Source organism: Phocoena sinus, chromosome 10 (genome assembly GCF_008692025.1).
Source record: "Phocoena sinus isolate mPhoSin1 chromosome 10, mPhoSin1.pri, whole genome shotgun sequence".
Classification (NCBI taxonomy): domain Eukaryota; kingdom Metazoa; phylum Chordata; class Mammalia; order Artiodactyla; family Phocoenidae; genus Phocoena; species Phocoena sinus.
The window spans coordinates 62,823,744-62,928,195 of record NC_045772.1 but is presented as its reverse complement, the minus strand read 5'-3'; the positions used below and the strand labels follow the sequence as shown (position 1 = coordinate 62,928,195).

The 104,452-nt window shown below is 41.4% G+C and overlaps 4 protein-coding genes and 1 non-coding gene across 8 annotated transcripts; 4 read left to right on the top strand and 1 right to left on the bottom strand.

Annotated features, from left to right (window-relative positions):
• Window positions 1-13,750: 13,750 nt before the first annotated feature.
• On the top strand, window positions 13,751-40,874 carry METTL7A (methyltransferase like 7A). 3 transcript variants are annotated; one of them, XM_032645597.1, is made up of 3 exons: window positions 13,751-14,617; window positions 27,320-27,478; window positions 40,732-40,874. In XM_032645597.1, exons 1-3 carry the CDS (start codon window positions 14,120-14,122, stop codon window positions 40,840-40,842), a joined length of 768 nt encoding a protein of 255 aa, XP_032501488.1. In that variant the 5' UTR covers window positions 13,751-14,119; the 3' UTR covers window positions 40,843-40,874. The 3 variants fall into 3 exon arrangements, with proteins under 3 accessions (XP_032501488.1, XP_032501491.1, XP_032501490.1); XM_032645600.1 differs by lacking the exon at window positions 40,732-40,874 and adding an exon at window positions 30,847-34,709 and having other exon boundaries at window positions 13,752-14,617; XM_032645599.1 differs by lacking the exon at window positions 40,732-40,874 and having other exon boundaries at window positions 13,754-14,617; window positions 27,320-27,739.
• LOC116760577 (ubiquitin-like) lies at window positions 18,575-20,094 on the top strand. Its single transcript, XM_032645601.1, has 2 exons — window positions 18,575-18,862; window positions 19,012-20,094. Exons 1-2 carry the CDS (start codon window positions 18,575-18,577, stop codon window positions 19,156-19,158), a joined length of 435 nt encoding a protein of 144 aa, XP_032501492.1. The 3' UTR covers window positions 19,159-20,094.
• Window positions 18,872-18,944, top strand: TRNAE-CUC. Its single transcript has one exon. It is a non-coding gene; the product is annotated as a tRNA-Glu (tRNA).
• A 3,581-nt stretch (window positions 40,875-44,455) lies between the features above and the next one.
• On the top strand, window positions 44,456-64,348 carry HIGD1C (HIG1 hypoxia inducible domain family member 1C). Its single transcript, XM_032645602.1, has 3 exons — window positions 44,456-47,314; window positions 52,822-52,956; window positions 63,050-64,348. The coding sequence occupies exons 1-3, from the start codon at window positions 47,221-47,223 to the stop codon at window positions 63,112-63,114; spliced, it is 294 nt and encodes a 97-aa protein (XP_032501493.1). The 5' UTR covers window positions 44,456-47,220; the 3' UTR covers window positions 63,115-64,348.
• A 1,806-nt stretch (window positions 64,349-66,154) lies between these two features.
• SLC11A2 (solute carrier family 11 member 2) lies at window positions 66,155-103,057 on the bottom strand. 2 transcript variants are annotated; one of them, XM_032646212.1, is made up of 18 exons: window positions 102,962-103,047; window positions 90,932-91,003; window positions 89,308-89,459; window positions 88,625-88,750; window positions 88,071-88,190; window positions 86,477-86,583; window positions 86,316-86,384; window positions 85,881-85,951; window positions 85,706-85,773; window positions 84,167-84,322; window positions 83,140-83,298; window positions 82,240-82,326; window positions 81,232-81,351; window positions 80,928-81,077; window positions 80,287-80,360; window positions 79,285-79,438; window positions 74,497-74,550; window positions 67,722-68,398 (listed from the first exon to the last, which is right to left on the bottom strand). In XM_032646212.1, the coding sequence occupies exons 2-18, from the start codon at window positions 90,963-90,965 to the stop codon at window positions 68,318-68,320; spliced, it is 1,782 nt and encodes a 593-aa protein (XP_032502103.1). In that variant the 5' UTR covers window positions 90,966-91,003; window positions 102,962-103,047; the 3' UTR covers window positions 67,722-68,317. The 2 variants fall into 2 exon arrangements, with proteins under 2 accessions (XP_032502104.1, XP_032502103.1); XM_032646213.1 differs by lacking the exon at window positions 86,316-86,384 and having other exon boundaries at window positions 66,155-68,398; window positions 102,962-103,057.
• Window positions 103,058-104,452: the final 1,395 nt, after the last annotated feature.

Here is a 104,452-nt window from a genome sequence, read left to right as displayed (position 1 = left end):
AACAAAAGAAAAAATTGACTGGTTTAGTATCTACTATTAATCAACTCACATCTCCTTTAAACTTTGGAGAACCCATGCAGTAAGGGAGAAATAATTATTTTCTCATCCTTTTTTACATTCAACCAGCTAAAATCATGTATTTTTGTTGTTGTTTTGTTTTGTTTTGCTTGGCTTTAACCTAATTTCAGGATTTAACTGAAAGCATGAGTTTTCCATCAATTAATTCCCTTGGGGATCATTACTGGTTTAACATTCAAGGGGTAGAAAACTGATTTTTTTTTTTTTTTGGCGGTACGCGGGCCTTTCACTGCTGTGGCCTCTCCCGTTGCGGAGCACAGGTTCCGGACGCGCAGGCTCAGCGGCCATGGCTCACGGGCCCAGCCGCTCCGCGGCATGTGGGATCTTCTCGGACGGGGCACGAACCCGTGTCCCCTGCATCGGCAGGCAGACTCTCAACCACTGAGCCACCAGGGAAGCCCTAGAAAACTGATTTTTATAGACTTATGAGCAACACTGAGGGGATACTGACTGTTCTTTCTTGAAGGAGACCCTAGTTTATCCACCAACAAGGTCTTATAAGGAATTAGTTGGTGATGCTTTCATAGCAATCAGTATAATACATTAGTCATTTCCTGTTTATTCTACCTGACTATCATTCAGATTCACTTGATAAGTCCTGGATATTAGTTGATATTAAGAAACTCTTCTAAAAAAAAAAGAAACTCTTCTAAAATGTATCGACAGCACTGGAGGAAAAACCCTTGCTTTTCATTTCAAAGGTATGTCCGTCCTACTTACTGCTTGGGTCTGCCTTTGTAATCAGGCAGGAGCTACTGTCTGTAACCTCTTACCTTTTCCCCCAGCTTAGTTCACTTATTTCAGCCAACCAGAATTCAGTTATGTAACATTTCTCTCCACCACAAGAGATAAGACTTTGGAATCTAAGGTAGACTTTGTTTCAAATTTCTTTCTGTTAACTTGGTCACTGTAAGAGTTTGGACAATTATTAATACCTCCTTGGCACCACTGTTGTGAATGATTCATTAAGTTGATTATATGAAATTCTTGATATATTGAAGGTGTTCAATAACTGGTTACTGTTTTTACTGTTATTATTATCCCATCCATGATTCATACGACCCTTTTCATTATATAGATCATTATGTATTAGATAAATACCCTATTTCTTTCATCTGAAAAACTTACTAGAACAAAGGACTCATTCTACTTATAAACTCAAATTTTAAATTATATTATTTTTTAACATAAAAGAAGCAGAGTCACAGAGAGAACTTAGTGGTTACCGGTTGGTGGGGGTGGGGGGTGGAATATAGAGGTGGGCAGTGGGAGATACAAACTACTGGGTGTAAGATAGGTTCAAGGATATATTGTACAACACAGGGATATAGCCAATATTTCATAATAACTGTAAATGGAAAGTTACCTTTAAAAATTGTATAAAAATAGGGGAATTCCCTGGCAATCCAGTGGTTAGGACTTGGTGCTGTCACTGCCATAGCCTGGGTTCAATCCCTGGTGGAGGAACTAAGATCCCACAAGCCATGCAGAGTGGATGAAATGAAATGAAATGAAATGAAATGTCTAAAAATTTTTTTTTAATTTAAGTATATTATTTTAAATGTTAATTTATTTTATATTTCTAATTCTCCAAATAGTACATCCGCATATTAAACTTTTGAAGTACAGAAAATAAGCAGAAAGAAAATCATCCATAGCCCTACTATAGCTACCATAGCTACCATAAGTCCTGCCTATTTCACTTAGTATAATGAGGATTTTTACAAACTCTTCTTAAGCATTATTTTATCCCAGCTATTTTTAAATTTTTCAATCCTACAGAAAAGGTGAAAGATGAGTACTATGATTGCCCACTTTTATTCCCCAAATATTAACATCTTGCCCTGTTTGCACATTTTCTCTCTTTCTCTCCACACATACATTTTTTTTTTTTTTGGTTTAACAATCTGAAAGTAAATTGCTAACATCATGTTACTTTATCCCTAATACTGCAACATGTATCTCCTAAGAACAAGAATCACAATACCATTATCACACCAATGAATTTTAACAATGATTTAATAATACCATCTAATATAGGGTCTCTATTCCAATTTGCCTGTCTCAAAAATGTTTTCATAGTCCCTCCCCTACTCCAGGATATAATCCAAATTCCACACCTTGCATTGTTTTTCACGTCTCTACAATGTCCTTTAATCTAAAATAGTCTCCTCTGTCCTTATTTTTTTTCTTTTTTGTCTTTCCAAACAGTGATAGAGAGTCCAAGTCAACTGTCTTATAGAATCTGCTGCATTCTGAATTTATCAGAACTCCTCATGATAAGAGTCAGATTAAAGGTTTTTCACAAGGATACTACATAGGTAACATGTTTCCTACTGTATTCCATCAAAATGCACAATGTCAGTTTGTCCCATTATAGGTGATACTCTGTTTGATCATCTGTCACTTTTATCTTGAACAAAGTGATATTCACCATATTTTTCTATTGTAAAGATACTCTTTCCCCTTCATAATAAGTAACCTTTGAGAGGATACTTGGAACCCATACAAATATCCTGTTCCTCAACAAATTTATACCCAATGGTTTTAAAAATCCATTGATGATCCTTGCTCAAGTCAACTATTTCACTGAGGGTTTCAAAATGCTGATCTGATTTTTCATTCTTTTTACATTTATTACCTAGCATTTTTCTGCAAAAAAGAGCTTTCTTCCTCTCTCTTCTCCTTTTTTCAACATCACAATGGATATGATATATAGCTTATATGTATGACTTGTGCTTTTTATGTCCTAAAAATTTTTGCCTAAAAGAACGTCATACGGATTTTCTATTTTTTTTTAGAAGTTTTAAGTTTTTGCTTTTACGTTTAGGTCTGTGATCAATTCTGAGTTAACTTTTGTATAAACGAGGTAAAGGTTGCAGTTTATTTTTCTATGTAAGGATATTCAGTTGTTTCCGTCATTGTTTCAAAGTCCACCATTTTCTTCATCAAATTACCTTGGCAGTTTTGTTAAAAATCAATTGACCAAATATGGTGGGTGTATTTCTGGACTCTATTCTATTTCCCTGATTGATATATTTATCTTTACACAAAAAACACACTGTCTTCATAACTGTAACATTTTAATAACATAGTTTAAGTCCTCTGGCTTTATTTTTCTTTTTCAAAATTGTTTTTGGCTACTCTAGATCCTTCGTATTTTAATAGAAATTTTAGAAACAGCTTTTAATTTTTACATAAAGCCTACTGGGATTTTTATTAGAATTGAATTAAATTTAGAGATTGATTTGGGAAGAACTGACATCTTAATCATATTGAACCTTCTGATTCATGAACATGGTGTATCACTCCATTTATAAAGTCTTTAATTTCCCTCAGAAATCTTTTGTAGTTTTTATTGTATACACATTTTTATTAAATTTATCTCCAAATATTTAATGGTTTTAGTGCTATTTAAATGACGTTTATTTAAATTTCAATTTCCAATTGTTCCAATCAACACCATTAGTCATATGTCTACCTTGTATCCCATGACCTTGCTAATAAACTCACTAAATAATTTTAGTGGCTTTTCTGTAAATTCCTTAGGATTTTCCACATATATAATCGTGTCTGTGAATAAGAATTGCTTTATTTTTTCCTTCTACATGACTTTTATTTCTTTTTCTTGCTTTTTGTACTGTCTAGGACTTCCAGTACAATGTTGACTAGAAGTTGTAAGAGTGGAGAGCTTTGCCTTATCCCAATCTTAGTAGGAAATACAACTATTTAAAAAAAAAGAGCAGGTGTTTATTATGAATGTGGAGAACCACTGTGTACTGTTAGTAAAAATGTAAAATGGTGCAACTGCTATGGAAAACCGTAGGTTGAAAAATTAAAAACGAATTACCATATGATTCAGCAATTCTAATTCTAGGTATACAACTGAAAGAACTGGAAGCAGGCTCTTGAAGAGATATTTGCACAGTCATGCTCATGGCAGCATTACTCACAATAGCCAAAATGCAAAAGCAACCCAAGTGTCCATCAATAGATGAATGGATAAACAAAATGTGGTATACACATACAATGGAACATTTTTCAGCCTTAAAAAGGAAAGATATCGTGTCACATGATTCAACATGGATGAACCTTGAGGACATTATGTAAAGAGAAATAAGCCAGTCACAAAAGGACAAATATTGTATGATTCCAATTCTCTGAGGTATCTAGAGTGGTTAAATTCATAGAGACAAAAAGAATGGTAGTTGTCAGGTGCTGGGGAAAGGGGGAGAAATGGAGAATTACTGTTTAACTGGTACAGAGTTTTCCAGGAGTAAAAGAGTCTGTGGATGGATGGTGGTGATGGTAGCACAACAGTGTGCACGTACTTAATGTCACTGAACTGCATACTGAAAAATGGTTGACTGTGAATTTCATTTTTTGTATATTTTACCACAATTTAACATATTAAAAATATTGGGGGGCTGTGATTATCAGACTAGGTAAAAAGCAAGAACCAACTGAAGTTGTCTACAAGATGCATTTAAAATATAAAGATACAAATAGGTTAAAATTTAAAGTTGGAAAGAGGAAAGATTGAAGCGGGGGCAGAGTCAAGATGGCGGAGTAGGAGGACATGGAGTTCGCATCTCCTCACAACTAGGGCAACTACCAGACGATGGTGGGTGACCTCGACACCCAGGGGGACAGAAGGAACCCCCGAGAGACCGGGTAGGACATGGAGGGGAGCAAGGGGGGAGGAGAAATGGAGGCGGGACGGGACCCATGTCCCTGAGGGGAAGCTGGGGAAGGGGAGGGATTCCCATGCCTGGAGAGGCCCATTCACCGTGAGGGGATCAACAGGGAGAGACCCTCGGGAGTTCTGAGGATTGGAGGGGAACATGGCTAGCGTTTTCACCGCCCACTTGGATGCCTGGGAGCCTGCTGAGGTCCCAGGCCTGATCCTTCACACTCTGAGGCTGGAGGCACTCTGGGGCCCCATTTGGCCACACTAAGCCTAAGCCCTGCCCCCACCACCCAGGGCCTTTTCCGGCTGCATGGGTCCTGAACATAGGCCCCATCCCCCGCCTAAACCCTACCCCCCAGAGCCAAGGCTTTTTCTGGCCTTTCTTTTTTGTTATTGCGGTCCTGTTTTACCTTCCAGTTGTTGTTTCATTTATATTTTTATGTTTTCTAATATATCTGTTAGTTTTCTAATTTTTTCTAAATTATTTATTTATTTATTTGGCTGTGCCACGTCTTAGTTGCAACATGTGGGATCTTCATTGTGGCGCACAGGATTCTCTCTAGTTGTAGAGCATGGGCTCCAGAGTGCGTGGGCTTAGTAGTTTTGGTGCGAGGGCTCCGGATCGCATGGGTTCAGTAGTTGCAGCATGCGGGCTCTCATGTTGTGGTACACGGGCTCTACATCACGTGGGCTTAGTTGCCCCAAGGTGTGTAGGATCTTAGTTCCCAGACCAGGAATTGAACCTGCATCCCCTGCATTGGAAGGCAGATTCCTAACCACTGGACCACCAGGGAAGTCCCTATTTTATTTTTTATTCTTTGCTACTCTTCTGCTCCTTTTTTTCTTTTTTTTTTTTTTTGCCATGCTGTGCAGCTTGCAGGATCTTGGTTCACGGGCCAGGGGTTGGGCCTGAGCTCCTGTGGTGGGAGCACCAAGTCTGAACCACTGGACTAACAGAGAACCTCAGACCCCAGGGAATATTAATCGGAGTGAGGTCTCCCAGAGGTCCTCATCTCGGCACCAAGACCTGGCTCTACCCAACTGCCTGCAAACTCCAGTGCTGGAAGCCTCAGGCCAAACAACCAGTATGATAGGAACACAGTCCCACCCATCAAAAAAAATAAGATGACAGAAAAATATGTTACAGATGAAGAAGCAAGGTAAAAACCTACAAGACCAAATAAATGAAGAGGAAATAGGCAACCTACCTGAAAAAGAATTCAGAGTAATGAGAGTAAAGATGATCCAAAATTTCTAGAAACAGAATGGAGGCATGGATCGAGAAAATACAAGAAATGTTTAACAAAGACCTAGAAGAACTAAAGAACAAACAAACAGAGATGAAAGACATAATAACTGAAATGAAAAATACACTAGAAGGAAGCAATAGCAGAATAATTGAGGCAGAAGAACGAATAAGTGAGCTGGAAGATAGAATGGTGGAAAAAACTGCCGAGAAGTAGAATAAAGAATGAAAACAATTGAGGACAGTCTCAGAGACCTCTGGGACAACACTAAACACACCAACATTCAAATTATAGGGGTCCCAGAGGAAGAAGAGAAAAAGAAAGGGTCTGAGAAAATATTTGAAGAGATTATAGTCAAAAACTTCCCTACCATAGGAAAGGAAATAGCCACCCAAGTCCAGAAAGTGCAGAGTCCTATAGAGGATAAACCCTAGGAGAAACACACCACGACACATATTAATCAAACTAACAAAAATTAAATTCAAAGAAAAAATATTAGAAGCAGCATGGAAAAAGCAAAAAAAAATAATATACAAGGGAATCCCCATAAGGTTATAAGCTGATTTTTCAGCAGAAACTCTGCAGGCCAGAAGGGAGTGGCAGGATATATTTAAAGTGATGAAAGGGAAAACCTACAACCAAGATTACTCTACCCAGCAGGGATCTCATTCAGATTTGACAGAGAAATCAAAAGCTTTACAGACAAGCAAAAGCTAAGAGAATTCAGCACCACAAAATCTGCTTTACAACAAATGCTAAAGGAGCATCTCTAGGTGGGAAACACAAGAGAAGAAAAAGACCCACAAAAACAAACCCTAAACAATTAAGAAAATGGTAATAGGAACATACATATCGATAATTACCTTAAATGTGAATGGATTAAATGCTCCAACCAAAAGACACAGGCTTGCTGAAGGGATACATAAACAAGACCCATATATATGCTGTCTACAAGAGACCCACTTCAGGACACATACAGACTGAAAGTGAGGGGATGGAAAAATATATTCCATGTAAAAGGAAATCAAAAGAAAGCTGGAGTAGCAATACTCATATCAGATAAAATAGACTTTAAGATAAAGACTGTTACAAGCGATAAGGAAGGACACTAAATAATGATCAAGGGATCAATCCAAGAAGAAGATATAACAATTTTAAACAGTTACGCACCCAACACAGGAGCATCTCAATACATAAGGGAAATCAATGGTAACAATAATAGTGGGGGACTTTAACGCCCCACTTACACCAATGGACAGATCATCCATACAGAATAAGGAAACACAGCTTTAAATGATACAATAGACCAGATAGACTTAATTGATATTTACAGGACATTCCACCCGAAAGCAGCAGAATACACTTTCGTCTCAAGTGCACATGGAACATTTTCCAGGAAAGATCACATCTTGGGTCACAAATCAAGCCTCAGAAAATTTAAGAAAATTGATCATATCAAGCATCTTTTGTGACCACAACACTATGAGATTGGAAATCAATTACAGGAAAAGAACTGTAAAAAACACAAACAGGGGCTTCCCTGGTGGCGCAGTGCTTGAGAGTCTGCCTGCCAATGCAGGGGACGAGGGTTCGTGCCCCGGTCTGGGAGGATCCCACATACCGCAGAGCAGCTGGGCCCGTGAGCCATGGCTGCTGAGCCTGCGTGTCCGGAACCTGTGCTCCGCAATGGGAGAGGCCGCAACAGTGAGAGGCCCGCATAACACAAGAAAAAAAAAAAAAACACAAACGCATGGAGGCTAAACAGTGTGCTGCTAAATAACCAAGAGATCACTGAAGAAATCAAAGAGGAAATCAAAAAATACAAAGAAAGAAATGACAATGAAAACATGATGACCCAAAACCTATGGGATGCAGCAAAAGCAGTTCTAAGAGGGAAGTTTATAGCAATTCAATCCTACCTCAAGAAACAAGAAAAATCTCAAATAAACAATCTAACCTTACACCTAAAGGAACTAGAGAAAGAAAAACAAACAAAACCCAAAGATAGCAGAAGGAAAGAAACCATAAATATCCGAGCAGAAATAAATGGAACAGAAACAAAGAAAACAATAGCAAAGATCAGTAAAACTAAAAGTTGATTCTTTGAGAAGATGAACGAAATTGATAAAACTTTAGCTGGACTCATCAAGAAAAAAAAGGGAGAGGATGCAAATCAACAAAATTAGAAATGAAACAGGAGAAATTACCACTAACACCACAGAAATACAAAGGAACACAGGAGAATACTACAAGCAACTACATGCCAATAAACTGGACAACCTGGAAGAAGTGGACAAATTCTTGGAAAGGTACAATTTTCCAAGACTTAACCAGGAAGAATTAGAAAATATAAACAGACCAATCACAAGTAATGAAATTGAAACTGTAATGTAAAATCTTCCAACAAACAGAAGTCCAGGACCAGATGGCTTCACAGGCAAATTCTATCAAACATTTAGAGGAGAGCTAACACCTATCCTTCCCAAACTCTTCCCAAAAACTGCAGAGGGAGGAACCCTCCCAAATTCATTCTACAAGGCCACCATCACCCTGATACCAAAAACCAGACAAAGATACTACAAAAAAAGTAAATTACAGACCAATATCACTGATGAACATAGATGCAAAAATCCTCAACAAAATACTAGCAAATAGAATCAACAACACACTAAAAGGATCATACGCCCTGATCAAGTGGGATTTACCCCAGGAATGCAAGGATTCTTCAATATATGCAAATCAATGTGATACACGATTTTACCAAATTAAAGAATAAAAACCATATGTTCATCTCAATAGGTGCAGAAAAAGCTTTTGACAAAATTCAACACCCATTTATGATAAAAACTCTCCAGAAAATGGGCATAGAGGGAACCTACCTCAACATAATAGAGGCCATAGATGACAAGCCTACAGCAAAAATCATTCTCAATGGTGAAAAACTAAAAGCATTTCCACAAAGACCAGGAACAAAACAAGGATGTCCACTCTCGCCTCAATTATTCAACACAGTTTTGGAAGTCCTAGCCACAGCAATCAGAGAAGAAAAAGGAATCCAAATTGGAAAAGAAGTAAAACTGTCACTGTCTGCAGACGACATGATGCTATACACAGAAAATCCTAAAAATGCCACCAGAAAACTACTAGATCTAATCAATGAATTTGGTAAAGTTTCAGATACAAAATTAATGCACAGAAATCTCTTGCATTCCTATAACAATGAAAGATCAGAAAGGGAAATTAAGGAAAAAGTCTCATTTACTATTGCAACAAAAAGAATAAAATACATAGGAATAAACCTACCTAAGGAGGCAAAGGACCTGTACTCAGAAAACTATAAAACACTAATGAAAGAAATCAAAGATGACATAAACAGATGGAGAAATAGACCATATTCTTGGATTGGAAGAATTGACATTGTGAAAATGACTAAACTACCCAAAGCAATCTACAGATTCAATGCAATCCCTATCAAATTACCACTGACATTCTTCACAGAATCAGAAGAAAAAATTTTACAATTTGTATGGAAACACAAAAGACCCCGAATAGCCAAAGCAATCTTGAGAAAGAAAAATGAAGCTGGAGGAATGAGGCTCCACAACTTCAAACTATACTACAAAGCTACAGTAATCAAGACAATATGGTACTGGCACAAAAACAGAAATATAGATCAATGGTACAGGATAGAAAGCCCTGAGATAAACCCACACACCTATGGTCACCTAATCTATGACAAAGGAGGCAAGAATATACAATGGAGAAAGGACAGCCTCTTCAATATATGGTGCTGGGAAAACTGGACGGCTACATGTAAAAGAATTAAATTAGAACACTCCCTAACACCATACACAAAAATAAACTCAAAATATATTAAAGAACTAAATGTAAGACCAGACAGTATAAAACTCTTAGATGAAAACATAGGAAAAACACGCTGTGACATAAACCACAGCAAGATCTTTTCTGACCCATCTCCTAGAGTAATGAAAATAAAAACAAAAATAAACAAATGGGACCTAATTAAACTTAAGCTTTTGCACAGCAAAGGAAACTATAAACAAGACAAAAAGACAACTCTCAGAATGGGAGAAAATATTTGCAAACAAATCAATGGACAAAGGATTAATCTCCAAAATATACAAGCAGCTCAATATCAAAAAAACAAACAACCCAATCAAAAAATGGATGGAAGACCTAAATAGACATCTCTCCAAAGAAAACAGACAGGTGGCCAAGAGGCACATGTAAAGATGCTCAACGTCACTAATTATTAGAGAGATGCAAAACAAAACTACAGTGAGGTAATACCTCACACCAATCAGAATGGCCGTAATCAATCTACAAACAATAAATGCTGGAGAGGGCGTGGAAAAAAAGGGAACCCTCTTGCACTGTTGGTGGGAATGTAAATTGATAAAGCCACTATGGAGAACAGTATGGAGGTTCCTCAAAATACTAAAATAGAACTACCATATGACCCAGCAAGCCCACTACTGGGCATATACCCTGAGAAAACCATAATTCAAAAGGACACATGTACCCCAATGTTCATTGCAGCTCTATTTACAATAGCCAGCACATGGAAACAACCTAAGTGTCCATCAACAGATGAATGGATAAAGAAGCTGTGGTATATATATACAATGGAATATTACTCAGCCATAAAAAGGAACAAAATTGGGTCATTTGTAGAGATGTGGATGGACCCAGAGACTGTCATACAGAGTGAAGTAAGTCAGAAAGAGAAAAACAAATATCGTATACTAACGCATATGTGTGGAATCTAGAAAAATGGTACAGATGAACCTATTTCCAGGGCAGGAATAGAGACACAGACGTAGAGAACAGACATGTGGATACAGTGGGGGAAGGGGAGGGTGGGACGAACTGGGAGATTAAGATTGATACATATACACTACCATGTGTAAAATAGATAGCTAGTGGGAACCTGCTATAGAGTACAGGAAGCTCAGCTCGGTGCTCTGTGATGACCTAGATGGGTGGGAGGGAGGTCCAAGAAGGAAGGGGACATATGTATACATATAGCTGATTCACTTCATTGTACAGCAGAAACCAACACAACATTGTAAAGTAATTATACTCCAATAAAAAATAAAGTTGGAAAGAGGAAACATTAGAAAGCATACGGAGTGGCTAAATATATACCAGACAAAATAGACTTCAGGACAAAAATAAACACTAAAAACAAAGAAGGACACTTCATAATGATGAAAAGGAAATATATCAGGCAGCTACAACTATTATAAATGTATTTGTGCCTAATAATGGAGTCTCAAAATACATGAAGCAAAAACTGAAATAACTAAAGGGAAAAACAAATCATAATCATATCAAAATCAAATCACAATCATAACTGTAGATGTAAGACATCTCTCACTATAATTGACAGAGCAACTAAATAATAAGAATACAGAAGATCTGAATGACACTTTCAGCTACCTTAACTTAATTGACATTTATAGAACATTACACCTGACAACTTCAGAATACACATTCTTTTCAATGAACAGGGACCATTTTCTGAGAAAAAATATATTCTCGGCCATAAAACAAATTTAAATAGACTTCAAAAGATTGAAGCCCACATAGTATGTTCTGTGACAATAAAATTAAATTAGAAATCAATATACGTAGATACCTATGAAAGTCCCAAATATTTAAACAACTTCTAAATAATCCATGGGGTCAAAGAAAAAAATCACAAGGAAAATTAGAAAACATTTTAAATTGAATGAAAATGAAAACACAGTACATCAGACTTTGTGTATCCACCTAAAACAGTGCTATAAGAAAAACTTAATAGCTTCAAATACTTACATTAGAAGAGGCAAGGGGGCTTATATCAATTATTAAGGCTTTCAACTTCAGAAGTGAAAGATGATCAAATTAAATTCAATGTAAGTAGAAAAAAACATAATAAAGTCCAGAAATAATGAAATAGAAAACAAACACTAGAGAAAAATTAACAAAACTTAAAAGCTAGTTTTATGAAAAGATCAATACAAGTGAAAAACCTCTAGATAAACTGACTAAAAAAAGGACACAAACTGGACTTCCCTGGCTGTCCAGTGGTTAAGACTCCCTGCTTCCACTGCGGGGGGCAGGGGGTGGGGGTGGCCAAGTTCGATCCCTGGTGGGGGAACTATTATCCTGCATGCCCCGGGGTGTGGTCAAAAAAAAAAGGACACAAAGTATATTGGAGGAGGTCATCAAGAGGACGTGATCAGTGATTGACTGATGGGCTGGACTCAGGTAATCAGAGGTTCCTCATTCCCTCAACTGCCCTTGAAATGTCCATTCTTACCACTGTTCCCACAATGGGAGCTGTTCCAAGGACACAGCTTTGAGAGAGTAAGGTGTTGAGACCATTGGACTGAGGAGGTGACAGATCCCAGTTAAGGCCTCTATCTAAACTTTTATGATTCTGGTGGTGGGCGTGGAGATCTACTTATCTCGTGGCCATCTAAGGCAAGCCTCATAAGTAAGCCCCCTTCTTATTAAACCTGCCAGCTACCAATCTGGAGTTGTCTGCTTCTTTCTTCAGTCTCTCCTTGCTCTCCTGGCTCAGCAGCCAGGTTGTGAACTAACAACTGATAAGGTAGCCAGGAGACTGAAGAAACAAGCCCCGGGCAAGAGGCATTTGAGGATAATATCCTGAGTTAGACATCAACCTCTATGTCAGGAGGGGTGGCCTGTATGTTAGATGCTTGTGGACCAATGTGTGAGTACAGGGGCACCCTGAAAAAGCCGGGTGTGTTGATGCATTTGTTTGAGGAACTGAGCAGAGCACATTGTGGCAAAGAAGGAAAACAAATGGCTGCTGCGGTGGGCTGTCCTCTACTGTGGGCAGTTCTGTGGCCACTGATGCCCAAATAGAGGCTGAAGCTTGAGTTAGACAGTTGGAAGAAGAGCTGAAGTTAGAGAAGAACATGCAGTTGTCCACTACTCTGCTAGCTCCGGGGCTGGCAGACAAGGTACAAGAGCAGAATAATAAGTTGGAGACCTTCATGTGCCATCTTGCAAAGCTAGGAGGGCACAAGCTACTGCAGATTAAGGTCCAAGTACTTGTGAGAAAGCCTGACTAGGATGCTAAGAGGGAGAATCCCTGGGAAAGTGAGGAGAGCAAAGGGGAGGATGTTGTGGTGATTGAAACAGAGTGCCTCATGTTGCCCAACCCCTAATACAAAGAAAAAATTTAAATAGTAGTCACCCTAGACTTCTGATAATAGAGAAATACACCCCAAAACTCCTAGGAGAAAAACTTCATTCTTTCTCTGTCCCTGAAGTTGTGAATGCCTTTGAAATGTAAACACCCCAGGAGAAAACGAAAATACTGCCTACAGAGACTGAAGAAAAAAAGGGGGTGAGGGAAATGCTTTTCAAAATATAGGCTGCTATAACAACTACTGAGCCCGTGTGCCACAACTGCTGAAGCCCACGCGCCTAGAGCCTGTGCCCTGCAACAAGAGAAGCCACTGGAATGAGAAACCCACATGCTGCAACAAAGACCCAATGCAGCCGAAAAAAAAAAGAAAAAGGCATCCACAAGAGACAAAAAATAAATAAAATCTCAGAAAAAAAAATTTGTTTAAAAAAACATGAGGGCGGAATGGAAGGGAAGTAGGAGGGGTCACGTAATAAATGGGCTTTGGCAGTGGCTTTCTGGTGTGGTTTAACCAGGCTCCACCCACGGATTCTGTTTTCTTAGCAGAGGTCACTGGAGAACCAGACAGGCTGTAAGTATGCTGTGCATTTAAAACTTCAGCAGGAAACATGCAGTAGTCTCCAACAGGAATAGATTTGTAATAATGGGTTGTAATCAGCCTTCCTTCTAAGGAAAAGCTGAGAACCTTCTCATTTTACTTCATGAAAAGTAAGCTATGAGACAACTTTTGGCAAACATCTATTAACTGGGTGAAATGGGCCTCTTGCCCGAGATTTTACTTCAGCTGCGTCTTTCCAGCACAACAAGCTCTTTCCTCTGCAGCTGATTGGCTCTGGAATGTGGCCAGAAACCTACTTCCTGCAACTAAAGGAGTCAGGCCTCTAACTGCTGATCTGTTTTCTTCTCTTCTGAGTGATGGCGCTGACCATTTTTATCCTCCGGCTGGCCGTCTGCATCCTGGCATTTCCCATGTACCTGCTGGACTTCCTGGGCCTGTGGAACTGGATATGCAAAAAATCGCTCCCCTACTTCTTGGCAAGGTTTACTGTGACGTACAACAAACAGATGGCAAGCAAGAAGCAGGAGCTCTTCAGCAATCTACAGGAGTTCGCAGGCCCCTCCGGGAAGCTCTCCCTGCTGGAGCTGGGCTGTGGCACAGGGCCCAACTTCAAGTTCTACCCTCCTGGATGCCGGGTGACCTGTATTGATCCCAACCCCAACTTTGAGAAGTTCTTGATCAAGAGCATTGCTGAGAACCGACACCTGCAGTTTGAGCACTTCCTGGTGGCTGCCGGGGAGGACCTGCACCAGGTGGCCAACGACTCCATGGATGTGGTGGTCTGCACACTGGTCCTGTGCTCCGTGAAGAACCAGGAGCGGATCCTCCAGGAAGTGTGCAGAGTGCTGAGGCCGGTGAGTACAGGGTGTGAGGGCTGGTTAGTAGTAACCACTATCACCAAGGGCAGCCCTATCAATTTCAGGTAGATCAAACACCCTAACATAAAAAGTACAACTACTAGAGAAGACACTGCTGAATTTTTAAAAAAATCTTAGAGTGGAAAAGAAGCTATATAGGAAAAGATTGATCATACATGAATATGTAAAATTTTAGAACTCCTGCAGAGAAAAAAAAGGAGTATAAAAAAACTTAAAGTACAAAAAAGTTTGTAAAAAATATTTGCCAAGGATGATAGATAATGCGTTAACTTCATATTAAAAGACATTACAGGACTTCCCTGGTGGTCCAGTGGTTAAGAATCTGCCTGCCAAAGCAGGACACGGGTTCGATCCCTGGTCCAGGAAGATCCCACATGCCACAGAGCAACTAAGCCCGTGTGCCACAACTACTGAGCCTGCGCTCTAGAGCCCGCAAGCTGCAACTATTGAGCCCACATGCCACAACTACGGAAGCCCGTGCACCTAGAGCCCATGCTCTGCAACAAGAGAAGCCACTGCAATGAGAATCCCTTGCACTGCAACGAAGCGTAGCCCCCACTCGCAGCAACTAGAGAAAGCCTGCGTGCAGCTACAAAGACCCAGGGCAGCCAAGACTGAATAAATAAATTAATTTAAAAAAATTTTTTAATAAAAAAAATAAAAGACATTACATATCAAGATCAATAGAATTCTTAAATCAGTTTTTTAAAAAAGAGAAAAGTAAGCAAAGCACAGGAACAGAAATATAAATAAAAATAGCCAATATATGATATAAATGTTGTCTTGCAATAAAAGAACAAATTAAAGCAAGATATCACTTATACGTGGAATCTGAAAAATATAACAAACGAATGTATATAACAAACAGAAACAGACTCACAGATATAGAGAACTAGTGGTTACCAGAGGGGAGAGGGAAGTGGGGAGGGGCAAGGTAGTGGTGTGGGATTAAGAGATACAAACTACTATGTATAAAATAAATAAGCAACAAGGATATATTCTACAGCACAGGGAAATATAGCCATTATTTTGTAATAACTTTAAATGAAGTATAATCTATAAAAATTCTGAATCACTATGTTATACACCTGAAACTAATATAATATTATAAATCAACTATACTTCAATTAAGAAGAAATTAAAGCAAGATACTATTTTCACCTACTACACTGTCAGAGATTTTTAAGTTCAATATGGTGTTGGGGTGAGTTTGGGGGACTGGATTACCCCAATTGGAGGAAGTGCCCTCTTTGGAGGGCAATTTGATAATATCAAATTTTCAAGGACACTTCCTCCTTCATCCAACAGGAATTTATCCTATAGCTATACTGCACAAATGTGCAAAAACTCATTCATATGCAAAAATATTCATTACAGTATTTGTAATACCACAAATTGGAAATAACCTAAACATCCAGCAATAGGAGGTAGGAGGCTGTTAAGTAAATTGTCGCATCGTATAAAGGATTTCTGTGCAGCTGTTAAAAGAACAAGGAAGAGTTACCTATGTTGATATGAAAAAACTATCTCCTCAAGAGACAGTGTTAAATTAAAAAGCAATGAAAGCATAGAATATTATATACAGTATAAGTCCATTTGTGTGGGGGGGGGAGAATATACCTATATAAGTATTTATGTTAATGGGAATGATACACAAGAAACTATTAACAGTGGTTACCTCTTGGGAAGGGAATTGGATGAGGGGAAGGAATTACTTTTCATATTATACCTCTCTGTATAGTTTGAAATTCTTTATACCTATATGTAATTTTCACATATTACCTTTATTGTTTGTTTAAAAACTAGTTTAAAATAGTTTTATTCTAAACATAGGTGAACATAAAGTATGGATATCTTTTTTAATTTATTTATTTATTATTAATTTTTGGCTGCGTTGGGTCTTTGTTGCTGTGCACAGGCTTTCTCTAGTTGCAGCATGAAGGCTTCTCATTGGGGTGGCTCCTCTTGTTGCGGAGCACAGACTCTAGGCGCGTGGGCTTTGGTAGTTGTGGCATGCGGGCTCAGCAGTTGTGGCTCACAGGCTCTAGAGCACAGGCTCAGTAGTTGTGGCACTCGGGCTTAGTTGCTCCGCGGCATGTGGGATCTTCCCAGACCAGAACTCGAACCCATGTCCCCTGCATTGTCAGGCGGATTCTTAACCTCTGTGCCACCAGGGGAGTCTCAAGTATGGGTATCTTAACATTTGAATTTACTATACTAGAGGAAATGGATGTTCTGTAATCCCCAGTTTTATTTTCTAACAGAGGAAGTTCCTCAGGAAGAAAAGGACTTGAAGATAGTGTTTAGAGGCAATTAACATACAGTCGTCCCTCAATTTCCTCAGGGTCCCTCCCTGTCCCCTCCACAGATACCAAAATCTACAGAAGCTTAAGTCCCTTATATAAAATGGTGCAGTACCTGCATATAACTTATGCACATCCTCCCATATACCTTAAATCATCTCTAGATTACTTATAATACCTAATACAATGTAAATGCTATGTAAACAGGTGCCAGCATGTGGCAAATTCAAGTTTTGCTTTTTTGGAACTTTCTGGATTTTTTCCAAACATTTTTGATCTGCATTTGGTTGAATCCAAGGATGCAGAACTTGTGGATACTGAGGGCCAACTGTAATTCTGTCTTTGGCTCAAGGATAGGCCAACGTCAAAGTAGTAACTGAAAAAAGTCTGATTCTGATACTCAAATCCTGGGTTCTTGTGTCCTAAGACTGGGCACAGTTAGAGGTTTTGCTTACAGTGTTACTAATCTCACAACACCTCTGCAAAGCAAATAATGGTCATCTCTGGTTTAAGCCCTGAGAGTGCCCTTAGGGGATCATATTCTTGGTAGTCTTCCTTAGCTCCTCCGAAGCACCCATTCTCTGCTGAACAGAACCAAGAGCTTTCCTACATTCTCATGTAGGAAACAGTCCTTTAAAGTAGGTATTGCCTTCATGTTGGATTGGGGAAACAGACCCAGAGGAGTTAAGAAACTTGCCTCAAGTTACACAGCCACTATGTCAGACTTTAATGCAAATATTCTTATAACTGTACCACAGTGCTTGTCACTGCGGCTTTTTATCTGACTTCAACATTTCTACCACTTTTGCTGGCTTTTCTTCCTCTGCCCATCCCCTAAACGCTGGAGTTTCTTTTTTAGCTCTCATTTCACTTATATACACCCCCTGTGCAATCTCATGTACCCCCAATGTTTTCAATTACCGTGCATACACAAATGGCTTCCAAATCTAAGTATCAAGCTCAGATCTCTCTTCTAACCCCAGATCTTCATACCCAGCTGTCTACTCGACAGTCACCTGAATGGGTAACAGGCATCTCTAGCTTAACCTGTGTAACCCAGAGGGCATCAGCAACCTCCCCAGGCCTGGATCACCTCTTCTCTCCTGTCCTCTTCTATGGAAAAAAAATATTTCAATCAGGAAATTTCAAGTTTTCCATTCCTGAACACAGGTCTTACACTTACCCATAGATTTGGAGGAACTCCATCTCTAAATTCTGCCTGGGATAGCCAACACTAGGGAGGCTAGAAGAGCCTAAGGAGTGGGACAGTCACCCTGGGTCTGGGAGGTAATCATTGGTCCGTTTCCCCCTTCACCCCAAAGGTAGATAAGTAGAAAACTTCTGAAGACTCCTTAATAATGTGTAGCCTCTACTGTGTCCAGACTTGACCTATATGTATAGGACCGTCCTAGATGAAAGCAGCAGTTACTAACTCCTATATGACAGTAATTTACACACAGCATCCACTGACCAAATAAAATACCTAATGACAAAATATAACCATGAATTTAGTAACACTTTTAGATGATTCAGTATTTTAATAAAATAAATCCTATTGTTTACATCCTGGTACAAAAGTATAAGACATAGGCTTTTTGGATCCACCATCTGTGGTGGTGCCGCCACCAGGATGCAGATTTTTGTGAAGATCCGGACAGGGAAGACCATCACACCCGAGGTCGAACCCTCGGATACAATAGAAAATGTAAAGGCCAAGATCCAAGATAAGGAAGTCATTCCTTCTGACCAGCGAAGACTGACCTTTGCTGGCAAGCAACTGGAAGATGGACGTACTTTGTCTGACTACAACATTCAAAAGGAGTCTACTCTTCATCTTCTGTTGAGACTTCGTGCTGGTACTAAGAAAAGGAAGAAGTCTTACACCACTCCCAAGAAGAACAAGCATAAGAGAAAGAGGGTTGGGAATTCCCTGGTGGTCCAGTGGTTAGGACTCTGCACTCTCACTGCGAAGGGCCCAGGTTCGATCCCTGGTTGGGAAACTAAGATCCCACAAGCCACACGGCCAAAAGAAAAAAAAGAGAGAGAGAGAGAGAGAGAGACGGAAAGGTTAAGCTGGCTGTCCTGAAATACTGTAAGGCGGATCAGAATGGCAAAAGCAGTCACCTTCATCGGGAGTGCCCTTCAGATAAATGTGGTGTGGAGTTTTTATGGCCAGCCACTTGGACAAACACTATTGTGACAAATGTTGTCTGACCTATTGTTTCAACAAACCAGAAGACAGGTTATTGTATACTGGTTAATAAAAGACATGAACTAATGAACTAAAAAAAAAAAAAGTATAAGACATGGTTATTTAGTCCCAGGCAGTACTAGGTATGGATTCAGACACCCACAGGTTTGCAAAGCAGAGCCTAGGAACAATACTCAGATGAATTTAAAGATTTTTTTTTTTAAATAAAAGAAGGGGAAATTTTAAAAACTGTAATTAAAAGGCAAACAACAAACAAGGGAAAACATCTGTAGTATATGTAGTCTAATTATACTAAAAGCCCTTACTAATCAGTAAGAAAAAAACCAATGGCCTATTAGAAAACCGATAGTGGAGACTTGCCCTGTGGCACAGTGGTTAAGACTCGCAACGCAGGGGGCACAGGTTCGATCCCTGGTCAGGGAACTAGATCCCACATGCATGCCGCAACTAAGAGTGAGCATGTCACAGTTAAGGAGCCAGCGAGCCACAACTAAGGAGCCCACCTGCCACAACTAAGACCCAGCACAACCAAATAAATAAATAAAAGAAAAAAGAAGAAAACTGATAATGGATATTAATGGACAAATCAAGAAATCCAAATAATCAATAAGGTTTAGTAAAAGATGTTACGATTACGAATATTAAAGCTATGCATGTTATCAAAACTACCATATTACACATCAAATTGACAAAGATATAGGAGAAAAAAGTACTGATGAGAGTTTATTGGAAATGGGCATTCACATCTATTGCTAGTATGAATGCAAACTGCTACAACTTTTCCAAAGGGCAATTTGACAACCTGTACCAAAAGCTTTAAAAAGGCACAGACTTTTGATTCAGCAATTCCACTTTTTAGCAAGTTATTTATTTGGAAATAATTATAGATGGTCACAAAGATTTATGGATAAGGATGTTCACTGTAACAGTATTTATAGCAAGGTAAAATTGGAAATAGCCTAAATGAGAATGATTAAATAAGAGATGGTAACTTCAGTGGTGTGAAATATTGCATAAAGGTTTTTTTAAACCATCTTTTAGAATAATACTCAAATACATAAATAAAATAAAACAGATTATAAAACAGAATGTATATTCCAATCCTAGTTTTAGAAAAAAATATTCATATAAACGTATACACAAAATTTTATTTTGTTTATTTTGTTTTTTTGATTTTTTTTTTTACACAGCAGGTTCTTATTAGTTATCTATTGTATACATACTAGTGTATATATGTCAATCCCAATCTCCCAGTTCATCCTACCACCCCCACTCCCACTTTCCCCCCTTGATGTCCATATGTTTGTTCTCTACATCTGTGTCTCTATTTCTGCCTTGCAAACCGATTCATCTGTATCACTTTTCTAGATTCCACATATATGCGTTAATATACAATATTTGTTTTTCTCTTTCTGACTTATTTCACTCTGTATGACAGTCTCTAGCTCCATCCACGTCTCCACAAATGACCCAATTTCATTCCTTTCTATGGCTGGGTAATATTCCATTGTATATATGAACCACATCTTCTTTATCCATTCATCTGTCGATGGGCATTTAGGTTGCTTCCATGACCTGGCTATTGTAAACAGTACTGCAATGAACATTGGGGTGCATGTGTCTTTTTGAATTATGGTTTTCTCTGGGTATATGCCCAGTAGTGGAACTGCTGGGTCATATGGTAATTCTATTTTTAGCTTTTTAAGGACCCTCCATACTGTTCTCCATAGTGGCTGTATCAATTTACATTCCCGCCAACAGTGCAAGAGGGTTCCCTTTTCTCCACACCCTCTCCAGCATTTTTTGTTTGTAGATTTTCTGATGATGCCCATTCTAACCAGCATGAGATGATACCTCATTGTAGTTTTGATTTGCATTTCTCTAATAATTAGTGATGTTGAGCAGCTTTTCATGTGCTTCTTGCCCATCTGTATGTCATCTTTGGAGAAATGTCTATTTAGGTCTTCTGCCCATTTTTGGATTGGGTTATTTGTTTTTTTAATATTGAGCTGCATGTGCTGTTTATATATTTTGGAGATTAATCCTTTGTCTGTTGATTCATTTGCAAATATTTTCTCCCATTCTGAGGGTTGTCTTTTTGTCTTGTTTATAGTTTCCTCTGCTGTGCAAAAGCTTTTAAGTTTCATTAGGTCCCATTTGTTTATTTTTGTTTTTATTTCCATTACTCTAGGAGGTGGGTCAAAAAAGATCTTGCTGTGATTTATGTCAAAGAGTGTTCTTCCTACGTTTTCCTCTAAGAGTTTTATAGTGTCCGGTCTTACATTTAGGGCTTTAATCCATTTTGAGTTTATTTTTGTGTATGGTGTTAGGGAGTGTTCTAATTTAATTATTTTACATGTGGCTGCCCAGTCTTCCAAGCACCACTTACTGAAGAGACTGTTTTTTCTCCATTGTATATTCTTGCCTCCTTTGTCATAGATTAGTTGACCATAGGTGCATGGGTTTCTCTCTGAGCTTTCTATCCTGTCCATTGATCTATGTTTCTGTTTTTGTGCCAGTACCATATTGTCTCGATTACTGCAGCTTTGTAGTATAGTCTGAAGTCAGGGAGTCTGATTCCTCCAGCTCCGTTTTTTTCCCTCAAGATTGCTTTGGCTATTCAAGGTCTTTTGTGTCTCCATACAAATTTTAAGATTTTTTGTTCTAGCTCTGTAAAGTGCCATTGGTAATTTGATAGGCATTGCATTGAATCTGTATATTGCTTTGGGTAGTATAGTCATTTTCAAAATATTGATTCTTCCAAGCCAAGAACATGGTATATCTCTCCATCTGTTTGTGTCATCTTTCATTTCTTTCATCAGTGTCTTACAGTCTTCTGAGTGCAGGTTTTTTACCTCCTTAGGTAGGTTTATTCCTATGTATTTTATTCTTTTTGTTGCAATGGTAAATGGGATTGTTTCCTTAATCTTTCTGATTTTTTTGTTGTTAGTGTATAGGAATTCAAGAGATTTCTGTGCATTAATTTTGTATCCTGCAACATTTCCAAATGCATTGATTTGCTCTAGTAGTTTTCTGGTGGCATCTTTAGGATTCTCTATGAATAGCATCATGTCATCTGCAAACAGTGACAGTTTTACTTCTTTTCAAATTTGTATTTTTTTCTTCTCTGATTGCCATGGCTAGGAGTTCCTTGCCACTATGTTGAATAACAGTGGCAAGAGTGGACATGCTTGTCTTGTTCCTGATCTTAGAGGAAATGCTTGCAGTTTTTCACCATTGAGAATGATGTTTGCTGTGGGTATATGACCTCTATTATGTTGAGGTAGGTTCCCTCTATGCCCACTTTCTGGAGAGTTTCTATCATAAATCGGTGTTGAATTTTGTCAAAAGCTTTTTCTGCATCTATTTACATGATCATATGGTTTTTATTCTTCAATTTGTTAATGTGGTGTGTCACATTTATTGATTTGCATATATTGAAGAATCCTTGCATCCCTGGGATAAATCCCACTTGATCATGGTGTATGATCCTTTTAATGTGTTGTTGGATTCTCTTTGCTAGTATTTTGTTGAGGATTTTTGCATCTATATTCATCAGTGATACTGGTCTGTAATTTTCTCTTTTTGTAGTATCTTTGTCTGGTTTTGGTATCAGGGTGATGGTGGGCTCGTAGAATGAGTCTGGGAGTGTTCCTCTACAACTTTTTGGAAGAGTTTGAGAAGGATGGGTGTTAGCTCTTCTCTAAATATTTGATAGAATTCACCTGTGAAGCCATCTAGTCCTGGACTTTTGTTTGCTGGAAGATTTTTAATCACAGTTTCAATTTCATTACTTGTGATTGGTCTGTTCGTACATTCTATTTCTTCCTGGTTCATTCTTGGAGGGTTATACCTTTGTAAGAATTTGTCCATTTCTTCCAGGTTGTCCATTTTATTGGCATAGAGTTGCTTGTGGTATTCTCTTAGGATGCTTTGTATTTCTGCAGTGTCCATTGTAACTTCTCCTTTTTCATTTCTAATTTTATTGATTTGAGTCCTCTCCCTCTTTTTCTTGATGAGTCTGGCTAAAGGTTTATCAATTTTGTTTATCTTCTCAAAGAACAAGCTTTTAGTTGTATTGGTCTTTGCTATTGTTTTCTTTGTTTCTATTTCCTTTATTTCTTCTCTGATCTTTATGATTTGTTTCCTTCTACTAACTTTGGGTTTTGTTTGTTCTTCTTTTTTTTTTTTTTTTTTTGCGGTATGTGGGCCTCTCCCGTTACGGAGCACAGGCTGCGGACACGCAGGCTCAGCAGCCATGGCTCATGGGCCCAGCTGCTCCGCGGCATGTGGGATCCTCCCGGACCGGGACACAAACCCGTGTCCCCTGCATCAGCAGGCAGACTCTCAACCACTGCGCCACCAGGGAAGCCCTGTTTGTTCTTCTTTCTCTAGTTCCTTTAGGTGTAAAGTTAGACTATTTGAGATTTTTCTTGTTTCTTGAGGTAGGATTGTATTGCCATAAACTTCCCTCTTAGAACTGCTTTTGCTGCATCCCATAGGTTTGGGATCATTGTGTTTTCGTTGTCATTTTTCTCTAGGTATTTTTTGGTTTCCTCTTTGATTTCTTCAGTGATCTCTTGGTTATTTAGTAATGTACTGTTTAGTCTCCATGTGTTTGTGTTTTTTACATTTTTTCCCTGTAATTTATTTCTAATCTCATAGTGTTGTGGTTGGAAAAGACGCTTGATATGATTTCAGTTTTCTTTAATTTACCAAGGCTTGATTTGTGACCCAAGATGTGATCTATCCTGGAGAATGTTCCGTGTGCACTTGAGAAGAAAGTGTAATCTGCTGTTTTTGGATGGAATGTCCTATAAATATCAATTAGATCTATCTGGCCTATTGTCAATTAAAGCTTGTGCTTCCTTGCTAATTTTCTGTCTGGATGATCTGTCCATTGGTGTAAATGAGGTGTTAAAGGCCCCCACTATTATTGTGTTTCCCTGTTGATTTCTTCTTTTATAGCTGTTAGCATTTGCCTTATGTATTGAGGTGCTCTTATGTTGGGTGCATATATATTTATAATTGTTGTATCTTCTTCTTGGATTCATCCCTTGATCATTATGTAGTGTCCTTCCTTATCTCTTGTAACAGTCTTTATCTTAAAGTCTATTTTATCTGATACGAGTATTGCTACTCCAGCTTTCTTTTGATTTCCTTTTACATGGAATATATTTTTCCATCCCCTCACTTTCAGTCTGTATGTGTCCTGAAGTGGGTCTCTTGTAGACAGCATATATATGGGTCTTGTTTTTGTATCCATTCAGCAAGCCTGTGTCTTTTGGTTGGAGCATTTAATCCATTCACATTTAAGGTAATTATTGATATGTATGTTCCTATTACGATTTTCTTAATTATTTTGGGTTTGTTTTTGCAGGTCCTTTTCTTCTCTTGTGTTTCCCATGTAGAAAAGTTCCCATGTAGAAAAGTTCCTCTAGCATTTGTTGTAGAGCTGGTTTGGTGGTGCTGAACTCTCTTAGCTTTTGCTTGTCTGTAAAGCTTTTGATTTCTCCGTTGAATCTGAATGAGATCCTTGCTGGGTGGAGTAATCTTGGTTGTAGGTTCTTCCCTTTCTTCACTTTAAGTATATCATGCCACTCCCTTCTGGCTTGTAGAGTTTTTGAGAAATCAGCCATTAACCTTACGGCAGTTCCATTGTATGTTATTTGTTGTTTTTCCCTTGTTGCTTTTAATAATTTTTCTTTGTCCTTAATTCTTGTCAATTTGATTACTATGTGTCTTGGCGTGTTTCCCTTGGGTTTATCCTGCCTGGGACTCTCTGCACTTCCTGGACTTGGGTTGCTATTTCTTTTCCCATGTTAGGGAAGTTTTCGACTATAATCTCTTCAAATATTTTCTTGGGTCCTTTCTCTCTCTCTTCTCCTTCTGGGACCCCTGTAATGCGAATATTGGTGCATTTAATACTGTCCCAGAGGTCTCTTAGGCTGTCTTCATTTCTTTGCATTCTTTTTTCTTTAATCTGTTCTGTGGCAGTGAATTCCACCATTCTGTCTTCCATGTCACTTATCCGTTCTTCTCCCTCAGTTATTCTGCTATTGATTCCTCTGGGGTATTTTTCATTTCAGTTATTGTATTGTTCATCTCTGTTTGTTTGTTCTTTAATTCTTCTAGGTGTTTGTTCTTTAATTCTTCTAGGTCTTTGTTAAAAATTTCTTGCATCTTCTCCATCTTTGCCTCCATCCTTTCTCCAAGGTCCTGGATCATCTTCACTATCATTATTCTGAATTCTTTTTCTGGAAGGATGCCTATCTCCAATTCACTTAGTTGTTTTTCTGGGGTTTTATCTTGTTCCTTTATCTGGGACATAGCTCTCTGCCTTTTCATCTTGTCTATCTTTCTTTGAATGTGGTTTCTGTTCCACAGGCTGCAGGACTGTAGTTCTTCTTGCTTCTGCTGTCTGCCCTCTGGTGGATAAGGCTATCTCAGAGGCTTGTGCAAGGTTCCTGATGGGAGGGACTGGTGGTGGGTAGAGCTGGGTGTTGCTCTGGTTGGCAGAGCTCAGTAAAACTTTAATCCACTTGTCTGCTGATGGGTGGGGCTGAGTTCCCTCCCTGTTGGTTGTTTGGCCCGAGGCAACCCAGCACTGGAGGCTACAGGCTCTTTGCTGGGGCTAATGGCAGACTGCGGGAGTGGGGGGGGGGGGGGCGCATGCCAAGTAAGTACTTCCCAGAATTTCTGCTGTCAGTGTCCTTGTCCCAGTGGTGAGCCACAGCCACCATCCACCTCTGCAGGAGACCCTCCAACACTAGCAGGTAGGTCTGGTTCAGTCTCCTATGGGGTCACTGCTCCTTCCCCCTGGGTCCTGATGTGCATACTACTTTGTGTGTGCCCTCCAAGAGTGGAATCTGTTTCCCCCAGTCCTGTCGAAGTTCTGCAATCAAATCCCACTAGCCTTCAAAGTCTGATTCTCTGGAAATTCCTCCTCCCATTGCCAGACACCCCAGGCTGGGAAGCCTGACGTGGGGCTCAGAACCTTCACTCCAGTGGGTGGACTTCTGTGGTATAAGTGTTCTCCAGTTTGTGAGTCACCCACCCAGCAGTTATGGGATTTGATTTTATTCTGATTGCGCCCCTCCTACCATCTCACTGCAGCTTCTCCATTGTCTTTGGATGTGGGGTATCTTTTTTGGTGCGTTCCAGTGTCTTCCTGTCGATGACTGTTAGTTGGGATTCCAGTGCTCTCACGAGAACGAATGAGTGCATGTCCTTCTACTCCACCATCTTCCACAAAATCTTAACAGCAGTTGTCTCGAGGTGATGAAAGATGATTGACTGTTTTTCTTTTTAAACATTTCTGTATTTTCTGAATTTTCTAAAATAATATTGGTGAGACAGTATTGCCAGCCTCTGGAGCCAGACCACCCAAGGTAAAAACCTGATTCTGACATTTGTAAGCTGTATGACCTTGGGCAAGTTGTTTATTTTCTATGTGACTCTGTTTCCTCATCTGTAGAACACAGGAATGATAATAATAATACTTACCAAATAAGTGTATTGTGAGGATTGAGTTAACATGTGATAGGCCTTACAGGCAGGATCTTGCATGCAGTAACTGCTTTAAATTCTAACTATTATTATGTATTACCTTTATGAACAGAAAGTATAGATAGGCAACTCTGTATAAAATCTGACAGAAGACGACACTATTTACCAGAATAGTATCGTAGTAAGTTTGAATTTCTCCATGTCTTCTCATGAAGTTGGCCTTTGGGGCCACTGAAATCTGACGTTTAATCATCTTATAGGACTTCCCTGGTGGTCCAGTGGTTAAGAATCCACCAGCCAATGCAGGTGACACGGGTTTGAGCCCTATTCCGGGAAGATCCCACATGCCGCGGAGCAAGTAAGCCCATGCGCCACCATTACTGAGCCTGTGCTCTAAAGCCCGTGAGCCACAACTATTGACGCCCATGCGCCTAGAGCCCATGCTCCACAACAAGGGAAGCCACCGCAATGAGAAGCCTGTGCACCGCAATGAAGAGTAGCCCCCGCTCACTGCAACTAGAGGAAGCCCGCGCACAGCAACGAAGACCCAGTGCAGCCATAAATAAATTAATTTTTTAAAATCATCTTATAATTTTTTCCCCCCAAACTAAAATCCTTGATGTGTTTTTTTTTTTTTTTTCTTTTCTTTCTCAGGGAGGAGCTTTTTATTTCATGGAGCATGTAGCAGCTAAGCCTTCAACCTGGAATTACTTCTGGCAACAGGTCCTGAATCCTGTCTGGTACCTTCTGTTTGATGGATGCAACCTGACCAGAGAGAGCTGGAAGGTCCTGGAGTGGGCCCGCTTCTCCAAGGTGAAGCTGCAGCACTTACAGGCCCCCCTGTCCTGCAAGCTCCTGCGCCCTCACATCTATGGATATGCTGTGAAATAGGAGTTGAGACCTGAAGGGCTCGAATAATTTAAGGTTTGGGTTTTACACTTAAAATACTAATTGGGGGACTTCCCTCATGGTGCAGTGGTTGAGAGTCTGCCTGCCAATGTGCAGAACACAGGTTAGATCCCTGGTCCAGAGGATCCCGCATGCCATGGGGCAACGAAGCCCGTGTGCCACGGCTGTTGAGCCTGTGCTCTGGAGCCCACGAGCCACAACTACTGAGGCCACGAGATACAACTGCTGAGGCCCGTGTACCTAGAGCCCATGCTCCACAGCAAAGAAGTAGCCCCTGCTCACCACAGCTAGAGAGGTCCTGCACACAGCAATGAAGATGCAACACAGCCACACACACACACACACACACACACAAAACTAATTGGGAGAAGGGAACCCCCTTTTTTAGGTAAATTTGAATTTCATCACTAAAAGTTTATGTTATAACCTATTTAGCTATTTTCTATTGTCTCCCAAAGAATCAAAAACAAAACAGCTTTGAACTCTCCCTTAAAGGAAACAATGGGCTTTCATAATTGAAGTCCACCATTATCCTCAAACCTTACTTTATTCAGTAACTTCAGATTTTTTCTTATTTAAATTATTACCCAACAGATTTTAATTTTACCTTCTCTTTGAGAGATTGATGCTAATTAGCAGTTAAATCACTCAAAAGAAGACTTTGAAGAGGGAGATGTGAAAAGATCTCTTTTTTTAAATTAATTCATTTATTTATTTATCTTTGGCTGTGTTGGGTCTTCGTTGCTGTGCGTGGGTTTTCTCTAGTTGCGGCACACGGGCTTCTCATTGTGGTGCCTTCTCTTGTTGCGGAGCACAAGCTCTAGGTGCACAGGCTTCAGTAGTTGTGGCTCACAGGCTCTAGAGCACAGGCTCAGTAGTTGTGGCGCACAGGCTTAGTTGCTCCGCAGCATGTGGGATCTTCCTGGACCAGGGCTCGAATCCGTGTCCCCTGCATCGTCAGGCGGATTCTTAACCACTGCACCAGCACGGAAGTTCCAAAAAAATCTTAATAATTCACAAACTAAATAAAGAAATACTAACTAGTTGAAAACTCCAAACCTAAACAGCACAGATTTTTTTTTTTAAAGAAATCTGAATCGGGGCCTCCCTGGTGGCGCAATGGTTGAGAGTCCGCCTGCTGATGCAGGGGACGTGGGTTCGTGCCCCGGTCCGGGAAGATCCCACATGCCGCGGAGCGGCTGAGCCCGTGAGCCGTGGCCACTGAGTCTGCGCGTCCAGAGCCTGTGCTCCGCAACGGGAGAGGCCGCAACAGTGAGAGGCCCGCGTACCGCAAAAAAAGAAATCTGAATCTATTTGTTTTCCTTAGTATCACTGGGCTGGCTTTGGCTTTCAAAATTAATGTACCAGGATGCCACACCTAGTTCTGCCCAGCTTTGTTATGTTTTTTATTCTGGTATTCCACCAGAGTTTGTTTCCCTGCATTCCAGTCTTCAATTCTTAAGATGAAGTTTGCACTTGACACTTCAGTATATCCATAAAACTATATGAAGCAGTTAGAGTTCTTGGGTTCATTTTCCTTATTATCTAACGTATACTTTGCTGAATGTAGTAAATTGCAGGCAAAGAAAAGGCCCACTGTAATTAGAGAAACCTTGAATAATTAGATATGCTTTGTAAGAGCCGCCTCAAAATAGGCAAGCTGTGAGTCTGTAAAGAGGTAGATAAATACTGTTCGGATTATTCTGATCAAATTTCCACTCTGGTCTCAAGATGCTTTCTTTGTTCCCTGTAACCATGGAAACCTTGGAAAATCATCACAAGTGCTTTGAAAACAAGTTGGTCAATAAGAGAACTTAGAATTTTCAGCAATAGTTTGCATGCATTTTAATAAATTTAGAATATTTTCTGAGATGATTTTGCAAAGAGACTACTTTATCAAATCAATAAATTCACATACATTTTAGGAACGGAAATAAAATTAATGGTTTATATCTTTGCTGGCTTGGTTTCATTTTTCTTAGTGTCTCTGGGAGGGCTTTCCTTCACTGTGGAAAATTAAGCTATTTGAACATACAGATTTTTCCTTCTACAGCCAGGTAACTCTAAATACAGCTAGCAAATTTTATTTATTTATTTATTTATTATTTGGCTGCGTTGGGTCTTCGTTGCTGCGTGTGGGCTTTCTCTAGTTGCGGCGAGCGGGGGCTACTCTTCATTGCACAGGCTTCTCATTGTGGTGGCTTCTCTTGTTGTGGAGCATAGGCTCTAGGTGCGTGGACGTCAGTAGTTGCCGCGCGAGGGCTCAGTAGTTGTGGCGCATGGGCTTAGCTGCTCCGCAGCATTTGTGAAATCCATAGAGCAGAAAGAAAGCTTACTATTCTCTCTTGAGCGTGCAAACAGTTAATGTTTCGGTGAGGTTAGGACATGCATCTATGGCCTCCTGAGCTATGGAACATGAATATCCTCCCTCTATGGTCTTCCAAAAGTAGGAGCCTCCTTATTTACCCACCTCACTACTGGTTAGGTCAGTCTAGGCACTGAGGAATAGGAAAAGCCACAGGTTGACATGGTGAAGTGTTACTGCCACATTGGAAGGTGAGTCATACCAAAGTACAAAGTACCAGGCACATTCTTATCGACTCCCTCTTGTTTGAACAGGGTAGCAAAATTTTTTTTTTAATATTTATTTATTTGGCTGCACCGGGTCTTAGTTTTGGCACATGGGATCTTAGTTGCGGCATGCAGGATCTAGTTCCCTGACCAGGGATCGAGCCTGGGCCCCCTGCATTGGGAGCGTGGAGTCTTAGCCACTGGACCACCAGGGAAGCCCCAGTGTAGCAAATATTATCCTCACTCTTTATAGGTGCAGAAAAATAAATAAGTGAAATTTCTTACATTCCACAAGTTACTGAGCAAGTCCTAGGGCCACGATTCCTAAAGCCACAACACCTGTTTTGACAAGCATCGCTGCCGTACTACCTTCTCACTGCTTTCTTCCCCAGGCCCAGAAAACCACATTTATGATCATTCAAAGAGCCTAAGGAAGTGACCTAAGCCTGTGCAAAATGGAAACAGAAAAGAGTCAAAACACGTCCAGTGTCTTTTAGGCCCTGTGTTCGTTAGATTCCCTTGACTGCAGGTGACAGAACTTCCAATCCAAAAAGGCTTATGCAGGAAAAGGACTCCACTGACTCAAATCAGTGAAAAGTAGTCGGGCAGAAAACCTCAGGCACAGCTTGAGCAAGGCTCAGATAATGTTATCAGGAGCCAGAGAGTGTCTAGGGTCACATCTGCCCTCCTCTCTGTTTCAGGTGGTGAGTCTCTGAAGTAATGCCAATCTTCATGCTTCCAGGGCCCATGGCCAGTTGGAAAGATCAAGTCCACTTTTGCAAAGACTCCAACCAAAGTTCTAGATTGAGTCTCGATTGGCTCTTATTGACAATATTAGGTCACAAGCCCACCCCTGAATCAGTCATCATATTTCAATGGGATGGGTCATGCTGATGGCACAGTGCTTCTACCCTAGGGCTGAGCTCACCCAGACCATGTGGACTGAGACATGGAGAGTTGTGTATCCTCCAAATGAAAGCAGAGCCTGTGACTGGGGAAAGCACGCAGGCACACTACGAATGTGCATTGTAAGTACAAAGCTACATTCTGATCAGGCCCTCTGCCGGCTTTTCTGTGGTACATCAAGTAGTGCCACGCTTAGAACACTGGATTTTCAGTGGGATAACAGCACGCAATGAGAGAAGTAAAAGAAAAAAGGACACTGGCTTTGGCGTCAAAGTGACGTGGGTCAAGTTCTGGCTGTGCCATTCGTTGACTATGTGACCTGGGGCATGTTACTTTTCTAGTGTCACTTTCCTCATCTGTTAATGGGGATAAGAATACCTAAAAGGTTTACTGTGAGGAGTTAACGAAGTGAGGTACTTGGTGCTTCATAAATGCTGAACTTCATTTGACAAATATTTACTGAGTGCCTATTGTGTACTCTGCTCTTAGTGACTGGCTTAGAGCCCTGAATAAGCTAGACTTGTTCCCTGCCCTGGTGGAGCATACAGTCGTGGTCAGTGCTCTCTAAGAGGGAGAAGTGCAGGGTACAGGAGAATGGAATCTGACCCTCCTGGGGTGAGGGTCAGAGGCTTCCCTGAGGAAGTGACGTGTGAACTGAATTCCAGAGGATGAATAGAGAGTATTTCAGCCTAATGGAACGGCTTGTGCCACAGACAAATAAAAAGAAGAAACACAGTATGTTCAAGGAAGTGAAAGGAAGTAGGCAGGGCTGGGCACCAGAGCCTGAAGGGCAGATTTGGGGATGGCTACTATTCCATCAGCTTGTTCCTAATTTTGTTAAGGCCCTGGGTCCATGAGCTCAACACTTATTTTAATGGCTAACAACGACCTAACAACGACAACAACAAAAACAGTTAAATTTTATTATATTTATATAATATATACTTATTATATTCTGTTCCTAACTGTTCTGATATTCCAATTGCTTCTCCTGAATTCCTACCTATTTCACACTTGAATAGAAAGTGAGGCAAACATTACATAAGAGTTCCTTTTGTACTCCTGACCCTAACGGAAGCCTTTCTCTTTGGTATTGCTTTAGAAAACACAGAGCTTAACATAACTGAAATTCAATTCTTATTTATCTGTTGAGGCAACTGAGGGTGTAATGAATCATAGCAGACTAATGTCAACAAAAGCAAAAAATAAAACTATTCAATAAGCTTCACTTTAAATACCTCAAAATTTAAAACCAAAAGCATTCAGGCTATATTAAAGAAAAACCAGAATTCCCTGAACCATGGAATCACCAGAGAATTGGGGGCAGAAGTTATGTTAACTAAGGACACAGGAAATGAACATAGAGTGGCCAACGTTCCCAATTTCTAGTTCAGTTAAGAAAAAATAGTAATATGCAGTCAAGTAAGGCATTATTTGTTTCTAAAGGAAACTATTTGGAAACCTGCAGAGAATTACATGGGAACAAGGAAAATCACCATTCAGAATTCACCATTCTTAAAGGTGAAAATCTCTCACATCCCATAGTGCAACCCAGGCTGCATCCTTCTCAATCTTTAAAATGTATCTGACCCTGATGTCAACTTTCTCCTTGGAATGATCCTTTTTTTCCATGAGTCTAACAGCTAATAATAAAAATTTCCATTTATTACATGCCATCTTTATACTAGGAAGTTTACACAGTTATTTTACATAGTACTCGTAACTTTACCAGGCAGGTATAATTATCTGCACCTGACAAAGGAGAAAGCCGACCAGACCAGTGGATGTTCCGTTACTTGCCCAAGGCCACATAGTGAGTGGCCACCCTGGTTTTCCCACGTAGCTCACCTGACTCCAAAGCCCAGAGCTCCTCACGGTGCTGCCCTGCTTCTCAAGGTCTTCTGAATCCTCGTCTCTGTAACTGTTTCCTTCTTCCTCCACCATTCCTCTTGAATGATCCCCTAAGACTCATTCAGTCTGTAAACAGTCCCTTAAGAGTTTCTTATACTCTTAGGCTGTGAACCACCACCTACATGAAGAAGATTTCTAAACCTCACACTTTCCATGCCTTTGATACTTCAGATTTAACCCATCAAAAAAGAATTTACTCTCTGCTTCCCTAAGTAAGCAACACTTTCCAACTTCCTCAATATCTATGATTATTTCCCAAGGACCAGGTAAAGTGATGCTTCTAGAAAGCATCCTCTGGCTGTTTCAAGAAGCTTCTTCTTTGAGAAATCACTTAGCACTCACTAATATCCACCAATCTCTTCTTCCTTCCTTCTACATGCCAAATATAGTGTGTACTACACAGCAGGTGCTCAGAAAGTATTTGCCAATGGATTCACTGTCAGGTCCTGCCTCTTCTACGTACCTCTCAACTGGTCCCTTCTACTGCACTTCCACAGCCACCATCTTAGCATGAGAACTAATGCCTGAATGACCGTATGTATAAATTGAGTGGGGATGGCTGAAGTGATAAACCATTTATGTCAGAACTTGCCAGGTGTCGCCTGATTCAAGGGTATGACAGGGAAGTAGCTCTAAGGTGAGGAGGAGATACTACATCTGGATACAGTAGCAGAAAAACACTCCTTTTATAACCGACTTAACCTTCTTTGCTCTCCTTCACCCAGTACACCCCATGGAAAAATAGGAGCTCAGCAAACAACTTTCCTGGGGTACAAAGAAGTGGCTTCCTAGGCACGCACCAATATCTCACCCAAGTCATAATCTCTCATACCAGAAAATGCTTTAAACTGGTCTCCATGCCTCCATGCCTTCATCACCCCTTCCTGAGCATGAGCTCATAATTTCCACAATACTTTAATGTGACCATTCTCACTCAGCATAAGACTGAATTTAAACTGCTCAACTTTGAATTTAGGGCCATCTGTCAACTGACACCTCAACGCTTTCCCCAGCTTTGTGGTCCAGTGGAAAAAGCATGGGGTGTCAAGTCAGAATATGTGAAAATCCAAATCTCATCATTGCATCTTACTAATATTTTATTCACTTAATATAAGAGGACAACAGTACCCACATCTCCTAGGACTTTTGTGAGGATGAAATGAGATGTAACATGGTTAGTAAAAGCACTGAAACTGCTCCACAAGGCCCCTCACTCTGGTCAAGGCCCTGCCTCCTTAAGCATTTGCAAGAGGAATAAAGTATATTTTCCTATCAGAAAAGATATTTTACTTCTATAAATGTCATCCTGGAATTCCAATCGACCGGATTATTACACACTATAATGTTTTCTGAAGATTCAGCATTTTTAAAAAGAAAACTTCCATAAAAAAATAACTTGGCAAAGCTCTCATTTTTGTACCTGACAATAAAAAATTGGCACCTGCAATGAGATGAGATGCACTTGCTTCAGCTACTGCAAATAACTTCTACAGGGAATGTTACGGATACAGACGAGATTTTCTAAGTACCTCTAATCTTGGCTCCCATCTTACCTGTCAAGCTAAGCAGGTAGTATTAAGACTATAAAAGAAGTAGCACTCCGTTCAAATTCTATGTCACCTCTTAGGTTATAGGAACAGATTATTAACTCTGATCCCAGAGGAAGAGCTTTTTTTCCATTTTATTGTCCACCAAAGCTTAGGAACAAAGAAATCTAAAAACTTTTTTTTAAAAAAAATCAAAGGCTGGACTTCCCTGGCAGTCCAATGGTTAAGACTCCACGCTTCCACTACAGGGGGCATGGGTTTGATCCCTGGTCGGGGAACTAAGATTCCACCCACAGGCCATGCAGCACGGCCAAAAAAAAAAAAAAAGCAAAGGCTGAAACAGTAAGATAAATACACATTTATTTATAAATATAAATGATGCCATATACCCAACTGCTTGCCAATGCATACAATCTCATCTGCCCAAATATTATTAATAAAAGTGGGAGGAAACACTGGAGAAAATGGACAATATTAATAAACTGTTAACCTGTCAGCCTACATTTTTCCACCGGGCTTTTATTTTCTTCCCTTCATGTTGTGTAGGGCCCTTCTGAGTAAAATTTTATAAAGAAATATTTGCCTCCCGCTCACACAGCACCTGCGTGACAGGTATGTCTGAAATGTGAGAATTAGCTTAAGATGGTGCTAACTAATCCCAATTCTTTTTTTTTTTTTTTTTTTTTTTTTTTTTTTTTTTTTTTTTTTGCGGTACGCGAGCCTCTCACCGCCATGGCCTCTCCCGCTGCGGAGCACAGGCTCCGGACGCACAGGCTCAGCGGCCACGGCTCACGGGCCCAGCCGCTCCGCGGCATGTGGGATCTTCCCGGACCGGGGCACGAACCCGCGTCCCCTGCATCGGCAGGCGGACTCTCAACCACTGTGCCACCAGGGAAGCCCCCCAATTCTTAATTTTTATGGGGTCCTAAGAGATTCCTTGAGAGTCTGATGAAAGATACAGATCCACTCCTGGGGAAAAAATGCTCCTACAAATAAACACACCACTTCTAGAGGGAAACAGACATGCCAAACACCTGTCTAAGCATATTGTCATTGCCTCCAAAGCACCACGCAGAAAATTTTAAACTCTTAAGTCTCTTTCTTGAAACGCAGCCTTCCAGCCTTTCACCTCTCCCACTACATCTGTTCTTCAACTTGGAGACCTCGAATGAGTCTCATCTATCTTGGGCTACCAACCAACACTGAGTCCCTTCTCTAACCAGGCTGGACTGCATTGTAAACCAATTCATCACCACTCTCCAATCATGCCTCCAGTTCCTACTGCCATAAAAATCTGCCAATATCTGACCATGGCTCTCCTTTACGCCAATCTGCTCCTTATTCTGTATTTTTTTTTTATCTCAGTGAATAGCAAAATCCCTTTTTGTCACTGTCACTCAAGCTGGGAACCAAGACATCATCCTAGCTTTCTCTCTCTCTTACCTATCACAACCAGTAAGACACCAACCCTTCCTTTCTCCCTCCATTGCTTCTGTACACATCACTCCTTACTTCAATGAAGTGACCTCAGCCCCACCCCCTTCAATCTGTCCTCCATGATGCCTCTAGAAGCTAAATAAAAAATCACTTCCTGCCTGAAATCCTTTGATGGCTTCTCATGGCTTTCAGGTTAAAGTTCAAAATCCTTCGCTTAAAATGCAAGGCTCTGTAGTGTAGTCTGAAGTCAGGGAGTCTGATTCCCCCAGCTCTGTTTTTCTTTCTCAAAATTGCTTTGGCTATTTGGGGTCTTTTGTGTTTCCATACAAATTTACAAATTTTTTGTTCTAGTTCTGTGAAAAACGCCATTGGTAATTTGATAGGGATTGCACTGAATCTATAGATTGCCTTGGGTAATATAGTCATTTTGACAATACTGATTCTTCCAATCTAAGAACGTGGTATATCTTTCCATCTGTTTGTGTCACCTTTGATTTCTTCCAACAGCATCTTATAGCTTTCTGAGTACAGGTACTGTACTGGCACAAAAACAGAAGTATAGATCAAAAGAGCAGGATAGAAAGTTCAGAGATAAACCCATGCACCTGTGGTCAACTAATCTGTGACAAAGGAGGCAAAAAGATACAACGGAGAAAAGACAATCTCTTCAATAAGTGGTGCTGGGAAAACTGGACAGCTACATGTAAAAGAATGAAATTAGAACATTCTCTAACATCACACACAAAAATAAATTCAAAATGGGTTAAAGACCTATATGTAAGGCCGATACTATAACACTCTTAGAGGAAAACATAGGCAGAACACTCTCTGACATAAATCGCAGCCAGATCTTTTTTGATCCACCTCCTAGAGTAATGAAAATAAAAACAAAAATAAACAGATGCTTTTACACAGCAAAGGAAACCATAAACAAAACGAAAATGAAAAGACCACCCACAGAATGGGAAAAAATATTTGCATACGAAGTGACTGACAAGAGATTAATCAACAAAATACAAAAACAGCTTATGCAGCTCAATATCAAAAAGACAAACAATCCAATCAAAAAATGGCAGAAGATCTAAATAGACATTTCTCCAAAGAAGACAGACAAATGGCCGAAAAGCACATGAAAAGATGCTCAACATCCCGAAACTAAGGAGTCCGCGAGCCACAACTAAGGAGCCCACCTGCCTCAACTAAGACCTGGTGTAACCTAATTAATTTTTTTAAAAAGCTGCTCAACATCACTAATTATTAGAGAAATGAAAATCAAAACTACAATGAGGTATCACCTCACACCGGTCAGAATGGCCATCATCAAAAAATCTACAAACAGTTAATGCAGAAGAGGGTTTGGAGAAAAGGGAACCCTCCTACACTGTTGGTGGGAATGTAAATTGGTACAACCATTATGGAGAACAGTACGGAGGTTCCTTAAAAAACTAAATATAGAGCTACCATATGATCCAGCAATCCCACTCCTGGGCATATATCCAGAGAAAACCATAATTCGAAAAGACACACACACCCCAATGCTCACTGCAGCACTATTTACAATAGCCAAGACATGGAAGCAACCTAAATGTCCATCGACAGATGAATGTATCAAGAAGATGTGGTACATATATACAATGGAATATTAGCCAGCCATGAAAAAGAATGAAATAATGCTATTTGCAGCAACATGGATGGACACAGAGATTACCATACTGAGTGAAGTAAGTCAGATACAGAAAGATAACATATGATACCACTTATATGTGGAATCTTAAGAAAATGATACAAATGAACTTATTTACAAAACAGAAACAGACTCACAGATCTCAAAATCAAACATATGGTTACCAAAGGGGAAATGTGGGAGGAAGTGATAAATTAGGAGAATGGGATTAACATATACACACTACGATATATAAAATAGATAACTGGGACTTTCCTGGTGGTCCAGTGGGTAAGACTCTGGGCTCCCAATGCAGGGGGCCCAGGTTTGATCCCTGGTCAGGGAACTAGATCCCACATGCATGCTGCAACTAAGAGTTTGCATGCCACAACTATAAGGTCCCGCATGTTGCAACGAAGATCCCACGTGCCACAACTAAGACCCGGCACAGCCAAAATAAATAAATAAATTTTTTAAAATAAATCTTTAAAAAAAATAACTAACAAGGACCTACTGTATATCACAGGTAACTCTACTCAATATTCTGTAATAACCTATATGAGAAAAGAATCTGAAAAAGAATGGGTATATATATTATATATATGTATGTATGTATACCTGATTCACTTTGCTGTACACCTGAAACTAACACAACATTGTAAATCAACTATACTCCAATAAAAAAAATTTTAAATAAATAAATGAAAGTCAAGGCTCTCATGATCTGGCCCTACTAGCCCTATAGCTCCATCCTCTACAAGCCACTCCCACCCAATTCTACACATTGAGCCGCCTGGCTGTTTGCCTCTGTGCCTTTCTACAAGCTGTACCCTCTGCCCAGAACACCCCTACCTCATGAATTTAGATGAATTTTACCTTCATCTAAAATTTACCAGTTCTCTAAAACATCCCATAAGTCACTTTCTCCAAAAAGAACTTTCTTAACTCTCCAGTTTGATTTTGGGTCCCATGCCTTTTCCTCCCACCATCTCAATGTGTTCTCATGTGAGGCTGCTTTACTCATCCATCTCCCCAACTTGACTCTAAGCTTCTTGAGGACAGAGCACTTGTCTTAACTCATCTTTCTAGCTGCAGCACTCAATTAATCTTTGTTAAATGAACAATTGATCCCAGCCATTTGCTTCCTCTATTGCTGCTCTCAGGAGAAACTACAAACTCTGAGTTAGACTTTCAGTGCTGCTCAGGAATGTTATAGTTTACCCTCAGCTGACACAAAGGACAAACCTTCACCACACTCATTTCCACACTGCTCCTCTCATCAGACAACTTCACAACTCATTTCACAAAAGGAAAAGAAAAAAAAGTCACTGAGTGAGATCAGAAATTTAAGAACCTCACAGATGCCCTCTACTGACCTGAGGATGAGGTCTCCTCCCAGGCTCTGCAAGGCCAGCCCTGGGCTCTTTTTTTTTCCCTTCCAGTTTTATTGAGATATAACTGACACACAGCAATGTATAAATTTAAGGGGTACAGCATAATAATTTGACTTATATATATCATGAAATGACTACCACAATAAGTTTAGTGAATATCCAATATCTCATAGATGCAAAATTAAAGAAATAGAAAACATCTTTTTTCCTATGATGAGAACTCTCAGGATTTACTCTCTTTTTTTATACAATTTTTTAAATATTTATTTTATTTTATTTATTTATTTATTTATTTATTTTGCGGTACGTGGGCCTCTCACTGCTGTGGCCTCTCCCGTTGCAGAGCACAGGCTCCGGATGCACAGGCTCAGCGGCCATGGCTCACGGGCCCAGCCGCTCCGCGGCATGTGGGATCTTCCCGGACCAAGGCACGAACCCGTGTTCCCTGTATTGCTAGGCAGACTCTCAACCACTGCGCCACCAGGGAAGCCCTATTTATTATTATTTATTTTGGGCTGTGTTGGGTCTTCATTGCTGTGTGCGGGCTTTCTCTAGTTGTGGCGAGCAGGGGCTACTCTTTGTTGTGGTGCACGGGCTTCTCATTGCGGTAGCTTCTCTTGTTACAGAGCATGGGCTCTAGGCGCGCGGGCTTCAGTAGTTGTTGTGTTCGGGCTTAGTAGTTGTGGCTCGCGGGCTCTAGAGTGCAGGCTCAGTAGTTGTGGCACATGGGCTTAGTTGTTCCGTGGCATGTGGGATCTTCCCAGATCAGGGCTCGAACCCGTGTCCCCTGCACTGGGAGGAGGATTCTTAACCACTGTGCCACCAGGGAAGCCCTAGGACTTGCTTCTCTTAAGAGCTTTCATGCATAATATAGGGCAGCATTATTTTAATCATGTTGTACATTACATCCCTGGCACTTGTTTATCATATAACTGGAAGTTTCTACCTTTTGACTGCCTTCATCCAATTCCCCCTCCTCCCAGCCCCTGCCTCTGGTAACCACAAATCTGATTTCTTTTTCTACGAGTCTGTTTTTGAAGTATAATTTATCTACAATACTATGTTAGTTCCTGGTGTACAACATAGTGATTTGATATTTCTATATATTATAAAATGATCATATGTTAAGTCCAGTTACCATCTGTCACCACACAAAGAAATTCTATTATTATTGACTATATTTCCCACACTATATATTTCATCCCTGTGACTCACTTATTTTGTAACTGGAAGTTTGTACCTCTTAATTTCCCTCACCTTTTTCACTCATCCCCCTGCCCCTCTCCCCTCTGGCCACCTGATTGGTCTCTGTATCTGTGACTCTGTTTCTGTTTTCTTATGTTTGTTCATTTGTTTTGTTTTTTAGATTCCACATATATGTGAAATCATACAGTATTTGTCTTTTTCTGTCTACCTTATTTCACTTAGCAGAATACCCTCTAGGTCCATCCATGCTGTTGTAAATGGCAGAATTTTATTCTTTTTTATGGCTGAGTAATATTCCATCACATATATATACACTACATCTTCTTTATCCATTCATCTTTTATCCATTCATCTATTGATGGGCATTTAGGTTGCTTCTGTTTCCTAGCTCTTGTAAATAATGCTGCAATGATTACAGGGTGCATGTATGTTTTCAAATTAGTGTTTTTGTTTTCTTAGGATAAAGACCCAGGAATGGAATTGCTGGATCACCATCCTTGTCTCTTGGTTCATCTCTTTCAGGTTTTTCTTCTGCCAAGTCACACCACTTCTGCATCTTCACTTCTCCCCTCTCCAGGAATTCTTTCCCCTGTCTTCAAATACCCTAAAATCCACTACACCTTCTTCCAGTAAAAACAAAACAAAATAACACAAAAAAAACTTAGCTTTGGGCTTCCCTGGTGGCGCAGTGGTTGAGAGTCCACCTGCCGATGCAGGGGACACGGGTTCATGCCCCAGTCTGGAAGAATCCCACATGCTGCAGAGCGGCTGGGCCCGTGAGCCATGGCCGCTGAGCCTGCGCGTCCAGAGCCTGTGCTCCGCAACGGGAGAGGCCACAACAGTGAGAGGCCCGCGTACCGCAAAAACAAAACAAAACAAAACAAAACAAACACTGTGAGATATCATTTCTCACATATCAGATCAGCAAAGACTTCAAAAGCCTGACAGCACATTCTTCTGGGCAGACTGTGGAGAAACAGACACTTCTGAATATTGCTGGTAGGAATTCAAACTCATACAGCTCTTGTGGAATTTGGCAATATCTAACAAAACTATACCTGCATTTACCATTTGACTCAGCAATTCCACTTCTAGGAATTTACCTTGAACATACACTTGCAAAAGTATGGAAATACAGATGCACGAGGTCATTAATTGTACTGTTTTGTGTAATGTTTCCAGGCTGGGTGCCCATAACATATGAGTGCTTAAATAAGTACTATGGCATGTTTGCACAGTGGAGTACTATGCAGCTGTAGAGCCGACTGAAGAGGTGATACGAAGTGATAACGTGCGATTTCAGGGATATATGACTAAGTTAGCAACAGCTATATTAGGTACAACTACAGTGTGGTGCCTTCTCTGTAAAAAAGAAGAGTATAGCAGAAAATACATATGTATCTGTTTATTTTTGCAAAAAGAGATTTATGAAAAATAAGCTAGAAACTAATGAGATTGGTTGTCTATAGTGGGTGGGTGGGAAGAGAGTACAAATAAAAGGGAGAGAGGAGTGACACAGTTTTTAATATACCCTTTGTATAGTTTTTTGTTTTTTGGTGTTTTTTTTTTTTTGCGGTACCACGGGCCTCTCACTGTTGTGGCCTCTCCCGTTGCGGAGCACAGGCTCCAGACGCACAGGCTTAGCGGCCATGGCTCACGGGCCCAGCCGCTCCGCGGCATGTGGGATCCTCCCGGACCGGGGCACGAACCCGTGTCCCCTGCATAGGCAGGCGGACTCTCAACCACTGCGCCACCAGAGAAGCCCACTCTTTGTATAGTTTCGATATTTGGAATCATGTTTATGTTTTATATAAAATAGGTAAAAGAATGTCTTACATAAAATAAAATGAAAAATGGGGGGACCTCTAAAATGGAAAAATAAAAAAACGCCGAAATGTATTTCAAATGAATGTTAACCACATTGATGGAGGAGGAAAAAATTAATCCAAGTAGCTTTTCTTTCCAAGTGACTTATTTTTTTAACAACAGTTTTGAGATATAGTTCATATATCATAACATTTACCTACAGTACACAATTCAGTGGTTTTCAGTATATTCAGAGTTGTGTGACCACCATCACAATCTATTTTTAAAGCACTTTTCATCACCCCCTAAAAAGACTTTGTACCCATTAACAGTCACTCCCTATTTCCCCGCCCCCACTGTCTCGCAGCCCTAGGCAACCACCTTCTGTCTCTAAAGATTTGCCTATTCTGGACATTTCACATAAATGGAATCACACAATATGTGGTCTTTTGTGACAGGCTTATTTCATTTAGCATGTTTTTGAGGTTTATCTATGATGTAGCATGTATCAGTTCTTCATTTCTTTTTATGGCCAAATAATATTCCATTGACTCATATATCACATTTTATTTCTCCATTCATCGAATGATGGATGTCTGGGTTGTTTCCACTTGTTGGCTATTGTGAATAAAGATGCTATGGGGCTTCCCTGGTGGCGCAGTGGTTAAGAGTCCGCCTGCCAATGCAGGGGACACGGGTTCGAGCCCTGGTCTGGGAAGATCCCACATGCCGCGGAGCAACCAAGCCTGTGCACCACAACTACTGAGCCTGTGAGCCACAACTACTGAAGCCCGCGCACCGAGAGCCCATGCTCTGCAACAAGAGAAGCCACTGCGATGAGAAGCCTGCGCACTGCAACGAAGAGTAGCCCCCGCTCGCCATAACTAGAGAAAGCCCGCTCACCATAACTAGAGAAAGCCTGCGCGCAGCAACAAAGACCCAACGAAGCCAAAAATAAAATTAAATTAAAAATAAATAAATTTATTTAAAAAAAAAAAAGATGCTATGAACATTTGTGAACAAGTTTTTGTGTAGACATATGTTTTCAATCCAAGTGATTTTTGAAGACAGTACTTTGACTGTATTCCCTTGACAAAAAGAACTATAAAAAATATTTCATAGGCTTGTTTTTCACAGAGGTATGGGTTAGAAATTCTGAAACTACTTTTTTTGTCTAGAATAAAGCAGATGAATATACTGAGGATAGTGGGAGTCAGGTCTCTCACAGTCAGGAAAAGAAATCACAAATATGAAAAGGGGAAGACTGGAATGAACACTGTGGAATTGGACTGAAACTGAAGATATTACTATGAATTCATGGTTTTGATAAAGCTTTATAGGAATAAAAACATAGAGAGATATAAATCCTAACTCTGTTAAGAGGACCTAAAAGTAATGACACTCCAGTAACAATGAGAAGCTCTAGTTCCCAAAACTTGGTTTCTAAGTATCATTCTCCACTAAAATGAATCAGGACTCCTTGAAGAAATGGCTGATTTCAGGGCTAGGGGAGAAAAATTACACGTTCAGCCTGGAACAGCGTGCTACACCAGGATTTAAAGAAGTGTTTGAAGAATGATAGTGTCATGTCAATAGGACATAGGAGAGCCAGCTTGAAGGGGCTCCCACTAGCCAAATCTAGGACAATTTGGCCATCAAAATAAATTAATTATGGTATGAATTATAAGCTACTGAATAAAATGGAAATTCATGAGTCCAAACTGATATAAATAAATGAATAATTAAACAGGGAAGGAGGGAAAGCGATTTCTTATAGAATACCAATTGAAAAATATAAAAGGAATGATGGATTTTGGAAATTACCATTTGGCAAACATAATATTAATTGATCCAGGCAAGGATCATCACTGTGTGCTGAAATTAATGGGTAAAAATCTGATAAATAACAGCATATTTATATAATATTAAAGTATCTCGGGCTTCCCTGGTGGCGCAGTGGTTGGGAGTCTGCCTGCCGATGCAGGGGATGTGGGTTCGTGCCCCGGTCCGGGAGGATCCCACATGCCGCGGAGCAGCTGGGCCCGTGAGCCATGGCCGCTGGGCCTGTGCGTCCGGAGCCTGTGCTCCGCGGCGGGAGAGGCCACAGCAGTGAGAGGCCCGCGTATCACAAAAAAAAAAAAAAAAAAAAAAAGTATCTCCTCACAAAATACTTATTAATTATAAAGGTAAAAAATAGTAACGTTACAGTGGGGAAACAGGCAGACACCACCTTAAACCAAGTGATCAAAGCAGTGGTGTGCTAGAGCCAACTTCACACCAACTCAGAAGAGTCACATCTCTTCCCAATTTTGCATGCAGTGACTATACAACAGTAGCTTGAAATAGACCAGGGTGGGAGTATTTATACCATAGAAATCGGCAAATATTACCAACAAGGGGTTTTTTCCCCTGCAGATCCAGTTGTTAGACATCTATCAGCAGAATATCGAATAAAAGTTACTAGCACCACACAAGCTGACTTTATGTGCCTCCTGATATTACAAGCCAAGAAGACACAACATCACTTCTGTGATATTCTGCCAAAAATGCATAGCCTCAATCTAATGATGAGAAAGCATCAGATAAAACTTAAAGTTAGAGACATCCTGCAAAATAACTGGCCTGCATTGGCAACGTATCAGGTCATGAAAGACAAAAGACAACTGTGATGGTTAATTTTGTGCGACAACTTAGCTGGGCTAAGGGATGCCGGAAAAGCTGGTAAAACATTTTTTCTGGACGGGTTTGTGAGGGTATTTTCAGATGATTAGCATTTGAATTGATAGGCTGAATAAAGATCACCCTCACTGATGCGGGTTAGCACCATCCAACCCATGGAGGGCCTGAGTAAAACAAAAAGGCAGAATAAGGGTGAATTTGCTCTCTGCCTGAGCTGCTGGGACATTTACCTTTTCCAGCCCTCAGACATCAGTGCTCCTACTTCTCGGGCCTTCGGACTTGGACAGGGACTTAGACCATTGCCAGCTTGCAGGTGGCAGATCCTGGGACTTCTCTGTCCCCATTACCACGTGAACCAATTCCTGCAATAAATCTCCTCATACATATGTATATAGGCATATCTTCGATCAGGTATACATATATACATATATGTATGTGTATATATATATATATATATCCTATCAATTCTGTTTCTCTGGAGAACCTTGAGTAATACACCGACTAAGGAAACGTTCCAGATTAAAGGACACTAAAGAGACTTGACAACCAAATGCAATATGTAATCTTGATTGGATCCTAGACCAGAAAAAAAATTCTTTTTTGCTATTAAGGATTATTGGGACCACTGGTGAACTATGAATAAAATCTTTAGATTATAGTATTATAGCAATGTTAATCTCCTGATTTTGCTCATTGTACTATGGTTATGTAAGAGAATTCCCCAGATGCACACAACGTATATAGGGGTATAGGCCTATCGGTGCAGCCTTCTCTCAGGTGGTTCATATAAAGGAAGGAAGGAAGGAAGAAATCGTATCTAGAGAGAAAGGATAAAGCAAATGTGGCGCAATGTTAACAAAGGGGTATCTAAGTGTCGGATACACATTTTTGGGGTACTATTCTGGGAACTTTTCTGTAAATCTAAAATTATTTAATAATTAAATGTTACAAGGAAAAAGCATGAACGCTACCTGGTCCTCTGCCGTCATCCTGAGGTCTCTGTGGCTGCAGTCAGACGGAGGCGGTGAGTCCGAACTTCTCCGAGGCCTCAAGGGGTTCAAGGGTGCACCTTCACAACAGCAGCGAAGGGGTCGTCCACCACCACCCGCCGGGAAATCCAAATCAGCCTCAACCTCCGCGCGCAGGCGCAGGGCAGCAGCTCGCTCGGCGTCTTCCCGTGCCGGCCCGCCCTGCCCTCGGATTGGCCGGGGACGCTGTGACATCACGTCCTTCCCGGTAGGGCGCGCGTGCAGCTCTAGGCTCCCGTGGAGCCGCCAGGTGCGACGGTCTGGCGGGCAGGCGAGCTGGTGCAGGCTCGCGGCGTCTCAGTCCCGGATCCCGGCCACAGTGGGCGCCCCGCTGGCAAGCGCACTAAAACACCACAAGAATCTTGGCCTCATAAGGCTAACCCCCACTCCCACCTACAAACCCAGTGTTGTAACCCTGCACCAACTTTCCCTTCAGTTTCAGGCCCAGGAGTTGGGTAGCGGGATTCAAAGCCACAGGGGGAAGTTGGGAGCGTCCTTGTGAAGGGAGAAGGAAAGGCATCTTCTTCAAAAGCCTAACGTTTCCTTGAATATTATCTCGGAAAGCCTCTTGTTTGTGGTCCAGGTACTGCTACCAGTGAGTTTCCAGCCTGGGCTATGGCCAATACCAGCCGGCCGCGCCCCCTTGGTGAGGGGAGGGTTCTGGGCTTTCCCATTATCAATTAGCTGGAAATTGCACGTAAACGTGTCCTGGCCTAACAAAGCCTGTTCTGATCTATGGCTTCCAGCTGAACGAACACCAGGAAACAGGCTGCAGGTGGTGGAGTACGCCAAAGGTATTGTGCTTCTTCCACTTACCGGCCTACATTTTCTGATGAAAGCTGATTTGTAGAATGAAGCCTCCATATTTGAATTTTGAGGGTTGAAAAGAGAGGGTTGCACGGATAACAAACTGAGGTACTGCCAGACCATGTTGATTGTGATTATAGTTGCTCTTGCTAGTTTCCTCATTCATTCTGTGCAGACAAGGAAGACTATTTCCATTGTCTAACATAGCATCTGGTACGTGGTAGGTGCTTTATAATGCCCTACACATTCTGCAGAACTGGAGTGATCATTCTCCCATCACCTGTAAATCTGGAGGTATTTTTGCCTATGTTGGCACTGCCGTCATTCTTTAAAACTATATTTTATGAAAGAAACTCTGTGTTCTTACTGTTTGCGGAAGTTCTGAGGTTCCCAATGATTTCAAATGCCAAGCAGTGAAAGGGGACTGAATAACACACTTATGATCTGTGTTTTTACTCTGTATTCGTGGAATCTGATCATCATTTACCTCTCTTTGTATATTTTTCTTTCCTCCACCCCTAAACAAAATGAAAGGACTCCACAATGCAAAGGGTGAAGGAAAGATAACTGTTTATTTCAGTTGAGCAGACAAGCATGTCAAGCAAATGAAGACAGAAGAACACATAAGAGTATATTGGGAGACGGAAACAGATTCTTTTTGATTATCCCCTACTGTTACTAGAGAGAAAAAATGTCTTCAGATAACCAGTGGTCAGCAGATGAGGACGAAGGCCTGTTATCCCGACTGATCAGGAAATCTAGAGATTCCCCCTTTGTCCCTGTAGGTAAGTACAAGCCTTGACTGGATACTGTGAAGCTGTTTCTAATAAAACAATAATGCCTTACCCAGTATCTTTGAGTATTGAAATCGTTTATATAATTAAATGTTTCCAGATAATTGGAGCTAACCCTTTCTATGCATGAATGAGTTACACTTTCAACACAGTTTCTAGTGTATGGCAAATCCTCAGTAAATATTAACTCTTATTATTATGAAGCATCAATTTTTTATTCTGTTTAATCCATTTTCATTAGCAGTCTATCGAAAATTACTAGTTCCCAGCCAATCTAAATAGGATTGATTGAATGGACTGTAACTTTTCTGTAATGACTCAGAATCAGCAGGTGCAGTATCAGTTTATTATTATACAGAGCCTATTAGAGACTCTTGAGATGTATCTAGACGGTCCTCAACTTACAACTTTTTGACTTTAAGATGATGAGAAAGCAATTCGCATTCAACAGAAACCATACTTTGAACTTTGATCTTTTCCTGGCCTAGCAATATGTAGTATGATACTTACTCTCTTATGATGCTGGGCAGTGGCAGCTCCCAGTCAGCCTCGCCATCATGAAGGTAAACAACCACTCTGTACCCGACCATCCTGTTTTTCACTTTCAGTACAATATTCAATAAATTACATGAGATATTCAACACTGTATTATAAAATAGGCTTTGTGTTAGATGATTTTGCCTAACTACAGGCTAATGTAAGTATTCCAAGCACATTTAAAGTAGGCTAGGCTAAGCTATAATGTTCAATAGGTGAGGTGTATTAAATGAATTTTTGACTTACAGTATTTTCAACGTATGATGGGTTTTTCAAGGTGTAACCCTGTCATGAGTTGAGGAAGATTTACATGTCTCTTTGTTCTCTAATCAACTCCAAACTTTACTTTTTGTGTGTGTGTGTGTGTGTGTGTGGTACGCAGGCCTCTCACTGTTGTGGCCTCTCCCGTTGCGGAGCACAGGCTCCGGACGCGCAGGCTCAGCGGCGACAGCTCACGGGCTCAGCTGCTCCGCGGCATGTGGGATCTTCCCGGACCGGGGCACGAACCCGTGTCCCCTGCATCGGCAGGCGGACTCTCAACCACTGCGCCACCAGGGAAGCCCTCAACTCCAAACTTTAAGTTCTTGTGTCGATGCTTATAGACTTTTCTGTTTCTTCCATTACCGTTGGGTACCATCAGAAACTTCTGCTTCTAATGTTCTGTGGTGTCAGAAGCTAGATACCCACGCTTAAAAGAACCATGAGTCGGGCTTCCCTGGTGGCGCAGTGGTTGAGAGTCCGCCTACCGATGCAGGGGACACGGGTTCGTGCCCCGGTCCGGGAAGATCCCACATGCCGCGGAGCGGCTGGGCCCGTGAGCCGTGGCCGCTGAGCCTGCGCGTCCGGAGCCTGTGCTCCGCAACGGGAGAGGCCACAACAGTGAGAGGCCCGCGTACAGAAAAAAAAAAAAAAAAAAAAAAGAACCATGAGTCAATTCAGAGGAAAGAAGCTCTGAATCAAAGCCTGGGCCTACCTGTACACTTGACAGCATGAACTTTGTGGTGTTCATGCTCTGTATAGCTTGTTGCTGGCTTCCTGATGTGTTCCAGATGCTGAGGTTGATGGTTAAGTAAACTCCAGGTTAAAGAAGTATTATTCTAATTATACCTGGAGTCTTAGCCTCTTTATCCTTTCCCAACACATATTTGATATGTTTACATTTTAAACAAATACTATATGTATGTGGACTTAAAAATAAAAACCCACAAAATCTAAGCACCAATATTATGTTTTAAAATCTAAGCTTTCTCTTCTTTCTCTTTCGGATGCTTTAGCTGCCCTAGGCATTATTATTTAATACTTCAGCCATGCCTCTTTCCTTGTGCTTTCTTTGTCTGGAAACTATTAAAATAACTTATTTAAATCAGATGTACATACAGGGAACTATACTCAATATCCTGTTGTAAACCATAATGGAAAACAGTATGAAAAAGAATATATATATATTATAACTGAATCACTTTGCTGTACAGCAGAAATTAACACAACACTGTAAAACAAATATACTTCAATAAAAGTGTTTTAAAAATATATATACAAATCAGATGTACATAACTTTGTGATTAATTCCACAAAAGCCTCTAAAGAAGTATAAGTCATATGTTTCCATTAAATACCACTACAAATCTAGCAACTTTATGTGTCATTATTCACATATCAAAAAGAATCAAAATTTTATAGTAATATTCTGTGTTTGAAAGTTCCACTTAATTTGATTAAGGCTTGTAATGGCACAAGAAATGGAGGCAGATCATTTTGTAGTGATTTATTCCTCTTCTTTAGCATTTTTAACTAACAAAACAATTCAAGGACTCAGTGCCACTTGAGCAGATCACTGTAATGAACAGAGATTAATCACTGTGCCTGTTGGAAATTAAATTGTTTTTCCAGAGACATTTAGCGTGATTAAAGTAGAAAGATAAAAAAGTGTTTCCAGCTAAATTCAGTTATATTCAAACTACAGAGACATCGTATGGAAAACAGTAAAGGTGCTGACTTTAATCTCTAAAAGAAACAAAACAAATTTCAGTTAGAACAGAGTATTGATTTGATAAGGGAAGAGAGCCAAGTTTCTGCTAGAAAAATATCTGATCAAATTTGTATATATATTATTGAATAGTTTGTTAACTATTGTTTTATTAAGAATATCTCCTAAGTATTTTCTGCTGCAGGACAGAGTATCCTGTCAATAATTTACAGAACATTTTAATTTGTTGTCTTAACTTCTGTCATTATAATTTATTCATATTGTTTAAAATCTTATGAATACTGCTAAGGTCTGTGTGTACATTATATGTATTTAAACTCTGTGTTGATAGATTATTTGTTTTTGCTTCTTTCACGTAACATTTCATAGTACATTTCTGTATATTAGTACTTCCTATACTTGTAATTTTTTAATAGCTATGGTAGTTTTCCCTCTGTTTGGGCCATTTGGTTTTAGTTTTTCCTCATACATAACGTAGCCACAAACATCTTTGTGTCAACTTCTTGACTTTTCTTTTGCTTACTTCCTTGGAGTATGTCCCCAAAGTAGAATTTCCAGGGCAGGAAGCATGTTCAGTTTAATGTCACTTATGTCTCCAGAGTTCTTTCCAGAAAGATTTAGCTAAACTTACAGAGCTTTCAGCATTGTACCTGTTTCTCAATGTACCTGCCATTGTCGTTTTAACTGTTGTTTTTTGCTGTTTTTATGTTTGTCATATTTCAATTTCACTTATTACTAATCAGCCTACAAAATATACATATAAATGTGATTATTTACTCTGATTCTTATTTCCACTTATTAAGTATACTCTGAGAGAATAAATATATCCTCACCCACCCACAGAGTCAAACATGTGCCCATAGTTAATCAAAACTTGCTATCGTCCATAAACATCAATTGCATTTCTGTATACTAACAACAAACATATGGAAACTGAAATTAAAGACATAAGACCATTTACAGTCGCTCTGAAGAAATGAAATGATTAGGTATAAGCTTAACAAAACATGTACAGAATCTGTATGCTGAAAAAATACAAAATGCTAATGAAAGAAATCAAAGAAGAACTAAATAAATGTAGAGACTATTGTGTTCGTGGATTGTAAGACTCAATAAAAGTGTCAACTCTCCCCAGACTCATCTGTGGGTTTACTGTAATTCCTATCAAAATCCCGGCAATGTTTTTTTGTAGACAGAAACCAACTTATTCTAAAATTTATATAAAGGCAAAAGTTCTAGAATGGCTAAGACTACCTCTTTTAAGAAAAAGTATTAAGTAGGGCTTCCCTGGTGGTGCAGTGGTTAAGAATCCGCCTGCCAATGCAGGGGACACAGGTTCGAGCCCTGGTCCGGGAAGATCCCACATGCCGTGGAGCAACTAAGTTTGTGCACCACAACTACTGAGACTGCGTTCTGGAGCCTGCGAGCCACAGCTACTGAGATGGCGTGCTACGACTACTGAAGCCCAGGCGCCTAGAGCCCACGCTCCACAACAAGAGAAGCCACTGCAATGAGAAGCCTGCACACCACAACGAAGAGTAGCCCCCACTCACCACAACTAGAGAAAGTCCGCACACAGCAACGAAGACCCAATGCAGCCAAAAATAAATAAATTTAATAAATTTTTTTTTAAAAAGGCAGTTGATCTCAAGGATGGATACCTTTAATAATAATTTTTTAAAAAGTATTAAGTGGGGGCTTCCCTGGTGGCGCAGTGGTTGAGAGTCCGCCTGCCAATGCAGGGGACGCGGGTTTGTGCCCCGGTCCGGGAAGATCCCACATGCCGCGGAGCGGCTGGGCCCGTGGGCCATGGCCACTGAGCCTGCGCGTCCGGAGCCTGTGCTCCGCAACGGGAGAGGCCACAACAGTGAGAGGCCCTTGTACCACAAAAAAAAAAAAAAAAAAGTATTAAGTGGAAGGAATCACTCCTACCAGATACTAAGGCTTAATATATAGAGTAATCAACAGTGTGGTATTGATGAAGGGATAGATGCATAAATCAATAGGATAGAAGAGAGATCCCCCAAAATAGAGCCACACTTTTATTATGCAAAAGTTTCCTTTACTCTTATGTCAAAATATAGCATTTTTGTCCTTTTCACTTTTTTTTAAGTCTACCTTACCCCCTTTTAGATGTTATAAATATGCTGTTCTATTTTCTTCTAGATTTTGTTGATATTTTTATTTTCATATTTAATTCTAACCCATCCAGACTTTTTTTGTAGGGTCTGGTGTAAGATACAAATCCAAGTTAGTTCAAATAGTTTTTCCCTTATCTGTTACTTGGTTATCTTGATTTGTCATGGGTTAAGTTCTCACAGTATTTCAAATCGCTTTCTAGAATTTTCCCTATTCAGTTGATTCCTATTCAGTTTTCTGTTTTAGAGTGAATTACACAGAATCTTGGTTGTCCCAGCAGTATATTCACCCCTTGACATATGTAGTGAATACAGAAATATTCGTATGGGCTTCTGGAATTTTCTAGAATCACAGTTCTTCCCAGAGTCACATACTTCTCATGCAAATATTCAGACCTTTTACCTCTCATTAAAATTTAATATCTCATTTTCACAGAAGAGTAAAGTTTCTTTCACTTTACTAGATTTACTCCTTATTTAGTAACAGGTAGAGAGGAATAAAGCCAAACACCCAAAAGCTATGAATGCTGAGATTTTGGTTGGTTCACTCACTGGTTAAGTGACTTGCCCCAAATAAAAGGCTTGCAGCCTATAAATCTGAAGCCATGCCTCAGGAAAATTAGAAGTTACTAGACAAGTTACTATAGTATACAATTCAGGTTTTTCTGGGAAGAGTCAAAACTGCAAATATTGAATCCATGAGTGAAGTATCCTTTGGTATCTTGCCTGCTTAATCTTCCAGGTACTGATCCCTTGCACAGTCTTTTATTCAATTCTCTAAGCTCTTGGGAATTTTAGCCTGCTATTTCTATAATCCCTACTTTTTTAATTCACAGGGATAGCAGGCTTTACGACTGTGGGGTCCTATGGTCTTTACAAGTTAAAATACAGAAGAGATCAGAGAATGTCCATTCATCTTATTCACACGAGAGTTGCTGCCCAAGGATTTGTTGTAAGAGCTGTGACTCTAGGTAACCTGCTTAATTTGTATCTTGTGTTCAGTTGTCTTTGAGAGTATTTTTATTTATTCATCCATTCACGAATATTGGGTCAAGATGATGTAATGGAGGAGGAAGGATAAGAAAGACAGTGATCTTCACTTGGTTGAGGTTGCTGCCCAGTTATAGGCTTAATCTCTTGGTATTTTAAGCACTGAAAAAAAAAAAAACTCAGTAGGCAAAAGGTACAGACTTCTAGTTATAAAATAAATGAGTCATGGGGATGTAATGTACAGCGTGGTGACTATAGTCAATAATACCGTATTGCATATTTGAAAGTTGCTACGAGGGTAGATCTTAAAAGTTCTCATCACAAGAAAAAAATCCTGTATATATGGTAATAGATGTTAACTAGGCTTATTGTGATCATTTCACAATACATACAAATATAGAACCATTATGTTGTACAACATAAATTCAAATTGTATGTGAATTATACTTCAATCTAAAAAAAGAAAAACCCAGTGGAGAACTAGGTTATAGTTTCTGTTATCCTCTACAGTGAAAGGCGCAGTGAATAGTTTATACCCTGTATAACTCAGCTATTCCAAGCCTGAGCAATAGGTAATTTTTTATTAGTCTATAAATTAAGCAGTATTTACACAGTCAAATCCAAAGAGTGGGTGTCAAATTATCTGGTTGATTCAGGTTATATCAACAGCTAAATCATTTAGTTCTAACAAGGAGTCTACTTTGGGACCTAAATTACCTAAAATTTTTGTCTACATTAATGAGAACAAGTCACAATGTTCTTAGCTCCCCTTCATGCTGTGCAAAGTAGAATCAGCCTGAGTAGGTCTAGGATTATGGGATGATGGGTGTGGGGCTTGCCTATAGGGAGTTATATGGTAATTATCTTTTTACTATGAGCTGTGATATGTGAGTCGTGAACAAAATACAAGAAACTTTACTACGAAGTAACAGGCCTCATTTTCATCATTCAGAAAACACTTATGAGCATGAGCTATGTGCAAGGCACTGTGCTGGTCTAGAGATACAGCAGTGAAACTAACTCTCTACCCTCAACTAGTTTAATCTCCTTAGGGAGAGAGATCAAGAGCAGGAGAAGACAATATAAAGTCAGAGGTACTACAATAAGATTAACACAGGTTGCTATGGAAGCACAAGCACAAAGGAGAGGCATTTAACTAGGGCTGAGAGTCCAGGGAGGCTTCTCTAAGGATGCAAACCATGGGATGAGCCAAGAATGTAGAGGAATTAACTAAGCAGAGAAGGAGCTCAGGATTCTAGGCAGAGGGAAAAAAACAAAGGCACAGAAGCATGGCATGTTAGTGGAACTCGGCACAGTTTGGTATGGTAGGTGAATCAATCAGTGTTTGATGAGACTGCAGAACTAGGAGTAGTGACATATAGTAAGAGATTTATTTTAGGTATTTGGACTTATGTAATTGTGAGGCTCTTTCTTATGTATCAGGATCTGGGACCTGAAGTGGGCAGAGCAAGCAGTTAGAAAAGGTAGATGAAAAGTGAGAGAAGCAAGAAAAGTCTGGAACCTGCAAGGTCTGGAATCCTTATGGATTTCTCACCATCTCTAAACCTCCAAATTTGATGATGGAGTGACATAGAAAAAGCCAATGCCCCTCATCCTGGAGCTAAACATGGACCTGGCCAAGGAGTCAGAGAAAGTGAAAGAGGAAATTCAGCAGGAGCCATGGTAGCTGCACTCCTGATTGCTGCCCCATGCCAACCAGGTGGGCCAGCAGATAAGCAAAACTATGCTGCAACAGTGCCTTCCCAGGTCAAAAGAATTTGGTTGCTGCTTTACTTCTACCTTCTAAGTCTCACGCAAAATGTCTCTTGTGCAATTTTTCAGGGAATGAAAGGAAAGGAATTCTGGAAAATCTAGTTATAGTTTCGCTAAGTTGATACATTACAAATCCGTCACTGTCTATCCCTTGTCAACCTGGCATCCATATACACCTCTTTTAATACACTTACCTTCAAATAAAGACAATGGCAAAATCAACCATCCCTTGTATAACCAAAAACATGCTAACTCTCTCCCAAAAGAGGATACAAAATCCCTTTGTCCATCTTTGGGTGATGTTGATTCATCTTTGAGCTGAGTCATATTCCCTTTTGATATCCTGTGACTTAAATCCTGAGATATAAAGTTAACTACTATTAACACTTCCTATATTAGATGGTGGGTAAATGGAAATGGCAAATAGAAAAAAAAATGGTGACTGTATACACAAGTGTATTCATATCAAAATAAGGGGGCTTCCCTGGTGGCGCAGTGGTTGAGAGTCCGCCTGCCGATGCAGGGGACACGGGTTTGTGCCCCGGTCCCGGAAGATCCCACATGCCGCGGAGCGGCTGCGCCCGTGAGCCATGGCCGCTGAGCCTGCGCGTCCGGAGCCTGTGCTCCACAACGGGAGAGGCCACAACAGTGAGAGGCCCGCGTACCGCAAAAAAAAATAATAATAATAAGGAAGAAATATTCATAACTATCACAGTCTTTGTTTCTGCAACTGGTCGGATGATCATGGCTCATATTATAACTATGTTTTTCCACGGGCCATTTCATCCACCCTTTGCCTTCCGAAAGCACCTTGGCTATTCATGGTTATTTGACTGGAGTGTTGACCCAAACATTCTTAAATGATCTGGGTCATTAATGATCCTTCCTGTACTGGGTATAATTTTCCACCTTCTTTAATCACATGACATGGGACTACTAAGAAAGGCCCCAGAAGGTATACATTCCAGACACACTCCTCCTTACCCTACCAGTATAGTAACAATTTACCCTTGATAGATCAAATCAATGTAATGGACTAATGTGATGTCTCGTGGAATAGAGAGATGATCCAGGTCCTGCAGACTAGATTGTGGCATAGGGCTGGAGAGTTCACACAGCCGTGAGACTGAACACTGAAAGTATACTGCTGGCCCTGCCAGATGAAAGCAATCTGCTTCTGATGGTCTCTACTAAAAGGTATATAGAAAAAAGCAATCAATCAGATTAATAGCTGCAAAACAAACAGCAAAAATTGTGTTGATTTGCTATAGCAATGAAACCACACCTGTACAGAAGCTGCAGTTAGACTGATCACCTAAGTTTATAGAAATCCATTATCATTCTCCAAGATCCATCTGTCTTCTGACCAAAGAGGCAAAATGAATGGAGATGTGGTAGGAATCACCACCCTGGCATCTTTAACGTCCTTGATGATGACACTAGTCTCTACAATCCCTCTGGGAATGCAGTATTGCTTTGGTAATAGAAGCATTTAGAATGGCTTACACTGCACTTTCCTGATGGCACAGTGTTAAGAATCGCCTGCCAATGCAGGGGACACGGGTTTGAGCCCTGGTCCGGGAAGATCTCACATGCTGCAGAGCAACTGAGCCCATGTGCCACAACTACTGAGGCCGTGTGCCGTACCTACTGAGCCCACATCCCACAACTACTGGGCCCACGTGCCACAACTACTGAAGTCCACATGCCTAGAGCCTGTGCTCGGCAACAAGAGAAGCCACCACAATGAGAAGCCCACTCGCTGCAACAAGAGAAAAGCCCGCACACAGCAATGAAAACCCAACACAGCCAAAAATAAGTTAATTAATTAATTTTTAAAAAACCAACAATGGCTTACACTTGGCTTTCCCTACCATAATAGCCCTTACTCCCCAGGTCAGGGAACCAATGTGAGGATTCTGATAGTTGCTGAGTATGTCTATTCCAATTACACATTCCATAACTGGGGAAATAACATAAGGTAAGTTCAGGGACCCACCAGACCAACTGTAAAATAGACCCACAGCAAAACTCCACTGACCTGACCATAAACTCCTAGTTCGACTGGTAGAACACACTAATTCTCCAGGCATTAGTATCAATTCAAAATCAATATTTAACAATGTCCCACAAATGTGATTATCTCCCCTTCCTCTTGCATAGGCACCCTGCTGAGTAGTCACAGGTGCCTTTGGGGAAGACTAGAAGGAGGATTTATAGTATTTGCATTTTTGGCTGTGAAACAGGGTCTTTCCTTAAGGAGATCTGACCTCTCGTTAATTCCAGGGACTTTGGGTCTATGAATTGACTCAAATTTGGGAACTGGTTGAGGGGCCATGGCTCTCTATTGTGATGATTCAAGTCAAACTTCCGTTCGCCAGACCTAGAGCTTTTCTGCTTACATGCTGCACACCGCTTTCAACTCTAGGTACAACATGATCAATTAGCCAAAATGCCAAAGATCTTTGTGGCTTAGACTATATTGATTACTGCTTAGGCTTTGCTGCCCATTACAGTAATCATGCTTTCCTTGTCTTTGTCAATTAAAAGCTGCCGCTTGACCCCTGCCACCCCACAATCCCATCATCCCTACTGAACTCAGGGAGCCCAGAAATTCCTACTGTCATTTCTGGCTTACAGGAAATCATTACCATAGACCTCTTCAAGGAGGGCAGGGCTGCCTTCAAAAATGTACTTCTCACAGCTCTGCAGAAGGAAGGAGATATATTTAGGGGGTGAGTGAGCAGGATAAATCCAGTCTAACATTCCAATCTCCCTAAGCCTTTGGATACCTTCCTTTATGGCAAAGTTTCTCAATCTCAGCACTATTGACATTTTGGACTGGATTATTCTTTGTTGCGGAGGACTGTCCTGTGCATTACAGAATGTTCAGCAGCATCCCTGGCTTCTACCCACTAGAGGCCAATGGTACCCACCCGCGCTGTGAAAGCCAAACACGTCTCCAGTCATTGCCAGATTTCCCTGGGGAACAAAATTGCCCCAGTAAAGAAGAATCACTGCTGTACCATGGAAGTATACTAAGGAAGTTCTGGTATTTCAACTTCATTTAGTGGAGACTACTTTTTGGTCCAAGTTTCAGTCATTCTCAGACAGAGGGAAGGACTGTTTCTACTGGCAAAGGAGTCTCAGTAAGATATAGGGGCTCAAGGACCCAGTTTCACTGAAATCTGCTTATATGTCCCCATCCCAATTTTCAGAGTCCCACGCCTTCCAAAGCAGTGCTCTGAACTTTTTTTCTTTTTAAGTATTTATTTATTTGGCTGCGCCAGGTCTTAGTTGTAGCACGAGGGATCTTTGTTGCGACATGCAGGGTCTTTTTTAGTTGCGGCATGCAGGCTCTAGTTCCCTGACAAGGGATCGAACCCCTGCCCCCTGCTGTAGGAGTGTGGAGTCTTAACCACTGGACCACCAGGGAAGTCCCCAATGCCCTAAACTTTAACGTAAGAGGTGTTATGAGTTTGGGAATTTAATTTGTGTTGTGATTAGTCACTCACAGGATTAGCCCCTGTGTACATTTTTTGAAAATACCAGTCTCAAGGCTACAGGAGTTAAGAGTTTCTTTTTAGAAAGTCATAAAGCTTTCAGGTCCCTCACAAGACCTTGAGCTAGGAATTTAAAGCCATGAGCCCATCATATAGTTTTCCCAAGTTCTCCAGCACACTTAAAAGTTACTAACCTTATTATACTCCTTATTTCCACTAAATGTTCTATGACAATGAATACTTGATCACCCAAAGCCTTGCTTTCTATAGGCACCTGATTAAGGGTATCTGCAAGGTGATAATTTTTTTAATGTTTTGCTACCACATGCCATGGACTGCTAGCATACTCTCTGCCACTGGAGGGGAAAAAAAAAAAGCCCATTAATACCTTTAAATATAATCAGATCAGAGAACCAACTCCAGATAACCCAGAACCAATGCTCAGAGTATGTTCCTCTGGAAGCTTCCAATACCAAATTCTGGATCCGTCAGGTTCAATCAGAGAAGGAAAACTACTAGCAGTGATATATAAAAAGGGATTTATTATAGAGATATGACCTTAAGCAATTTGGGGAGCTGGCTAAACAGTTCATGTTAGGTTGTTGGTTATATTTCTAATGCTGGCACCTGAAGGTAACAAGGCAGCAATTGGGAAAGAAAACTAAACTAGAATCTGCAAGGGTGAGCTGGAACCCACAAAGACAAATGGAAACTTGAGTCCGAGTCTTGCTGACTCCAACCTTGATCATGGCATGACCTTTAGGAAAAGCTGGCACCCTCTATCATGGAGCTAATCCACACCTGGCCCAGGAGCCAGAAAAGCTAATGGAGGAGATCCAGAAGGAGCTGAAGGATTTGTGGGCCTGACTGCTGCCCATCAACAGCAAGGTGAGCCAGCAGATAAACAACAACATACACACGCTGTAATAGCACCTGGTGCTCTGCACCAAGCCTTCCAAGTGCAAAAAGAATTTGGCAGCTCCTGCTTCAACTTTCACCTTCAAATCTCAAGTAAAATGTCTCTCATGGCCAAGCTAACCTGGAACTATGCAGGGAAGGGAATTCTGGAAAACACAGTAACAGCTTAGTTAAACTGATATAAAATAAATCCCCCAATAGATTTATATGGTTGCTAGTTGGGAGTAAAAAGATGAAGTGAGCCAGTGAAGGGTTTAAACAGGGGAGTAACAGTCAGAACAGCATCTAAAAGATGCCTGCTGGGAGACTTCCCTGGCGGTCCAGTGGTTAAGACTCCACGCCTCCAATCCAGGGGGTGTGGGTTCGATCCCTGGTTGTGGAACTAAGGTCCCACATGCCACTCGGCCAAAAAAAAAAGATGCCTGCTGTACAGAAAGATCAGAAACAGGCAATATGAAACTGTTTGTTTAGGGATACTAAACAGACTGTCACACTATAAAGGCAAGGAAAACTCTTACCATAAAATTCAGGACAGTGGTTACCTATGAAAAAGGGAGGGGAATATGATCAGAAAGGGAAACCTGGAGGCTTCCAGGATGCCTGTAATATTCTACTTCTTGACCCATAATTACAGGTGTTCATTCTACAACTATCTGTTAATCTGGTCATTTAAGCTTTATGAACTATTTTCCATGCATATTTATATCACCATGAAGAAAGTGTTAAGAGGAAAAGGAAAATGATTAGAGATGATTTGCAAAGGAAGGGAGAAAAAAGGCAGAAGCCAATTAGATGATGAATTGGATATGAATTAAGGCAGTGGCAATGGCAACAGAGAGGAGATGGATTCTAGAAATACTGAGGACTCAGCAACTAAGTGATTGGGAAAAGGAAGGAAGGAAGAATCAAGGATGACTCCTAGGTTTCTGGTCTGGGCAACCAGATGAAAGGTTTGCCTTTCACACATAAAAAGAATGAAGAAGGGGCTTCCCTGGTGGCGCAGTGGTTGAGAGTCCGCCTGCCAATGCAAGGGTGACGGGCTCGTGCCCCGGTCCGGGAGGATCTCACATGCTACGGAGCAGCTGGGCCCGTGAGCCGTGGCCGCTGAGCCTGCGCGTCCGGAGCCTGTGCTCCACAACGGGAGAGGCCGCAACAGTGAGAGGCCCGTGTACCACAAAAAAAAAAAAAAAAAAAAGAATGAAGAAGAAAGAACAGGTTTGGTGAGAGGATGAGTACATATTGGATAAAACAATAATAACATACAATGAGTGCTTATGATGTATAAGTCACTCTGCTTTATATATCATTATCTCATTTAATCTTAATACCTACTTGGACACCACCTGGTGTATTGCAGGACAACTCAATACTGATGTCAACCACGTGGAGCTCACATCAGATGCCCCAGGTTTAAGGATATGGTTCCCGAAAACACCGCCCTTCTTTCAGACACTGCCATTGGGGTTTCCCAGACCACCTGCACTTCTGACCAACTGGCTACAAATTCAAGGTTTCCCAAGACTTCCTCAGGTTTGATATTTCACTAGAAGAACTTATAGTACTTAGGGAAGCACCATACTCACAATTACAGTTTCATTATAAAGTATACAAATCAGGACCAAACAGACACATAGGGTAAGGTGTGGGAGGGTCCCAAACTCAAAATCTCGCCCTGTGGAAAAATATATATATATATCGCCCTGTGGAATTGGTGCATGTCACCCTCCCAGCACATCCGTGTGTTTACCAACCAAGAAACTCCACTGAGCTTCAGTGTCCAGAGTTTTCACTGGGGCTTCATTATGTAGGCATGATTGACTGAATCACTGGCCACATGACTGAACTCAATCTCCAGTCCTACTCCCCTCCCTGAAAGTCTAATCACATGGCTGGTCTTCTGGCATGACTAGCCACATCCTGAAGCTACCTAGGAGCCCACCATGAGTCACCTAATTAGCATGAATTCAGGTATGACTCAAGGGGCTCATGACCAGACAAAGTCTTTATTAAACGACAATACTCAATGAGGTAGGTACTGTTATTATCTGTTTTACAGATAAGGAAACTTAGGCTTAGAGAGGAAAGGTTACCTGTTCACAGTAACATGGGCAATCTATTCCAGAGCCTGAACTCTTAATTTTATATTATACTGACTAAGATGCCTATGGAAGATGTCTCTAAATTACAGTACGCATACCCTAGTTGATGTATAAGGAGGTCCATGGGGACGTGGGAAGAAAATATTTTTATCTTAAAAACAAAAAAGCAGGACTTCCCTGGCAGTCCAGTGGTTAAGACTCCATACTCCCAATGCAGGGGGCATGGGTTCAATCCCTGGTCGAGGAACTAAGATCCCACATGCATGCCGCACCGCATAGCCTAAAAAACCCAAAAACAAAAAAAGCTTTACCAGGATACAGACTGATCGTAGTACATTTACATGGTTTCTAAATAAATGTGCATTTTGAAGGGCATGCTCAACATATTCGCTTATATACAATTTTAAAGTTTTGGAGGCCATAACTATGGGATATGGAAATGTCACATACAATATAATCTATACATGGGTCTCACATTCAGAAGAGAGATCTAACTTGCTTACCAGTGAAGCAACAGGTGTGAATGAGGTGAGAAAAGGGTTGGGATCAGAACTCCAGGGAACACCAACATTTAAGAGGTAGGCAAGAGGTTAATAATTATTTGTGCAGATATCTAATTTGCTATCTAACTGAGATGAGAACTAACTTACCCTTTAGGCTCTGTGCACTTTTTGTAGGTATTAACAGGAGGTGTCAGAAATAAAGCTGAAGGAAAATGAAGTAAAGGTTTAGTTCAGACAATCTACTAGATAGCTGATGCCTTGACAATTGATATGGATGGAGAGAGTGGTGACTTGTAGTTTAAATCTGTGACTCCCTAACTTGCTTTATTTGTTTGTTTGGTTTTTATAAATTTATTTATTTATTTTTGGCTGCCTTGGGTCTTTGTTGTTGCGTGCAGGCTTTCTCTAGTTGCGGCGAGTGGGGGCTGCTCTTTGTTGTGGCACATGGGCTTCTCATTGCAGTGGCTTCTCATTGCGAAGCACGGGATCTAGGTGCGCGGGCTTCAGTAGTTGTGGCACGCGGGTTTCAGTAGTTGTGTCGCGCAGGCTCTAGAGCGCAGGCTCAGTAGTTGTGGCACATGGGCTTAGGTTGCTCCGTGATGTGGGATCTTCCCAGACCAGGGCTCAAGCCCGTGTCCCCTGCATTGGCAGGTGGATTCTTGACCACTGTGCCACCAGGGAAGCCCCCTAACTTGCTTTGGATATGAACATTTGCTGACATCCCTGGAATCCACTGAAGCAGCTCCTCTCTTCCTCAGGATATTTTCCCTGGCCACCTCCCCCTTTCTGCATGGCCCTAGGACCTCATCCTTGGGGAAGATGTACATTTACCTCATTTGCCTAAACATAGCTAATTCATCCACTGAACTGTAAATCCCTAGAAGCAGGGATTAGATCCATTCACCTTGCTTTTCTTCAGAATACTGAGTACTAGTAGACACTGAATAGATGTTTTCTAAGTTGAAGTGCCTATTTTTTTTATCTCAAGATCTAGCCAAATCTTCCCACTTTCCTTTCTCACCAATATTTTAAAATTCAAACTTTAGGGTGTCATTGTAATGTCATAAATTCAGATTTATACTGATCCCAAAGGGCTCTTAGATTTGTTTTTTGTTTTTTTTTCCTGGAGTCACTCATATGATCCAAGCCAAAAATTAGCAAGATAGAGGGCGTTTGTTTGTTTTTTAATTGTAGGTGGTTTTAGAAAAAATACAAGTGAAGAAATTCAGTGTTTGTTTCCCATGGATACTCTATTGATATACATCTTTTGGTTTCTAGGTGTTCTCTATTCTATGTATAAGGATTATATTAGACCTCAATCCTTCAATGTGTCCAAAAAATGAAGCTTCAGACAAGAAAAACAAGAAGCCTTCTGAAAACTATTTATTATGAAGAATTTTTAACATGTAGCAAATTATACTGCAGAAGTTTCAGCCGGAATTCTCATAGACTTCAGCTGTTTAAGAAGTTGATTTCCAAATCAACAATCAGAGTCAGCTCAAAAATATCCTTCTTGATGTCTTTCAAAGGCTAGGCCATGATTTTCTGACTTTTAAAATTTTTATTTTCTAGTTAGTGGCAGAAAATAATCTATATTACGCCAAATCAATCTGAAAATTAGGAGTTATATAGTGGCTACAGAAAAATTTTCTCTATCCATATTAAATGTGATGCTCTATTCACAGCTTAATTCTCCACAAACAGGGCAAGGTAATTAAGGCTTTCATAAACTCCTTTCTAGAATGGGCAAAAATTACATCAGAGGAGAATGGCCATGTTGTTATTTAAATCTGGTTCGCCACCATGCACCTCACTCTTACATAAAAACTTGACTATTTTACCACAAACGTAAAGGTCTTAACATTTAAATATTTGTGTATTCATTTTTATACTTGTTGAAAGTATATCTAGGAGTACAAAGGTAAATTGCTAAAAAAATCCCTTTTCCCTCAGATGGCAGTATTGAGGGAAAAAAGGATTTAGTCCAGAAGTGCCACTGCTAATCTGGTATGACACTGTAGAAAACACAAGAAACAAAGAAGATATTAAATGTTAAGTATACCCGTGGCATCAAACTCCTCTGTAATTGCCCTAGGGTTCTAAAAACTCAGCTAGACCTTGTTGAAGTCATAATTGCCATGGCTCAGATTTATTCCCTGACTCCAGGCCTGGGAAAGAAAACAAAACAAAACAAAAAAATACCCACTGAGATAAAATCAAGAATACACTGTAATATGATCTGTGGTGCTGATTTCCCCTTCCTTGATGCCTGTAGTGGAGGAATACTCTGACAGGAAGGTGAAGTCTAGTGTTTGGCAAGGGAAAGACACAGGAAGATCTGAAAATATATCCGCATTCTAGACATTACCCACTGTTCTGTGTATTATACACACTTTTCTCTACTGGCACAGGGTAATTATTTTAAAAGTTGCCATCTGTACCTATCATGAGGCTCTTCTAGTGCCACCAACAAGTACACGTTTCAGTCAACACTGTCCTCCATAGAAAATAGGCAAGGAGGGACTTCCCTGGTGGCACAGTGGTTAAGAATCCACCTGCCATTGCAGGGAACACGGGTTCGAGCCCTAGTCCGGGAAGATCCCACATGCTGTGGAGCAACTAAGCCCGTGTGCCACAACTACTGAACCTCTGCTCTAGAGCCTGGAAGCCACAACTACTGAGCCTGTGAGCCACAACTACTGAAGCCCACGTGCCTAGAGCTGGTGCTCTGCAACAAGAGAAAACACCGCAATGTGAAGCCCGCACACTGCAACGAAGAGTAGCCCCGACTCGCTGCAGCTAAGAAAGCCCACGTGCAGCAACAAAGACCCAGTGCAGCCAAAAATAAATTAATTAATTAAAAAAAAATAGGCAAGGAAAGAATCCAACTACTTTATTCTACTAGGGTAAATATTCCAGCAGTTGGCTCTAATATGTTCCATGAAAGTCAGAAAAATTTAAGATGTCTGGAATAGAAATGTCATCCTTCATGTTGATTACACAATGAAAAGATACTTCTAATCAGGCTACCAGAAAGATCCCACTCTCCCAATATATGCTCAGCAGTAAAAATAGATTAACTGAACTGTTTAATCAGAAATGGGCTTTTCTCACAAAACCCAAGAGATTCCAGAATTTTGTCATAATCTTACTCTGAAAGTACTAAAGTAATATATTTATTGCTTGAAAAAAGCGATGAAAAATATTTATTAAGAGTATTATGGGACTTCCCTGGTGGCGCAGTGGTTGAGAGTCCGCCTGCCGATGCAGGGGACACAGGTTCGTTACCGGTCCGGGAAGATCCCACATGCCGCGGAGCAGCTGGTCCCGTGAGCCATGGCCACTGAGCCTGCGCGTCCGGAGCCTGTGCTCCGCGACGGGAGAGGCCACAAAAGTGAGAGGCCCGCGTACCACAAAAAAAAAAACAAAAAAAAGAGTATTATGCATGAGAGCTCACAAATTATGTTTAAATTAAAATGTAAAATCTTGTATGGAGAAAAGTTAAGTATGCAGGATGCCCATTTACCCACATTAGCCTGGGTAAAGATGGGAGGCTGTTGCAGGAGGACCTTATAAACAGATAAAATACAGTACCTGAATTTGCACAATACTTCTGGGGCAAAGGTTTGGTGGCTTAATATCATAATGTTTCAAACTGAGAAGGCTATTTTCATCGTCTGCTGTAACCTCTGCCTCACTGACTAAACTATTTCATGTGCCTGGATATGCTCTGACTGCCTTTTATATTAAGCCAACACCCAGGTAGGTAGCAGCAGCTGCTCAGTAACAATTATTAAATTGCATTTTTCTAACATTCTGGGTATACACTGTCAGAGCATCCTTTTAAAAAACTGACTCCACAGTGTTAAACCCCAGGAACTGAGTGAGTATATGCATCTAGGTTAATCTTAAGATTGAATATATTGGGATTTCCCTGGCGATCCAGAGGTTAAGACTCCACACTTAAAACTGCAGGGGGCGAGGGTTCAATCCCTGGTTGGGGAGCTAAGATCCCACATGCTGCACAGCACGGCCAAAAAAAAAAAGATTGAATATATTAATATCTATATAAGCACATAACATAGAAATCCAGATTTGTAAATCATAAATTAAAGAATAATTAAATATTCTTAACTTAGCATAAAACTTTACCCAAGACTCACTCTTTAGACATCAATCTTCTCTACTGGTTTTAGCATGATTCAGTTTGCTTTATTATCAAATTTTCTGATTACAGGAGCTATATGACCTGAGGGGTATACTTATAAATTTCTGTAAACTCTAGTCTGTTCCTAGTAACATACAGTTAAAGAATGGAGAAAAGCTACAGAAATTCCTCAAGTACTTAATCTCTGTTTAACCAACCACCTTATCTTTTTATGAGTTGCAAAACAGGATTTTTTTTTTTGCTTTTTTTTTTCTTTCCCCAAATATTCTCTGGTAGTGAAACTACTGAGAAATGAAATTGCCCATGGAGGGAGGAAAATCCAACAAACTGATTCATCTAGATTGCTGTCTCTGTATAAAGAAACCAAAACGCTGAAACTCATTTTTTAAGTCGCTTTTTCAAGTAAAAGCTGATAAGTGGCGTTAACTCAGTTTCATTTTTGAGATCAGAAGGTCTCTAACCTCGGTTGCAAGGATGCCGCTCTTATCAGAAGTTTCAAGGGCCATGAAGTAGAAATGAGGGAATTTGAAAGTATCATTTTGGACAAAATCCCTGCCACTTAGAGGATCAAATCATTATAAATGAACATAGGCAATGTCTGAATTTTTTTAAGTCTTATTGAAAGGTGCTAAGTTTTAAAATAAGGCAGAAAAAAATAAAATAAAATAAGGCAGAGAGGTTGGATATTCAATTTTTAAGCTGAAAGAGAAAAGTGATGCTCAAACACACAAAGCCTGCAGGGTTTGCAAACTCAATGCCTTTGGGGCTGGAAGGAAATGAAAAAAGGCATGGATGCCACCCTGGAGTATATTCCATTAAAAATGGATAGCTGGGCATGAACTTATATATACTACCAAGTGTAAAATAGATAGCTAGTGTGAAGCAACTGCATAGCACAGGGAGATCAGCTCGGTGCTTTGTGACCACCTAGAGGGGTGGGATAGGGAGGGTGGGAGGGAGACGCAAGAGGGAGGCAATATGGGGATATATGTATATGTATAGCTGATTCACTTTGTTATACAGTAGAAACTAACACACCATTGTAAAGCAATTATACTCCAATAAAGATGTAAAAAAAAAAAAAAATGGATAGCTGCCACTCAGTTTAAGCCAACTGCACTTCCATGAAGGAACGTGGGCCCAATGTTGAAAATCTTCTGACTTTTCAATCAGATCGGTATGCAGAAACTTTCAAGTTTTAAATACTAAATGTTTTATTATAAAAATTTTATGGAAAAAAAAAATCCTGGTTAGGAACAGGGGGATCAAAAAATATATTTCTATAAGCCACAGGTAGGCAGGCAGCTTGTGACATGTGGACAAATCTTCCAAGTCCCAGTCTAGTTCTCATCTCATACTATTATACGTGGTATATATAACTTAAAACGCTTAGCATTCCCTAGGAGAGTCAGCGTTAGAAATATTAGCCACTCCGGGAAATAGACTTTGGACCTAGAAATGGTGTTTGGAGTATTAATGGGAAAAGTGGGAAGAAAAGACATGGTGGGACTATACACACATCAGAAAGAAAACTAATACCTCCATTATCTTCTGTTGGGACTTACAAAGTTAAATGTTAGAATTCTTTTTATACCTACAACTTAAATGCTAGAATGGGCTGAGTTACAATGCAGCAGGGAAAACTGATCATTGGTTTCAGTGTGATTTCTGGATCCTGTTTGTAGGCATTAAGCTCTTTGGAAAATACCATCATATCTCTGAAAAAAACTCAAGAAAAGCAACAAAGAAAATAACAATCACAAAGCACACCGACAACCAGGATTAAACATGCCAAATAGAAGAAGTGTTTTCTTTGGAAATGATGTGCTAGAATCAGTAGTCACGAAGGTTCAGTCAATAAAAATCAAAGTGAAATTTAACTGGCTCTAGTCAAGTATCACTTTAAAAGTAAGTCAGCTTGACCAGTTCACTCTGAAAAAGAACAATGCTCCTTTTGTCACTTGCGATCCAGACAAAATAAATATCTGATTTATCTGAGCAACATTTGTTAAAAAAATACAAAAGATCTATCATTTTTATATAACCTTAAAACTCTACCCAAACTGATATGTTCAGGTTTACCTAAACATACACACATATATATTTTTAAAATTCCAGAAGCCGAGACACAAGCCCATAGGGGTGTGTGACCATCATGGGCTAAAAATTTAACTCTGGCAGTTGCAGGACTCTCCGGGTCTCTGACCTACGCTTAAAGCTGTCAGCTTTTAACACCCGTCCCATGAGGAAATCTTTGCCTTCTGCTCAAAATGGTTGAACAAAACTCACCACTGAACTAACAAGAGATACGTTAACAGGACACTTGGCACAAAAGGACTAAGAGAAAGTGGGTCTTATAGAGTCTCTCAGGCTGTCAGTCATCTAGACACAAGTGAGTCAGCATCCACGGTGTTCAGAAGGTAGAGTTCAGGCTGAACTGTCAATCCCAGACGTAGGTACTGAGGACAAAAAGATGGAAAAGGGTTAGACTGATTTGCAAGTATTTAAATATTGAATTTGGCATTTAAGTACCTATAATCAGCATGTCAATGTAGGTCTTTTTTCAGTTCTGCTATATAGACTTTCATTTCAGAAAAGAAATGGCTTACAGATACATGAATGGTTTCTTGTATATAAAATAACTGCTAGGAGCCGAAACAGTTAAAGATTGAGATAGTACCGAATGCCCTCAGGACAATTTGCACTTTGACTATTCTTGCGACACACTCTGCCTCAGGATGATTGTTTCTGATCAGGATATTAAGAGCAAACGCACTGCGAGCTTTTGTACTTTAATACCAAGTGTGTTAGAAATAAAATTTCAGGGAATTTTCTGGCTTCCCAGTGGTTAGGACTCCAGGCTTTTACTGCTGAGAGCGCAGAGGTTCAACCCCTGGTCGGGGAACTGAGATCCCACAAGCTGCCCAGCACGGCCAAAAAAAAAAGAAATCAAATTGCAAATAATCTAAATCCTGACCCTATTATCTGGGTCCTATTATCCTTTGGCACCTGAGCAAAGCCAAGCCTTTCGTTAAAAAAAACAAAATGTCATGTACTAAGAGAAGAGATGAGCTACGTACGGGTCCCAAACGTTTATCAGGCTGAATTAGAATCACTTCGGCTGCTTTTAAAACACGTTGTCAGACCCACCCCCGGAGACCTGAATCCAGATGGTTTGTGTTGGCATCTGTGAAGTTGTATCTTACTTTTTCTCTCCTCCAAATTCACCATGGGGCAATCACTGAGTCTCCTTTTAGCCCTACTGTTATTACTTGGGGTGTTAGGAATGTTGTTGCCCCTTGTCAACAACAAACTCTTTTTGGCCTATCAGTTGCCTCACCTGCATAGAGGCTGATCCTTTTGTTATAAGAATTAAATTAAATCATGAGTGCTCAGGATGCCGAATGCACACTATAAATTCATAGAAAGAAAATGTTTCTACTATGTAGTGGAAAAGGAACTGGAGTTGGGGTCAGGCTCCAACTCTGCCCCTTCCTATGACCTTGAGCAAGTCATGTATCTTTCTGGAGCCTTATCCTACTTATTTGTAAAATGGGAATAAACGCTACATTTGAAAATGTCAAGTACGTTAATAAGCTATCTCATGTTAGTCTTTAGTAATTGCTGTGCCACACAGCATGCGGGATCTTAGTTCCCCAACCAGGGATCGAACCTGCGCCCCCTGCAGTGGAAGTGTGGAGTCCTAACCACTGGACCACCAGGGAAGTTCCAGTCTTCAATAATTTTTTTAACACATTACAAACTGCCCTGTATACCTCACAAGCTTGTGATGACTGTGTGAAGATGAAACCAAATGGAGCCCAAGATAAAACTATTCTCAACTAGTGGGCTAGGAAATTACTGAGTCACACTGGCCTTAGGGCGGAACAACGGGACTTCAGCTTGCTTACTCACTTTAAGGTCTTATGACTCAAGCTTTAGTAACCAAGAGCGATTGTCAGATACACTGACAATTCACTGCAGTCTTTTCTCAAGTGAGCTAAGGTGGTGGGCTTCTTCATTATGTAGAAAGCAAGGGTTGCATTTTTAGTCCCATGACCTCCAGGGTGCATCACTTAGATGACTTAGCAGAGAGCACTCCTTCATTGGAGAAGTCTGACATATTGCTCGGAGGCACTAAGAAACGGGGTAAATTGCTACAGGAATTGGCTAAACCTTTCAAGGGCAGAGGGGTATGCAAATGAATAAACTATGAGTCCTTAGTTATTGCTGGGGTAGGATCATAGAAGGCCCTGCCCATTTTCCACACCTACCTGAAAAAGCATTCAGGTACTTTTTAAAATTTAGCACAGGCCAAACAAAATTAGCCTACCAGTTGGCAGCTTTTGATCTAAACCATATTCTAGCACGCATCAGAGGATCAAGCAAAGTATCTTTGATATGTTGCTGTCCTTGGAGCTGCTAAACACCAAAGCTTGGTGTCTTAACTGCGCATGAAGTGTATACTATATATTATATAGCATGACTGGTAATGATGATGTGGGCTCTGGAACTAAGCTACTCAAGTTCAAATGCCAATTGCCCACTTTTTAGTGATGTATTATTTTACTTTTTGGTCCTTCAGTTGCCTTATCTATATAGAGGCTGATCCTCTTGTTATAAGAATTACATGAGATCATATGAGTGCAAAGACCCCGGCTAACACATAGCAGTGTGTTAGTCATTTTTAACATTCAAAAGCCAAGGTGCCAAGAGAAGGTGACACATTCGGATGCATTGGTCCTATCCAAGGAAGGAACAGAAAGCACTCCAGAGGGCAGAGCTAAAGGAAATATCTCAGATCAGGATCTTCAAATTGTTATGCATCCGATTTTAGTTCTGAAATTAAATCCAAAGTAAGGAGTTCCCTGGTGGCCTAGTGGTTAGGATTCTGGGCTTTCACTGCCATGGGCCCGAGTGGAACTGAGACCCCGTAAGCCACGCAGCAAGGCAAAAAAAAAAAAAAGATTCAAACAAAAACAAAATTAGAAGGGAGAGCTAAATGAGGAAGGACAACATGGAGAACAAAATTGCCAGGTAACTTCTATGGTGTTACTTACAGTATTCAGCTCCTGTAAGACAAACAGGGAAAGCTTGCAACAGAGAAAGGGAAAATGAAGTTCTAGTGACATTCTTGAAACAAATTAAGTGCTGACGTAGATTTTCCTGCCATGTGTTTGGTGACAAGGCTAGTAGTTTACTGTGTCTGAGCTCTGTCTTTGTTTTTATTAAACGGTGCCAATATTTCCATTTACATCAGGTCTGCCAAAATGCTTTCATTTTTAACCTAAACAATTTTGGTTTCTCTTTTCAAATACTCATACTTTTCAAATACTCATACTTTTTTTCTGGTAGCATATACAGAATATAAAAGACCTCAATGGTGAAACAAGACTACAGATAGAAAAATGTTCCGCTTAGAGCAGAAAAAGGCCAGATGACAATGTTTTTTCAACTTTAAATATGGTAATGATGTAACCTTTAGCAATGGCAAAACTATCTGACTAAATGGGTAATAGAAATTAGTGTTTGGTGTCTGCAATTCTTCAAGTCTTCTGGGAACTAAACCTACATTGAGCCTTGAACGACATGAATTTGAACTGCGTGAGTCCACTCATACGTGGATTTTTTTTCCCAATGGTAAATACTACATGACCCCAGGCAGGTTGAATCTGAGAACGTGGAACCACAGATTCGGAGGAACACTGGACATGAAGGTCCGACTATAAACATGAAAGCCCAACTATAAATTTTACACAGATTTTTTTATTCCATGGAGGGTCAGTGCCCCAACCCCGGGTTGTCCAGAGATCAACTGTATTTCTCTCTCTCTTCTAAAGAGAGAAATCACTAACAGTGTGAGTTTAGTATGTCATTCCAGGTGGTAGTTGATGTTTCAGTATTTCAAAGTGGTTGACGCCCCATTAATAAAGTATTTTCAAAGTTAAAAAAATACCCAGGAAACCAAATTGGAAAAAGGAAAAAAAACTTTTTAATTACAAACCAAGTTTACATATTGTTGAATGATCACTAAAAACTTGCTGCAATCACTCCTAAAACCACTAGCAGGACCTCACAGGAGCCAAACTGCAGCTCTTTCCCATCCCTGTTAATTCCCAGTATGCTGTAGCAGCACAATTATTTCATGCCACATTTATGGAGAACAAGGACCAGTTTACATAAAATACAATTGTATATCCTTAAACATTCCACACAAACATACTGCACATGCTGGCACTGGAAGACTTCAGTCCTAAACATTGTTTATTGTACCCAAAGTACTGGCTGACTAGAAAGTACACTTTCTATCTGAAAGGATCAAATGGAATACAGTATAGGAGTGTTTTTAACACTGAATACTACTACACACACACTGATATAAAATGCCATTTAACTGGGAAGAAATTTTCCGTCATTGCAAGTCATATATATAACTTTTCAAAGAAAACTAGCAGCTTTTACCTGGGCTTCTAAATATTTGTGAATCTGAGACTGGACTCACCCAGACTGGGGGCAAAGGTAAATGTTACTGTAGTGTCCTTACAAAGAATTTTGTCAATGTGGCCCTCACCTACAGCAGCCAGACGAGAGCTTAAGATGTCAGTCCCCGATATCTTCAGTATGGTCTTATGTCAATTTGGGGAATGATGGTAGGGGAGAGGGAGGGATATGAGGAGGGACAGTTAGGGAAATTTGTCTCTCATGATCCTGTGCTGTATCACTGGAGGGGCTGAGATAAAGGTAAGGTCAGTGAAACATAGTAGCTTACCCTTAATGCCATATAAAAGACAGTCCATTCAGTCTACGCTTTTAACTGTGTACAAAGTATCGGCAATAATGCCTTTAGGGGCTCAGGTGAACAGAGAACATCAATCAACAAGGACTCCAGAAGGAAAACACCAAAAATGAAAAGTCCTTCAATGCCATTCCCATTACTGTTCTCTCCAAGTCAGTGGCTATAAAAGACTTGATTATTTATCTCCATCAGACAAATGTGATTTGGTTTGAGATAATCACATAGTCTCAGGCTCCACATGTAAAAATGTCAGAAGTGGCTGAAGAGCAGCAGCTGCATGCTGAAGGGACCCATCTCCTCTGATTCCAGAGCTCCACCATCTGGTCTCAAAGTTTTTCCCTCTGAGGGAATGGCTGAAGAGAGGTAGCCCAGCACAACCCTGCTGAGAGAACTCTGTAACCATAGTGATACCTAAGGACTTGCTGAGAGCGAGCGAGCTTTGCAACCGTTAGATCCAGAGCTCCCGAGATTGCCTTGCAAGTCGTCTTGGGCATGCTTCAGAAAAAGGTGACGATTCTGGTAGAAGGTGGCTTTTAGGAATAAAACAGATGGCTCTTCTTCTTTCAAGTTTTTCTCCTCACCCCAAAGTCTCATGAGAACATCAGTGCATAAGCGCTACCATCTCTTTCTATCACTACCCTCCTGAAGGAGGAAGGTGAAGGTTTCATGACTCTAAGTGCTCAAGAAGAAATACCGTCAGGAAAGCTTGGTACTAACATGAAAGTTATTAAAATTAGGACTCCCAAGAAAATTTCGATAAGCTTTCAGTCTCTGAGGAAAATCATCGAAGTGATTTTCAAATGAGATGAGTAACCACCACCTACAGGTGAGTTTTGCTATCTATCCATTTACCATCTTCTTTATGCTTTCTCACCCCTCTTAACATCCAGAGAAATTTAAAGTGAAAATAAGTTAAGAGAATCCTGAACCTGATAGAGGTAGATATCTCACAATTTTATATTTCAAATGGATCAAACCACTCTAGTTGAGATTTTATTTTTTTATAATTAAAATAATTCAAAGGGCATGCATAAGGAAAGTATTTCTCAGCCTTTTAAAATCCATTATCTTTTGATAAACAAAACTTTCATACCCATTCTGTAATTTGTATCATGAAAAATTTACTGCATTTTCCAAATATGTTTTTTTAACATATAGTCAGTCTTGTTAAGAATCATGCATAGGGCTTCCCTGGCGGCGCAGCGGTTGAGAGTCCGCCTGCCGATGCAGGGGACACGGGTTCATGCCCCGGTCTGGGAAGATACCACATGCCGCGGAGCGGCTGGGCCCGTGAGCCATGGCTGCTGAGCCTGCACGCCTGGAGTCTGTGCTCCGCAGTGGGAGAGGCTACAATAGTGATAGGCCCGCGTACCGCAAAAAAAAAAAGAATCAGGCATAGATGATAATCTCTCAAAACGATAAAACAAGCTGGCCCTTGAGCAGCTAAAGAGTTTAGTGTTGTTTGAGAGCAGCAGATGTCAGCTTTTCAAGGACCCTACCTAATCCAGTTCCCAGGTTAGGAGGTCAGGAAGAAAAATAATGGCTTCTTTCAAACACATATGCAAAGCCTTTCCCAACAAACAGTTGAGTCCTAAATGCAGTCTGTGCAACAGCACATACTTTTGGCTATGTTCACACAGTAAACCATAGCAACACACTGGCTCTGATGGCTACCTGCGGAAGACAGACAGACTGACCCAGTGTTTACTTAGTATAGCCACTGGTGGCTCCTTCGGTCAGCAGGACTTTAGAGGTGCTTACCGTGTGCCCACAGTCCAGGAAGGACATGCCCAGTGCAATCAAACATTGCCAACCCTGAAAGAGAAAATACAGTCATCATTCACTGACCTCTTACCCATGACTGCCCACATTGCACTGCTCAGATACAAACCTCTTTTGCCATACTATTTTCAATACTGAGCTCCCTCTGTTCCTACTGCTTTGTGTTTGGTTTGTTTCTTTTAGCTGACTGGGAGAGTTCCCTGAAGACCACTTTTCTTCAGTCCTACCCCATTCCTCACGATAGGGGGAATGACTGATTGGCTAATACAACTGTTATAGTCTCCTGAGCTGCTCTGTAAGTATACGTTTTAGAGCTAAACAGTAGTAATTCACTCTAGAATCAGCCCTAAGCCTTAAAAATGGGTCTTCAGGGACTTCCCTGGTGGCACAGTGCTTGAGAATCCGCCTGCAAATGCAGGGGATACGGATTCGATCCCTGGTCCGGGAAGATCCCACATGTCGTGGAGCAACTAAGCCCATGCACCACAACTACTGAGTCTGCGCTCTAGAGCCCAGGAGCCACAACTACTGAGCCCTCATGCCATAGCTACTGAAGCCTGCACGCCTAGAGCCCATGCTCCACAACAAGAGAAGCCACCACAATGAGAAGCCCGCGCACCACAACGGAGAGTAGCCACCGCTCACCACAACTAGAGAAAGCCTGCGCATAGCAACAAAGACCCAATGCAGCCATAAACAAACAAACAAATAAATAAATTTATTTTTAAAAATGGGTCTTCAACAATCTCAGTAGTCGCAGGCTGACTGAGAACTCGGCACCTTCACAACCAATTTGCACGAAGGAAGGATTCCCTTAAGTTCTATAGCAAATTTTTAAAACAGTTTCTGTCAAGGACATGCTCAGTTACTTGGGTTTCCTTGGAATAAGTCCCTGTATTATGGTCAGCATAATCTTAGTGTGTCCATGGTTTACTGGGGAGGAAAAAAGAAGGGATATATCCATCCAGGGCATAATTTTTCAATATTCACTAAAATGATTTTCTCAATCAAGTACATAACCTGTAGCAGACATTGGCATGGGGACTAGGTAAGTGTTATAAAGATGAGCAGTGAGTTTCCACCCTCCATCCCTGCCATTCTCTGTAGCAGACATGGTATGAAGTCTGCTGTCCCTAATCCTCAACTCCTGTTTTTCAGAGAAACCTGTGTAGAATAGGGAGGTGGATTTGTTGTTGCTATAGCTGCTTTTCATTAATATAAGTAATGTTACAGAAGATGTGGAAAATAGAGAAAAGAATATATCCATAATCCCACCAGCCTAAGACAACAACTATTACGATTTTTACATAATTTACTCTGGACTTTTGAAAATTTTTTTGATTATCTAGGTGTACACAATTTTGCATTCCTTTTCTATGTAGCTATATTTTATAACCATCATTTTAAAATAACTCTAGAATAACTCAATGAGAGAATATCACTGTTTAATTATGTCCTTATTGGATAGCTATTAAGTAGTAGAGCTGGGCAGGGCTGTGAACCCACATGTGCTGCTCTCCAAAGATTTGAAATCACACTCCACAGCTCCCTTCTCCAATCCCATCTCGTACCACTCTCTACTTTCTACACTGCTGATCTCCTTTTAGTTCTTCAAACATACTACACTCTCTTGTTAGGAATTATTAAGAATGGAAACCAGACAGAAGTGACAGAAATAGAAAAATGATAGCTCTTAGGAATCAAGGTAGATTTTATGGTTAAAAATATTGTTTAGACTGAATCAGGAAGAAATAGAAAATATGAACAGACCAATCACAAGCACTGACATTGAAACTGTGATTAAAAATCTTCCAACAAACAAAAGCCCAGGACCAGATGGCTTCACAGGTGAATTCTATCAAACGTTTAGAGAAGAGCTAACACCTATCCTTCTCGAACTCTTCCAAAATACAGCAGAGGGAGGAACACTCCCAAATTCCTTCTACGAGGCCACCATCACCTTGATACCAAAACCAGACAAGGATGTCACAAAGAAAGAAAACTATAGGCCAATATCACTGATGAACATAGATGCAAAAATCCTCAACAAAATACTAGCAAACAGAATCCAACAGCACATTAAAAGGATCATAGACCATGATCAAGTGGGGTTTATTCCAGGAATGCAAGGATTCTTCAATATACGCAAATCTATCAATGTGATAAACCATATTAACAAATTGAAGGAGAAAAACCATATGATCATCTCAATAGATGCAGAAAAAGCTTTCGACAAAATTCAACACCCATTTATGATAAAAACCCTCCAGAAAGTAGGCACAGAGGGAACTTTCCTCAACATAATAAAGGCCATATATGACAAGCCCACAGGAAACATCATCCTCAATGGTGAAAAACTGAAAGCATTTCTACTAAGATCAGGAACAAGACAAGGTTGCCCACTCTCACCACTCTTATTCAACATACTTTTGGAAGTTTTAGCCACAGCAATCAGAGAAAAAAAGAAATAAAAGGAATCCAAATCGGAAAAGAAGAAGTAAAGCTGTCACTGTTTGCAGATGACATGATACTATACATAGAGAATCCTAAAGATGCTACCAGGAAACTACTAGAGCTAATCAATGAATTTGGTAAAGTAGCAGGATACAAAATTAATGCACAGAAATCTCTGGCATTCCTATATACTAATGATGAAAAATCTGAAAGTAAAATCAAGAAAACACTCCCATTTACCATTGCAACAAAAAGAATAAAATATCTAGGAATAAACCTACCTAAGGAGACGAAAGACCTGTATGCAGAAAATTATAAGACACTGATGAAAGAAATTAAAGATGATACAAATAGATGGAGAGATATACCATGTTCTTGGATGGGAAGAATCAACATTGTGAAAATGACTCTACTACCCAAAGCAATCTACAGATTCAATGCAATCCCTATCAAACTACCACTGGCATTTTTCACAGAACTAGAACAAAAAATTTCACAATTTGCATGGAAACACAAAAGACCCCGAATAGCCAAAGCAATCTTGAGAACGAAAAAAGGAGCTGGAGGAATCAGGCTCCCTGACTTCAGACTATACTACAAAGCTACAGTAATCAAGACAGTATGGTACTGGCACAAAAACAGAAAGATAGATCAATGGAACAGGATAGAAAGCCCAGAGATAAACCCACGCACATATGGACACCTTATCTTTGATAAAGGAGGCAGGAATGTACAGTGGAGAAAGGACAGCCTCTTCAATAAATGGTGCTGGGAAAACTGGACAGGTACATGTAAAAGTATGAGATTAGATCACTCCCTAACACCATACACAAAAATAAGCTCAAAATGGATTAAAGACCTAAATGTAAGGCCAGAAACTATCAAACTCTTAGAGGAAAACAAAGGAAGAACACTCTATGACATAAATCACAGCAAGATCCTTTCTGACCCACCTCCTAGAGTAATGGAAATAAAAACAAAAATAAACAAATGGGACCTAATGAAACTCCAAAGCTTTTGCACAGCAAAGGAAACCATAATCAAGACCAAAAGACAACCCTCAGAATGGGAGAAAATATTTGCAAATGAAGCAACTGACAAAGGATTAATCTCCAAAATTTACAAGCAGCTCATGCAGCTCAATAACAAAAAAACAAACAACCCAATCCAAAAATGGGCAGAAGACCTAAATAGACATTTCTCCAAAGAAGATATACAGAATGCCAACAAACACATGAAAGAATGCTCAACATCATTAATCATTAGAGAAATGCAAATCAAAACTACAATGAGAAAAAAAAAAAAAAAAAAAAAAAACTACAATGAGATATCATCTCACACCAGTCAGAATGGCCATCATCAAAAAATCTAGAAACAATAAATGCTGGAGAGGGTGTGGAGAAAAGGGAACACTCCTGCACTGCTGGTGGGAATGTGAATTGGTTCAGCCACTATGGAGAACAGTATGGAGGTTCCTTAAAAAACTACAAATAGAATTACCATATGACCCAGCAATCCCACTACTGGCCATATACCCTGAGAAAACCATAATTCAAAAAGAGTCATGTACCAAAATGTTCATTGCAGCTCTATTTACAATAGCCCGGAGATGGAAACAACCTAAGCGTCCATCATCGGATGAATGGATAAAGAAGATGTGGCACATATACACAATGGAATATTACTCAGCCTTAAAAAGAAATGAAATTGAGCTATTTGTAATGAGATGGATAGACCTAGAGTCTGTCATACAGAGTGAAGTAAGTCAGAAAGAAGAAGACAAATACCGTATGCTAACACATATATATGGAATTTAAGGGAAAAAAAAATGTCATGAAGAACCTAGGGGTAAGACAGGAATAAAGATGCAGACCTACTGGAGAACGGACTTGAGGATATGGGGAGGGGGAAGGGTGAGCTTTGACAGGGCGAGAGAGAGTCATGGACATATACACACTCACAAACGTAGTAAGGTAGATAGCTAGTGGGAAGCAGCCGCAAGGCACAGGGATATCAGCTCGGTGCTTTGTGACCACCTAGAGGGGTGGGATAGGGAGGGTGGGAGGGAGGGAGACGCAAGAGCGAAGAGATATGGGAACATATGTGTATGTATAACTGATTCACTTTGTTATGAAGCAGAGACTAACACACCACTGTAAAGCAATTATACCCCAATAAAGATGTTTAAAAAAAAAAAAAATTGTTTAATCACCGCTGGTTTAACGACTTTCAGGTCCTTTCATTTCTGAGTGCTAGCCACACCTCGGCCACCCTGATACCTATATGCCCCTGCCCCCTCCCAAATGGACTTACCAAGTAAAACACAAAGCTCAGATAAGCTATGCTGACCACAGCAGCCACCACATACAATGCCACATGCCCTAGTTCCTGGACATAAACCACGACAAAGTACATGTTGATGGAACAGACAATAAGGACCAAGATACCGCCTGCGATCCTCCAGCCTCTGTAAAAAGAAACAGCACAATTATTGGTGGAATAGCCCAACCTGTCCACAAACATAAAAAGACACTGTGTCTTTTGGGGTACACAGGACAGGAGTTAAGAGGCATTTCAAAATGAACTGAAAAGTGGTTCTTATGTCCCAGATTAGGTTAAATGAGCCTAATCTGTTACATAATGATAGTTACATAATGATAGGGAGAAAGAGGGGGAGAAAACACTATCAGGGCTTCCCTGGTGGCGCAGTGGTTGAGAGTCCGCCTGCCGATGGAGGAGACACGGGTTCGTGCCCCGGTCCAGGGGGATCCCACGTGCTACGGAGCGGCTGGGCCTGTGAGCCATGGCCACTGAGCCTGCGCATCTGGAGCCTGTGCTCCGCAATGGGAGAGGCCACAACAGTGAGAGCCCCGCGTACCAAAAAAAAAAAAACACTATCAAATAATCCCTATTATTGAAGTCCCTGAAAATGCAAAAAGTCATGAGTCCCTAGAGATGTAACAAGTCATTTCAAATAAACCATGTCCTTTAAAGATGTATATAAAAGGTATTAGCTTATGCCCTTCTCATCAAGATCATTTAACATGGAATTAAGGTGCTTTAAACTTAAGTGGCTGAAGCTAAAGAGTTAAAGCCCTAAAAGCTGAAAAATTTCCCCCAGAAATGAAAACTGTGCTTGCCCTCCTTTGTTACATTCACAGTCTCCATTTTCTAAGTCAAAGACCGAGGGGGCAGCTTTAGCAATCACCTCTCAAAGCATATAGTTCCCCTATGACTTATTTTCTGACTGGCCTGTTTGATGAAGATACCCTTCCTATCCATATATATTTGGGGAACTAAAAGAAGTACACTCACATTCCATTGGCAAATTCACTCATTACCGGCCGCAAGCTCGTAAACGTGAGGATGGGTATGAGAGCAAAGGGAAGCTGGAAAAGAAAAAACTAAGATCAGATAGGGCCACTGGGGGTCCTTGTATCACCCCAGAGAGTAGCACTGTTAGCAAAAGGGAAACACAGACCCTGTCTCATCTACTCCATGAGAAATTATTCCCATCATTCCAACACGCTAGAGCATTATGTGGAAATCTGTAGAGGTGTCATTAACCTAGCATCAATTATGATCATAGTGTCTTATACATAGTGTCAGATACAAAATTTGTATCTGCCTTGTCTTCTTAATCTCCACAAAATCTAGCAGTGTCCTATACGTTATTTAATGTTTGTTTGGATTAACGAACAATAGTTTTGTGTTCTATGTGTGATTATAGCTTATAACTCCCATTCAAAAAAAAAAAAAACCAAGCTAAAAAACCCAGCCCTTTCTAAAAGCCTTTCAGTTGCCAGGGATTTCATATGCATTTGCTATAGACCAAGACTGTGCCTCTTTCTTCCTCTGAGTTTTCCCCAGCACGCAGCACTAGGCTTGGTAACTACGGGCAATACGAAATGCTGCCTGACTCAATGGGATGTGAGCTTCCCCAGCTCCCTCCTCACTTGTAAGCTCTGAAGAACATTCAGGAAGTCATTCATCCCTGTCAGATGCTCTACATCTTGGAAGACGGCAACAAGCAGAGTGGGGATGATGGCAATGGAGCGGGTCAGAATCACTCGGGCAAAGCGTGACCACTTTAGGTTCAGGAATCCCTAGAAGGAAACACAGAAGCAGGATGAATGTCTGGAATAGGACACAGGAAAAGGTCTGGGGAGGTTCAGGAAGACCTCAGATACATGGGATTAAGAAGTAACAAAAGGGCAATGTCCTCTTCCTCTAGTCTATCCCAGTCCAAACAGCAGGTACCTCCATGACAAACTGGCCAGAGTAGGTTCCTGTCATGGTGGAGCTCTGTCCTGCAGCCAGGATCCCCACTGCCCAGATGTAGAGTGCAGCAGGCCCGAAGTAACACCCCAGCACAACACCCTGGGAGAGGCAAGGGAGAAAGATATGTTTGTGTCAAAGACCACCTGAGACAACACTCCAAACAGCACTCCTCTGCGACATTTCTCCCTCTTCCTGGCTACGCACCTACCTATACCAAGTGCTGTGCTGGGCACTGTAACAGAAGCTAGACGTAGGTCCTGACCTCATTCTAGAGGCTTTCAACTTAAATTCTGCTGGAGGGACCTTTATTTCTCCTCAGCCTAGTCCCTTCTCTTCTCTAGGCTCCTAAAGCCTTTATCCTCAACCTATATCTTAACTATTAAAAAAAAAAAGTCCACAACACTTCCCAAATTGAATTCCTTAACACCCTATTCTGCAAGATGGTAACAGGAATGAAGAGAGAGCTCAAATAAATTTTGCAAATGCTACATACTATATATTCTACTCTTGGAGGTTCACAATGTAACCAGCATAAAAGGGATAGAGAGGTCCCAGTAAAGACCACCACTTTACTTGGAACACTTTCTTTTCTTCTTTTGGCCGCCCCATGCGGCTTACGGGATCTTAGTTCCCTGAACAGGGATTGAAGCCAGGCCCTCGGCAGTGAGAGCACGGAGTCCTGACCACTGGACCACCAGGACCACCAGGGAATTCCCAGGAACACTTTCTTTAGTCACCCCAATTAACGTCCTATAGAACAATATACTATGAACACAAGTTTGGGATTTGCTGATACAATTCATCTTTTCAGCTGATCTTCTATTCCCTTCCACGTAACCCAAAAGGCTTGTCCGGCATCTGGACCTCTGAAAAAAACACACTCCGGAGAAGATATGCTGAGCTCTGAAGTGAACCCACAGAAAAGACCAGATATTATGCTAAGAATATTGATTCAGGAGCGAAGATCAGAAATCTGAATAGGCTTACCCCTTTGTAGATGTCCACAGCCAGTGTTGAGTTATCGTCAGGAAAAAGGTGAGTGTGGGGGCTGCTGATATTTCTACAGACTTCAACCTGGAACCAAAGCAGTTGAGGAACAACTTTTACTTCTGAGGCCAGCACCCAGACAAGAAGCCCTCTCCTACAGATTATACACAGGTCACCCAAGAGATGGATGCTGGAGGCAAGACACTGGACACAGGTTGTGATAAGGGCAGAGACGGGCTGCAGTGTCACTTGAGATCTTCCTCCGTAATCTTTCTACACCCCCGTGCCATCAAAAACATTTACTGAGTTAGAGTGTGCATGGTAATACACGAATGCTGGGTCATTTTAAATGATGACAGGAGGCGAGGGCCCTTAAGGGGGCTTCAGATATGATAGGACACCCACTTAGTCAAAGCAGAGCCAGGAGTCAGAGGTCCTATAGATAAGAAAGTAGTGATCAAAACTAGATAGGCAATCAGGAATCAAGATGACAGAGAATTCAAAAGGACAAGACAGTCTATGTAGCCACAGTTTCTGTCTGTTGGCTCCGCCCAACCTGTCACCATCAAATGGCAGAACTGGCAAGTGGCTAGTAGTTGGGTAGCAGGAAACAAAAGGGGATGACAAAGAGTCAAACAGGCGTGAAGCCACTAATAATAGCATGAGGCAATCTTTGTCTGAGGCAAGCTCCCTTCCCTGTCAAAAGCTTGGAAAGATGGGTCTAGGCTTGGTCACAGCCCCCAAACTGTAACCCACGACTAGTGCAGTGATTTAGGGAGCAGCATTGAGGCTTGAGATCTATTTCCCCTGAGCTCTAAGTCACTGTCACCTTTTCCTACCCCAATCCAGCCTCCTCTTTACCCTCACATTCACTACCACCCAGGACCCTGGCTTACTCACCACCTGCTCGTTGGTTTTCTCAAAAAATGCTTCAGCAAAGACTGAGACGACAAAGACATTGATGATAAAGGAAACAAAAAGAGCAATGCAGGATTCAATGAAAAAGTACTTATTGGCTTCCCGAACTTCCTCCTTATTGGCTCGGTCTACCTGTCTGGACTAGAGAGATAACAGCAACGGTCATTTTTTTGACTAGTTGGAACAAGTTTCCTTGTAATATTTCATGAGTTTGGAGTCAGATGAAAGACCTAGAGGGCAAACAACTAACCACATGAAATGTGAGACTCCGCCTACATCCTGGTTCACTAAGAACTCCATGACCCTTTGATGATACCACACATCCCCAAACGGGAAAGTGACCGAGTGACTGCTGAGCTCTCAGTTACTGTGGCTGCAAGAACCACTGACCTGGGCTTCCCTGGTGGCACAGTGGTTGAGAGCCCACCTGCCGATGCAGGCGACACAGGTTCGTGCCCCAGTCCAGGAAGATCCCACATGCCGCGGAGCGGCTGGGCCCGTGAGCCACGGCCGCTGAGCCTGCGCGTCCGGAGCCTGTGCTCCGCAACGGGAGAGGCCACAACGGTGAGAGGCCCGCGTACCGCAAAAAAACAAAAAAACACTGACCTACAAAAACAACCTGATTTCAGACCTAAGGGGTAGATAACCTTAATTACAAAGGTCTCTGAAATCTCCCAGCAAACTATTGTGTTGGACTGACTGGTAAAAGCCAGGTTGGGCTCTTTCCTCCTGACCTCCACGAGGCCACTCAGGCTTTTGAGATTTAAAGACAAGAGACACGGTGCACCTTCAGACCTTTTAAGAAGGACTTTAGTCCCTTCTTTATGGGGTCAGTTATCTCTGGTCACCTTGGTGATTAAAACAGAGTCCAAGTGTGTGGAGTCCAACTATGGAAAAACATCTTGCTCCTTCAGGGCTCTAACAGTTGTAAACTAAGTGTGTGTCCCTTGCAACCAAAGGAAAAGATCCCATGAACTACACAGGCCACTGAGATATGGGTTTTGCTTACCTTGACTAAAGCAGAATGCAGGTACATGTTGTGTGGCATGATAACAGCACCCACGATGCCCACAGCCTGCTCGATCTGTGGGGTATGACAGCCTGAGCAGGATGGCAGGAACATGCCTTTGAGGACCTGGGTCTGGCTGGGTTTCACTGTAACATACTACATACCAACCAAACAGCTATTAGCCTTTACTGGAATATGAGACCAGGGGAGTAACACAGTGCTAGGGAACACTCTGCAACCTTTACTCCTTAAACCCCTTCATCAACAGCTACATAGGAAATGAGGAATACAGAACCATCCAAAAAAACCAAGCAGTACAAGGTCAGAGAATTTAGGACTGGGGTATCCAGATATTTCACATCATATTTTAGATAAACAAAATAGATGTGTAGAGAATGTAATTAATACTCTAAAGAAATAAAATGGCTACTAAGGGCCTTATTGATATTAGCTTCACAGTAACTCCTGTGAGACACACCCAAGAATCGAGTCAATTCTTGATTACCCACACTAATCATGCTCCTGTGTTCACCTATGTATGTAAAAATCACTTATGTTTGCCACTAGCGTCTGCTGAGACTCATTCAGAGACACTTCTCATACACACTTTTTCCTGGTTTGGCATTTCTCTTGGAAGCCTCAGACCAAGCTGTATCATCTACTCAGAGTAGATCCATTTTTAAAAGTTTGCTAAGCCACGAACTTCCCTGGTGGCACAGTGGTTAAGAATCCGCCTGCCAATGCAGGGGACACGGGTTTGAGCACTGGTCCAGGAAGATCCCACATGCCGTGGAGCAAATAAGCCTATGCGCCACAACTACTGAGCCCGCATGCCACGACTACTGAAGCCCATGTGCCTAGAGCCCGTGCTCCGCAACAAGAGAAGCCACCACAGTAAGAAGCCCGCGCACCGCAATGAAGAGTAGCCCCTGCTCGCCGCAACTAGAGAGAGTCCATGTGCAGCAACGAAGATCCAACACAGCCATAAATAAATTAATTTAAAAAAGAAAAGTTTAGCTAGGTCAATAAGCAGAAATCAGTTTATAACAATTGGATATAGAAAGGTGCTATTACTGTAGGTGCATATAACAGTAGGGTTAGGGTTAACCCAATGGAGTATCTGGGTTGGGGGACAAACCGGGAAACATGCACTATATCCCCTATAGTTCATTAACTGCTGCATTACAGAGAAAGTCCAAGCTGCAGTTATCATCAACCAGGATGAACAAAAACAGAATCCCTCTAAGGTAACAGCCAAGAATAACCCTGCAATCCCTTCCTTAACCCTCTCCAAGGCTGTTCTGCTGTTGGGATGGCCAACTTGCAACCAGGGAGTCTAGTCTGGAAAGTCCTGGAAATTCTAATCATTTTTGACCTAGGAGTCCCTGCAGGCCTTCCTGGACACTAGTCTTTGCTACCTCTTATTCCTTCCAAATTTGCTCAGGACTGAATTTGGCTTTTTGTTAACAAATACTGTCTTTTATAATAAAAGGAAAAAAAATTGTTTTAAAAAGCTAATGAACAGCCTGTAACACTTGCCTCGTATCCAAATGTGAGGGCCATAATAGTGATGAGAAAACCAAAAAATGCTTCTAGCTTCCGCAAGCCTAAGGGAGAAAATGCAGCAGTGAGCTCACAGAAGGCAGACTCCCCCATCAGCCACGTGATGGAAAGCAGCTCCTTTGACTGACCCCTCCATTCCCACTCTGCTTACCATATTTATCCAAAAAGAGAAATACAAAGGTATCTGCAATGGTGATAAGAACTCCACCCCACAGCGGGACCCTAGGTCAGAGATAAGAAATGGAGATTAAAGGAAAGAAAAGAAACATTGAGAAACACTCTCTTCCCAACAGCTCTCCAGCTATACAACACTCGGAGGAGCAAGGACTTAGGGAAAAGGGAACAGTGGCAGGAGGCCAGGCACAGCACCAAGTAAAGTAACTCATTCATTCAACTTTGTCTACTATTTCAGACAACCAGGATACAAAGCTGAAAAGTATGAGTCTTATCTCTCAAGGAGCTCACTTGTCTAGTGGGATAAACTGACATACAAATTAATTGTAATACCCACTGCCACACCCTGGATAATAAAGGGTGTGTTGGGTCTCATGACCCAACATACGAACATGGAAGATATAGAACCTACATTTGCCAGGAGAGAAGAAGGTGGTTCCAGAAAGGTTCCACAGGAAAAGTATTGATACTTGAGTTGAATCTTGAAAATTGAAAATGAGTTGGGTTTTTGTTTTTACACTTGCTTGGAAATCTAGCAAAACATTGATTACTTTCTAGAGAAAAACCCCTCACCTTCCTGCAGAGAGGAGATTGATGGCAATGGCGGAGCCAATAACTTCTTGCATATCTGAGCCAACGATAGCCAACTCCACCATCAGCCACAGGATAATTCGTGGAACCTAAACACCAAAGAGCAGAAAGATATGGTTCTAATTAATCACTTCTAAGAACTTTCCCCCATAGTTTGGAATTCACATTTTGGCACTGATCCATAAAGAGTCCTTTAAAAGCTTTCGGTCTAGAGATAAAGTACCAGAACTCAGCTCCACTTGGCCCCTTGCTGGAGAAGACCAGACTGCTTCTATGTGGCAGAGCCTGTGAGTCAAGGTCAGGGCAGCGGCTGACTCCAATTTTTTTCTCCTTTCTTTCCACTTGACAGAAGAATGGAATTTCCATCCATTATTTCCACTTAATTTTTTGCCTGAAAACAATCTTAAAAGTCTTAGGGGAAAATGAGGATGCTAAGATGGTCAAAATATTGTTCAGGAGAGAACAGAAATGCTGCAGAAGAAAATATCTATCCTGACCATAGCTGAAGAGACAAAACAAGCATGAAAAGGTTGGAGTCATCCTTAATGTAGTAATGCACAAGCAAGTAAAAAAGACAAATATGCAAAGGGACTTGGGGCCAAGTGGTTGGAATTGGGTGTCCTATAACAAAATCTGGGAACTAATCTGGTCAAATAATCCAGCAGAAAGCAATTAAGTAGTGCTGGCTCACTGAGGCCAGGGGGAAAAAAAAAACAAAACACCTCCAGGTACCTACTACCCAAAAAATATGCCACAAAAAACAACTGCTAAGATACATGAAGAAAGAGAAGCTAAAAGAAATTATAAATTATCAAGGGGTTTTTTTGTTTTGTTTTGTTTTGTTTTTTTGAGAAGCATGTAAGAAAAAGAAAAAGAAAAAAACAAAACAAAACAGGTAAGGATACTTTCTCACAGCCAGGAAAGGAGATTAAACATTTAGGACAAACTGCAGGTAGATGAGTACTTATCTAAAGATCAGGCCAGTTTAAAGCTGTCTTCCAGACATTGGGTCCATCCATTCCTGCCTTAGGTAGCAGCAAGAAAGGCCCAAAATATCCAGAAGGAAACTACAGAGGACAGTGTAAACTTCAGGGTCAAGGTAACTGAAAAATCATTATTAACAAATCCAAAGATCCTGCGTAATATAATTTGCAGTAAAAGGAAAAAACTCACTTTCTTCAAATTTACGGCAAAGACAAACAAAAAAGAAAATATGCATAATGCAAAGCGATGGAGTACTATGGATGTATGAATGAAAGTGCTTAGACAGAATACCCCTGCCCGTTTGTGAACTGGGCACTGCTAGGTACCAAAAGGCAGAGTGAAAGGTAAATGTTTACTCAAACAGAATTTTTCTAAGGAAACTTTCTGGGAAATGTGAATCTCATGTTAGATTTTGAAGGAGCACAGAAACATGGGTCAGCCGCGAGAGGGGCTATAGAATTTCCCTTGGGATTCCCAGTCCTCAGGGCCATGGATCCCTACATCCTCCACTATTTCAGTATACAAGGGGGCCAGCACAGGTTGCCAGACACAGAGTCACCTATGATATGAGTAACAGACAAACACTGCTCACCCTGGGATACTGACGGTGACACATTTCAGCAAGATGCAGCCCAGTGACCACTCCCAGTCTAGCTGCAAGGCGCTGGAGCAGGAGCCCCACGATGGTGGCCATCAGAAGAACCCAGAGCAACTAGAGAAGAACAAAATCCCACCATTACACTCATTAGATAACTGCGATTTTTTTGTTTGGTTGTTCGGCAATGTGAATGGGAAACACTAGGTTCAGGAAAGAGCCCTGGTCAGGAATCCAATGACCTGAGTCCCGCATCCTGTTCTGCACAGAACCTTCTAGGTCACCTTGCACCTTTCTGAGCCTTAGTTTCTCCCATCTGCTGTTTCTCCTGTGTTCAAGGAAACTATGTGGGTAAAATAAAATTAAAAACCATCTATGTGGATAAAATAAAATTTAAAAACAGATGGAAAGGTACTTTTCGCTTAAGTGTCACAGCCAATCAAGTATCAGCATGTAGCCGCTGAGGTTCATATCCAACAGAAAGAGTAGAGGAAAAGGATGTGGTGTGCTATGTGTGTTTAAACGGGAAAGGGGTAGGACTCGATGTTCACCTTAAATCCAGCCACTGCTCCAGACTGCAAATCAGATTCAATGTTTCCTGGATCCAGGTAGGCAATGCTCATAAGAAATCCCGGTCCCGTGAAAGCCCAGAGTTTACGAAAGCTAAAACAAGAGTACTGTACAAGAGAGGAAAACAGATCAAAATGATTATCACCTCCAAACTGCTGATCTAATTTATCTATTATTTTGTCACATATAAAGCAGCAATATTAGCTTCATAAGAACATTTAGGAAGTTGGATACTGGGTCTGCCCAAGTTTCACGTCCACCTTATCCACTTCTCATCGATAAGCTGGCCACCTCTCTGTCCAAGTAAGAGGCCTTCTCTTACCTGCTCTTTCCAACAGCCTTTCATTCTAAAACCCAAGCAATAATATCAGTACCTCTGTGCACAACCACTACCCAAATAGGACAAAAGGCACTGTAAAAAAGGGAACATGGAATTCATACTTTCTTGGTGAAAAAATGCTCACTAGTCCAACTTGGCAACGGGTTTTTCAAGGCCCTCAGTTTCCTTATCAGTTTCTGTTTACCCTGATTACAAAAATTCAGTCTTCAGCGATTGCGTGCCAGAATTAGACCTGAAGCTGTTGGTCTGGAGTTGTCCAGCAGACTTGCCACTCATAGGTTGTCCCTAGATAATAATGCTTTCCTCCAAGGACCTGTCACTAACCTCCTCCTCAGGAATGGCGATCTTCTCATCGAAGTACGTGGTGAAAGGGTCCTCTGAGTGCCCCCCGGGGGACTGTGGAAGAGAGGAGTTACTGTAGGCAGGGTTGATGGCCCCAAGACTGGCAGAATCCCCATGGTCTCCAGAAGCATCTTCTGAATTAACAGGTTTGAGAAGAAATGAATTAAAGTGAACAAAATACACTAACAGCTCATCCTTAGAAATGCTGATATTAAATTTTTTTAATACCTAAATGCACAAGATGAACCTGACTCTATCTCAATTTCTAGTACTTTATTTTTATTTATATTTTTAATAGATTAATTTTTGAATAGGCAATATGTTCACATGACTGGAAATTTGAGAAGTACAAAAACGCTTATGATAAAAAAGCTCCCTCTCACCCCTGTTCCCCTGTCACTCAGCTCTACATCAGTTTTCAGCATGAATCCCACAATGGTTTCCCCCTACTTTCACACTTCTATCCCCACTTGCCAATTTTTAGAATCATTTCATTTTCTTCTAAAAACAGTGATGTCTAGGGCTCAATGTATTGAATAACATCCCCAGACCAGTCCCACTGGTAACCTAAAATCCTAACTTTTAGAAGGAAATAGGTCAGTCTAGTGGGACCCTCCCCTCTCTCCTCCTCCCTGCCCCCCATTATTTGGTTAGGACGTACTCAAAGAATCATCCTTGGCCATTATACCTCCATCAGCCTTCTCCAAAAATGTGTAAATTGCAAACTCCTGCCACATTTCCGGCTAAAATCTGAAGCTGCAGGGAAACCACCAAACAGGAACCCTCCTGACTAAGGCCTGCAGCAAAAAGCTTGGGAGGGGAGGTATCACCCTCCTGATAGGAGGGCTCATCTCAGATTAATCATCAGTGTTTCCTTAAATCCTACATTTTGCAGTTAATTTTAAAAGCAGGGAGGGGGAGGGTCTGGGAGAAAAGGGCTAATACAAAGCCCAGTTTGCTGTAGCCTTCAAATGGCTATTTTTAACCACAAAGCTCTAATCTCAAGGTTTCCAAGGAACCTTTGCAACATCCAATCAGAAAAACAAAAGCTTTCTTTCTATAGGGAACTGACCCACTTCACCTTAAGTGACACTGAACTGAGGAGGAAATATACAGAAAAGGAATGGAAATTCTAAAGGAGAAATTTAGAATCAGGAAGAATTAGTCAAAGCACATAAGAAGTCTCATTAAATACACTATTAGGTGCTGGCTCAGTATTTTACTGTTCCATGCATATCTGAACTGCCATGAGCAGACAAAGCACTCTAGAAGTTTTTATGCCAGGTCTGCAAATAATACTGCCTTTACAAGCATTACTGCTATAGAAACCAAACTTGTAGCTAATCTTGGCTCATCTCAGAACTGGAAGTAAGATATGAGGCAAGTCTCTGTGGTTATAAATCCATTTTCATTTACAGCCTAAGTTACCAGGTGGTGACCTCTGAATGGAGCAGGTCTCCATGATGATATTGTTGGCTGGGGGAGAGGAGGTGGGGACAATTTTTGTTGGAACAGAAGACAAGAAGGACAATATGGTAAATTTCTGTTACTGGCTTAAGCCTAATTCCAAATAAAAATTAGACAATAACACAAAGCTGTAAATTACCATCTGGCGTCTTCTGCTCAGGACCCAACACCATGGTGGATACCTGAGTGTCTGAGTTCTTAGAATAAGATTCTGGAAAGGAGAAAAGAGAGGGAGAGGAATTAGCAAGAACAAACTAAAACCAACAAGTTCAGAACCAGCGTTCTGTTACTCTGTATGACTGAACCCTTACAATGTTAAAAGAATAACTGCTCTACTGAATTAGATAACCTTGAAAATAATTACAGTTTTCAGAATATGATTAAGAGATATTTAATAAAAAATGTAAAAGTCTTAATCATGTTTTTGCTGGCAAGACTTCAAAACCAAACTGAAGCAAAAGGTATTTCAGGGAAGTGGGCAAATAGTTTTTAATAAGCATCCACAGAGAGGCTGCTAGGCAATTACCCAGTCTCTGCCTCCAGATTAACCCAAATATTTAAAAGACTGACACCCCCCCCATTTTGATGAGTTTTTAAGGACAGAGATCTATAACTCTCTTTGATCTAACTAACAATTCAAGCTCATGTTTCAATTTTCTGGAAAGGGGGAAGCACCTCACCAGCACACTGGTAGTAGAAGTAGAGGGGTCACTATTTCCCAGCCTCACATTTCCCTGAAGAGAGACTTCAGCTGTAAGGTTTCAGGTCTCATTCCCCAACACTTCAACAACTGGGAGAAGAAACTAATGAGAGCTGAGGCACCAGGAGGACAAGGCAGCATGCCTGCACTTCTCTCCCTCAGCAATACGCAGCCTGAGGCGGGGCTGGGGTAAGGGGGTATCCCAGATGTCCAGCATCCTATTGGGTTAAGTTTAACTGGGGGGCAGGGGGTATTAGTAAGCCCATTGGGCCACAGATCTATGGCATATTCTCCAGTCAACCCCACCAATAAGGCTGATTTTGTAAAATTTTGATCTACTGATTAAGGAATCTATTTCTCAGTTGATTCCAAATTTAGAAAGGGAAAGGTAAGCAGTATTAATTGTTAACTGCCCCCGCTTAGATTCCAATAACAACTATCCTACTGAAAAAGTGATGAAGCCTCCCCTTAGCTAACTTTTACTAATTAAATAGTCTTTTCCCACTATTGTACCTTTATTGCCCCTATTTGAACAGTGCTCTACTTTCTTTGATAGTCTATCAACATATTCTATACATATTTTGCAAAATTACAGAATGAAGACCTGAAGGGGGTTTTAGGTTTCATCTATCTTCTGGAATGTAAAACATATCACCACTTGCTAATTTGGAAAACATAATCTTTCATGTCTATAGTCACCAATATCAAGTATCTTGTTATAATGAACAATGGTAACGTCCTTCCTATCAGAGTTTGAGCCACCAGATGGTTTCGCCAACAGATCCCAAAACTGCTGACTAAATCCAACCCCTCTTTCAGCCAGTTACAATAGCACCTCACCTAAATGGGATTTACACATCCGACCACTCAGTAGCGGTGCCACTTGGATTCCAATCACAGCACAGCTCCTAGGCCCCACTCAGAGCCTTTTTACTTTTATTTTATATATAATTCTAAGAAGCCAGGATAACACACAATAAACTGGAAACCACAAATCAGATCTGGGACTATGGCTCTTACAGGGAAAGTCTTGGGCTATTTGATATGATGCAACTTCCTTATACTTCAATCAGCTCTGAGAACATTATTATGAAGAATATTACTGGGAAGACTTCCCTGGTGGTCCAATGGTTAAGACTACACGCTCCCAACGCAGGGGGCCTGTGTTCGATCCCTGGTCAGGGAACTAGATCTCGCATGCCGCAACTAAAAGATCCCACATGGGCTTCCCTGGTGGCGCAGTGGTTGAGAGTCCGCCTGCCGATGCAGGGGACACGGGTTCGTGCCCCAGTCCGAGAAGGTCCCACATGCTGCGGAGCGGCTGGGCCCGTGAGCCATGGCCGCTGAGCCTGCCCATCCAGAGCCTGTGCTCCGCAACGGGAGAGGCCACATCAGTGAGAGGCCCGCGTGCCACAAAAAAAAAAAAAAAAAAAAAGATCCCACATGCTGCAACTAAGACCCAGCATAGCCAAATAAATAAGTAAATATTTTAAAATATATATATATTATTGGGAATTCCCTGGTGGTCCAATGGTTAGGACTCCATGCTTTCACTGCCAAGGGTGCAAGTTCGATCCCTGGTCAGGGAAATAAGATCCCACAAGCCACACAGAGCACCATCTTCCCCCGGTCCCCGCCAAAAAAAAGAATATTATTATTGGGAGTCCTCTGGTGGCCTAGTGGTTAGGATCCTAGGCTTTCACTGCTGTGGCCCGGGTTCAACCCCTGGTTGGGGAACTGAGATCCTATAAGCCGCACATTGCAGCCAATAAATAAATTAATTAATTAAAATAGGAAGAAGTGCAAAAAAGCATTAACAGTGGTTATTCTTTTAAAAGAATACTAACATTATATTATTATTAAGAATAACTCAAGTTTCTAATTGCAGTCCTACTCACGAAGAACCGATTCAATTAGATTACTTTTGTACTGATGACTGATGTCCTGTTTCAGAAGGCACAGAAGTGTTTAACACATGTGAGTAAGATTCCTATCCAAAACAGGCCTTTAAAACTTATATTTAAAAAGTAGGACTTCCCTGGTGGCACAGTGGTTAAGAATCCTCCTGCCAATGCAGGGGACACGGGTTTTGAGCCCTGGTCTGGGAAGATCCCAAGTGCCGCAGAGCAACTAACCATGTGCCACAACTAATAAGCCCGTACTCTAGAGCCCGTGAGCCACAACTACTGAGCCCGCATGCCACAACTACTGAAGCCCGCGCGCCTAGAGCCCGTGCTCCACAACAAGAGATGCCACCGCAATGAGAAGCCTGCGCGGTGCAACAAAGTGTAGCCCCCGCTCGCCACAACTAGAGAACGCCCGCGTGCAGCAATGAAGACCCAACGCAGCCATAAATAAATAAATAAATAATTTCTTTTTAAAAAAAAAAACAAATTGAGATAGTAGTGTGTTTTTCCCCAAGTCTGAAATGTGAAAAGGTGTTAAATAATTTTAAACAGAAATATCTCAAGATAAAATTTTTAATAATTACTATTAGTATTTTAAGTGATTACTCCCATAATTACTTACAGAGCCGATAAAATACAAGAAGTCTGGTTTTCTCTGTGAAGTCTCAGAAATATATTATTCCAAGAGAGGAAATGATTCTAGATTCCAACATTTTTTTTTTTTTTTTTGGCAGCACCTCTCGGCTTGCAGGATCTTAGTTCCCTGACCAGTGATCAAACCAGGGCCCCGGCACTGAAAGCACCGAGTCCTAACCACTGGGCCGCCAGGGAATTCCCTAGATTCCAACTTTCTCATCAAAACATTGAGTCAACAACCTATAAACTCCACTGTTTATAGTGTCCAGAGAATATAACTAGGGCAGGGAATAGAGGGTCAGTATGCTTGGTGTGCTGCACAGTATTTAAGTCTCCATGAAAATTTAACACCCATAAGGAAGCAGTAAGTTAAGAGTAAGACAGTTTTGCTCTCTAGGACCATACCACCAGGTCATTTCAGTCATTTAATTACATTAAGAAAAAGATCGGGGCTTCCCTGGTGGCGCAGTGGTTGAGAGTCCGCCTGCTGATGCAGGGTACAGGGGTTCGTGCCCCGGTCCGGGAAGATCCCACATGCCGCAGAGCGGCTAGGCCCGTGAACCATGGTCGCTGGGCCTGCACGTCCGGAGCTTGTGCTCCGCAACGGGAGAGGCCACAACGGTGAGAGGCCTGTGTACCACAAAAAAAAAAAAAGAAAAGAAAAAGATCGGGCTGACCCGGTGGAGCAGTGGTTAAGAATCTGCCTGCCAGTGCAGGGGACACGGGTTCGAGCCCTGGTCTGGGAAGATCCCACAGGCTACGGAGCAGCTAAGCCCGTGCGCCACAACTACTGAGCCTCCACTCTTGAGCCCTCGAGCCACAGCTACTGAGCTTGAGTGCCACAACTACTGAAGCCCGCGCGCCTAGAGCCCACGCTCCGCAACAGGAGAAGCCACCACAATAAGCCTGCACGCAGCAACGAAGAGTAGCCCCTGCTTGCCCCAACTAGAGAAAGCCCACATGCAGCAACAAAGACCCAATGCAGCCAAAAATAAATAAATAAAAAGAAAATTTAAAACAAAGAAAAAGATCAAGTGGAGATATAAGCAACAAGAATCAACCCAGCAGTACTCTGATAACTATGATTAACACTGCTTTGATATTCTAGCTCACCCCCAACCACTGTCACCTTTTCTTAAAGCCAGTAAGTTTCCTCCTCTCGAACAGCAATCGACAGCAGGAAAAAAATGGCACTCATGGTTCAATGTAATAACTATTTTACCTGATTCCTTATCAAAAGTTATAAGACTATTTTACAAGATAAGAATGCTAATTACATTTTCTGTCTAAATGTCAAAAGCCTACATATCCTTTGACGCAGCAATTCCATTTCTAAGAATGCATACTAAAGAAACAGTCCCACAGGAAGTATGTGCAAGAATATTTCCCACAGCACTGTTTGTAGTGTAAAAAGACTGAAACAACCTAGTACATTTATAGGATGGAAGGCCATAAATAAGGCAGATCTAAATGGATTAATAGGAAACAATCTCCAAGATATACTGTGAAGTTAAAAACCCAGTTTATAGGGCTTCCCTGGTGGCGCAGTGGTTGAGAGTCCGCCTGCCGATGCAGGGGACACGGGTTCGTGCCCCGGCCGGGGGAGATCCCACGTGCCGCGGAGCGGCTGGGCCCGTGAGCCATGGCCGCTGAGTGTGCGCGTCCGGAGCCTGTGCTTCACGACGGCAGAGGCCACAGCGGTGAGAGGCCCGCGTACCGCAAAAAAAAAATAAATAAATAAATAAATAAAAAAAACCCCAGTTTATAGAACAGCATGCTATCATTTATGTAGCAAAAGAGAGAGAGAGAGAGAGAGAATACACACATACATGTACAGACGATATCCAAAGGACATGCCAAAAACTGGTATTGCCGTCCCTAAGAGGAAGCAGTGGGGGAGCACAAAAGAGGTCAGGCAAAAGGAAGACCTCTCACTGAATATACACTGTATACGGTTTGCACTTAAAAAAAATTTTTTTTACCATGTACCTGTATTGTTTATTTTTTTAAAACATAAAGGTCACAGGGCTTCCCTGGTGGCGCAGTGGTTGAGAGTCCGCCTGCCGATGCAGGGGACACGGGTTTGTGCCCCGGTCCGGGAAGATCCCACATGCCGCGGAGCGGCTGGGCCCGTGAGCCATGGCCGCTGAGCCTGCGCGTCCGGAGCCTGTGCTCCGCAATGAGAGAGGCCACAACAGTGAGAGGCCCGCATAACGCAAAAAAAAAAAAACCATAAAGGTCACATAGGTTTACTCAGTTTCTCAATGAACACCTCAGGGACGTTCAGTTTCTCAATGAACACTTCAGGGACTTACCAGTTCTCTCTGATAAAGCTTCACAATGCACAATCAGAGATCTGAAGCCGTCTGGTTAGCAGGCATATATGGCCTCAAGCTTAACTTACTACTACTTTGACTCAGTGTGCAAACAACCAAGCTCTGAAATTGTGATTTGGAAGTTTCACCTGAATGCAAAGAATTAGAAAAATTCTCCTCAGGAAAGTGTTTCCTGACTCCCTAATTTGGGTTAAACGGCCCTCTTTCATGTTCCCCCAAAGCACCTGCTGCTTACTACTATCATATCACCCTATCCTGAAAGCATTTATTCCCTAATACTATTCTTGCAACTCGTCTGTAAGTCTGAAATTATATCAAAATAAACAATTATACCGCCCCAAACACATACTAGCTATAATAAATGCCGAACATTTAATTAATAATAATTCCATGTGTTCTCTTATCATTTACAAGAACTCTAGAAGAACAATTTGGATAGCCCAAATCAGTTTTTAAAATTGCCACCAAGAGTACTTCCCTGGTGGCGCGGTGGTTGAGAGTCCGCCTGCCGATGCAGGGGACACGGGTTCGTGCCCCGGTCTGGGAAGATCCCACATGCCGCAGAGCGGCTGGGCCCGTGAGCCATGGCCGCTGAGTCTGTGCGTCCGGAGCCTGTGCTCCGCAACGGGAGAGGCCACAACAGTGAGAGGCCCGCGTGCCGGCAAAAAAAAAAAAAAAAATTGCCACCAAGAAAGTATGAAACACTGAGTATTAAAGTACATATATAACTTCAACTTAAACGTTTTCCCCCTATGGTTAAAAAAAAGTTTGAATTTAAATTAATTTTTTTCTTATAAAATTCTTCTACAGAGAGCAAAGGCACCACAAACCATTTCACTGATTTTAGAACTGCGTTCATTGTTGCAAAGGTCTCCCTAAAATTAATTTTAAGTTTCGGAGAGGAATGTCTTTGAACAGTCCTCTAATTCCTCTCCCCTTTTTTCCTCCCCCCACCTTGTATAAATAAAATCAGAGACAACATTAAATAGTCAAAGAAGTTTCACAGAGGCAACTAGAAAAGTGTGCATGGAATCAATTGATTAATGTGAACAGGAAGGGCTTCCCTGGTGGCGCAGTGGTTGAGAGTCTGCCTGCCGATGCAGGGGACATGGGTTCGTGCCCCGGTCCGGGAAGATCCCACATGCCGCAGAGCGGCTGGGCCCGTGAGCCATGGCCGCTGAGCCTGCGCGTCCGGAGCCTGTGCTCCTCAACGGGATAGGCCGCAACAGTGAGCGGCCCGTGCACCGCAAAAAAAAAAAAAAAAAAAATGTTAACAGGAATGTTTAAAGTTGCTGCCAAAGCCATCTCTTCTCCCTGTTGATGTTTCCTCAGCCAACGTTCAGTGCCATGCTGGTGACAAAGTGGAAACTGCCAGATGTACAGGCTTTAAAAAGTGATCCCCGAGTTGTTTATTAGAGAATAAAAAGGAGCTGTGATAAAAAAACAATTCCATTTGTTTTGAAGAAAATGTAAAGATTTCCAGATCCTTCTAAAATTCCCTTTTCTCTAAAGGTCTACTTTTAAGGCTAAAGCACTTGATATTCCTACTAAATCATGACTGTTCATCTAACATCTATGCTGTGCAAGATGTTCTTCATGAAGGTGAGTTCCTGCCCCTGATGACTGGGAGTCAACAAAATTGAAATATTCAGTGGTTCAAACAGATCTAACTGCTGTCTGAACCCTACGTATTTTAATAAGGAATATTACTAGCCATTTTTTAAAATGAGAAATTATTACTTCCTCTGTTTTTCCATTCCAGGTCAATAAAGAAGCACCAATTTCCGAGTCTTTCCATCAGGATATACATCTAATTAATTCCAAAACTCAATTTGCCCCCACTGGGGATGATGGGAGAGAAACAGCTTAGAAAAGCCATGTGAATTTCTAAATTATAATTGAGGATGTGAAGTTTGGAATTATTTTTCAATTTGAATAAAAAATAATCCTATTTTTCTCTCATTAAAATGAATTTGATATAAAATGACAAAATGAAAAAACGGTTGGAGACAGATTACATCTACTTCCTGACATAAGAACAAAGCGAAAAGCCCCTCTGGTGTTAGTTTAAGAAAAAGGCCTAGAAACTCTAATCCCCTTTAGTTTAAGAAAAAGGCCTGGAAACTCTAATCCCCTCTACCTAAGTGAGTAATATTTCGGTAAGCTGAAAGTCACACAAGCACACCCAGTTCATAAAGTACAAACAGTGTTGCTATCGTACAATGTGCTTTAACACACATCAGATCCCCTCTCTCTCTCTCTCTCTCTGGCACAATGACCACTGAGACAGACTGTTCATGTTACTGACTTTGTATTCCATAGTAATAATCTCAAAATTGGAGACATCTCCCTTAGTCTACCAGAGAACTACAATTTTCAACTCAGCATCCAGTTTGCTACTTCCACCTGAGTTAGACTTTTGAAAATCTGTTTGATGGTTGAAAGGAAAACCTGACATGGAGAACATCTAATGATAAAGAAAGAAGAGAAAGAGAAAATCTTAAGCAGCAAGAAGAGAGAGGGGGTAAGATAAGGGGAGGAAGAGTACAGTTGATAATAAAACCGGCTGCCTGGGTGTCAAAGGCGATAACAGTGGGGAGAAACGTGGCCAGGCTGTCAAGAAGTACTGAACTTTTAGACAAAAATATCACCCATCAACCAGAGACTTCAGAATTACAAGGGCCCAATTAATACCCGTTAAATAGAGCTCTTCACTTTCTCTGCTCAGAGCTCTGAGGCTTAGCCAGCTTCAAATCTCCTTGACTGCTCACACGTCAGGGTCACTAATATCTTACTTCCAGAAACTATAACTTGGTCTTTGTTCCTCCCGACTCTCACAGTGTGAGGCTTCCCCCGATTTCCTCCCAACCTGAAGTTTACAGCACTGCATTTCCCTTTCACTGCCCAACCTGGCCTCCTGGCGTGACACATTTACCCTGGAACACAACTCCAAGCTCTGTGAAAATTTCAAAGACCTCTTTACAATGAAGTAAGAAAGTCTATTAAATCAGTCTATACCCACTTCTTGCCTCAGAAAAAAAGTGCTTTGCCCTTATACTTGCTTAAGTAGCTGTCCTCTAGCAAATGTGAAGAAAGATTATTATTAGATTACATTCAACTTATTTATTCCAATGACAGATACTGGCCCCCCAATGCAGACTGACCTTAACAATTTTAAGTACATATCTTCCTCAATGTTTCTTTGCTTAAAGCAAAGAAAAACTGTCTGTAAAGACAGACAATACATATAAGATTCTCCAGCCTCATACATGCCTCCTTCTGCTCTTTGGAAACTGCTACAAGTTCAATAGTTAATTTGTAGCCTCCTTTCATTACCTAGGAATTTTAATAGACACTTGATTGTTAGTGATAAGTGGGACCAAAACAAAAATAACCCACACAAGATGACCTACTAGCAATAAGCACAAAGACAAGCCTGAGAACCCTAATTTCCTAATTTAAGTCTTTACTGGGAACTGGTCCTTACACTAAAAAATGTAAGTTACTCTGACCTTAAATTAAAAGTGGAAGACTTCCCTGGTGGTGCAATGGTTAAAAAATCTGCCTGCCAGTGCAGAAGACCCAGGTTCAAGCCATGGTCTGGGAAGATCCCACATGCCTCGGAGCACCTAAGCCTGTGTGCCACCACTACTGAGCCTGAGCTCTAGAGCCCGCAAGACACAACTACTGAGCCCACATGCCACAACTACTGAAGCCCACGCACCTAGAGCCCATGCTCCACAACAAGAGAAGCCACCGCAATGACAAGCCTGCGCACCACACGAAGCCTAGCCCCCGCTCGCCACAACTAGAGAAAGCCTGCGCGTAGCAACGAAGACCCAATGCAGCCATAAATAAATTAATTTTTTTAAAAGTGGAAGAGGAATTAGACAATAAATATATATTTATCATCCCTGGCCAACTGTTTTATATTCCATTCTGATGTTATTATAGTTCATAATACATTGTTGTTTTATTATATCCATGATATTCCTGATGATACCTGGAGGCCTTGTCTTTGTGTCTCCAGGGGCCAATAAATGTTAATTGTTCAATACATGTCTGTTAAATTATCAAAAGAATAAATGGCATCGGATGGGTGAGACAACAAGGATCTAGGACTTCTAACTCCTTACATTCGGTACAAATACTCCCTGACTCTTCTTTTCCAAAATATTTTATTAAAACCAGAGGGACTCACATAATAAAGATGACAACAATATTAAGGCAAAAGGCTTCCCTTTCTGCCTCAAACACTCAACTCTTTAAAGGTTTCACTCCCTGTCCTTATTAAAGCACAGAGGTTTCACAAAGACACTGTCCTCCACTCTCACCAAGCCAACATCCAACTTTCAACCTTATACAAGTACTAAACTGTCTTACTCCAAAGCTAAATAACTAAACTCACACTATGTGTACTTCAGTCAAACTGGGCCAGCAGACTGTGCAGTAAGCGATATTCTTTTTAGTAAACTCAAAGTTTCTCATTTTGTGATTAGTTCCCAGTAATGTTACCTATATAAACAGCAGCTTTCTTGGAAGGGAAGAACTGGAAGACAAAAAGTCTTCCATTAGAGCCTTCCGGACAGTACCAAGAGAATCTGAGAGGGACTTTTAAGCTCACAGAAAGGGCATAAGTATGGCAGCAGACATACACAGTAAGGAAACAGGGAATAAAGATGTCTTTGATTCCACAGCACCCACCCAAGCTCTTAGCACTATAAGTCAAGTAGAAAAGATGCTGCTTTGTATCAATAGATACGACTCTCTAACCTCTAACCTTCACTTCACTGAGTCAAAACTGAACCAAAGCTGCTTAGGAGCTCTGTGGAGTATTCCAAGGGATCACCGCTGATTTCCTAACAGTAGAGGAAGATTAGATTAGAATTAGAATTAGAATGGGGAAGATTAGAAGCTTCCCCATTCGCTACCAGAAGTGCTGCCAGGCTGCCCAGAAATTCCCCGCCCAAGTCCCAGCCATCCGGGAAACATGAGAAACCAAGAATGCTGTAATCATGGCCTTTTTGGTATTGGGTCCAAAAAAAACTGTGTCTAGGCCAAGACTGTAAATGAAATATCATCCAATGAAAAACTAAACCGTCAAAGAAGTTTTCATTTACCCAACACAGCTATCATGGACAGACCCAGTACTGTATAGAGGAAGTTTCCAACCTTATTTAATGATAAACACCCAGCAGAAGACCTCTAGTCACACGTAACTATACTATAGCCTCAGATCATGAATGACGTGGATGGAAAACAGGCCTAAGGGTTCACTGGCAATAGGCTCACAGGATTTTGAAGAAGGATAAGTAATAAGGTCAGAATTCTTTTAGTGTGGAATCTTTTAGGGGGAAGAAGGCACTTGTAGGTAATAATAAAACTCTTAAATGCCAGGAATTGTTCTAAGCACTTTAAGAATATTAACACATTTAATACTCACCATCAACTCTTTAAGATTGATATTATCAATCCCCATTTTAAGTATGTGGAAACAAAAGAACAAAGAAGCACCTTGCTCAAAGGTTTACAGAGCCAAGAAGTGCTGCAAACTAGTTGGGGTTCAGATTCCACTGGAGTCAAGGTAGAAACACAGTGTCCCCTGGTTTCACCAATATTCACTAGAATTATGACCTCTGGAAACCCATCTCCTCTTGCCTCCCCTTCCATATAATTTTTGCTTTTGCTTTTCACTTTAAAGAGATGTCACATTCCCTTAACTTCATAACGCTCCTTTGAAAGCAGTGCACGATATGAGAGTATCTTCACTTGACACACAGGAAATTCCAAGCCCAGGTTCCCCAACTTCTCCCCCAATGATGCTCTTTGAAATAATCTGATATATGAAGGGAATTTGGGGAAACCAAGTGAAAAGGAACCCAAAGGCGTAACATCAAAAATATTAGCATAGCTTTAAAAGCAGGGACATATGAAACCAAACAGATGGAGAGCTGCCACCCCACTCACATACCGTGCACAATAATGCCCCCTGCAAAGGTGCCTGGAGCCTGGAGGCTGCACAAACAGCCCTAAAACCAATCTACACACAAGTACTCAGCGGCCTGCCCAGGCCCCTCACACGAAGGCGCTCCCTGGATGTCGGCTGCAGTAAAATGAATTCTTTTGTTGAAGTGGGGCGAAGGGAAGCCCAGGGAGCAGACGGGGCGCCAGGTCTCCGCAGATAAGAAGGCGGCCGCGGGGACCTTGCCCCGTCGGCCTCTTCCGCGGCGTGAAACGGGGTCAGCGCACCGTCGATCACGGGTCCCGGCCCCGCGGCTGGTCCGGCCGGGGGTTCGGCCATTTCTCTTAGGCCGCGAAGGGAAAGGGGTGAGGCCGCTGCAACCTCTGGCGTTTCCTTCCCGCCCCCCGCTCCCGGCGCCCTCCTCTCGGTCTTCCTTCGAATAATGCGGCTCCATCTGGAACCCGCGCCCAGGCCCTCACAGCCCGTGCCGCCCCTCGCAGCCCCGCTCGGCGCCCCGCATGCCCCATTCTGGCCCCGGCGCCAGCTCCCAGGGCAGCCCTCCATCCGGGGAACCCGGGGAAAGCCGGGCGCCCGCGTGACCTCTGACCTGCCCTGTACCCCACCTTACCGGCTCTGCAACCACCTGACAAGTCTGTCCCCGCGCCAGAGGCTCCATACCCCGGGAACCAGCGCCACGCCAGCCTACCCCCTACACGCCCCGCGATTGGCCGACAGGACCGCAGCTGCACCTCCCTATTGGCTGGATTCTCCGTATTCCCCTCGGCTGCCGGCGAGCAAGGCGGGCCGACGGCAAATTCCGGGGCTCCGCCCTCCCTAGGTCACGCTGGAGGCGGGGCCACGGCGGCCCGGGAGGGAGCTGTCTCCTGCAGAGCTAGTGCTCGCGCTGGTCCAACCCACAGTGTGGGTTGGAGTCTTCCAGCCCCCTGGCAACCTGCAGACACGTAAGTTTCCTGCTGTAGTTCGCCGCGGCCTCACGTTAGGTCCTGGAAATCAAGATCATTTCTTCCGAGACGCGGCTCTGTGAGAGATACAGCTCCATCCTACAAGGTATAGCCACCTGGCAGGACCATTTCCTCTCGCCCCCAGAGCCACATCATAGTATCTGCTGCCCCACCAACAGCACCCCACACCTGGGAGGAACCGCGAAACATCAGCTAGTGCAGCCATTTCGGCTGCATCAGTTGCCCTGTTCCCAAGCTTTGGTAATGAATTTTTCCCGCTCTCCTACGCAGCTGCCTCGCTTCTTCCCCCAAACTTTATTCTCCATCTACCCAAAAGTAGCCCCACTCCATCCGCAGTTTCAATCTCACATCCCAGAGTCTTTCTCTGAAGATGATGACCAGACTTGTGGTGCTTTAGAGTGGAGAAAATAGTCTGACTAGCCACCCTAATTTTCTACATTGTCGTTTAGAGCTACCAGAAACATTCTTAGACACCCCTCTCCCCGCGCCCCCCATCGCCCCCATAACTGCTTTCATTAAAGGTAACCAAGCTTATCTAACCAAGTCATAGGCCTAGAGAGGAAAAGCATAAACCCCTCCAACATCTTTCTTCCTGTAAAAACTGCTAGGAGAAATTTTTATTAGTTGGTAAAAGAGTCCAAGAGAAGAGGAAAGGAGAGTAAACTGCAAAAAGGAAAATCCAAATAAAGTACAAAGTAAAAACAAATTCAAGGACCCAAAAAAACTGGGCTGAGCATCATCAGTTATCTGGTACAGGCTAGTTTCCATACAGAATCTCTCCTAGAGAGAAAAGAAAATGCACAAATTAGTTCTGAGAATCTCTCTACAGCACATATGGGGAGTTTCAGAAAGGCTTGATGAAGTCCCTCCAGACCAGAACCTTTCCTTTGGGAACTACTACTTCAACTAGAAAATAAAATGGCTGGAACCATCCTTCTCTCGTTCCAGGTCTGCTCAGGTGGGCAACTTCCCTGGGCTGTTGCATACTTACTTGCTGGCTACTTACTTAGCTCAATGTGTGGAGCTGCCTCCTTCTTAAGCTGTTTCTTCATTGTGTAGGCGGGGTTTAACCTTCCCCAGTGCTGGCTCCTGTCTCCTGCCTCTATATATGCAGACAAATGTGCCTCCCCTTGGTT

Bases quoted from the DNA above. Each gene is read 5' to 3' on its own strand.
- LOC116760577 (XM_032645601.1), top strand. From the start codon at position 18,575: ATGCAGATTTTTGTGAAGATCCGGACAGGGAAGACCATCACACCCGAG. The intron at 18,863-19,011 runs GTTGGGAATTCC...AGAGACGGAAAG, and splicing joins ACAAGCATAAGAGAAAGAGG to GTTAAGCTGGCTGTCCTGAA.
- METTL7A (XM_032645597.1), top strand. From the start codon at position 14,120: ATGGCGCTGACCATTTTTATCCTCCGGCTGGCCGTCTGCATCCTGGCA. The intron at 14,618-27,319 runs GTGAGTACAGGG...TTTCTTTCTCAG, and splicing joins TGTGCAGAGTGCTGAGGCCG to GGAGGAGCTTTTTATTTCAT. The intron at 27,479-40,731 runs GTGAAGCTGCAG...CATCTCTTTCAG, and splicing joins AGTGGGCCCGCTTCTCCAAG to GTTTTTCTTCTGCCAAGTCA.
- SLC11A2 (XM_032646212.1), bottom strand. From the start codon at position 90,965: ATGGTGTTGGGTCCTGAGCAGAAGACGCCAGATG. The intron at 89,460-90,931 runs GTAATTTACAGC...CTGTTAATTCAG, and splicing joins TGAGCAGAAGACGCCAGATG to AAGATGCTTCTGGAGACCAT. The intron at 85,952-86,315 runs GTAGGTTCTATA...TCTCTGACCTAG, and splicing joins CTTCTTCTCTCCTGGCAAAT to GGTCCCGCTGTGGGGTGGAG.
- HIGD1C (XM_032645602.1), top strand. From the start codon at position 47,221: ATGTCTTCAGATAACCAGTGGTCAGCAGATGAGGACGAAGGCCTGTTA. The intron at 47,315-52,821 runs GTAAGTACAAGC...TTTAATTCACAG, and splicing joins TTCCCCCTTTGTCCCTGTAG to GGATAGCAGGCTTTACGACT. The intron at 52,957-63,049 runs GTAACCTGCTTA...TTTGGTTTCTAG, and splicing joins TGTAAGAGCTGTGACTCTAG to GTGTTCTCTATTCTATGTAT.